This window comes from Mytilus californianus, unplaced genomic scaffold (genome assembly GCF_021869535.1).
Source record: "Mytilus californianus isolate M0D057914Y unplaced genomic scaffold, xbMytCali1.0.p SCAF_16, whole genome shotgun sequence".
NCBI lineage: Eukaryota > Metazoa > Mollusca > Bivalvia > Mytilida > Mytilidae > Mytilus > Mytilus californianus.
Window position 1 is genome coordinate 2,548,628 of NW_026262648.1, and position 122,195 is coordinate 2,670,822.

The following is a 122,195-nucleotide window of genomic DNA, read 5'->3' on the forward strand; positions in this document are numbered from 1 at the left end:
TATATAAACTATGTTATTATTTTGATATGGCAGATTTGATTTAGTATTACACTGAGCAGTTCCAACTCTGTACAATTGCATTCCATGCTGAACTCATTAAATTATACATCGCTCTAACCAGAGTCGTCTTTTGTTGCAAGAGTTAGTCCCAGAGTCAGAGTCCGTGCAGACTAGTCGTACTGTTTATTGTGTGTGTGTGGTTCCAGGCCAACACATTACCCAGTCACAAGATACACCCAGTTTCTATTTGTGACATTTGGTGCCAGGTCCCGGTCGTGTTGACTCTTTAGCTCAACACGCTTTCCTGATACCCCAGAACAGCAAGCGAGTTACCAGTTCCTCCAGAGACGTACATATACATGTAGCAGAGTAGAGTTGCAGCGATGGAATACAACTTCAGGACACAGTGGAGACCATGGAATTTCCAGATGCGTCAGATTCCAACCGTGCGCCAGATGTGGAAATCAGCATAGACAAACATTTTGTTTTGCAGAAAGTAAGAAATGTTTTAAGTGTCATCATGTCGGACTAAATGTGTGTCATTCGGTCTAACCAGGATATTCAAAAGTACAAATTTATACCAAAGACAAAAATCAAATCAAAATCGCAAATGATAGAGATTCGAGACGGCTACAGGAATATTTGGATTCTAAATCATTAACCCGTAGTTTGCCATTTGCTTATCTTCGTGATTCAGCATTCAAAGGTTGTTTGAACTCTACTAGCATACTGGAATGCGAATTAACGTGTGTTAAACAGAAACTTTCACTAGAACAGAAAACATTTAAAAGTCAGACTAACGAAATTCAGAATTTACGCGAACAGTTACTTCATTTACAAAGTGTTTCAGTTGAAAATGAAAAGTTACGTGCAGATGTTCTACGCTTACAAGACAACCAGAAAAGACAATCCGTCACTGTAGACAACTGTCAAAATCATGCAAAACGCATAAATGATTTGGAATTATACCTACAAAGAAAAATTGATTTTATTTTCGACATCCAACAAAAATACGAAGAAACTGCTACAGAAAAGAGACAGTTCTTTAATGAAAACTCCATTTTACAGTTCAAAGTGGACGAGTATTACAAGCAAATAGGAGAATTGAATGTTAAATTAAAAGAATCCGCGAGTGAAAAAGAACAATTGCGATCCAAGTTAAATCAAAGGACCATATACCAGAACCAATCAAGAGCTTTTCAACCACAATTTGGATATTTTCGTTAAATCTATTCGAAGCACGGGGCCGTGCTTCAGAGGGAGAAGAGGTATGTTGTCACAGTGGAAAAATGGACAAAATTGATTATGAGACTTTTCGGACATTTTGTAAAAGATTTGGTAAAATCACTGTTTTGTTATATTTGCTATATTTCACTAAGGGATTTTGTTATTTTTATTGTGAAAGGTTAAGTCAAGTTTAGAAGATTAAGCTTATCTAATTTCATGTTTTAATTTGTTTTTCAATTAGCGACATGTTACTTCAATTGATCTATTATTCGTATATGACAAGACAAGACTTTAATTCCATAGATAAGTCTGTATGTTCTATTGTTAATTATTATCTATGTGCTAATTTTTCTGTAATCCCTTAATTGAATTTTCTCACTCATTTAGAGAAATATTTTTCAAGTCTATACAATTAATTTTTGGTTTGTTATATAAACTATGTTATTATTTTGATGTGGCAGATTGGATTTAGTATTACACTGAGCAGTTCCAACTCTGTACAATTGTATTCCATGCTGAACTTATTAAATTATAAATCGCTCTAACCAGAGTCGTCTTTTGTTGCAAGAGTTAGTCCCAGAGTCAGAGTCCGTGCAGACTTGTCGTACTGTTTATTGTGTGTTGTGGTTCCAGGCCAACACATTACCCAGTCACAAGATACACCCAGTTTCTATTTGTGACAATATGTTCTTTTTCACTTTCGGGTGTAAAAACAGAGTGGTATTGTTTATTTAGGATTTAGACTAATTGTTTTTGGTCTAATAGCATGCCTTCAGATCTCAACGGTGTAATTCCTGATGTGTCTATTTTCCTGATGTAATTCCAAACATTTTGTGCAGTATCTAAATTTTCGTCATAACATATGGTGTATCCAATAAGCTTTTCTTGTTTCCTTTTAAAGAAGTTTCTTTGTTTCAATGAACAGTTATTTATCTTATTATTTGAATCCACTTTCATCTTATGAAGGGTTTTGTTTCTTTTATTGGTGACTGATTGTATTTCTTTTGGTTTCTTATACTGTTGACTGATTGTATTTCCGTTAGTTTCATTTCTGTGTTTTAATAAATTTACTATACATGAATTCTTCTACGAGGTTTAATACCTTTTTTAATGTTTCTCAAAGATGGCCTATTGTAAGTTCTTGTTTGTTTTAGTTTATCTTTGGCCTGTTCAGTGTTGGCTATATATTATAAAATACCTTTCTATTTTGTTTTAAGTCCTTCTAGGTTTAATCTGGACTATATAATAGCATTTGATAAATACCATTTCGTCGTCAGATAGCACATTGGTTATTTCGGTTTTATTTACCAGCTAGCTGTTACTAGTGAATATGTAATATGAGTTGGTGTGGTTACAACTTGTTATAAGTATTTATCTTTGCATATATCAACTATTTACTGACAGTGTTATTGATTGTTTGCATTTTGTTTAATGGATAAGACGATTTTTCGTTCCCTATTGTTAATCTTCCTTTTTTGGACGGTACCATCTTCAGGTGTTTATATGCTATGCTCTTGTGGGAAATGTAGTTTTGGATTTCAATGTACGTAATCTATGTATTAATGGTAAATTATTGAGTCAAGGATTTCGTTACAACAAATTACTAAAAACCTTTACTTAAGTCTTATATACATGGATTTGGTTTAGAAGTTAGACTGTACATATAGAGGACTTATTACAAACGGGATAGTACATTCTAAATTTTACAATGATGTTGTTTACCGAGCCCGTAAACTTAGATATGATCCAAGTACTTTTATCGATCCTTTGAATAAAGCAATTCTAAAAGATTACCAATTCAACACTGTAATTAGATCTTTGAATTTTGTTTTTATCGGTATAAATATTGATTTTTTTTATCAGTAGATTAAAACCAAACTAAATATTATTGTAATTATAAAAAGAAGATGTGGTAGGATTGCCAACGAGACAACTATCCACATATGTACATTCATGGTTCTACAATCTATCGATACCTGTATTTTTATATTGCACAAGGTCATGTCATAGTTTCCCTGACTATTAATGACGTCTCTACACTAAATCTATTGGATGTTGGATGTATACTATTTGATACTTTAGTCTTAGATACATGATTATTTTTATTAGTTGTTATTGGATTTGAACTGGTTGTCAGTAACTGTGAGTACTCTCAGATCTGTACTAAGTGTCTTTTTTGTTGTAGGGATGTAAACATACCCTGGCACGTGTGGTTTGTGTTTTTGTTACTTGTTTTTCTGCTTTGTATCGATCTGATGACTTGAGCCCTTTTCAACTGTTTTATAGATTGTTCTTATGTTGTATTGTAACACCACTTTCCCAGGTTAGGGGAGGGGTTTGGCACCAGCAAACATTTTTAACCGCGCCACATTCTGTATGTGCCTGTCCAAAGTCATGAGCTTTGCAATTGAGTGGTTGTGGTTTGTTGCTGTATATCGTATTTGTTTTTCGTTTATTGTTTTGTACATAAATCAGGCCGTTAATTTTCTCGTTTGAATTGTTTTACATTTGTCTTTTCGGGGCCTTTTATATCTTACTATGCGGTATGGGGTTTTTCTCATTGTTGAAGGCCGTACGTTGACCTATAGATGTTAACGGCTATGTCATTTGGTCTCTGTTGGAGAGTTGTCTCATTGGCATCATACCCCATATAGTAAAAAAACAAATTTTAAATAAAGATTTTTTCTAAGTTTATTAAGTTTTGTTTTGGGATTTGTAAAAACTGCCTATATATAAATCTGGTGACCATAAGGTATGAAACTTTACCCCCAGTTGTTCGTTTGTGTTATCAAATTTAAGATGAGATTGGTTTGAGTGGATGTATTTATAAACTATTAAAACACATATCTCATCATTTGAGTTTGTTTTACGCTCTTCCCTGTAGACGATGTATATATTTGAGAAAATATTGGCAGAATCTATGGCTTTCTGTATTTATAATTCATTATCAATCCAAATGTCTCGCTTGGTTGTTTCAATAAGATTTTTGATATCACATCGAACTATACTAAACTCTAATGTTGATGCTGTTCTTCACAGAAGCATTCATTTTTAGCATAGCCATGAACATTACAAGAATACACGATCTTATGCAATGCAAGAACTGTTCAGAATTTCAAAGCAGAAAAAACATTTAAAAAAACAATTGGGTGCTCTTGTATGAGAACAATGTCCATAGAATAATGAGAGAAACAGGTATAAGAAAGAAAGAAAACTAATGATATATCTTTAATTATTTGTGATCGTTATGATTATGATTGATTGGGATTTAATGTCACTTTAAACACTATTGGCTCTAGATTCTAGTGCATACAGGGGTATAACTCTTAACTCCTGTCTTATTAAAACCTTTACTGCCGTATTAAACTGTAGATTAAACACATTATCAGAGGAAATTGAATTAATTTCTGAAGCTCAAGCAGGGTTTAGAAAAGGCTTCTCAACTGTAGACAATATATACATTTTACATGCCCTTATATCATTTTATTTTTCTGCTGGAAAAAAACTGTTTTGTTCGTTTGTAGATTTTAATAATGCTTTTGACACAGTTTGGCGAATGGGACTGTGGCAAAAATTGCGGAAATCAAATATTCAGGGTAAAACTTTTAAAGTTATATATAATATGTATCAAAATATAAAAACATGTATAAGGAAAGGAGACGAAGTTTCAGCGATGTAGGAGTAAAACAGAGAGAGAATCTGTCTCCTTTCCTCTTCTCTTTATTTTTAAATGACCTTGAAAGTTTCTTGTTAGACAACCATGTCGATTGTCTACAAAAGGTTTATACAAAATGTGAAGAAGAATTGTCTTGTTTTCTTAAACTCCTAATTATTTTGTATGCAGACGATACTGTTCTACTGTCTGAAACAGAAGAAGGTCTTCAGCAGGCCTTGGTAACCCTTGAGCAATATTGTAATTTATGGAAACTTCGTATTAATACAAACAAGACAAAAATTGTAATATTTAGTAAGAGAAAATTTAAACCTAAAATTGCATTTAACATTTATGGTGAGAATATTGATGTGCAAGATTCATATTCATATCTTGGTGTTATGTTCAATTATAATGGTACTTTTTGTACTGCAAAAAAGAAATTATTGGATCAGACAAATAAAGCATTGTATGCATTATTACAGAAAACAAGAAATCTGTCAATTCCATTAGATTTGCAATTAAAATTGTTTGATTCACTTATTACTCCAATTCTTGTCTACTCAAGTGAAGTATTGGGATTTGAAAATAAACAGGGTATAGAAAAAATACACTTGCAATTTTGTAAGAGATTTCTCAATTTAAGAAACAATACTCCTAGCTATATGGTATATGGAGAACTGGGACGTTATCCAATGGAAGTTGTCATTAAATTGAGAATGGCTTTATTTTTGGAACAACCTTTTATCCAGTAGTAACAAAATATCTAGTATCTTGTATAGACTTATGTTTAAACTTCACGAGAGTAACCAAGGACATTTTAAATGGATTGCTTATGTTAAATCTATTTTCAATGAAATAGGGCTTAGTTTTATATGGAATGATCAAATGCATATGGATAACATTGTTCTCAAGTCTATTCTAAAACAGAATTTGACTGATCCATTTATTCAAAACTGGTTTTCGCAAATAAGTAGCTCATCTAGGGGAGAATTTTATGGACTTTTTAAATATGAATTTAAACTTGAACCGTATCTACTTCAATTGGCAGTATCCGATAGAATACATATGTGTAAACTGAGATGTTCATATTTAAATTTCCCATAGAGACAGGAAGATGGGCAAAGATCCCTGAACAAAATAGAATATGTCATTCGTGTAAAAATAACATCGGTAATGAATATCATTATATGTTTACTTGTACATATCCACAAATCGTGGATCTGCGCAAAAGATTTATTACAGTTTATTACAATACAAATCCATCAGAGATCAAGATGATTAGAATGTTGTCAAATTGCCATGTAAAGTTATATCGTAATATTTGCAGATATTTCAAAAACATAATCAAGTATTTATAATTATTCATTTATTAACATCTATGTAAATACTCACAAATTCACGACATTGTGTTAAATCCAAATAAAAGATATACTGAGTGTAATGTATACAACTGAAAGTGCCACGAGTGTGTTAGCACCTGTTGTCGTACATGTAATGTTTTTCATAATTGTATTATAATTACTGTATAGATATTTCGTTTATTTATGTATGTTTGTATGTTTGTATATTGACCTCTTGTACACTGTTGTGTCTGAGGATTATAAAACTTTGAATCTTGAATCTTGAATCTTGCTATTTTGTGGCTGTTAGTTTTTTACCGGTAGAAGAAGCCGGAGTGGCCGGAAAGAACCACAGACCTTCGACAGAAAAACTTATAATTATAATTATGACAATCAGCTTGTTACTTCGGTTGTACCATAAAAAAAAAAAATTAGAAAAAACAAATCCATTGGTACGACCATTTTATCTGTTAAACTGTACGTCTCATTTTTTTGGATATAAATAAGAAGATGTGGAATGAGTGCCAATGGGACAACTATCCATCCAAGTCACAATGTGTAAAAAGTAAACAATTATAGGTCAAAGTACGGCCTTCAAAACGGAGCCTTGGCTCACACCGAATACCAAGCTATAAAGGGTCCCAAAATGACTAGTGTAAAACAATTCAAACAGGAAAACCAACGGTCTAATCTATATAAAAAATGAGAAAGGAGAAACGGTTATGAACCACACCAACAAACGACAATCACTGAACAGGCTCCTGACTTAGGACAGGTGCTTAAAAATATAGCGGGTTTAAACGTTTTAACAGGCGGCAACTTTTACCCTAACCGGAATCAGTGGTGTAACATTACAACATAAAAAAATATGCATACGTAATTTACACACATATTAAATTGTCCATGTAACAGAATAATATGCTATAATAACACTAAGCAAAATAAACCAAATGCAGGCAGGGTCAATTTGATAATATAGTTTTTAATTGTTTGTTTTAAGTATAATCCGGTTCTTTTTAATTTCGGGCATTTCATAATAAGAGTTCGGGATGGATCCACAAAAAAAAATAAAAAATAAGGAGAGCGTACACTACGTCCGCCATTTATTAGATGCGAAAATTCAAAAGACCGCCGAAAAAAAATGTAATTACCTTGATATCTAGATTTATAGTTCCGACTGTTATTAATAATAAAGTGAGCACGTACTAATACTTTTTTTAATTAACTCATTTAATTTTTACTTTTTTAAACTAATAAATCGTTATCAAATTTGATTGCGTCGACTACTTTGAAGATACTGCATGAGTGTTCAACAGTGGAAGGTTTGTATAATGTATCATATACAAGAGATGTGGATTGATTGGTTGGTTGATTGATTGGTGTTTAACGCCACTTTCAGCACTATTGTGCTATTTCGTGGCGGTCATTTTTTATTGACGGAGGAAGCCGGAGTGCCTGGTAGGAAAACTGACAATCCTAGTCAATCAAGATTGGAATCGAGCGCACCTGCCACATGCGGGATTTGAACTTACAACCTCGGTGTTGACAGGCTGGTGATACAGACCACTTCTTAGACCACTCGGCTACCGAGGCCCCTTTGATGATGTGGATTGAACCATCTAACAGTGTCCAAATTACGTGGATTTAAGCAATTATAGATCACAGTACGGCTAACAATAAACAAAACCCATACCGTATACTAGTAGTCAGCTATAAAATGCCCTGACAAGACATAATATAAAACAATTTAGACAAATAAAAAACATCGGCCGGATGGATTTATGACAAAACAATAAACAAAAACAAAAAAACAAATACAACAGACAGCTCCGACGACTACCATTGAATTACAGGTTCCTGCTTGGGTCTGTACATATAGAATGTGGGGGTGTTAAACATGTGTGTGTGGGTGCTCAATGCTATCCATGACCTAGGACAGGCCTGGGTGTAACAGCGCAACATAAGAACAAACTGTAAAAATCAGTTGAGAAAGGATTGTTTTAGTTTTTGTTTTAGTTTAATAAGGTCAATATTTAGTATGTCTGAAGCTTTTTGAGATTGAGCAGGAGCGATTTTATTAATTCATTGTCTAAAAGAAATACACAACGAACATAACTGTGTTCCCGGGCCAAATAACTACGGTATTTATTAGAATTCTTAGACTGCACTACCTACTTATCATCATCACTTAAAAAACCGCGTTCATAATATAAATTCCACTGCCGCTTTTCGAAATTCACCGTTAAAATTTAGCACATTTCACAATTGTGTTAAAGGAGGCAATGCCTCTGCAGCTAGATTGTTCAACAAAACCGCACGTGATATCCACAAATATACACGTGCAATAGCAGAAAATGACAAACCTGCTCCAGATTATCTTCAGATAATACTGTTCGGTCATCAGTGAACGGAAGAACTTGTTCTCTTTCCTTTTCATATGACATTACTTGAAAAACCCAAAGCCTCATATATCTTGTAACATGAACAAAACCGAAATGTTGTATTCAATATGTAGGGCAAACTGGACGTGATTTTTTTTAAACGAACACAAGAACATCTATACCGCTTCCGCAGACCTAAAAAATTCAAAAGTTTAATTTACCAACATTTAGAAAAACACAAACACAACATTAGTTTTATAAAATTCCAACCACTTCAAACCGTCCAGAAACAACCAGGACAATCACATAAACAGTTTGAAGATTCCCGTAAACTTTGCGAACTTTCTTGGATTACTAGGTCTAAATGACAATGTCATGGACCAAGGGAACATATTTAAAACTTCCTCTATTGATATCATGACAATTGTTGATAAAAGACAACGCAATCATAGGTCTCGTGGCTTATCTATATTTAAAAAACAATGGTAGACATCAATTATTATGCAAACTGGGTCAAATACCAATTAGTAAATTGCATAATATTTATAACGAGTGTGATACAGTTTTGTTTTTAGTACAAAATATGAGTGTACTCGTATTATTACAGCCATAAATGTTCTCCTTGACAACATTTATGTACGTTTCGGCAATAAAGTTTATATACAGATTGTAGGTATTCCTATGGGTACCAATTGTGCCCCTTTAATAGCAGACTTGTTCCTGTACTGTTATGAATCACAGTTTATGGCCAAACTCAGTAAATACCCGTCTTATTTCTATTTGATTGATAAATTCAACAACACTTACCGTTATCTTGATGATATTTTTTCGTTAAATAATGAAGAATTCTGTAAAAATACTGCCGAAATTTACCCACAGAAATTTAAATTACCTTAAATAAATCAAATATTAACAGCAATAAGTGTCCTTTCCTAGATTTAGACATTTCTGTTTTACACCAGAAACTATACACAAACATTTACAAAATGGATGATTTTTCTTTCCCTATGTTTATGTCCTTTTTTGGACGGTGATGTTCCTCTTGCACCATCGTTCGTTATGCCCGTGTCTGTAGTGACGTTTTGGATTTCAATGAGCGTAGTCTATGTATTACTGGTAAATCATTAAGTCAGGGATTTCGTTACCACAAATTACTAAAAACCTTTACTAAATTCTCCCATAGATACACAGATTTGGTTTGCAAGTTTGGCTGTACCTGTAGAAAACTTACTTCAAACGGAATAGCACATCCTAAATTTTACGGTGCTGTTGTTAACCGAGCCCGGAAATTTAGATACGATCTGGGTAAACTTATAAATCCTTGAATTAAACTTTTTTCTGAAAGGTTTCCTATTCAACACTGTAATTAAATCTTTGAATATTTTTTTTTTGGTATAAATATTGATTTTGTTATCAGTAAATTAAAACCATACTAAATATTACACATATGTACTTTCACGTTACTACAATCTGTCTTTACCTATATGTTGGCATTGCACAATGTCATGTTTTTCTTTGGCTGTTAATGACGTTTTTACACTAAATCCATTGGATGTTTGATGTATACTGTTGATATTTAAGTCTTAGATACATGATTTTTTATTAGTTGTTATTGGCTTTGAACTAGCTGTCAGTAACTGCGAGTACTCTCAGATCTGTATTTAGTGTCTTTTTTGTTGTTAGGGATGAGGGATGGATATATACCCTGCCGTGTCCTGTCTGTGTTTATGTTTGATGTTTTTCTTTGTATCGATCTAATGAGTTAAGCCTTTTTAAACTGATTTTTATGGTTTGTTCTTATGTTGTGCTGTTACACCACTGTCCCAGATTAGTTGTAAGTTTGAGCGCTCAAAAATATGTTTAACCCGGCCACATTCTTTATGTGCCTGTCCCAAGTCAGTAGCCTGTAGTTCAGTGGTTATCCGTGGGTGACGTCTGTTATATTGTTTTTCGTAAATTGTTTTGTTATAAATTCTCAATTGAATTGTTTCATATTTTTCATGTTAGGGCCTTTTATAGCTGCGACTATACGGTATGGGTATTTCTCATAGTTGAAGGCCGTACGGTTGCCTATAATTGCTTACTTCCACTTTATTTGAACTTTGGTGGATAGTTGTCTCGTTGACAATCATACCACATCTTCTTATTTTTATATAGCTCCGCATGTATTCAGGTATTTATACATCAGTGGCTTTTAAATTTTTTGGGTTTCAGCATTCCTGATGAAACTAATTCCAGAAAAGCGCTTTGGACGTACCTAAATTATCAAGTGTTATTTTCACATTAAACACGAGGCAACAGGTTATCAATTTGACGACATAAATATTGACTTGTTGAATACTCACTCTGCTTTTAACATTGTTTAACAAAAGACAGAGACAATAATTTCTTAAAATATTTTATATTTATGTTTTCAAACAACAAGTTGCGTCATCTGGTTAATTCTGAAAAAGAAGAAAAGAGAATGTAATAGTCATCAATGTGAAGGTAAGTAGACTGGTTTTCGTCAAATTCAATTTCTTTATTCCATTTGAAATAGACTCAACTTTGCATATTCAATGACAGAATACCAAATGTAAAAGATACGACACTTGGTCGACGTGATTTTGTTAAATATAAAAAAGAACCAGAATGACGTTAAGCCCTAAACCAAAATTATGTTGGAAACTCTGCATTCCTTTTCAAAAACAAATAAAATCAATTTAGTAATAGTTGTCCTTCGATACAAAAGGGTAAGGTTCATTGGTCAACCAAATCGACCCAATACATGCAAAAGTTAATAAATAAGGTTTTGAAAGCCTTATAACCTCCTCGGTGGTTTCGTGGTAGCGTGTTCGCCTCGAGTGTGGAAGGTCGGTGGTTCGAAGCCTGGCCGGGTCAACCCAAAGACTTTAAAATTTGTATTTGCTGCTTCTCCGTTAAGCACACGACATTAAGGAGTAAGAGCAAAGACGTTTTAAGCTCGGATTCGGCATAATGTGTCCAGGTAGGGAGCCATGTCTTACTGCGGACTGTTACCTTGTAAACTAGCACGTTTAAAAACCCGCTCAGCGTGTTGAAATAGTACAAAGCAGGGTTATAATGGTTTACTTTTATAAATTGTAACTTGGATGGAGAGTTGTCTCCTTGGCACTCATACCACATCTTCCTATATCTATTAATATTCTTATTACATAATCATGTTCTCGTCCTGAACATGCATTTAATTTTCCGCTGGACGTTAGGCAGTCATCCATCATCATCATCATCATCATCGGCATCATCTTTTAAGCCTATTATTGATTTGTTTACATATCGTTTTATTATAAATTGTGTATCAAGTTCATTTATTTTGCTTCGAAAATAAACAAAATTCTAATATACAGCTCAGTTTTCGACCATCAAGAAATCTTATTCAGCCAAACTTTGCATGTTTATCCAAATTTATCTGTTTTCCTTGACCTACGTCGTTCTTAATATGAATAAAATATTCACCGTTGGAAGTTAAGCTCTATCAAAGTAATCTTCACCAAAGGAATATATTTAGTGTATGTCTTTAAACTGAATATCAACATTCTATCCGCTATTGATTACAAACATCTGATGCCTAAATTCTTTAGAGTTCATTATGACTACAATACTGACATGTTGATTTGCTGTTCTTTTGTGGGTTTAATGTGTTAAAAAGGCTGTAATTTTAGGCTTTTTTTGTCATCCCGGTCCTTTTATAAATTACAGATACGGTATGGATTTGCGATCTTTTGAAGGCCGCATGTTTACATGGTACCTGTATTTGTTCACATATTTGTCCTTAAAAAGGGTAGTTGACTTTGTCGCATTGTCGACTATATGTCATCTCCACATTTGTTTTGTCATCAGGTGCACAGGTACTTGATTTCTATTTTTTTACTACAAACAATCCACTTATAACTTACCATTTAATCATGACCATGATGCCAATCAAATTGACATGTGCAATGTGCGTCGACACAGTGGGCTGAATGATATTTATCACAGTTCAGATTTCCACATTGTGATTTATCAGTACAGTCTAGTTCTGTAAATTAAACAAATTACATTTTATAGTTTGCTTAAAATTCGCCTAAGGATCGAGTAAGCATTATACTACCATTTTAGCACGTTTTCACATTGTGTAGGTTTTTGTAAAATTTCGACTCCGAATTTTTTATTTTTCATTATCTAAATTTGAAATTTAATAATTATACCAGTTCAAATCGAACAGTGTTATGCATTGATGATGTATGTCTACGCAGACTCTGTTGTAATAACATAACTTTCGTCCCCTATGAAATTTTAGAGTTGCAACAGTCGCACATTACTATTCTTTTGGGATGCATATATCTATGCAGTCTCTGTTGTATATACTTTACCTACTTTGAAATTTTAGAATTATACAAGCTTGGTTCGGTTTTTAATTTGTATTTACTTTCAAGATTGTTTTTAGTAATATCAATAAATAAATTGATATGATTCATTTTACATTATACCGATGAAGGATACCTTTTATCCGAAATATTTATTGGTACTAGTATTTACTGATTCCTCTTTTTAACATTGGTGTTGTTTTGTACACTTTTTAAGGCGTATATATTATTTTTCTATTGTGTACAGTATCGATTTGTTTTTCATAACGATTCAGCGCCCTCGTAAGATGCAAGGGTTCGAATCCCGCTGAGGGAAGAACAAACATTTGCGTTAGCAAATTTGCCGATCTAACATTGTTGGGCTAAATTTGAGACGAAGTATCTATATATATATATATATATAAAGTGCCTAGAAAATCAACCTAGCAATGTTAGAGTAGATCTGATTCTTTACTTCCTCCGCGAGCGGGGCTGGAACCTGTACTTTTCACTTCTCACTTCTACGACAACACCGCCTAGTATTGTGCAGACGCCTTATCTTCTCCTGTAACTATTTACCCGTAGAATGAATGCGTGCAAGTGTAATAAAAAGCTCTGCCATTATATGTTAGTGTAATACATCGGAGGAATGAGAATGGTAAATTAAAAATAAAACTGACGTTTTTCATTTCATTTTATCCTCGGGCAAATACAATATTGTTTGTAGAAGATAGAATATTTTTTAGAACCTCGTTGGACTGTGATACGATGAGTGTTCTAATATCTATTATAATATTCATACTTTTAGGATTGTTTTGATAACAATTATATGTAAACAATATTTTCGAATAATACAACACTAACAAACATTTAATTAGGATTTTTAAATGACATTTATCCAGAACAAATGTCCAGAGTAAATCACGGAAATCAGAATAAAAGTTCAATATAAGTTTACACTCAAAATTATTATTATTATTTTTTAAATGAGTTGGAAAAACATGAAAGTTCAACGATTATTTATAAAGTATTCATAAGTCACATCACGAGCAAAATTAAAGATTTAAAGTCATTTGATATTTCAAATTTAAAAAAAAAGTGGAATATGTTTTATATACTGTATGGAGGTTTATTTCTGCAGTTATGACACAGTTTGATTAACAAAAAGAAAAGCTTGGAAAATACAAACAAAAATTATGCATCGATCTATTGCATGTCTGATCTCACTTATTTTTCGCATGCTCCATGATTCTGTGTTGATTGTTTATTAAGGATTCAGAATGCTGATGTTCAGTAAAGATCGGCAATAAAACACAAAAGTTAATTAGCAGGTAAAATTTTCACGGAATCAAATATTTTTTGTCGATGATATGTTATGGATTCTTAATAAATGTAAAAAACATAAACATGCATTGGTTCAATAATTTTCTTACCTTTATAATTTCAAGACACTCGTTTCATCTGACTTTAATATATTAATATACTTCAAAACTTCGAAGATGACTAACTTAAAAGTACAATATTTGACAGTATTAAATCGCCCAATGACAGGAAATTCTCGACTTGGTCCAATCTTTTAGATCAGGAATTAAAAAACAAATACAATAATCTTACCGTGATCTCCATGACATTCACATTTATGATTGATGCAAGCCACGTGTTGTCCAGCAGAACATGTAACAGTACATTCACTTGCCACATTACAGCATGTAATGCATCCTAAAACAATATTAATCACAAGATTATAAAGTTTGAAAAAGACAGCTTCAAATTTTATTGGACCATCAAAATATCAGTAATCAACACATTCCAGAGTGCTATGTAAAATATCCCTTCGCAGCTAAAATGAAAGGATTACTTTCATTTTGTAATATAAGGTACTAGCGAAAAATGTATCGTTATTCGTTTCAAAGTTAGTTAAAGTATTATAAAGTATAGTAGTTATTAATATATTCCATTTTACAGTTGTTTTATTTCTTTCTATGATCTGATGTTTCTGTATTTTGTATATGTTTACCTCTTGTTTCACATGGGTATGTGACGGAGTTTTTTTGAATAAAACATTATTTATGGCAAGCCGTTCTCGTCAAAACTATGTTTAAACCATTTTTCGAATAATTTACACACTGAGAATTAAAAAAAAAACACACTGACTTAAAAAACCTAAAAGCACACACTGAGATTTTATAAAGACGCACTGAGATTACTAAAAATGAAAAAACACACAATGAGAATTGAAAATTACACACCGAGAATTGAAAATTACACACGGAGATTTCAAAAAGACACACTGAGATGAAATAAACTGAAGAAAAACACTCTGAGAATTTGTAATTTCACACTGAGAATTTAAAATTACACACTGAGGTTTGTGTTCACTTTTTATGCGCACTTATCTAATTAGCATACTTAATCTGGATCTATTACAAGCTTTAATCAACTAGGGGACAGAACTCATTAGTCCTTCAATTTGGCGCCAAATGTTTTATAAAAACATTGGAAATACAACGTATAGAAAAACTACGTTATTAATTAAAGACCAAGAACAAGCAAAATACCCACTTACTCTCATTACAAAATATAACCAAATGGTGAAAAACTTTATTAAAATTATAAGAAAACATTAGAACAATCTGCAAAATGACAAACAATATGCAGTGAAATGTTTACCCAAGTGCCTATTATAGCATATACACGTAACAAAAATATAAAAGATTACCTTGAGAAATCAGGGTAACAGTTGAAAGACTTTTGAAAAGGGGCCCATGCTTAAACAGTTTTAAGCAAAAAATCCTAATACACTGTTAGTAATGATCTGAATTATAGGCAACAAACTTATGAATATGAGTTGGCAAAAAACGATGTTAATTCATGAAATTTATTACAAATGCTGGTTGAAGGAACCGCATTTCATTATAATGACGAGAGTTCGGGAGACCAAGATATTTATCTGTTGAATTATTCATCTCATGAATATTCATTTGTAATGTGCATATTAATCTCAGTGTGTATGTTTGAAATCTCAGTGTGTAATTAACAATTCTCAGTGTGTGTTTTTCAATTTATTTCATCTCGGTGTGTCTTTTTAAAAATCTCAGTGTGTAATTCTAAATTCTCAGTGTGTGTTTTTCATTTTTTTTAAATCTCAGTGTGTAATTTCGATTTCTCAGTGTGTTATTTTAGGTTTTTAAATCTCAGTGTGGTTTTTTTAATTCTCAGTGTGTAATTTTTTCGAAAAAAGGGTTTAAACATAGTTTTGACGAGAACGGCTTGCCATAATTATTGTATTAAAAGTGTTGTACAATTAAAGAGGTTTATGTAGCTATAACCAACACGATACTTTTTACTCTCCACAATATTTAGTAGTGGAGGCGGAATAACACTAACTCCATGAAGTAGTGGTAGCAGATTAACACTCCATGCAGTAGTGGTAGCGGATTAACACGCCATGAAGTAGTGGTGGCGGAATAACACTGCATGAAGTGGTGGCGGAATAACACTCCATGAAGTAGTGGTGGCGGAATAACACCCCATGAAATAATGGTATCGGGATAACACTCCACGAAGTAGTCGTGGCTGAATAACACTCCATGAAGTAGTGGTAACGGAATGACACTCCATGAAGAAGTGGTACCGGAATAACACTTCATGAAGTAGTGGTAGCGGATTAACAATCCATGAAGTAGTGGTACCGGAATAAATCTCCATGGAGTGGTGAAGGTGGAAGATACTTTAAAAGCAGAGGCAAGTCCAAAGGTATTTACGTAAAGGACAGAGTTGAATCATCGTTAAAGGGGTATTTACTGTCAAGTTCATGTTTGACCCAAATTCTCATATATGATTTATAAAATACTAAAACGTATATTCAAATTACAAAAAGTCCAAAAGACATAATTAACAATGTACTAACTCCTAATAATGTATCAGCTTTTCATGTGTATTTTAGACTAGACACCATCTAATTATTCATCGAGATGACCTCCGAAGACTGTCGACGGTCATATAACCAAAAATCATGTTATAGACTAAAAATGTATGTATATCATCGTTTAACCTATATACAAATAATATTTTTCGGGCCGGATTAGTCAAAAACATGGTTATTCATGGTGTCTCCATTTGTTTCACTTTTCTTTTCTTTTTAATGAAAGAACCACAAGCCGAACACATATCCACTAAAGGCCAAACTAATTTAAAAGGTTGCATAGATACAGATTTAAATGAGGTCGAATTATTTACTTGCAAGTCAATAATACATCAGCGATTATTTTTGACGAAATAGGACCAAACTGACTGCTAATAGCTAAATATTATTTTTATATCATTTGTATATTCAACTTTTATAAATGTTTGAAACACAAAAATTTCTATTTTATTTTTTTCTTATTCTTAGCTAATCCCCTTTAAACACCGAAGGAAAACAAAAATTTAATACTTAAAATTCCAATAAAATGCATCAAAGTTTATGTCCATATAAAAAAGCAAATATCTGGAAGAACTATAAACCATTGATGAAATGTAAACTCGAAGTCATAATCATATACGGTTCATTTGCTTGAATACAATAGATTACCCCCCTAACCACACACAAAAAATACTTAAATACGACCCAGCTACCCAAGGCACAATTTTTTTTAGTTTTCATTTATACATACTTATGTCATCTAAAGAAAACGTTGCATCAACACAATATATTTGCTCAAAGCTCAATATTTGATTGCTCCTGTATTATTTGAAAGGGAATGGGAGGTAAATTTAGGAGATGATAATCTTATGGTACACATTGAGGCCATTGCATTTGATCTGTTTTCTTTGGACTAACTTCTACTCGGAGCAAAAGTTATCAGAAAATATTAGACACAGTTCAGATATCATTATTGACACAAAAACGTAATTCTAACTTTGAAACAAATATTATGAGAATAATGTTATTTTGTATTTTACTTTCTTTGTACTAATTCATTCAACGCAAGTGTATGTTTTAGCACTCACCAATTATGCATGCAATTAATCCTAAACACAAAGTTAGTTTCATTTTGTGTTGTGCAGACAGACCAGTGGTATAAAATTTGTGTCTCTCGACATTTTATCTCCTTATCATTTGGTATAAGACGTGCTCTTTTCAGCTGGCCATTTCACAGAGACAATTCATGTTCTATATAATCACGATAGTCAAATGAAATGAAAATAACACTTGGTTAATTTCGTGTGTCCGAAGCTCTTTTCTAGATTTATCTTCATCAGGAACGTTCAAACCCAAACATTTGAAAGCCAAAGATCATAAGATCAATACACATAAAGAGATAATGATTTATGTAGTGTTCTATTCACTAAGGTTAAAAAAAAAATTTTTTCAATTGTCACACAAGTTGAAATGAAATACTCAGTTTGTATAAATAAAGGCAATATTAGTATTACGCTGTTCAATATTCATAAATCGATTTAACTGAAACAAATCCGGGTCACAAACCAAAACCGAGGGAAACACATCAACTATAAGAGGAAAACAACGGAACAACAGAAACACTGAACTGCTACAAAAACAAACGCCAACATACATAGAAACGGACTATTTGATAACAACTGCCATATTCCTGACTTGGTACAGGACATTTTAAGAAAAAATGGTGGGTTGAACCTGCTTTTATGGCTAGCCAAAGCCATTACATGCCCATTATTAGATGAAACAGAAAATGTTCTAGTCTTAAAATTATACTGGCTTAATATACTCAATATTGGGTAGTTAAAATTTGAATTAACTGTGGTAGATATATTTGAAACAATCGTGGATAATTAGGTCTTTCCACTTTTCTGTGGAAAGACCTATTGGTTTTCTTCTGATTATTAGGTCTTTCCACTTTTCTGTGGAAAGACCTATTGGTTTTCTTCTGATTATTATTATTATTAGGTCTTTCCACTTTTCTGTGGAAAGACCTATTGTATTTGTTCTGATTATTAGGTCTTTCCACTTTTCTGTGGAAAGACCTATTGGTTTTCTTCTGATTATTAGGTCTTTCCACTTTTCTGTGGAAAGACCTATTGGTTTTCTTCTGATTATTAGGTCTTTCCACTTTTCTGTGGAAAGACCTATTGTATTTGTTCTGATTATTAGGTCTTTCCACTTTTCTGTGGAAAGACCTATTGTATTTGTTCTGATTATTAGGTCTTTCCACTTTTCTGTGGAAAGACCTATTGTATTTGTTCTGATTATTATTATTATTATTTTTTTTTTCCGCCAACTTTTGAAATTTTTGTTTCGCAATATGTCGCTTAGATATTTCTCATATTGTATCGTATAGTTTATGCGCTTTTAAATTTCACCCTGCTAAGCCGAACAATTATCTTTGTAAGAGTTATCTCCCTATTCACTGTTTATCAAGTGTGTGCATCTCCTTCGTAACAAAAAAAGATATCGACAAAATTCTTTTTCTAAATTGTTCGTTACATCCTCAGGAATTTTTGCCTAATTTGGATCGAAGCGATCCAGTGAGATCTTAAAGGAGTTATCTGCCTTTACCAAATTGATTTGTCGTTATGTTTTTGTAACACGTAAACCGTAAGCCGTATAAAAAAAATTTGACCAAAACTCCAGACATATATATTCGAGGGTCACGTGACTTCACAACACCATCTCGCGCCCGGACCTAAATTTAGAATAAAACATTCCATATCCAAATAAGGAAAATAAAACTTCCAAGATAAAATTTACTCCGTTTTCCTACAAATTCAATCAAAATGCATACACAACAAATAGATGAAAAATGGAAGTCCGAGGTAACATAGAAACTAGAGAAAATTTATAAACGAATGATGCTAGGATCAATTTTTATGAGGACATCTCAGGCGTCCGTTTGGCTGTGTGGGATGTACAAGGTACGCAGTCACGTTCGGTTAGAATAGGCGTTATTTAAGTTAGCTGCGTCGCACAGAAAAAGTGCCATGCATGCAATCAATCAATCAACCAATCAATCAATCAATCAATCGATCGATCGACCGACCGACCGACCAACCAACCAACCAACCAACCAACCAAAAAACCAATTTATCATGTTTCGGAGGGGAAAGACCGTTTAACAATTGTTTTTAAAACAATTGATTTATATTGTAAATGTGCACTTTTAACCATTCTAATTTACCATATATATCATAAAATGTCTCACTGGCACACACCCACCTCTTTTCTTTCATCTTCTCTCCATTTATTAGGTCTTTCCACTTTTCTGTGGAAAGACCTATTGTATTTGTTCTGATTATTATTATTAGGTCTTTCCACTTTTCTGTGGAAAGACCTATTGTATTTGTTCTGATTATTATTATTATTATTATTTTTTTTTTTTCTTCCGCCAAATTTTGTTCTTGCGTTAAATGTTTGTTTCGCAATATGTCGCTTAGATATTTCTCATATTGTATCGTATAGTTTATGCGCTTTTAAATTTCACCCTGCTTAGCCGAACCATTTTCTTTGCAAGAGTGATCTCCCTATTCACTGTTTATCATGTGTGTGCATATCCTTCGTAACAAAAAAAGATATTGACAAAATTCTTTTTCTAAATTGTTTGTTACATCCTCAGGAATTTTTGCCTAATTTGGATCGAAGCGATCCAGTGAGATCTTAAAGGAGTTATCTGCCTTTACCAAATAAATTTGTCGTTATGTTTTTGTTACTCATAAACTGTAAGCCGTATAAACCTATAGTCTTTTTATTTGAGGTCCTTGGATCCTTACTTCGAAAATGAGTTCAAGGTCAAAGGTCAAGGTCATGTTCTGAATTTTGTCTTTTGCTTGTTTTTGCATTTTCTCCGATATTTTTAATGTTATATATTAAAGAACAAGTGCAAAATGTTTGTTATATTGTGATGAAGATATGATACATTTGGTCTGAGACAATCCAGCGACATCTTATTGGAGTTACTGCCCCTGAAATGTTTTATTTTAAGGTAAATTGATTATTACTTCATATTGGTACATGATAAAGCCATAAGATCTTTTGCAAAATGTTGGGTGACATATGACCTTGAAAAATGTCAACCGGAAGTGACCTTGAGTAAACCGGAAGTAGTCATTTTTGCACTTATTTCATGTAGAAGTACATAGAAACCATATATTTTTTGAATGGTCATACATTAATCTATCATTTGAGACCGGAAGTGATATTTTATAAACCGGAAATAGCATATTATCTCCCTTATTACAGGCATAAGTATAAATAAACCATATATTTTTGGAATCAGTGTAAATAAAGCTATCATATGAGACCGAAAGTGACATTTTCTAAACCGGAAGTAGCCAATTATCTCCCTTTTTACAGGCAAAAGTATATATAAACCATATATTTTTGGAATCAGAGTAAATAAATCTATCATTTGAGACCGGAAGTTACATTTTTTAAACTGGAAGTAGCCAATTATCTCCCTTTTTACAGGCAAAAGTATATATAAACCATATATTTTAGGAATCAGTGTAAATAAAGCTATCATATGAGACCAGAAGTGACATTCTCTAAACCGGAAGTTGACAATTATCTCCCTTATTTCAGGCAAAAGTCTATAGAAACCATATGTTTATTGAATCAGTATGAAGAAACCTATGATTGGACGCTAATAGTAGCTTTGAGTAAACCAGAAATAGCTTCTCATCAATTATTGTGAAAATAGATGTGGAAAGACCTTCAATTGTTCTTTGAACAATTTGTTTTTAATTATTATTATTTTTATTATTATTATTTTTTTTTTTTTCTTCCGCCAAATTTTGTTCTTGCGATAAAGTTTCGCAATATGCTGCTTAGATATTTCTCATATTGTATTTTATAGTTTATGCGCTTTTAAATTTCACCCTGCTAAGCCGGACAATTATCTTTGTAAGAGTTATCTCCCTATTCACTGTTTATCAAGTGTGTGCATCTCCTTCGTAACAAAAAAAGATATCGACAAAATTCTTTTTCTAAATTGTTCGTTACATCCTCAGAAATTTTTGGCTAATTTGGATCGAAGCGATTCGATGAAATTTTATAGGAGTTATCTACCTTTATGAAATAAATTTGTCGTTATGTTTTTGTTACTCATAACCTGTAAGCCGTATAAACCTATAGTCTTTTTATTTAAGGTCCTTGGATCCTTACTTTGAAAATGAGGTCAAGGTCATGTTCTGAATTTTGTCTTTTGCTTGTTTTTGCATTTTCTCCGATATTTTTAATGTTATATATTAAAGAACAAGTGCAAAATGTTTGTTATATTGTGATGAAGATATGATACATTTGGTCTGAGACAATCCAGCGACATCTTATTGGAGTTATTGCCCCTGAAATGTTTTATTTTAAGGTAAATTGATTATTACTTCATATTGGTACATGATAAAGCCATAAGATCTTTTGCAAAATATTGGGTGACATATGACCTTGTAAAATGTCAACCGGAAGTGACCTTGAGTGAACCGGAAGTAGTCATTTTTGCACTTATTTCATGTAGAAGTACATAGAAACCAAATATTTTTTGAATGGTCATACATTAATCTATCATTTGAGTCCGGAAGTGATATTTTATAAACCGGAAATAGCATATTATCTTCCTTTTTACAGGCAAAAGTATATATAAACCATATATTTTTGGAATCAGTGTAAAAAGAGCTATCATATGAGACCGAAAGTGACATTTTCTTAACCGGAAGTAGCCAATTATCTCCCTTTTTACAGGCAAAAGTATATATAAACCATATATTTTTGGAATCAGAGTAAATAAATCTACCATTTGAGTCCGGAAGTGACATTTTTTAAACCGGAAGTAGCCAATTATCTCCCTTTTTACAGGCAAAAGTATATATAAACCATATATTTTTGGAATCAGTGTAAATAAAGCTATCATATGAGACCAGAAGTGACATTTTCTAAACCGGAAGTTGACAATTATCTCCCTTATTTCAGGCAAAAGTCTAAAGAAACCATATGTTTATTGAATCAGTATGAAGAAACCTATGATTGGACGCCAATAGTAGCTTTGAGTAAACCAGAATTAGCTTCTCATCAATTATTTAGAAAATTGATGTGGAAAGACCTTCAATTGTTCTTTGAACAATTGGTTTTTAATTATTATTATTTTTTTCTTCTTCCGCCACTTTTTTCTGACGGTGCTTTTTTGTTTCGCAAGATGTCGCTTAGATGTTTTGCATGTAATATCGAACAGTTATTACGATTTTGAAACCGACCCTGTTAAGCCGAACACTTTTTATTGGAAGAGTTATCTCCCCAAACACTGTTTTTCTTGTGTACAAATCTCCTTCGCAACCGTTTAAGATTACGATAAAAATTATTTCACCAATTTGCTCGTTATATCCTCAGGATCTTGAAAATAATTTTGACCGAAGCGATCCGGAAACTCTATGTGAGAGTTATTTCCCCTTCTGTATTTAGAATAAGTAAAATGTTATTGTAATTGGTAAACCATATGTGATAGAGACCTAGGGTCTTTTGATTTGAGGTCCTTGGTCCAAAAAAAAGAAAATAGGGTCAACGTCAAAGGTCAAGGTCATTTCTAAATTTGGATTTTGGCTTATTTTCACCTCTTTTCAAACACAATATTAGATATCGACAACATATTTTTACTTCATTGTTAGTTGCGACATGTCGTAACACATACATTTTGGTTTAAAGGGTACGCTTACATCAAATTAGAGTTTTCTCCCCTCTTTTATTTAAAAATATGCATATGGTGATATAACTCACGAACCAAATATAATTAAGATCTAGGGTCTTTTGATTTGAGGTCTTTGGTTGATGACCTTGAAATTGAGCTCAAGGTCATAGGTTAAATTGACGTTTTAGATTTTGACCTTGGCTTTTACCTCATATGTATACATGATAAATCCATGGGACTTTTTGCATTAGGTTTCAAGCCATTTAACCTTAGAAAAGCCAACCGGAAGTAACCTTGTGTAAACCGGAAGTAGCTTTTTTTTGTACTTAATTAATGTAATAGTTTATAGAACCAGATATTTTTGGTATCAGTGTCAATTAAACATTTGAATTATACCGGAAGTAACATTTTTCAAACCGGAAGTAACAAATTATCTTCCTTATTTAAAAAACATTGTATAGGAACCATATATTATTGGAATCAGCGTACAATAAGCTATCATTTGAAGCTGGAAGTGACATTTTAAAACGAATTTTACTATTTTCATATTAGAATACATGTTTTTTTTGTGGAAAGACCTTCAATTGGTCTCTGAACAATTGGTTTTTAATTTTTTTTTTCTTCCGCCTAATTTTGTTCTTGCGATAAATTATTGTTTCGCAATATGTTGCTTAGATATTTGGTATATGATATCGAACAGTTTATGCACCTTTGAAATTTACCCTGCGAAACCAAATAAATTTTTTTGTAGGAGTTTTCTCCCCGAACACTTTTTTCCTTGTGCACGCATCTCCTCCGTAACCGTAAAAGAAAGCGACAAATTTATTTTACCAAATTGCTCGTTATATCCTCAGGATGTTTTGTCAAATTTTGACTGAAGCGATACGTAAACTCCATATGAGAGTTATTTCCCCTTCTGTATTTGACATAAAGGATATATAAATGTATAGCATGAATGGTAAGTGATAGAGATCTAAGGAATATTGATTTGAGTTCCTAGGTTCATTTAAATGAAATTGAGGCCAAGGTCAAAGGTCAAGGTCATATTCTTAATTTTGACTTTTCCTTGTTATTTGATCTCCTCTGTCACTTTTAAAATTACAAATTACATTTGGTCTGAAATAATCCAATGATATCTTATATGAGTTATTGTCCCTGAAATGATTCAATTTAAGGTTAATTGATTATTACTCCAACTTGGTACATGATAAAGCCATAAGATCTTTTGCAAAATGTTGGGTGACATATGACCCTGAAAAATGTCAACCGGAAGTGACATTGAGTGAACCGGAAGTAGTAATTTTTGCAGTTATTTCACGTAGAAGTACATAGAAACCATATATTTTTTGAATGGTCATCCATTAATCTATCATTTGAGACTGGAAGTGATATTTTATAAACCGGAAGTAGCATATTATCTCCCTTATTATAGGCATAAGTATATATAAACCATATATTTTTGGAATCAGTTTAAATAAAACTATCATATGAGACCGGAAGTGACATTTTCTAAACCGGAAGTAGCCAATTATCTCCCTTTTCACAGGCAAAAGAATATAAAAACCATATTTTTTTGGAATCAGTGTAAATAAAGCTATCATATGAGACCGGAAGTGACATTTTCTAAACCGGAAGTTGACAATTATCTCCTTCATTTCAGGCAAAAGTCTATAGAAACCATACGTTTATTGAATCAGTATGAAGAAACCTATGATTGGACGCCAATAGTAGCTTTGAGTAAACCAAAATTAGCTTCTCATCAATTATTTACAAAATTGATGTGGAAACCCTTCAATTGTTCTTTGAACAATTGGTTTTTAATTTTTTTTTTTTCTTCCGCTTAATTTTGTTCTTGAGATAAATATTTGTTTTGCAATATGTCGCAAAACATCAAACATCAAACAGTTTATGCGCCTTTGAAATTAACCCTGCGTAACCAAATAATTTTCTTTGTAGAAGTTATCTCCCCGAACACTGTTTTCCTTGTGCACGCATCTCCTCCGTAACCGTAAAAGAAAGCGACAAATTTATTTTACCAAATTGCTCGTTATATCCTCAGGATGTTTTGTCCAATTTTGACCGAAGCGATACGTTAACTCCATATGAGAGTTATTTCGCCTTCTGTATTTGACATAAGGGATATATAAATGTATAGCATGAATGGTAAGTGATAGAGACCTAAGGTATATTGATTTGAGTTCCTTGGTTCATTTGAATGAAATTGAGGCCAAGGTCAAAGGTCAAGGTCATATTCTAAATTTTGACTTTTCCTTGTTATTTGATCTCCTCTGTCACCTTTAAAATTACAAATTAAAGAACTAGTGCAAAATGTTTGCTTAATTGTGATTAAGATATGATACATTTTGTCTGTAAAAATCCAATGATATCTTATAGGAGTTATTGTCCCTGAAATGATTCAATTTAAGGTTAATTGATTATTACTCCAACTTGGTACATGATAAAGCCATAAGGTCTTTTGCAAACTGTTGGTTGACATATGACCTTGAAAAAAGTAAACCGGAAGTGACCTTGAGTGAACCGGAAGTAGTATTTTTTCACTTATTTTATGGAAAAGTACCTAGAAACCATATATTTTTTGAATGATCATAGGTTAACCTATCATTTGAGACCGAAAGTGACATTTTATTAACCGGAAGTAGCATATTATCTTCCTTATTACAGGCATAAGTATATACATACTATATATTTTTGGAATCAGTGTGAATAAAGCTATCATATGAGACCGGAAGTGACATTTTCTAAACCGGAAGTTGGCAATTATCTCCCTTATTTCAGGCAAAAGTATATAGAAACCATTTATTCATTGAATCAGTATGAAGAAATCTATACTTTGACGCTATTAATAACTTTGAGTAAACCAGAAGTAGCTTTCTATCAATTATTTAGAAAATTGATGTGGAAAGACCTTCAATTGTTCTTTGAACAATTGGTTTTTAATTTTTTTTTTCTTCCGCCAAATTTTGTTCTAGCGAAAAATTTTTGTTTCGCAAGATGTCGCTTAGATGTTTCGTATATGATATCGAACAGTTTATGCGCCTTTGAAATTGACCCTGCTTAACCGAATACTTTTCTTTGTAGGAGTTATCTCCCCGAACACTGTTTTCCTTGTGCACGCATCTCCTCCGTAACCGTAAAAGAAAGCGACAAATTTATTTTACCAAATTGCTCGTTATATCCTCAGGATGTTTTGTCCAATTTTGACCGAAGCAATATGTAAACTCCATATGAGAGGTATTTCCCCTTCTGTATTTGACATAAGGGATATATAAATGTATAGCATGAATGGTATGTGATAGAGACCTAAGGTATATTGATTTGAGTTCCTTGGTTCATTTAAATGAAATTGAGGCCAAGGTCATATGTCAAGGTCATATTCTATATTTTGACTTTTCCTTGTTATTTGATCTCCTCTGTCACTTTTAAAATTACAAATTAAAGAACTAGTGCAAAATGTTTGCTTAATTGTGATTAAGATATGATACATTTGGTTTGACACAATCCAATGATATCTTATAGGAGTTATTGTCCCTGAAATGATTCAATTTAAGGTTAATTGATTATTACTCCAACTTGGTACATGATAAAGCCATAGGGTCTTTGCAAACTGTTGGTTGACATATGACCTTGAGAAGAACTGAACCGGAAGTAGTATTTTTGCACTTATTTCATGGAAAAGTACCTAGAAACCATATATTTTTGAATGATCATAGGTTAAACTATCATTTGAGACCGGAAGTGACATTTTATAAACCGGAAGTAGCATATTATCTTCCTTATTACAGGCATAAGTATATACAAACTATATATTTTTGGAATTAGTGTGAATAAAGCTATCATATGAGACCGGAAGTTGGCAATTATCTCCCTTATTTCAGGCAAAAGTATATAGAAACCATTTATTTATTGAATCAGTATGAAGAAATCTATACTTTGACGCTATTTATAACTTTGAGTAAACCAGAAGTAGCTTCCTATCAATTATTTAGAAAATTGATGTGGAAAGACCTTTAACTGTTCTTTGAACAATTGGTTTTTAATTATTAGGTCTTTCCACTTTTCTGTGGAAAGACCTATTGTATTTGTTCTGATTATTATTATTATTATTATTATTATTATTATTTTTTTTTTTCTTCCGCCAAATTTTGTTCTTGCGATAAATATTTGTTTCACAATATGTCGCTTAGATATTTCTCATATTGTATCGTATAGTTTATGCGCTTTTAAATTTCACCCTGCTAAGCCGGACAATTATCTTTGTAAGAGTTATCTCCCTATTCACTGTTTATCAAGTGTGTGCATCTCCTTCGTAACAAAAAAAGATATCGACAAAATTCTTTTTCTAAATTGTTCGTTACATCCTCAGGAATTTTTGGCTAATTTGGATCGAAGCGATTCGATGAAATTTTATAGGAGTTATCTACCTTTATGAAATAAATTTGTCGTTATGTTTTTGTTACTCATAAACTGTAAGCCGTACAAACCTATAGTCTTTTTATTTGAGGTCCTTGGATCCTTACTTCGAAAATGAGGTCAAGGTCAAAGGTCAAGGTCATGTTCTGAATTTTGTCTTTTGCTTGTTTTTGCATTTTCTCCGATATTTTTAATGTTATATATTAAAGAACAAGTGCAAAATGTTTGTTATATTGTGATGAAGATATGATACATTTGGTCTGAGACAATCCAGCGACATCTTATTGGAGTTACTGCCCCTGAAATGTTTTATTTTAAGGTAAATTGACTATTACTTCATATTGGTACATGATAAAGCCATAAGATCTTTTGCAAAATGTTGGGTGACATATGACCTTGAAAAATGTCAACCGGAAGTGACCTTGAGTAAACCAGAAGTAGTCATTTTTGCACTTATTTCATGTAGAAGTACATAGAAACCATATATTTTTTGAATGGTCATACATTAATCTATCATTTGAGACCGGAAGTGATAAATCATAAACCGGAAATAGCATATTATCTCCCTTATTACAGGCATAAGTATAAATAAACCATATATTTTTGGAATCAGTGTAAATAAAGCTATCATATGAGACCGAAAGTGACATTTTCTAAACCGGAAGTAGCCAATTATCTCACTTTTTGCAGGCAAAAGTATATATAAACCATATATTTTTGGAATCAGAGTAAAAAAATCTATCATTTGAGACCAGAAGTGACATTTTTTAAACCGGAAGTAGCCAATTATCTCCCTTTTTACAGGCAAAACTATATATAAACCATATATTTTTGGAATCCGTGTAAATAAAGCTATCATATGAGACCAGAAGTGACATTTTCTAAACCGGAAGTTGACAATTATCTCCCTTATTTCAGGCAAAAGTCTATAGAAACCATATGTTTATTGAATCAGTATAAAGAAACCTATGATTGGACGCCAATAGTAGCTTTGAGTAAAACAGAATTAGCTTCTCATCAATTATTTTGAAAATTGATGTGGAAAGACCTTCAATTGTTCTTTGAACAATTGGTTTTTAATTATTTTTTTTTTCTTCCGCCAAATTTTGTTCTTGCGATAAATATTTGTTTATCAATATGTCGCTTAGATATTTCTCATATTGTATCGTATAGTTTATGCGCTTTTAAATTTCATCCTGCTAAGCTGAACAATTATCTTTGTAAGAGTTATCTCCCTATTCACTGTTTATCAAGTGTGTGCATCTCCTTCGTAACAAAAAAAGATATTGACAAAATTCTTTTTCTAAATTGTTCATTACATCCTCCGGAATTTTTGGCTATTTTGGATCGAAGCAATTCGATGAAATTTTATAGGAGTTATCTACCTTTATCAAATAAATGTGTCGTTATGTTTTTGTTACTCATAAACTGTAAGCCGACTAAACCTATAGTTTTTTTATTTGAGGTCCTTGGATCGTAACTTCGAAAATGAGGTGAAGGTCAAAGGTCAAGGTCATGTTCTGAATTTTGTCTTTTGCTTGTTTTTGCATTTTCTCCGATATTTTTAATGTTATATATTAAAGAACAAGTGCAAAAAGTTTGTTATATTGTGATGAAGATATGATACGTTTGGTCTGAGACAATCCAGCGACATCTTATTGGAGTTGTTGCCCCTGAAATGTTTTATTTTAAGGTAAATTGATTATTACTTCATATTGGTACATGATAAAGCCATAAGATCTTTTGCAAAATGTTGGGTGACATATGACCTTGAAAAATGTCAACCGGAAGTGACCTTGAGTGAACCGGAATTAGTCATTTTTGCACTTATTTCATGTAGAAGTACATAGAAACCATATATTTTTTGAATGGTCATACATTAATCTATCATTTGAGACCGGAAGTGATATTTCATAAACCGGAAGTAGCATATTATCTCCCTTTTTACAGGCAAAAGTATATATAAACCATATATTTTTGGAATCAGTGTAAATAAAGCTATCATATGAGACCGAAAGTGACATTTTCTAAACAGGAAGTAGCCAATTATCTGCCTTTTTACAGGCAAAAGTATATATAAACCTATATTTTTGGAATCAGTGTAAATAAATCTATCATATGAGACCCGAAGTGACATTTTCTAAACCGGAAGTAGCCAATTATCTCCCTTTTTACAGGCAAAAGTATATATAAACCATATATTTTTGGAATCAGTGTAAATAAAGCTATCATATGAGACCGGAAGTGACATTTTCTAAACCGGAAGTAGCCAATTATCTCCCTTTTTAAAGGCAAAAGTATATATAAACCATATATTTTTGGAATCAGTGTAAATAAAGCTATCATATGAGACCGGAAGTGACATTTTCTAAACCGGAAGTTGACAATTATCTCCCTTTTTTCAGGTAAAAGTCAATAGAAACCATGTGTTCATTGAATCAGTATGAAGAAACCTATGATTGGACGCCAATAGTAGCTTTGAGTAAATCAGAATAAGCTTCTCATCAATTATTTAGAAAATTGATGTGGAAAGACCTTCAATTGTTCTTTGAACAATTGGCTTTTAATTATTATTATTATTATTTTTTTCTTCTTCCGCCACTTTTTTCTGACGGTGCTTTTTGGTTTCGCAAGATGTCGCTTAGATTTTTTGCATATGATATCGAACAGTTATTACGATTTTGAAACTGACCCTGTTAAGCCGAACACTGTTTTTCTTGTGTACGCATCTCCTTCGCAACCGTTAAAGATAACGACAAAATTATTTCACCAATTTGCTCGTTATATCCTCAGGATCTTAAGAATAATTTTGACCGAAGCAATCCGGAAACTCCATATTAGAGTTATTTCCCCTTCTGTATTTAAAATAAGTAAAATGTTATTGTAATTGGTAAACCATAAGTGATAGGGACCTAGGGTCTTTTGATTTGAGGTCCTTGGTCCAAAAAAAGGAAAATAGGGTCAAGGTAAAAGGTCAAGGTCATTTATAAATTTGGATTTGGGTTTATTTTCACCTCTTTTCAAACACAATATAAGATATCGACAACATATTTTTACTTAATTGTTAGTTGCGACATGTCATAACACATACATTTTGGTTTAAAGGGTACGCTTACATCAAATTAGAGTTTTCTCCCCTCTTTTATTTAAAAATATGCATATAGTGATATAACTCATGAACCAAATATAATTAAGATCTAGGGTCTTTTGATTTGATGTCCTTGGTTGATGACCTTGAAATTGAGCTCAAGGTCATTGTTTAAATTGACGTTCTAGATTTTGACCTTTGCTTTTACCTCATATGTATATACATGATAAAGCCATGGGACTTTTTGCATTAGGTTTCAAGCCATTTAACCTTAGAAAAGCCAACCAGAAGTGACCTTGTGTAAACCGGAAGTAGCCTCTTTTTGTACTTAATTAATATAAAAGTGTATAGAACCAGATATTTTTGGTATCAGTGTCAATTTAACGTTTGAATAATACCAGAAGTAACATTTTTCAAACCGGAAGTAACAAATTATCTCCTTTATTTAAAATGTATTGTAAAGAAACCCTATATTTTTGGAATCAGCGTACAATAAGCTATCATTTGACGCTGGAAATGACATTTTCAACCGAATTTTACTATTTTCATATTAAAATACATGTTTTTTTTTGTGGAAAGACCTTCAATTGTTCTTTGAACAATTGGTTTTTAATTATTATTATTTTTTTCTTCCTCCGCCACTTTTTTCTGACGGTGCTTTTTTGTTTCGCAAGATGTCGCTTAGATTTTTTGCGTATGATATCGAACAGATATCACGATTTTGAAACTCACCCTGTTTAGCCGAACACTTTTTATTGTAAGAGTTATCTCCCCAAACACGATTTTTCTTGTGTACAAATCTCCTTCGCAACCGTTAAAGATTACGACAAAATTATTTCACCAATTTGCTCGTTATATCTTCAGGATCTTAAAAATAATTTTGACCGAAGCAGTCCGGAGACTACATATGGGAGTTATTTCCCCTTTTGTATTTTTGATAAGAAAAATGTAGTTGTAGCTTGTAAACCATAAGTGATAAAGACCTAGGGTCTTTTGATTTAAGATCCTTGGTCCAAAAAAAAAGAAAATAGGGTCAAGGTCAAAGGTCAAGGTCATTTCTAAATTTGAGTTTTGGCTTATATTCACCTCTTTTCAAACACGATATAAGATATCGACAACATATTTTTACTTAATTGTTAGTTGCGACATGTCGTAACACAAACATATTGGTTTAAAGGGTGCGCTTACATCAAATTAGAGTTTTCTCCCCTCTTTATTTAAAAATATGCATATGGTGATATAACTCATGAACAAAATATAATTAAGATCTAGGGTCTATTGATTTGAGGTCCTTGGTTGATGACCTTGAAATTGAGCTCAAGGTCATAGGCTAAATTGACGTTCTAGATTTTGACCTTTGCTTTTACCTCATATGTATACATGATAAAGCCATGGGACTTTTTGCATTTAGTTGCAAGCCATATGACCTTGAAAAAGGAACCGGGAGTGACCCTGTGTAAACCGCAAGTAGCTATTTTTTTTGTACTTTTTGAATGTAAAAGTATATAGAACCATATATTATTGGAATCAGTGTCAATTAAACAGTTAAATAATACCGGAAGTAACCTTTTTCAAACCGGAAGTAACAAATTATCTCCCTTATTTAAAAAATATTGTATAGAAACCATATATGTTTGGAATCAGCGTACTATAAGCTATCATTTGACGCAGTTGATGACATTTTAAACCTTATTTTTACTATTTTCATATCAAAATTCTTGTTTTTTTTGTGGAAAGACCTTCAATTGTTCTCTGAACAATTGGTTTTTAATTATTATTATTTTTTTCTTCTTCCGCCACTTTTTTTCTGACGGTGCTTTTTTGTTTCGCAAGATGTCGCTTAGATTTTTTGTGTATGATATCGAACAGTTATTGCAATTTTGAAACTGACCCTGTTTAGCCGAATACTTTTTATTGTAAGAATTATCTCCCCAAACACTGTTTTTCTTGTGTACGCATCTCCTTCGCAACCGTAAAAGATTATGACAAAGTTATCTCTCCAATTTTTTCGCTATATCCTCAGGATCTTAAGAATAATTTTGACCGAAGCGGTCCGGAAACTACATATGAGAGTTATTTCCCCTTCTGTATTTAAAATAAGTAAAATGTAATTGTAATTGGTAAACCATAAGTGATAGGGACCCAGGGTCTTTTTATTTGAGGTCCTTGGTCCAAAAAAAATAGAAAATAGGGTCAAGGTCAAAGGTCAAGGTCATTTTTAAATTTGGATTTTGGCTTATTTTCACATCTTTTCAAACACGATATAAGATATCGACAACATATTTTTATTTAATTGTTAGTTGCAACATGTCGTAACACATACATATCGGTTTAAAGGGTACGCTTACATCAAATCAGAGTTTTCTCCCCTCTTTTATTTAAAAATATGCATATAGTGATATAACTCATCAACCAAATATAATTAAGCCCTAGGGTCTTTTGATTTTAGGTCCTTGGTTGATGAACTTGAAATTGAGCTCAAGGTCATAGGTTAAATTGACGTTCTAGATTTTGACCTTTGCTTTTACCTCATATGTATACATGATAAATCCATGGGACTTTTTGCATTAGGTTTCAAGCCATTTAACCTACGAAAAGCCAACCGGAAGTGACCTTGTGTAAACCGGAAGTAGCTTTTTTTGTACTTAAATGATGTAAAAGTTTATAGAACCAGATATTTTTGATATCAGTGTCAATTAAACGTTTGAATAATACCGGAAGTAACATTTTTCAAACCGGAAGTAACAAATTATCTCCCTTATTTAAAAAATGTTGTATAGAAACCATATTTTTGGAATCAGCGTACATAAGGCTATCATTTGAAGCTGGAAATGACATTTTTAAACGAATTTTACTATTTTTATATTATAATACATGTTTTTTGTGGAAAGACCTTCAATTGTTCTCTGAACAATTGGTTTTTAATTGATTTTATGTATTGTATAGTTCCTGAGAAATATTTGAAAACAATAGAAAAAAGTTGTTTTTAATTCGTTTGGGAGAATAAACAAGATAAAGTTAAAAGAAATTCTATCATTGGTCCATATGAAAAGGGGGATTAGATATGGTAGATATAAGAAGTTATTTTATTGCTTTAAAAGGGGATTAAAAGACTAGTAAGTGATTGTGAATGAGATTGGGAAATTATACCTCAGTACTATTTCTATAATTTTGGGTCAAATTGGCTAGTGTTTCAAACAAACAGTGGGGATAATCAAGAAGAAAGCCTTGAAAGAATCCCAGATTTTTATAAAACTATCTTTAAATGTTGGAAATTAATTGGTGAGGGTATAACAAAACAGCCTCAAACATTTACAGATATGAGAAAACAAATATTATGGAATAATAAATTCATTAAATTTGAAAATTAAGCTATAGTTTTAAAAAATTGGATTAAAAGCGATCTTATTTATGTAAATGATATCATAGATGAAAAGGGCTGCGTTTCACAAGATGTCATTTCAAATAAACTAAAAAATAAATCAAACTGGATAGCTGAAATTAATTTGGTGAAGAAATCAAAACCAAAAGACTGGGCAGCCATATTAAAGTCGGAAAATTCTATAAAAAGCACTGTTAATATAAAAAGAAACCAATTTATATGGAAAGGTTTACCTATAAAATTAGAATCACTATCAAACAAACTTTTATATAAGCTCTCTGATAAAAAAAAATTGAAACAACTATTGGACCAAAAAAAATAGCTGCGTATACTTAATATAGATGATGTGTTATATCAAAACAATTAATATGAATTCTTATTCAAATATTTAAAAGAAGATTAACTTAAAATGTTTAGATGAAAATTACTACAACATATTCTACCTACAAAGAAACTTTTATTCGGGTGGAAAATTATAAACAATAGTTTTTGTAACTTTTGTACACAAGAAGAAGATTACGATCACTTCTTTATACTATGTCCGTATTTAGAACATTTTTGGAACAAAATAAATGAAGTTTTAAAGAGAAGTAAAATAACTTTTAAGATCATATTAAAACATTTAGTATTTGGATATAAAATTTCTGACGAAGAATATTTTGGTTTTAACTACTTTTTAACAATTGTTAGTTTTTCAACTTACAAATCGTATTACATATCTGATCAAAAGACAAATAAAATGCTCCCTGCTGGGCGCAGCTTGATACGACCGCAGAGGTCGAACCCTGAACAGTTGGGGCAAGTATGGACTCAACATTCAATCTTGATACAGCTTTGAATTTGGATTGTGATTAAATATTTGACACAGCATAGGTTTCTGACACAGAATGAATGTGGTCTAAGAACTTAAAAAAATTTAATTTACCTATTATGGTCCAATATCCAAAATCTAAAAACATACACGGTTAGATTCAGCATATCAAAGAACCCCAAGAATTCAATTTTTGTTAAAATCAAACTAAGTTTTATTTTGGACCCTTTGGACCTTAATGTAGACCAATTTGAAAACGGGACCAAAAATTAAGAATCTAAATACACGGTTAAATTCAGCATATCAAAGAACCCCAATATTTCAATTTTTGATGAAATCAAACCCTATCATTATTATTTGCTTTTATATATAAATAAAAAATAACCAACTTAAAATGGAAAATTTTAAAGAAAAAAAAAAGGAAAAAAGGAACCCCACCCCCCAATTTTTTGAACCCCCTTATGATTCATCACCCCAAACACAATCCCAGCTTTCCCTTTGTGGTATGGTACCTTGCAGTACAATTTCAGAGAGATCCATACACTTGAACACAATTTATTGTCTAGAAACTGTAAAAATGCTTGTTTTTGGCCCCTTTTTGGTCCCAAATTCCTAAACATTTAAGGGAATTACCCCCAAACTCAAACCCAGCTTTTCGTTTGTGATATGGAACCTTATAGTGCAATTTCATAAAGATCCATACACTTACACATAAGTTATTGTCCTGAAACTAGAAAAAGGCTTGTTTTTTGCCCCTTTTTGGCCCCTAATTCCTAATATTTTGAGGCAATTACTCCCAAAATCAATCCCAGCCTTCCTTTTGTGGTATGGTACCTTGTAGTACAATTTCAGAGAGATCCATACACTTGAACACAAGTTATTGTCTGGAAACTAGAAAAATGCTTATTTTTAGCCCCTTTTTGGCCCCTTACTCCTAAAAGTTTTAGGCAATTACCCCCAAACTCAATTCCAGATTTTCCTTTGTTATATGGAACCTTGTAGTACAATTTCAGAAAGATCCATACACTTACATAAAAGTTATTGTCATGAAACTAGAAAAATGCTTGTTTTTTGCCCCTTTTTTTTGGCCCCTAATTCCTAAAATCTTGAGGCAATTACCTCCAAAATCAATCCCAGCATTCCCTTTGTGATACTGAACCTTGTGGTACAATGTCAGAGAGATCCATACACTAACACACAAGTTATTGTCTGGAAGTTACAAAAATGCTTATTTATGGCCCCTAATTCCTTAACTGTTGGTACCATAACCTCCAAAATCAATCCCAACCTTCCTTTTGTGGTATTGAACCTTATGGTAAAATTTCATAGAGATCCATTAATTTAAACTAAATTTAAAAGTTAAATTTGATGTAATATGAATTTTACAACTAACTACTGCCCTGAGTAATTAGTGGAATGTAACAGGGAACATCAGGAGGAGCTTGGACTTCTGAAGGATATTGTAACAAGCCAGTAATTGAAATGAATATTGAATTATAAAAAAAAAGGTTTTATGTATTGTTATACTTCCCGCACAGGTTCGAATCCTGTCGACGACGCAGACTTTTTGATGTCAACTTTTTGTAATAAACGACACTGCTCATGTAGGAATCAAAGTTACCGATAAGTTCACCATAGAAGATACTGTCCTGAAAACGACCAGTCACCTTTCGAAATGAATGGAGATCTTATATGACATATTTCATTCAGTTTAACTATTGAGGAAGACCGCTAAGACAGCATAGAGGAAGCACTCACAATGTCAGGATAAATCCTAATAAAGTCGTAAAGATTAACGAAAATTTGGCAGTTAAAACTTTAAACTAAACAAAATCGTGAGCTTTCCTATCTTCCGCCTGAAATTTAATTGTTATTGAAGGAAAACTAATAGATATGTAGCAAGACTATTTGATGTGGGGATCTTTGTGTTTCACTGACATGTAACTTGAACGAGAAACAGGATTCAAGAATTTCTCCCTTTCATCCACACAGTTTGAAATCAGTTTCTTTCAATTGACACAAACGTTGAATGTGAGACCTTCTTAATATTTCTAGAAAATTGCAGCAAAAATACATATGACCCCGACGTGATTCGAACACGCAACCTTCTGATCTGGAGTCAGACGCGCTACCGTTGCGCCACGGAGTCCTTCTTCCAACCAGATGGAATTTTCAGTCTATAACGCTCAGGTTATTATCGATCTGTCTAAACTTGCACCCCTCCTTTCGGCTGTGAAATTGAAATCGTGTTTTCTGTGCTTTTAGCAAAAGTATACGATTCAAGACTAATCAATCTTAATTTATAGACAAAATATACAAGGAAAACTTAAATATTGAAAATGTCGCCTCCGGCTACCATCCAAAATTGTTCGGCATTTAACTCTAGTTACAATATCTTACAGAGGCTTAGTTTCCTTATTCAGACTTGCCAATAAAGAATTAAGTGCCAGTCTTTGTAAGAATCAGGCAGTTTTGAAAAAAATCAAAACATGGCCGAAAAAAACCCACCGACCTAACCATCCTATTTTGAAGTTACCCTCATCCTGAGTTAGAAATGGTAGGTCTTTCGTTTCTGCGTGTCTGGTAATTCGAGAAATCTCTAGATAAATTTTGGTTAGAATGATAGCAAATTACGGAGTTAGCTCCCCTTAATTTTTAATTTCTAGTGCATTTCAACCAAATTATATCTTGAATTACCAGAACAGGACAAGGAAACGAATGTTATATTCATGCACCATTATACATTTTGAACAAAAATTAATGTCAACCTGAGAGGGTTTTTGTTTGTCATGTTTTCACCACTGCCTGATTCTTAGGCAGATTGGCACTTAAGAACTTATAAGATTACTTCCGTATGACGATGTGGCAATTACGACAGGTTGTTGCTGCACCTGGTTTTAAGTATAAAGGAGTTAATTTTAGACGATTGTATCAAATCGTCGTGGCCGAGTGGTTAAGGTAGACAGGGTGTCTTCCTCTATCTTGGTTTTTGAAAAAGCATATAACATTCGGTCTAGATCTTTAATGAAATGTGCAAATTTTGAGAGTGGTATTTAATTTATGTGTAAGACTTTTCATTTTAATATAGAAAATTATGTGTTTTATCATATTTACAGCTGTATTTTACAAAAATCAGATTATTTTTGTTTTATTCATTTTTTTTTTAATTTGGCCATATAAGGGTAGATAACTCAGATAAAAGGGGAGATAACTCGATAAAGTTACTTTTTGTAATAGAATGTGTTGTGAATTTACCTATTTCATAATGTAGCAAGAAAACGAGTCCCGTGACCCCATTATTTTTTTTTCTTATCTGAAAGCATACTATTAGAGCTATATTCTCATATATTATCTTAAAATTCTATGGTGTAGTTTTCTTTTCATCACCCAAATTTGGGTTTTCCATGCATAATCTATACAAAATCTGACAATTTTTCTCAACCCGTAGCGTGAAAAAATGCACGGTGACCCATACTTTTTATTAAATTTTTGAAAAAAGCGTGATATAAACTTCATTTTGACAAATTATCAAAAAATTCTATGGATTTAAATTAAGACCCACCATCTACCTTACGGCGATAGACTAGAAATCTATTGGGGTCTCCCCGCACAGGTTCGAATCCTGTCGACGACGCAGACTTTTTGATGTCAACCTTTTGTTATAAATGACACACTGCTCATGTAGGAATCAAAGTTACCGATAAGTTCACCAGAGAAGATACTGTCCTGAAAACGACCAGTCACCTTTCGAAATGAATGGAGATCTTATATGACATATTTCATTCAGTTTAACTATTGAGGAAGACCGCTAAGACAGCATAGAGGAAGCACTCACAATGTCAGGATAAATCCTAATAAAGTCGTAAAGATTAACGAAAATTTGGCAGTTAAAACTTTAAACTAAACAAAATCGTGAGCTTTCCTATCTTCCGCCTGAAATTTAATTGTTATTGAAGGAAAACTAATAGATATGTAGCAAGACTATTTGATGTGGGGATCTTTGTGTTTCACTGACATGTAACTTGAACGAGAAACAGGATTCAAGAATTTCTCCCTTTCATCCACACAGTTTGAAATCAGTTTCTTTCAATTGACACAAACGTTGAATGTGAGACCTTCTTAATATTTCTAGAAAATTGCAGCAAAAATACATATGACCCCGACGTGATTCGAACACGCAACCTTCTGATCTGGAGTCAGACGCGCTACCGTTGCGCCACGGAGTCCTTCTTCCAACCAGATGGAATTTTCAGTCTATAACGCTCAGGTTATTATCGATCTGTCTAAACTTGCACCCCTCCTTTCGGCTGTGAAATTGAAATCGTGTTTTCTGTGCTTTTAGCAAAAGTATACGATTCAAGACTAATCAATCTTAATTTATAGACAAAATATACAAGGAAAACTTAAATATTGAAAATGTCGCCTCCGGCTACCATCCAAAATTGTTCGGCATTTAACTCTAGTTACAATATCTTACAGAGGCTTAGTTTCCTTATTCAGACTTGCCAATAAAGAATTAAGTGCCAGTCTTTGTAAGAATCAGGCAGTTTTGAAAAAAATCAAAACATGGCCGAAAAAAACCCACCGACCTAACCATCCTATTTTGAAGTTACCCTCATCCTGAGTTAGAAATGGTAGGTCTTTCGTTTCTGCGTGTCTGGTAATTCGAGAAATCTCTAGATAAATTTTGGTTAGAATGATAGCAAATTACGGAGTTAGCTCCCCTTAATTTTTAATTTCTAGTGCATTTCAACCAAATTATATCTTGAATTACCAGAACAGGACAAGGAAACGAATGTTATATTCATGCACCATTATACATTTTGAACAAAAATTAATGTCAACCTGAGAGGGTTTTTGTTTGTCATGTTTTCACCACTGCCTGATTCTTAGGCAGATTGGCACTTAAGAACTTATAAGATTACTTCCGTATGACGATGTGGCAATTACGACAGGTTGTTGCTGCACCTGGTTTTAAGTATAAAGGAGTTAATTTTAGACGATTGTATCAAATCGTCGTGGCCGAGTGGTTAAGGTAGACAGGGTGTCTTCCTCTATCTTGGTTTTTGAAAAAGCATATAACATTCGGTCTAGATCTTTAATGAAATGTGCAAATTTTGAGAGTGGTATTTAATTTATGTGTAAGACTTTTCATTTTAATATAGAAAATTATGTGTTTTATCATATTTACAGCTGTATTTTACAAAAATCAGATTATTTTTGTTTTATTCATTTTTTTTTTAATTTGGCCATATAAGGGTAGATAACTCAGATAAAAGGGGAGATAACTCGATAAAGTTACTTTTTGTAATAGAATGTGTTGTGAATTTACCTATTTCATAATGTAGCAAGAAAACGAGTCCCGTGACCCCATTATTTTTTTTTCTTATCTGAAAGCATACTATTAGAGCTATATTCTCATATATTATCTTAAAATTCTATGGTGTAGTTTTCTTTTCATCACCCAAATTTGGGTTTTCCATGCATAATCTATACAAAATCTGACAATTTTTCTCAACCCGTAGCGTGAAAAAATGCACGGTGACCCATACTTTTTATTAAATTTTTGAAAAAAGCGTGATATAAACTTCATTTTGACAAATTATCAAAAAATTCTATGGATTTAAATTAAGACCCACCATCTACCTTACGGCGATAGACTAGAAATCTATTGGGGTCTCCCCGCACAGGTTCGAATCCTGTCGACGACGCAGACTTTTTGATGTCAACTTTTTGTTATAAATGACACACTGCTCATGTAGGAATCAAAGTTACCGATAAGTTCACCAGAGAAGATACTGTCCTGAAAACGACCAGTCACCTTTCGAAATGAATGGAGATCTTATATGACATATTTCATTCAGTTTAACTATTGAGGAAGACCGCTAAGACAGCATAGAGGAAGCACTCACAATGTCAGGATAAATCCTAATAAAGTCGTAAAGATTAACGAAAATTTGGCAGTTAAAACTTTAAACTAAACAAAATCGTGAGCTTTCCTATCTTCCGCCTGAAATTTAATTGTTATTGAAGGAAAACTAATAGATATGTAGCAAGAATATTTGATGTGGGGATCTTTGTGTTTCACTGACATGTAACTTGAACGAGAAACAGGATTCAAGAATTTCTCCCTTTCATCCACACAGTTTGAAATCAGTTTCTTTCAATTGACACAAACGTTGAATGTGAGACCTTCTTAATATTTCTAGAAAATTGCAGCAAAAATACATATGACCCCGACGTGATTCGAACACGCAACCTTCTGATCTGGAGTCAGACGCGCTACCGTTGCGCCACGGAGTCCTTCTTCCAACCAGATGGAATTTTCAGTCTATAACGCTCAGGTTATTATCGATCTGTCTAAACTTGCACCCCTCCTTTCGGCTGTGAAATTGAAATCGTGTTTTCTGTGCTTTTAGCAAAAGTATACGATTCAAGACTAATCAATCTTAATTTATAGACAAAATATACAAGGAAAACTTAAATATTGAAAATGTCGCCTCCGGCTACCATCCAAAATTGTTCGGCATTTAACTCTAGTTACAATATCTTACAGAGGCTTAGTTTCCTTATTCAGACTTGCCAATAAAGAATTAAGTGCCAGTCTTTGTAAGAATCAGGCAGTTTTGAAAAAAATCAAAACATGGCCGAAAAAAACCCACCGACCTAACCATCCTATTTTGAAGTTACCCTCATCCTGAGTTAGAAATGGTAGGTCTTTCGTTTCTGCGTGTCTGGTAATTCGAGAAATCTCTAGATAAATTTTGGTTAGAATGATAGCAAATTACGGAGTTAGCTCCCCTTAATTTTTAATTTCTAGTGCATTTCAACCAAATTATATCTTGAATTACCAGAACAGGACAAGGAAACGAATGTTATATTCATGCACCATTATACATTTTGAACAAAAATTAATGTCAACCTGAGAGGGTTTTTGTTTGTCATGTTTTCACCACTGCCTGATTCTTAGGCAGATTGGCACTTAAGAACTTATAAGATTACTTCCGTATGACGATGTGGCAATTACGACAGGTTGTTGCTGCACCTGGTTTTAAGTATAAAGGAGTTAATTTTAGACGATTGTATCAAATCGTCGTGGCCGAGTGGTTAAGGTAGACAGGGTGTCTTCCTCTATCTTGGTTTTTGAAAAAGCATATAACATTCGGTCTAGATCTTTAATGAAATGTGCAAATTTTGAGAGTGGTATTTAATTTATGTGTAAGACTTTTCATTTTAATATAGAAAATTATGTGTTTTATCATATTTACAGCTGTATTTTACAAAAATCAGATTATTTTTGTTTTATTCATTTTTTTTTTAATTTGGCCATATAAGGGTAGATAACTCAGATAAAAGGGGAGATAACTCGATAAAGTTACTTTTTGTAATAGAATGTGTTGTGAATTTACCTATTTCATAATGTAGCAAGAAAACGAGTCCCGTGACCCCATTATTTTTTTTTCTTATCTGAAAGCATACTATTAGAGCTATATTCTCATATATTATCTTAAAATTCTATGGTGTAGTTTTCTTTTCATCACCCAAATTTGGGTTTTCCATGCATAATCTATACAAAATCTGACAATTTTTCTCAACCCGTAGCGTGAAAAAATGCACGGTGACCCATACTTTTTATTAAATTTTTGAAAAAAGCGTGATATAAACTTCATTTTGACAAATTATCAAAAAATTCTATGGATTTAAATTAAGACCCACCATCTACCTTACGGCGATAGACTAGAAATCTATTGGGGTCTCCCCGCACAGGTTCGAATCCTGTCGACGACGCAGACTTTTTGATGTCAACTTTTTGTTATAAATGACACACTGCTCATGTAGGAATCAAAGTTACCGATAAGTTCACCAGAGAAGATACTGTCCTGAAAACGACCAGTCACCTTTCGAAATGAATGGAGATCTTATATGACATATTTCATTCAGTTTAACTATTGAGGAAGACCGCTAAGACAGCATAGAGGAAGCACTCACAATGTCAGGATAAATCCTAATAAAGTCGTGAAGATTAACGAAAATTTGCCAGTTAAAAATTTAAACTAAACAAAATCGTGAGCTTTCCTATCTTCCGCCTGAAATTTAATTGTTATTGAAGGAAAACTAATAGATATGTAGCAAGACTATTTGATGTGGGGATCTTTGTGTTTCACTGACATGTAACTTGAACGAGAAACAGGATTCAAGAATTTCTCCCTTGCATCCACACAGTTTGAAATCAGTTTCTTTCAATTGACACAAACGTTGAATGTGAGACCTTCTTAATATTTCTAGAAAATTGCAGCAAAAATACATATGACCCCGACGTGATTCGAACACGCAACCTTCTGATCTGGAGTCAGACGCGCTACCGTTGCGCCACGGAGTCCTTCTTCCAACCAGATGGAATTTTCAGTCTATAACGCTCAGGTTATTATCGATCTGTCTAAACTTGCACCCCTCCTTTCGGCTGTGAAATTAAAATCGTGTTTTCTGTGCTTTTAGCAAAAGTATACGATTCAAGACTAATCAATCTAATTTATAGACAAAATATACATGAAAAACTTAAATATTAAAAATGTCGCCTCCGGCTACCATCCAAAATTGTTCGGCATTTAACTCTAGTTACAATATCTTACAGAGGCTTAGTTTCCTTATTCAGACTTGCCAATAAAGAATTAAGAACTTATAAGATTACTTCCGTATGACGATGTGGCAATTACGACAGGTTGTTGCTGCACCTGGTATTAAGTATAAAGGAGTTAATTTTGGACGAAGGTATCAAGTCGTCGTGGCCGAGTGGTTAAGGCGATAGACTAGAAATCTATTGGGGTCTCCCCGCACAGGTTCGAATCCTGTCGACGACGCAGACTTTTTGATGTCAACTTTTTGTAATAAATGACACACTGCTCATGTAGGAATCAAAGTTACCGGTAAGTTCACCATAGAAGATACTGTCCTGAAAACGACCAGTCACCTTTCGAAATGAATTGAGAACTTATATGACATATTTCATTCAGTTTAACTTTTGAGGAAGACCGCTAAGACAGCATAGAGGAAGCACTCACAATGTCAGGATAAATCCTAATAAAGTCGTGAAGTTTAACGAAAATTTGGCAGTTAAAACTTTAAACTAAACAAAATCGTGAGCTTTCCTATCTTCCGCCTGAAATTTAATTGTTATTGAAGGAAAACTAATAGATATGTAGCAAGACTATTTGATGTGGGGATCTTTGTGTTTCACTGACATGTAACTTGAACGAGAAACAGGATTCAAGAATTTCTCCCTTGCATCCACACAGTTTGAAATCAGTTTCTTTCAATTGACACAAACGTTGAATGTGAGACCTTCTTAATATTTCTAGAAAATTGCAGCAAAAATACATATGACCCCGAACACGCAACCTTCTGATCTGGAGTCAGACGCGCTACCGTTGCGCCACGGAGTCCTTCTTCCAACCAGATGGAATTTTCAGTCTATAACGCTCAGGTTATTATCGATCTGTCTAAACTTACACCCCTCCTTTCGGCTGTGAAATTAAAATCGTGTTTTCTGTGCTTTTAGCAAAAGTATACGATTCAAGACTAATCAATCTAATTTATAGACAAAATATACAAGAAAAACATTAAAAATGTCGCCTCCGGCTACCATCCAAAATTGTTCGGCATTTAACTCTAGTTACAATATCTTACAGAGGCTTAGTTTCCTTATTCAGACTTGCCAATAAAGAATTAAGAACTTATAAGATTACTTCCGTATGACGATGTGGCAATTACGACAGGTTGTTGCTGCACCTGGTATTAAGTATAAAGGAGTTAATTTTGGACGAATGTATCAAGTCGTCGTGGCCGAGTGGTTAAGGCGATAGACCTATCACATTCCAATGTAAAATTATCGATCGCATTTAGGTGTGTTCGACTTTTGAAAATATTTTAGAGTTGTCTCGCTTTCAATATATAACTTATATTGAATCTGTCCTGTTCAATTCATATACCCTTTTGATGAATGAATCACTATAAAATAAATTGGGACTAATATGCTATACCATTTTTAAAGTTTTTAACGTGTCTCATCTAGATGTATTTTATTTTTTACTAATGTAGGAGGATAACTACTAACAACTCTGTATATAGAAAACTTCTCACCAATGAGGAATGTCTCATGGTGACAGTATGTAAATATGTAATAAAAATTTTATTAATGAAAAAAAAAGGCGATAGACTAGAAATCTATTGGGGTCTCCCCGCACAGGTTCGAATCCTGTCGACGACGCAGACTTTTTGATGTCAACTTTTTGTAATAAATGACACACTGCTCATGTAGGAATCAAAGTTACCGGTAAGTTCACCATAGAAGATACTGTCCTGAAAACGACCAGTCACCTTTCGAAATGAATTGAGAACTTATATGACATATTTCATTCAGTTTAACTTTTGAGGAAGACCGCTAAGACAGCATAGAGGAAGCACTCACAATGTCAGGATAAATCCTAATAAAGTCGTGAAGTTGAACGAAAATTTGGCAGTTAAAACTTTAAACTAAACAAAATCGTGAGCTTTCCTATCTTCCGCCTGAAATTTAATTGTTATTGAAGGAAAACTAATAGATATGTAGCAAGACTATTTGATGTGGGGATCTTTGTGTTTCACTGACATGTAACTTGAACGAGAAACAGGATTCAAGAATTTCTCCCTTGCATCCACACAGTTTGAAATCAGTTTCTTTCAATTGACACAAACGTTGAATGTGAGACCTTCTTAATATTTCTAGAAAATTGCAGCAAAAATACATATGACCCCGACGTGATTCGAACACGCAACCTTCTGATCTGGAGTCAGACGCGCTACCGTTGCGCCACGGACTCCTTCTTCCAACCAGATGGAATTTTCAGTCTATAACGCTCAGGTTATTATCGATCTGTCTAAACTTGCACCCCTCCTTTCGGCTGTGAAATTAAAATCGTGTTTTCTGTGCTTTTAGCAAAAGTATACGATTCAAGACTAATCAATCTAATTTATAGACAAAATATACAAGAAAAACTTAAATATTAAAAATGTCGCCTCCGGCTACCATCCAAAATTGTTCGGCATTTAACTCTAGTTACAATATCTTACAGAGGCTTAGTTTCCTTATTCAGACTTGCCAATAAGGAATTAAGAACTTATAAGATTACTTCCGTATGACGATGTGGCAATTACGACAGGTTGTTGCTGCACCTGGTATTAAGTATAAAGGAGTTAATTTTGGACGAATGTATCAAGTCGTCGTGGCCGAGTGGTTAAGGCGATAGACTAGAAATCTATTGGGGTCTCCCCGCACAGGTTCGAATCCTGTCGACGACGCAGACTTTTTGATGTCAACTTTTTGTAATAAATGACACACTGCTCATGTAGGAATCAACGTTACCGGTAAGTTCACCATAGAAGATACTGTCCTGAAAACGACCAGTCACCTTTCGAAATGAATTGAGAACTTATATGACATATTTCATTCAGTTTAACTTTTGAAGAAGACCGCTAAGACAGCATAGAGGAAGCACTCACAATGTCAGGATAAATCCTAATAAAGTCGTGAAGTTTAACGAAAATTTGGCAGTTAAAACTTTAAACTAAACAAAATCGTGAGCTTTCCTATCTTCCGCCTGAAATTTAATTGTTATTGAAGGAAAACTAATAGATATGTAGCAAGAATATTTGATGTGGGGATCTTTGTGTTTCACTGACATGTAACTTGAACGAGAAACAGGATTCAAGAATTTCTCCCTTGCATCCACACAGTTTGAAATCAGTTTCTTTCAATTGACACAAACGTTGAATGTGAGACCTTCTTAATATTTCTAGAAAATTGCAGCAAAAATACATATGACCCCGACGTGATTCGAACACGCAACCTTCTGATCTGGAGTCAGACGCGCTACCGTTGCGCCACGGAGTCCTTCTTCCAACCAGATGGAATTTTCAGTCTATAACGCTCAGGTTATTATCGATCTGTCTAAACTTGCACCCCTCCTTTCGGCTGTGAAATTAAAATCGTTTTTTCTGTGCTTTTAGCAAAAGTATACGATTCAAGACTAATCAATCTAATTTATAGACAAAATATACAAGAAAAACTTAAATATTAAAAATGTCGCCTCCGGCTACCATCCAAAATTGTTCGGCATTTAACTCTAGTTACAATATCTTACAGAGGCTTAGTTTCCTTATTCAGACTTGCCAATAAGGAATTAAGAACTTATAAGATTACTTCCGTATGACGATGTGGCAATTACGACAGGTTGTTGCTGCACCTGGTATTAAGTATAAAGGAGTTAATTTTGGACGAATGTATCAAGTCGTCGTGGCCGAGTGGTTAAGGCGATAGACTAGAAATCTATTGGGGTCTCCCCGCACAGGTTCGAATCCTGTCGACGACGCAGACTTTTTGATGTCAACTTTTTGTAATAAATGACACACTGCTCATGTAGGAATCAACGTTACCGGTAAGTTCACCATAGAAGATACTGTCCTGAAAACGACCAGTCACCTTTCGAAATGAATTGAGAACTTATATGACATATTTCATTCAGTTTAACTTTTGAGGAAGACCGCTAAGACAGCATAGAGGAAGCACTCACAATGTCAGGATAAATCCTAATAAAGTCGTGAAGTTTAACGAAAATTTGGCAGTTAAAACTTTAAACTAAACAAAATCGTGAGCTTTCCTATCTTCCGCCTGAAATTTAATTGTTATTGAAGGAAAACTAATAGATATGTAGCAAGAATATTTGATGTGGGGATCTTTGTGTTTCACTGACATGTAACTTGAACGAGAAACAGGATTCAAGAATTTCTCCCTTGCATCCACACAGTTTGAAATCAGTTTCTTTCAATTGACACAAACGTTGAATGTGAGACCTTCTTAATATTTCTAGAAAATTGCAGCAAAAATACATATGACCCCGACGTGATTCGAACACGCAACCTTCTGATCTGGAGTCAGACGCGCTACCGTTGCGCCACGGAGTCCTTCTTCCAACCAGATGGAATTTTCAGTCTATAACGCTCAGGTTATTATCGATCTGTCTAAACTTGCACCCCTCCTTTCGGCTGTGAAATTAAAATCGTTTTTTCTGTGCTTTTAGCAAAAGTATACGATTCAAGACTAATCAATCTAATTTATAGACAAAATATACAAGAAAAACTTAAACATTAAAAATGTCGCCTCCGGCTACCATCCAAAATTGTTCGGCATTTAACTCTAGTTACAATATCTTACAGAGGCTTAGTTTCCTTATTCAGACTTGCCAATAAAGAATTAAGAACTTATAAGATTACTTCCGTATGACGATGTGGCAATTACGACAGGTTGTTGCTGCACCTGGTATTAAGTATAAAGGAGTTAATTTTGGACGAATGTATCAAGTCGTCGTGGCCGAGTGGTTAAGGCGATAGACTAGAAATCTATTGGGGTCTCCCCGCACAGGTTCGAATCCTGTCGACGACGCAGACTTTTTGATGTCAACTTTTTGTAATAAATGACACACTGCTCATGTAGGAATCAAAGTTACCGGTAAGTTCACCATAGAAGATACTGTCCTGAAAACGACCAGTCACCTTTCGAAATGAATTGAGAACTTATATGACATATTTCATTCAGTTTAACTTTTGAGGAAGACCGCTAAGACAGCATAGAGGAAGCACTCACAATGTCAGGATAAATCCTAATAAAGTCGTGAAGTTTAACGAAAATTTGGCAGTTAAAACTTTAAACTAAACAAAATCGTGAGCTTTCCTATCTTCCGCCTGAAATTTAATTGTTATTGAAGGAAAACTAATAGATATGTAGCAAGAATATTTGATGTGGGGATCTTTGTGTTTCACTGACATGTAACTTGAACGAGAAACAGGATTCAAGAATTTCTCCCTTGCATCCACACAGTTTGAAATCAGTTTCTTTCAATTGACACAAACGTTGAATGTGAGACCTTCTTAATATTTCTAGAAAATTGCAGCAAAAATACATATGACCCCGACGTAATTCGAACACGCAACCTTCTGATCTGGAGTCAGACGCGCTACCGTTGCGCCACGGAGTCCTTCTTCCAACCAGATGGAATTTTCAGTCTATAACGCTCAGGTTATTATCGATCTGTCTAAACTTGCACCCCTCCTTTCGGCTGTGAAATTAAAATCGTTTTTTCTGTGCTTTTAGCAAAAGTATACGATTCAAGACTAATCAATCTAATTTATAGACAAAATATACAAGAAAAACTTAAATATTAAAAATGTCGCCTCCGGCTACCATCCAAAATTGTTCGGCATTTAACTCTAGTTACAATATCTTACAGAGGCTTAGTTTCCTTATTCAGACTTGCCAATAAAGAATTAAGAACTTATAAGATTACTTCCGTATGACGATGTGGCAATTACGACAGGTTGTTGCTGCACCTGGTATTAAGTATAAAGGAGTTAATTTTGGACGAATGTATCAAGTCGTCGTGGCCGAGTGGTTAAGGCGATAGACTAGAAATCTATTGGGGTCTCCCCGCACAGGTTCGAATCCTGTCGACGACGCAGACTTTTTGATGTCAACTTTTTGTAATAAATGACACACTGCTCATGTAGGAATCAAAGTTACCGGTAAGTTCACCATAGAAGATACTGTCCTGAAAACGACCAGTCACCTTTCGAAATGAATTGAGAACTTATATGACATATTTCATTCAGTTTAACTTTTGAGGAAGACCGCTAAGACAGCATAGAGGAAGCACTCACAATGTCAGGATAAATCCTAATAAAGTCGTGAAGTTTAACGAAAATTTGGCAGTTAAAACTTTAAACTAAACAAAATCGTGAGCTTTCCTATCTTCCGCCTGAAATTTAATTGTTATTGAAGGAAAACTAATAGATATGTAGCAAGAATATTTGATGTGGGGATCTTTGTGTTTCACTGACATGTAACTTGAACGAGAAACAGGATTCAAGAATTTCTCCCTTGCATCCACACAGTTTGAAATCAGTTTCTTTCAATTGACACAAACGTTGAATGTGAGACCTTCTTAATATTTCTAGAAAATTGCAGCAAAAATACATATGACCCCGACGTGATTCGAACACGCAACCTTCTGATCTGGAGTCAGACGCGCTACCGTTGCGCCACGGAGTCCTTCTTCCAACCAGATGGAATTTTCAGTCTATAACGCTCAGGTTATTATCGATCTGTCTAAACTTGCACCCCTCCTTTCGGCTGTGAAATTAAAATCGTTTTTTCTGTGCTTTTAGCAAAAGTATACGATTCAAGACTAATCAATCTAATTTATAGACAAAATATACAAGAAAAACTTAAATATTAAAAATGTCGCCTCCGGCTACCATCCAAAATTGTTCGGCATTTAACTCTAGTTACAATATCTTACAGAGGCTTAGTTTCCTTATTCAGACTTGCCAATAAAGAATTAAGAACTTATAAGATTACTTCCGTATGACGATGTGGCAATTACGACAGGTTGTTGCTGCACCTGGTATTAAGTATAAAGGAGTTAATTTTGGACGAATGTATCAAGTCGTCGTGGCCGAGTGGTTAAGGCGATAGACTAGAAATCTATTGGGGTCTCCCCGCACAGGTTCGAATCCTGTCGACGACGCAGACTTTTTGATGTCAACTTTTTGTAATAAATGACACACTGCTCATGTAGGAATCAAAGTTACCGGTAAGTTCACCATAGAAGATACTGTCCTGAAAACGACCAGTCACCTTTCGAAATGAATTGAGAACTTATATGACATATTTCATTCAGTTTAACTTTTGAGGAAGACCGCTAAGACAGCATAGAGGAAGCACTCACAATGTCAGGATAAATCCTAATAAAGTCGTGAAGTTTAACGAAAATTTGGCAGTTAAAACTTTAAACTAAACAAAATCGTGAGCTTTCCTATCTTCCGCCTGAAATTTAATTGTTATTGAAGGAAAACTAATAGATATGTAGCAAGAATATTTGATGTGGGGATCTTTGTGTTTCACTGACATGTAACTTGAACGAGAAACAGGATTCAAGAATTTCTCCCTTGCATCCACACAGTTTGAAATCAGTTTCTTTCAATTGACACAAACGTTGAATGTGAGACCTTCTTAATATTTCTAGAAAATTGCAGCAAAAATACATATGACCCCGACGTGATTCGAACACGCAACCTTCTGATCTGGAGTCAGACGCGCTACCGTTGCGCCACGGAGTCCTTCTTCCAACCAGATGGAATTTTCAGTCTATAACGCTCAGGTTATTATCGATCTGTCTAAACTTGCACCCCTCCTTTCGGCTGTGAAATTAAAATCGTTTTTTCTGTGCTTTTAGCAAAAGTATACGATTCAAGACTAATCAATCTAATTTATAGACAAAATATACAAGAAAAACTTAAATATTAAAAATGTCGCCTCCGGCTACCATCCAAAATTGTTCGGCATTTAACTCTAGTTACAATATCTTACAGAGGCTTAGTTTCCTTATTCAGACTTGCCAATAAAGAATTAAGAACTTATAAGATTACTTCCGTATGACGATGTGGCAATTACGACAGGTTGTTGCTGCACCTGGTATTAAGTATAAAGGAGTTAATTTTGGACGAATGTATCAAGTCGTCGTGGCCGAGTGGTTAAGGCGATAGACTAGAAATCTATTGGGGTCTCCCCGCACAGGTTCGAATCCTGTCGACGACGCAGACTTTTTGATGTCAACTTTTTGTAATAAATGACACACTGCTCATGTAGGAATCAAAGTTACCGGTAAGTTCACCATAGAAGATACTGTCCTGAAAACGACCAGTCACCTTTCGAAATGAATTGAGAACTTATATGACATATTTCATTCAGTTTAACTTTTGAGGAAGACCGCTAAGACAGCATAGAGGAAGCACTCACAATGTCAGGATAAATCCTAATAAAGTCGTGAAGTTTAACGAAAATTTGGCAGTTAAAACTTTAAACTAAACAAAATCGTGAGCTTTCCTATCTTCCGCCTGAAATTTAATTGTTATTGAAGGAAAACTAATAGATATGTAGCAAGAATATTTGATGTGGGGATCTTTGTGTTTCACTGACATGTAACTTGAACGAGAAACAGGATTCAAGAATTTCTCCCTTGCATCCACACAGTTTGAAATCAGTTTCTTTCAATTGACACAAACGTTGAATGTGAGACCTTCTTAATATTTCTAGAAAATTGCAGCAAAAATACATATGACCCCGACGTGATTCGAACACGCAACCTTCTGATCTGGAGTCAGACGCGCTACCGTTGCGCCACGGAGTCCTTCTTCCAACCAGATGGAATTTTCAGTCTATAACGCTCAGGTTATTATCGATCTGTCTAAACTTGCACCCCTCCTTTCGGCTGTGAAATTAAAATCGTTTTTTCTGTGCTTTTAGCAAAAGTATACGATTCAAGACTAATCAATCTAATTTATAGACAAAATATACAAGAAAAACTTAAATATTAAAAATGTCGCCTCCGGCTACCATCCAAAATTGTTCGGCATTTAACTCTAGTTACAATATCTTACAGAGGCTTAGTTTCCTTATTCAGACTTGCCAATAAAGAATTAAGAACTTATAAGATTACTTCCGTATGACGATGTGGCAATTACGACAGGTTGTTGCTGCACCTGGTATTAAGTATAAAGGAGTTAATTTTGGACGAATGTATCAAGTCGTCGTGGCCGAGTGGTTAAGGCGATAGACTAGAAATCTATTGGGGTCTCCCCGCACAGGTTCGAATCCTGTCGACGACGCAGACTTTTTGATGTCAACTTTTTGTAATAAATGACACACTGCTCATGTAGGAATCAAAGTTACCGGTAAGTTCACCATAGAAGATACTGTCCTGAAAACGACCAGTCACCTTTCGAAATGAATTGAGAACTTATATGACATATTTCATTCAGTTTAACTTTTGAGGAAGACCGCTAAGACAGCATAGAGGAAGCACTCACAATGTCAGGATAAATCCTAATAAAGTCGTGAAGTTTAACGAAAATTTGGCAGTTAAAACTTTAAACTAAACAAAATCGTGAGCTTTCCTATCTTCCGCCTGAAATTTAATTGTTATTGAAGGAAAACTAATAGATATGTAGCAAGAATATTTGATGTGGGGATCTTTGTGTTTCACTGACATGTAACTTGAACGAGAAACAGGATTCAAGAATTTCTCCCTTGCATCCACACAGTTTGAAATCAGTTTCTTTCAATTGACACAAACGTTGAATGTGAGACCTTCTTAATATTTCTAGAAAATTGCAGCAAAAATACATATGACCCCGACGTGATTCGAACACGCAACCTTCTGATCTGGAGTCAGACGCGCTACCGTTGCGCCACGGAGTCCTTCTTCCAACCAGATGGAATTTTCAGTCTATAACGCTCAGGTTATTATCGATCTGTCTAAACTTGCACCCCTCCTTTCGGCTGTGAAATTAAAATCGTTTTTTCTGTGCTTTTAGCAAAAGTATACGATTCAAGACTAATCAATCTAATTTATAGACAAAATATACAAGAAAAACTTAAATATTAAAAATGTCGCCTCCGGCTACCATCCAAAATTGTTCGGCATTTAACTCTAGTTACAATATCTTACAGAGGCTTAGTTTCCTTATTCAGACTTGCCAATAAAGAATTAAGAACTTATAAGATTACTTCCGTATGACGATGTGGCAATTACGACAGGTTGTTGCTGCACCTGGTATTAAGTATAAAGGAGTTAATTTTGGACGAATGTATCAAGTTGTCGTGGCCGAGTGGTTAAGGCGATAGACTAGAAATCTATTGGGGTCTCCCCGCACAGGTTCGAATCCTGTCGACGACGCAGACTTTTTGATGTCAACTTTTTGTAATAAATGACACACTGCTCATGTAGGAATCAAAGTTACCGGTAAGTTCACCATAGAAGATACTGTCCTGAAAACGACCAGTCACCTTTCGAAATGAATTGAGAACTTATATGACATATTTCATTCAGTTTAACTTTTGAGGAAGACCGCTAAGACAGCATAGAGGAAGCACTCACAATGTCAGGATAAATCCTAATAAAGTCGTGAAGTTTAACGAAAATTTGGCAGTTAAAACTTTAAACTAAACAAAATCGTGAGCTTTCCTATCTTCCGCCTGAAATTTAATTGTTATTGAAGGAAAACTAATAGATATGTAGCAAGAATATTTGATGTGGGGATCTTTGTGTTTCACTGACATGTAACTTGAACGAGAAACAGGATTCAAGAATTTCTCCCTTGCATCCACACAGTTTGAAATCAGTTTCTTTCAATTGACACAAACGTTGAATGTGAGACCTTCTTAATATTTCTAGAAAATTGCAGCAAAAATACATATGACCCCGACGTGATTCGAACACGCAACCTTCTGATCTGGAGTCAGACGCGCTACCGTTGCGCCACGGAGTCCTTCTTCCAACCAGATGGAATTTTCAGTCTATAACGCTCAGGTTATTATCGATCTGTCTAAACTTGCACCCCTCCTTTCGGCTGTGAAATTAAAATCGTTTTTTCTGTGCTTTTAGCAAAAGTATACGATTCAAGACTAATCAATCTAATTTATAGACAAAATATACAAGAAAAACTTAAATATTAAAAATGTCGCCTCCGGCTACCATCCAAAATTGTTCGGCATTTAACTCTAGTTACAATATCTTACAGAGGCTTAGTTTCCTTATTCAGACTTGCCAATAAAGAATTAAGAACTTATAAGATTACTTCCGTATGACGATGTGGCAATTACGACAGGTTGTTGCTGCACCTGGTATTAAGTATAAAGGAGTTAATTTTGGACCAATGTATCAAGTCGTCGTGGCCGAGTGGTTAAGGCGATAGACTAGAAATCTATTGGGGTCTCCCCGCACAGGTTCGAATCCTGTCGACGACGCAGACTTTTTGATGTCAACTTTTTGTAATAAATGACACACTGCTCATGTAGGAATCAAAGTTACCGGTAAGTTCACCATAGAAGATACTGTCCTGAAAACGACCAGTCACCTTTCGAAATGAATTGAGAACTTATATGACATATTTCATTCAGTTTAACTTTTGAGGAAGACCGCTAAGACAGCATAGAGGAAGCACTCACAATGTCAGGATAAATCCTAATAAAGTCGTGAAGTTTAACGAAAATTTGGCAGTTAAAACTTTAAACTAAACAAAATCGTGAGCTTTCCTATCTTCCGCCTGAAATTTAATTGTTATTGAAGGAAAACTAATAGATATGTAGCAAGAATATTTGATGTGGGGATCTTTGTGTTTCACTGACATGTAACTTGAACGAGAAACAGGATTCAAGAATTTCTCCCTTGCATCCACACAGTTTGAAATCAGTTTCTTTCAATTGACACAAACGTTGAATGTGAGACCTTCTTAATATTTCTAGAAAATTGCAGCAAAAATACATATGACCCCGACGTGATTCGAACACGCAACCTTCTGATCTGGAGTCAGACGCGCTACCGTTGCGCCACGGAGTCCTTCTTCCAACCAGATGGAATTTTCAGTCTATAACGCTCAGGTTATTATCGATCTGTCTAAACTTGCACCCCTCCTTTCGGCTGTGAAATTAAAATCGTGTTTTCTGTGCTTTTAGCAAAAGTATACGATTCAAGACTAATCAATCTAATTTATAGACAAAATATACATGAAAAACTTAAATATTAAAAATGTCGCCTCCGGCTACCATCCAAAATTGTTCGGCATTTAACTCTAGTTACAATATCTTACAGAGGCTTAGTTTCCTTATTCAGACTTGCCAATAAAGAATTAAGAACTTATAAGATTACTTCCGTATGACGATGTGGCAATTACGACAGGTTGTTGCTGCACCTGGTATTAAGTATAAAGGAGTTAATTTTGGACGAAGGTATCAAGTCGTCGTGGCCGAGTGGTTAAGGCGATAGACTAGAAATCTATTGGGGTCTCCCCGCACAGGTTCGAATCCTGTCGACGACGCAGACTTTTTGATGTCAACTTTTTGTAATAAATGACACACTGCTCATGTAGGAATCAAAGTTACCGGTAAGTTCACCATAGAAGATACTGTCCTGAAAACGACCAGTCACCTTTCGAAATGAATTGAGAACTTATATGACATATTTCATTCAGTTTAACTTTTGAGGAAGACCGCTAAGACAGCATAGAGGAAGCACTCACAATGTCAGGATAAATCCTAATAAAGTCGTGAAGTTTAACGAAAATTTGGCAGTTAAAACTTTAAACTAAACAAAATCGTGAGCTTTCCTATCTTCCGCCTGAAATTTAATTGTTATTGAAGGAAAACTAATAGATATGTAGCAAGACTATTTGATGTGGGGATCTTTGTGTTTCACTGACATGTAACTTGAACGAGAAACAGGATTCAAGAATTTCTCCCTTGCATCCACACAGTTTGAAATCAGTTTCTTTCAATTGACACAAACGTTGAATGTGAGACCTTCTTAATATTTCTAGAAAATTGCAGCAAAAATACATATGACCCCGAACACGCAACCTTCTGATCTGGAGTCAGACGCGCTACCGTTGCGCCACGGAGTCCTTCTTCCAACCAGATGGAATTTTCAGTCTATAACGCTCAGGTTATTATCGATCTGTCTAAACTTACACCCCTCCTTTCGGCTGTGAAATTAAAATCGTGTTTTCTGTGCTTTTAGCAAAAGTATACGATTCAAGACTAATCAATCTAATTTATAGACAAAATATACAAGAAAAACATTAAAAATGTCGCCTCCGGCTACCATCCAAAATTGTTCGGCATTTAACTCTAGTTACAATATCTTACAGAGGCTTAGTTTCCTTATTCAGACTTGCCAATAAAGAATTAAGAACTTATAAGATTACTTCCGTATGACGATGTGGCAATTACGACAGGTTGTTGCTGCACCTGGTATTAAGTATAAAGGAGTTAATTTTGGACGAATGTATCAAGTCGTCGTGGCCGAGTGGTTAAGGCGATAGACCTATCACATTCCAATGTAAAATTATCGATCGCATTTAGGTGTGTTCGACTTTTGAAAATATTTTAGAGTTGTCTCGCTTTCAATATATAACTTATATTGAATCTGTCCTGTTCAATTCATATACCCTTTTGATGAATGAATCACTATAAAATAAATTGGGACTAATATGCTATACCATTTTTAAAGTTTTTAACGTGTCTCATCTAGATGTATTTTATTTTTTACTAATGTAGGAGGATAACTACTAACAACTCTGTATATAGAAAACTTCTCACCAATGAGGAATGTCTCATGGTGACAGTATGTAAATATGTAATAAAAATTTTATTAATGAAAAAAAAAGGCGATAGACTAGAAATCTATTGGGGTCTCCCCGCACAGGTTCGAATCCTGTCGACGACGCAGACTTTTTGATGTCAACTTTTTGTAATAAATGACACACTGCTCATGTAGGAATCAAAGTTACCGGTAAGTTCACCATAGAAGATACTGTCCTGAAAACGACCAGTCACCTTTCGAAATGAATTGAGAACTTATATGACATATTTCATTCAGTTTAACTTTTGAGGAAGACCGCTAAGACAGCATAGAGGAAGCACTCACAATGTCAGGATAAATCCTAATAAAGTCGTGAAGTTGAACGAAAATTTGGCAGTTAAAACTTTAAACTAAACAAAATCGTGAGCTTTCCTATCTTCCGCCTGAAATTTAATTGTTATTGAAGGAAAACTAATAGATATGTAGCAAGACTATTTGATGTGGGGATCTTTGTGTTTCACTGACATGTAACTTGAACGAGAAACAGGATTCAAGAATTTCTCCCTTGCATCCACACAGTTTGAAATCAGTTTCTTTCAATTGACACAAACGTTGAATGTGAGACCTTCTTAATATTTCTAGAAAATTGCAGCAAAAATACATATGACCCCGACGTGATTCGAACACGCAACCTTCTGATCTGGAGTCAGACGCGCTACCGTTGCGCCACGGAGTCCTTCTTCCAACCAGATGGAATTTTCAGTCTATAACGCTCAGGTTATTATCGATCTGTCTAAACTTGCACCCCTCCTTTCGGCTGTGAAATTAAAATCGTGTTTTCTGTGCTTTTAGCAAAAGTATACGATTCAAGACTAATCAATCTAATTTATAGACAAAATATGCAAGAAAAACTTAAATATTAAAAATGTCGCCTCCGGCTACCATCCAAAATTGTTCGGCATTTAACTCTAGTTACAATATCTTACAGAGGCTTAGTTTCCTTATTCAGACTTGCCAATAAGGAATTAAGAACTTATAAGATTACTTCCGTATGACGATGTGGCAATTACGACAGGTTGTTGCTGCACCTGGTATTAAGTATAAAGGAGTTAATTTTGGACGAATGTATCAAGTCGTCGTGGCCGAGTGGTTAAGGCGATAGACTAGAAATCTATTGGGGTCTCCCCGCACAGGTTCGAATCCTGTCGACGACGCAGACTTTTTGATGTCAACTTTTTGTAATAAATGACACACTGCTCATGTAGGAATCAACGTTACCGGTAAGTTCACCATAGAAGATACTGTCCTGAAAACGACCAGTCACCTTTCGAAATGAATTGAGAACTTATATGACATATTTCATTCAGTTTAACTTTTGAGGAAGACCGCTAAGACAGCATAGAGGAAGCACTCACAATGTCAGGATAAATCCTAATAAAGTCGTGAAGTTTAACGAAAATTTGGCAGTTAAAACTTTAAACTAAACAAAATCGTGAGCTTTCCTATCTTCCGCCTGAAATTTAATTGTTATTGAAGGAAAACTAATAGATATGTAGCAAGAATATTTGATGTGGGGATCTTTGTGTTTCACTGACATGTAACTTGAACGAGAAACAGGATTCAAGAATTTCTCCCTTGCATCCACACAGTTTGAAATCAGTTTCTTTCAATTGACACAAACGTTGAATGTGAGACCTTCTTAATATTTCTAGAAAATTGCAGCAAAAATACATATGACCCCGACGTGATTCGAACACGCAACCTTCTGATCTGGAGTCAGACGCGCTACCGTTGCGCCACGGAGTCCTTCTTCCAACCAGATGGAATTTTCAGTCTATAACGCTCAGGTTATTATCGATCTGTCTAAACTTGCACCCCTCCTTTCGGCTGTGAAATTAAAATCGTTTTTTCTGTGCTTTTAGCAAAAGTATACGATTCAAGACTAATCAATCTAATTTATAGACAAAATATACAAGAAAAACTTAAACATTAAAAATGTCGCCTCCGGCTACCATCCAAAATTGTTCGGCATTTAACTCTAGTTACAATATCTTACAGAGGCTTAGTTTCCTTATTCAGACTTGCCAATAAAGAATTAAGAACTTATAAGATTACTTCCGTATGACGATGTGGCAATTACGACAGGTTGTTGCTGCACCTGGTATTAAGTATAAAGGAGTTAATTTTGGACGAATGTATCAAGTCGTCGTGGCCGAGTGGTTAAGGCGATAGACCTATCACATTCCAATGTAAAATTATCGATCGCATTTAGGTGTGTTCGACTTTTGAAAATATTTTAGAGTTGTCTCGCTTTCAATATATAACTTATATTGAATCTGTCCTGTTCAATTCATATACCCTTTTGATGAATGAATCACTATAAAATAAATTGGGACTAATATGCTATACCATTTTTAAAGTTTTTAACGTGTCTCATCTAGATGTATTTTATTTTTTACTAATGTAGGAGGATAACTACTAACAACTCTGTATATAGAAAACTTCTCACCAATGAGGAATGTCTCATGGTAACAGTATGTAAATATGTAATAAAAATTTTATTAATGAAAAAAAAAGGCGATAGACTAGAAATCTATTGGGGTCTCCCCGCACAGGTTCGAATCCTGTCGACGACGCAGACTTTTGATGTCAACTTTTTGTAATAAATGACACACTGCTCATGTAGGAATCAAAGTTACCGGTAAGTTCACCATAGAAGATACTGTCCTGAAAACGACCAGTCACCTTTCGAAATGAATTGAGAACTTATATGACATATTTCATTCAGTTTAACTTTTGAGGAAGACCGCTAAGACAGCATAGAGGAAGCACTCACAATGTCAGGATAAATCCTAATAAAGTCGTGAAGTTTAACGAAAATTTGGCAGTTAAAACTTTAAACTAAACAAAATCGTGAGCTTTCCTATCTTCCGCCTGAAATTTAATTGTTATTGAAGGAAAACTAATAGATATGTAGCAAGAATATTTGATGTGGGGATCTTTGTGTTTCACTGACATGTAACTTGAACGAGAAACAGGATTCAAGAATTTCTCCCTTGCATCCACACAGTTTGAAATCAGTTTCTTTCAATTGACACAAACGTTGAATGTGAGACCTTCTTAATATTTCTAGAAAATTGCAGCAAAAATACATATGACCCCGACGTGATTCGAACACGCAACCTTCTGATCTGGAGTCAGACGCGCTACCGTTGCGCCACGGAGTCCTTCTTCCAACCAGATGGAATTTTCAGTCTATAACGCTCAGGTTATTATCGATCTGTCTAAACTTGCACCCCTCCTTTCGGCTGTGAAATTAAAATCGTTTTTTCTGTGCTTTTAGCAAAAGTATACGATTCAAGACTACCCAGCAAACACACAACATTTTAAAAACATTTTTTAAATGTCATATGGACGTCTCTCACAAAATATTTCAATAAGATATCATTTAAACTTAAAAAAAAATGTTTATTTTATTGTTTTTGAAATGTTTTATTTCTAACATTTAAGTAAAATGTTTTTACAACATTAACAAAATATTATTTGCTAATATCTTTTATTCATGTTCTCAAACATTGCTCTAAAATATCCCGTAGATATTTTATAATATAAAAAAATAATATTTTCTGCAATTGGTATTTTATATTTTAACAACATTTAGAGTAAATATTTTCCAAATATCCAAAAAACATTCTGCAAAAAAATGTTTTACAGAAAATATAGTTTTGCTATTTGCATAAAATGTTTTATAACGTAAAATTAAAATGTTTACATAAAACATCAGAAAAATATCAGCTAAATGTTTTCTATAAAATATTCTGACATACACATTACTTAATAGTCTTACTGATATTTTATTCAACATTTTACGGATATAAAGATAACATTTTATTTAAACTTTATTCAAAACCCCACAAACAACGTTTTGTGGAATAAGCTCGTTTTTTCCAGGATAAGATATAGTACTACATTTCATCAATATCATGACAAGCAAGATATTATGGTTGAAAGCCTTAATTGATATCTTGAAGATCCTTGAAGTCAGATTTTATTCCTTCTTATATTAATATTCAAAAGAGTCAACATTAAATTAAGCAATAATGTATTAATAAACAATCACCGTTCTTTAATGTTTATTCATTTCGTTCGTGTATATTTTAGAAATTAAGAAATGAAAACTGTAACTGTACTAAGTTCAATTTTCGTATCGTTTATATGCCTTACGGAAAACCGACCTTTTCCGGAATCGACTTTTGTTTTATCACCGGAAATGATTTTGAAATTTGAATTTCAAAACGAAGGCAGGATATCAACAAAGAGAGCCAAGAAAATTGTTTGTTACGCGATATATACTCACTTGGTAAGAATGATTAATCTGTTAAGATGAAACTTGTGCATTCATTGTGTGTGTTCAATCATAATCGGAACCAAATTACATCTGTTTCTGGAGGTGCGGATCAAGGTTTTGAAAAAAAGGGGGCCCCTGCCCAAGGCAAGCAAACGTTTGGAGTGATACTTGTAAATAGTCTTAACATTTATCTTATAAGTAGCTCCATAAGGGGGTCGGGGCCCCTAAATCCGCCACTGTTCAAGCATCTACGTGCACCAAATATGAATTTGTTAATTGATATAAAAAAATTATAAGGATATGTGGCTTGTGTGTTTGATTGCCAATACACCTTATCGCTATTTGTCCGCCATTACTGGCCATGGACATCACAAAAGTTCCCGTAAAATGTTGACGTCATATTAGAAAATATTTGACACCACAATTGAAAGTAATACACCTTATCGCTATTTGTCCGCCATTACAGGACATCACACAACTGTCACAAGTTCCCTTAAAATTTTGACATCATCATAAAAAATATCTGATGCCACAATGGAAAAGTGATTGTTGTTTGACGTCAAAAGTTCAAGCAGGAAAGATTCTCGGGTCACGCGGGAATAGCGATAAGGTGTATTATTGTATGACGTATGCTGACGTGAAAAGTTCAAGCGGGACAGATTTTCAAATACTGAAATAGCGATAAGGTGTATGAGACAGCTATCCACCAGAATTTAAATGACTTGGATAAAACAAATTATAGGTCACTGTACGGCTTTCAAAACTGAGAAAACCAATGCCATATAGTCCACTTTGAAGCCTTGACGAACAAATGTTAAATTTCTCTCAACACAATTGAAACAAAACAACTAACTGCCTACATTAAATACATACATGTATTATGAAAAAGAAATTTGACAGACTTAAACCAACAACAACTTTTGCAATAAGCATGACTCAATACCTTGTTTCCGAGGCACACAAACAAGTTACAATAACACTAATATAAGCACCATTTGAATATGGAGATTTTTTTTTCTAGTAAAATCAGTGTATGTATGTATTTGCAAAACAGTAAATTAAATTTCCCTCAACAGCTTAATGAACATTACAAAGACTATGTAAGACTTCAGCACAAGCAAGATAATATAAACTGTTGCTTAAAATTATATTTATTGCTTCATACACACAATGTACATACAATGTATCTTTTATTTTTTAACAGGAGCTAAAAGAAAAGCCACAAAGGACAAGTTCAATATGCAGGTTTACAATTTGGAAGTGTCGCAGGTTCTTTGAAATGTCTACAACCTTTCAGGAGAATTTTTTTTTGAAGTAAGATTTTCATACAGAATTACTGTTATTCCATATTTAATTCAAATATTTAGCATAAACAATGCATTACATTCAAGATTCAGGGCATACAATACAGAAAAGATATCTGGATATTTGAATAAATTATTTTTTTTGTGACAAAATAGAAACAAGTTGTTTATTTAAATCAATCTTTTAGTCCAACAGTGTGCTTTCATAAACATATTTGCTTTCCTTTGAAGTTTTTCAAATACATATAAACAACTCATTTAATGACATCTGTGTGTTTCTCAGAAGTTAAGTTATATTATTTTCATCATTGCGAAAACAATGCGTAACACTTCGATAAGTTATTATGTGCCTATAGTATACTTCTAGGACTGTATCATATGCCCTTAGATACAAATGACAAGTTATAAACTATGTCACTCTACAGAGTTTAACACTTAAAAAGGACAATAAGATGTTTAGTGACATTATGTAGCAGGGATTTTAAAGGCCCTTACTTGATACAATGCATTTAACATGTTTAATGAAAACTAAAAAAAACCAAGAAAAACAACAGCCTGATTTATACAAAACAATAAAAGAAAAAAAATATGATAGACAACAATCAACGAGTATAATGAAATAAGACTCTGGACTGGACACATATCTAGTCTAAAGTTTTTTATGTGGTTTTTTTTTAATAACTAAATGAAGTTCAGCGTGGCATATTGCTCTCTCTTAACACGGTCAGCCATTTATCGTCCCCTTCCGACAGACTATCATCGTTATTTGTTTCAAAACTTTAAAGGGGAGGGGATGTATATCCTTCAGGCAATGTGAATCGTTCTATAATAAAGGAATGTGCAAGAAGTTCATATATGAATGTAAGATTAATTTTTTTTTCAGAAGCATGGCACAGCAAGAAAAAGATATAAGACACTACAAGACATTCCAAGTGATTTTGAATAAGACAATTGATTGACTTTTTCAATGTATTCTTAAATAAATCAAATAGTTGATGTAAAATGGTGTTTTGTTCTCATCTGTTCAGCCAATTATCAATGATTATTGACTTAAGATGTAACCCTATTAGAAGTGTAGCGTTTTAGTTTAGAAAGAGAAGTTGTATTGAAAAATCTGAATTTGGGACACAAGTTTTAGTCAATGTAACTTGAACTTAAAAATGTGTATAACGTTTGCATAATGTCCAATGGCATATATGTCATGCATGTTCAGGTTGACATATGCATGATGTGTATAAGATAGGTAATACATTGTACAAGTTAAGAGTGAAAAATTAAACATTATACCATTGTGGTTGGAATGTGGGCTTTCTTGCACTGTCGGTCGTCTGTCCACCTATATTTGCTGGATTTTGTCCAACAAATATTTTCATCAAGTTCTGTTTTTCCCAAAACTGCTGATAAAGATGAATTCATATCTAATGAGCTGCTTGATAGTGATGAACTGTGATGTGTGAACATTTTTGTATCTGGCACCTGTTTCCTGTTTGCTTATACTTTGTATTTCAAAATGTTGAATGTTCTCAAATTTTTCATTACTTTAATTAGTAATGCTGATGAACAGAATGACTTCATATTTGGTAAGTGGCTTGATCTTGATGAGTTGTGTCTGCCATTTTGGATGTGTCAAAATTTGTAGATACTTCTTGTTTTTAGAGACTTTGAATTGTGAATTTCATATGCTTAGCAAAACAACTGATTTATTCTTGTTTGTATATAGAATTAATCACTGTGTATAAATTAATTTAACTAATGATTTGTAATTTAAAAAAGTAGGAAACTCAATCAAAAGTACAGACATTTTTTTATTGATATGATCTAGATATCAACCAAAAACACCTTATTAAAACATTTTGAAAACATTTTTTAGGCACAGTCTCACTTGCAAGAAAACATCCAAAAAACATTTTTATAACATTATTTGATGTTCATGATATTTTTCAAACGTTCAGAAAATATTTCTAGAAAATATTTTTTAAAAGATTATCAAAATGTTTTATACGCCATTGTTTTTCACATTATCATGATATTTCTTTACAACATTTTAATTATATTATGCAAATATTTTAGAAAATATATTAGAAAACGTTTTAGCGATATATATTCTACCATACATTTAATGTTTTTCTCACGTTTTTCTGTGATATTTTCATGACATTAGACACAACATTTTAAAAACATTTTAAAGATGTTTTTGTGTTTGCTGGGTAATCAATCTAATTTATAGACAAAATATACAAGAAAAACTTAAACATTAAAAATGTCGCCTCCGGCTACCATCCAAAATTGTTCGGCATTTAACTCTAGTTACAATATCTTACAGAGGCTTAGTTTCCTTATTCAGACTTGCCAATAAAGAATTAAGAACTTATAAGATTACTTCCGTATGACGATGTGGCAATTACGACAGGTTGTTGCTGCACCTGGTATTAAGTATAAAGGAGTTAATTTTGGACGAATGTATCAAGTCGTCGTGGCCGAGTGGTTAAGGCGATAGACCTATCACATTCCAATGTAAAATTATCGATCGCATTTAGGTGTGTTCGACTTTTGAAAATATTTTAGAGTTGTCTCGCTTTCAATATATAACTTATATTGAATCTGTCCTGTTCAATTCATATACCCTTTTGATGAATGAATCACTATAAAATAAATTGGGACTAATATGCTATACCATTTTTAAAGTTTTTAACGTGTCTCATCTAGATGTATTTTATTTTTTACTAATGTAGGAGGATAACTACTAACAACTCTGTATATAGAAAACTTCTCACCAATGAGGAATGTCTCATGGTAACAGTATGTAAATATGTAATAAAAATTTTATTAATGAAAAAAAAAAGGCGATAGACTAGAAATCTATTGGGGTCTCCCCGCACAGGTTCGAATCCTGTCGACGACGCAGACTTTTGATGTCAACTTTTTGTAATAAATGACACACTGCTCATGTAGGAATCAAAGTTACCGGTAAGTTCACCATAGAAGATACTGTCCTGAAAACGACCAGTCACCTTTCGAAATGAATTGAGAACTTATATGACATATTTCATTCAGTTTAACTTTTGAGGAAGACCGCTAAGACAGCATAGAGGAAGCACTCACAATGTCAGGATAAATCCTAATAAAGTCGTGAAGTTGAACGAAAATTTGGCAGTTAAAACTTTAAACTAAACAAAATCGTGAGCTTTCCTATCTTCCGCCTGAAATTTAATTGTTATTGAAGGAAAACTAATAGATATGTAGCAAGACTATTTGATGTGGGGATCTTTGTGTTTCACTGACATGTAACTTGAACGAGAAACAGGATTCAAGAATTTCTCCCTTGCATCCACACAGTTTGAAATCAGTTTCTTTCAATTGACACAAACGTTGAATGTGAGACCTTCTTAATATTTCTAGAAAATTGCAGCAAAAATACATATGACCCCGACGTGATTCGAACACGCAACCTTCTGATCTGGAGTCAGACGCGCTACCGTTGCGCCACGGAGTCCTTCTTCCAACCAGATGGAATTTTCAGTCTATAACGCTCAGGTTATTATCGATCTGTCTAAACTTGCACCCCTCCTTTCGGCTGTGAAATTAAAATCGTGTTTTCTGTGCTTTTAGCAAAAGTATACGATTCAAGACTAATGAATCTAATTTATAGACAAAATATACAAGAAAAACTTAAATATTAAAAATGTCGCCTCCGGCTACCATCCAAAATTGTTCGGCATTTAACTCTAGTTACAATATCTTACAGAGGCTTAGTTTCCTTATTCAGACTTGCCAATAAAGAATTAAGAACTTATAAGATTACTTCCGTATGACGATGTGGCAATTACGACAGGTTGTTGCTGCACCTGGTATTAAGTATAAAGGAGTTAATTTTGGACGAATGTATCAAGTCGTCGTGGCCGAGTGGTTAAGGCGATAGACTAGAAATCTATTGGGGTCTCCCCGCACAGGTTCGAATCCTGTCGACGACGCAGACTTTTTGATGTCAACTTTTTGTAATAAATGACACACTGCTCATGTAGGAATCAAAGTTACCGGTAAGTTCACCATAGAAGATACTGTCCTGAAAACGACCAGTCACCTTTCGAAATGAATTGAGAACTTATATGACATATTTCATTCAGTTTAACTTTTGAGGAAGACCGCTAAGACAGCATAGAGGAAGCACTCTCAATGTCAGGATAAATCCTAATAAAGTCGTGAAGTTTAACGAAAATTTGGCAGTTAAAACTTTAAACTAAACAAAATCGTGAGCTTTCCTATCTTCCGCCTGAAATTTAATTGTTATTGAAGGAAAACTAATAGATATGTAGCAAGAATATTTGATGTGGGGATCTTTGTGTTTCACTGACATGTAACTTGAACGAGAAACAGGATTCAAGAATTTCTCCCTTGCATCCACACAGTTTGAAATCAGTTTCTTTCAATTGACACAAACGTTGAATGTGAGACCTTCTTAATATTTCTAGAAAATTGCAGCAAAAATACATATGACCCCGACGTGATTCGAACACGCAACCTTCTGATCTGGAGTCAGACGCGCTACCGTTGCGCCACGGAGTCCTTCTTCCAACCAGATGGAATTTTCAGTCTATAACGCTCAGGTTATTATCGATCTGTCTAAACTTGCACCCCTCCTTTCGGCTGTGAAATTAAAATCGTTTTTTCTGTGCTTTTAGCAAAAGTATACGATTCAAGACTAATCAATCTAATTTATAGACAAAATATACAAGAAAAACTTAAATATTAAAAATGTCGCCTCCGGCTACCATCCAAAATTGTTCGGCATTTAACTCTAGTTACAATATCTTACAGAGGCTTAGTTTCCTTATTCAGACTTGCCAATAAAGAATTAAGAACTTATAAGATTACTTCCGTATGACGATGTGGCAATTACGACAGGTTGTTGCTGCACCTGGTATTAAGTATAAAGGAGTTAATTTTGGACGAATGTATCAAGTCGTCGTGGCCGAGTGGTTAAGGCGATAGACTAGAAATCTATTGGGGTCTCCCCGCACAGGTTCGAATCCTGTCGACGACGCAGACTTTTTGATGTCAACTTTTTGTAATAAATGACACACTGCTCATGTAGGAATCAAAGTTACCGGTAAGTTCACCATAGAAGATACTGTCCTGAAAACGACCAGTCACCTTTCGAAATGAATTGAGAACTTATATGACATATTTCATTCAGTTTAACTTTTGAGGAAGACCGCTAAGACAGCATAGAGGAAGCACTCACAATGTCAGGATAAATCCTAATAAAGTCGTGAAGTTTAACGAAAATTTGGCAGTTAAAACTTTAAACTAAACAAAATCGTGAGCTTTCCTATCTTCCGCCTGAAATTTAATTGTTATTGAAGGAAAACTAATAGATATGTAGCAAGAATATTTGATGTGGGGATCTTTGTGTTTCACTGACATGTAACTTGAACGAGAAACAGGATTCAAGAATTTCTCCCTTGCATCCACACAGTTTGAAATCAGTTTCTTTCAATTGACACAAACGTTGAATGTGAGACCTTCTTAATATTTCTAGAAAATTGCAGCAAAAATACATATGACCCCGACGTGATTCGAACACGCAACCTTCTGATCTGGAGTCAGACGCGCTACCGTTGCGCCACGGAGTCCTTCTTCCAACCAGATGGAATTTTCAGTCTATAACGCTCAGGTTATTATCGATCTGTCTAAACTTGCACCCCTCCTTTCGGCTGTGAAATTAAAATCGTTTTTTCTGTGCTTTTAGCAAAAGTATACGATTCAAGACTAATCAATCTAATTTATAGACAAAATATACAAGAAAAACTTAAATATTAAAAATGTCGCCTCCGGCTACCATCCAAAATTGTTCGGCATTTAACTCTAGTTACAATATCTTACAGAGGCTTAGTTTCCTTATTCAGACTTGCCAATAAAGAATTAAGAACTTATAAGATTACTTCCGTATGACGATGTGGCAATTACGACAGGTTGTTGCTGCACCTGGTATTAAGTATAAAGGAGTTAATTTTGGACGAATGTATCAAGTCGTCGTGGCCGAGTGGTTAAGGCGATAGACTAGAAATCTATTGGGGTCTCCCCGCACAGGTTCGAATCCTGTCGACGACGCAGACTTTTTGATGTCAACTTTTTGTAATAAATGACACACTGCTCATGTAGGAATCAAAGTTACCGGTAAGTTCACCATAGAAGATACTGTCCTGAAAACGACCAGTCACCTTTCGAAATGAATTGAGAACTTATATGACATATTTCATTCAGTTTAACTTTTGAGGAAGACCGCTAAGACAGCATAGAGGAAGCACTCACAATGTCAGGATAAATCCTAATAAAGTCGTGAAGTTTAACGAAAATTTGGCAGTTAAAACTTTAAACTAAACAAAATCGTGAGCTTTCCTATCTTCCGCCTGAAATTTAATTGTTATTGAAGGAAAACTAATAGATATGTAGCAAGAATATTTGATGTGGGGATCTTTGTGTTTCACTGACATGTAACTTGAACGAGAAACAGGATTCAAGAATTTCTCCCTTGCATCCACACAGTTTGAAATCAGTTTCTTTCAATTGACACAAACGTTGAATGTGAGACCTTCTTAATATTTCTAGAAAATTGCAGCAAAAATACATATGACCCCGACGTGATTCGAACACGCAACCTTCTGATCTGGAGTCAGACGCGCTACCGTTGCGCCACGGAGTCCTTCTTCCAACCAGATGGAATTTTCAGTCTATAACGCTCAGGTTATTATCGATCTGTCTAAACTTGCACCCCTCCTTTCGGCTGTGAAATTAAAATCGTTTTTTCTGTGCTTTTAGCAAAAGTATACGATTCAAGACTAATCAATCTAATTTATAGACAAAATATACAAGAAAAACTTAAATATTAAAAATGTCGCCTCCGGCTACCATCCAAAATTGTTCGGCATTTAACTCTAGTTACAATATCTTACAGAGGCTTAGTTTCCTTATTCAGACTTGCCAATAAAGAATTAAGAACTTATAAGATTACTTCCGTATGACGATGTGGCAATTACGACAGGTTGTTGCTGCACCTGGTATTAAGTATAAAGGAGTTAATTTTGGACGAATGTATCAAGTCGTCGTGGCCGAGTGGTTAAGGCGATAGACTAGAAATCTATTGGGGTCTCCCCGCACAGGTTCGAATCCTGTCGACGACGCAGACTTTTTGATGTCAACTTTTTGTAATAAATGACACACTGCTCATGTAGGAATCAAAGTTACCGGTAAGTTCACCATAGAAGATACTGTCCTGAAAACGACCAGTCACCTTTCGAAATGAATTGAGAACTTATATGACATATTTCATTCAGTTTAACTTTTGAGGAAGACCGCTAAGACAGCATAGAGGAAGCACTCACAATGTCAGGATAAATCCTAATAAAGTCGTGAAGTTTAACGAAAATTTGGCAGTTAAAACTTTAAACTAAACAAAATCGTGAGCTTTCCTATCTTCCGCCTGAAATTTAATTGTTATTGAAGGAAAACTAATAGATATGTAGCAAGAATATTTGATGTGGGGATCTTTGTGTTTCACTGACATGTAACTTGAACGAGAAACAGGATTCAAGAATTTCTCCCTTGCATCCACACAGTTTGAAATCAGTTTCTTTCAATTGACACAAACGTTGAATGTGAGACCTTCTTAATATTTCTAGAAAATTGCAGCAAAAATACATATGACCCCGACGTGATTCGAACACGCAACCTTCTGATCTGGAGTCAGACGCGCTACCGTTGCGCCACGGAGTCCTTCTTCCAACCAGATGGAATTTTCAGTCTATAACGCTCAGGTTATTATCGATCTGTCTAAACTTGCACCCCTCCTTTCGGCTGTGAAATTAAAATCGTTTTTTCTGTGCTTTTAGCAAAAGTATACGATTCAAGACTAATCAATCTAATTTATAGACAAAATATACAAGAAAAACTTAAATATTAAAAATGTCGCCTCCGGCTACCATCCAAAATTGTTCGGCATTTAACTCTAGTTACAATATCTTACAGAGGCTTAGTTTCCTTATTCAGACTTGCCAATAAAGAATTAAGAACTTATAAGATTACTTCCGTATGACGATGTGGCAATTACGACAGGTTGTTGCTGCACCTGGTATTAAGTATAAAGGAGTTAATTTTGGACGAATGTATCAAGTCGTCGTGGCCGAGTGGTTAAGGCGATAGACTAGAAATCTATTGGGGTCTCCCCGCACAGGTTCGAATCCTGTCGACGACGCAGACTTTTTGATGTCAACTTTTTGTAATAAATGACACACTGCTCATGTAGGAATCAAAGTTACCGGTAAGTTCACCATAGAAGATACTGTCCTGAAAACGACCAGTCACCTTTCGAAATGAATTGAGAACTTATATGACATATTTCATTCAGTTTAACTTTTGAGGAAGACCGCTAAGACAGCATAGAGGAAGCACTCACAATGTCAGGATAAATCCTAATAAAGTCGTGAAGTTTAACGAAAATTTGGCAGTTAAAACTTTAAACTAAACAAAATCGTGAGCTTTCCTATCTTCCGCCTGAAATTTAATTGTTATTGAAGGAAAACTAATAGATATGTAGCAAGAATATTTGATGTGGGGATCTTTGTGTTTCACTGACATGTAACTTGAACGAGAAACAGGATTCAAGAATTTCTCCCTTGCATCCACACAGTTTGAAATCAGTTTCTTTCAATTGACACAAACGTTGAATGTGAGACCTTCTTAATATTTCTAGAAAATTGCAGCAAAAATACATATGACCCCGACGTGATTCGAACACGCAACCTTCTGATCTGGAGTCAGACGCGCTACCGTTGCGCCACGGAGTCCTTCTTCCAACCAGATGGAATTTTCAGTCTATAACGCTCAGGTTATTATCGATCTGTCTAAACTTGCACCCCTCCTTTCGGCTGTGAAATTAAAATCGTTTTTTCTGTGCTTTTAGCAAAAGTATACGATTCAAGACTAATCAATCTAATTTATAGACAAAATATACAAGAAAAACTTAAATATTAAAAATGTCGCCTCCGGCTACCATCCAAAATTGTTCGGCATTTAACTCTAGTTACAATATCTTACAGAGGCTTAGTTTCCTTATTCAGACTTGCCAATAAAGAATTAAGAACTTATAAGATTACTTCCGTATGACGATGTGGCAATTACGACAGGTTGTTGCTGCACCTGGTATTAAGTATAAAGGAGTTAATTTTGGACGAATGTATCAAGTCGTCGTGGCCGAGTGGTTAAGGCGATAGACTAGAAATCTATTGGGGTCTCCCCGCACAGGTTCGAATCCTGTCGACGACGCAGACTTTTTGATGTCAACTTTTTGTAATAAATGACACACTGCTCATGTAGGAATCAAAGTTACCGGTAAGTTCACCATAGAAGATACTGTCCTGAAAACGACCAGTCACCTTTCGAAATGAATTGAGAACTTATATGACATATTTCATTCAGTTTAACTTTTGAGGAAGACCGCTAAGACAGCATAGAGGAAGCACTCACAATGTCAGGATAAATCCTAATAAAGTCGTGAAGTTTAACGAAAATTTGGCAGTTAAAACTTTAAACTAAACAAAATCGTGAGCTTTCCTATCTTCCGCCTGAAATTTAATTGTTATTGAAGGAAAACTAATAGATATGTAGCAAGAATATTTGATGTGGGGATCTTTGTGTTTCACTGACATGTAACTTGAACGAGAAACAGGATTCAAGAATTTCTCCCTTGCATCCACACAGTTTGAAATCAGTTTCTTTCAATTGACACAAACGTTGAATGTGAGACCTTCTTAATATTTCTAGAAAATTGCAGCAAAAATACATATGACCCCGACGTGATTCGAACACGCAACCTTCTGATCTGGAGTCAGACGCGCTACCGTTGCGCCACGGAGTCCTTCTTCCAACCAGATGGAATTTTCAGTCTATAACGCTCAGGTTATTATCGATCTGTCTAAACTTGCACCCCTCCTTTCGGCTGTGAAATTAAAATCGTTTTTTCTGTGCTTTTAGCAAAAGTATACGATTCAAGACTAATCAATCTAATTTATAGACAAAATATACAAGAAAAACTTAAATATTAAAAATGTCGCCTCCGGCTACCATCCAAAATTGTTCGGCATTTAACTCTAGTTACAATATCTTACAGAGGCTTAGTTTCCTTATTCAGACTTGCCAATAAAGAATTAAGAACTTATAAGATTACTTCCGTATGACGATGTGGCAATTACGACAGGTTGTTGCTGCACCTGGTATTAAGTATAAAGGAGTTAATTTTGGACGAATGTATCAAGTCGTCGTGGCCGAGTGGTTAAGGCGATAGACTAGAAATCTATTGGGGTCTCCCCGCACAGGTTCGAATCCTGTCGACGACGCAGACTTTTTGATGTCAACTTTTTGTAATAAATGACACACTGCTCATGTAGGAATCAAAGTTACCGGTAAGTTCACCATAGAAGATACTGTCCTGAAAACGACCAGTCACCTTTCGAAATGAATTGAGAACTTATATGACATATTTCATTCAGTTTAACTTTTGAGGAAGACCGCTAAGACAGCATAGAGGAAGCACTCACAATGTCAGGATAAATCCTAATAAAGTCGTGAAGTTTAACGAAAATTTGGCAGTTAAAACTTTAAACTAAACAAAATCGTGAGCTTTCCTATCTTCCGCCTGAAATTTAATTGTTATTGAAGGAAAACTAATAGATATGTAGCAAGAATATTTGATGTGGGGATCTTTGTGTTTCACTGACATGTAACTTGAACGAGAAACAGGATTCAAGAATTTCTCCCTTGCATCCACACAGTTTGAAATCAGTTTCTTTCAATTGACACAAACGTTGAATGTGAGACCTTCTTAATATTTCTAGAAAATTGCAGCAAAAATACATATGACCCCGACGTGATTCGAACACGCAACCTTCTGATCTGGAGTCAGACGCGCTACCGTTGCGCCACGGAGTCCTTCTTCCAACCAGATGGAATTTTCAGTCTATAACGCTCAGGTTATTATCGATCTGTCTAAACTTGCACCCCTCCTTTCGGCTGTGAAATTAAAATCGTTTTTTCTGTGCTTTTAGCAAAAGTATACGATTCAAGACTAATCAATCTAATTTATAGACAAAATATACAAGAAAAACTTAAATATTAAAAATGTCGCCTCCGGCTACCATCCAAAATTGTTCGGCATTTAACTCTAGTTACAATATCTTACAGAGGCTTAGTTTCCTTATTCAGACTTGCCAATAAAGAATTAAGAACTTATAAGATTACTTCCGTATGACGATGTGGCAATTACGACAGGTTGTTGCTGCACCTGGTATTAAGTATAAAGGAGTTAATTTTGGACGAATGTATCAAGTCGTCGTGGCCGAGTGGTTAAGGCGATAGACTAGAAATCTATTGGGGTCTCCCCGCACAGGTTCGAATCCTGTCGACGACGCAGACTTTTTGATGTCAACTTTTTGTAATAAATGACACACTGCTCATGTAGGAATCAAAGTTACCGGTAAGTTCACCATAGAAGATACTGTCCTGAAAACGACCAGTCACCTTTCGAAATGAATTGAGAACTTATATGACATATTTCATTCAGTTTAACTTTTGAGGAAGACCGCTAAGACAGCATAGAGGAAGCACTCACAATGTCAGGATAAATCCTAATAAAGTCGTGAAGTTTAACGAAAATTTGGCAGTTAAAACTTTAAACTAAACAAAATCGTGAGCTTTCCTATCTTCCGCCTGAAATTTAATTGTTATTGAAGGAAAACTAATAGATATGTAGCAAGAATATTTGATGTGGGGATCTTTGTGTTTCACTGACATGTAACTTGAACGAGAAACAGGATTCAAGAATTTCTCCCTTGCATCCACACAGTTTGAAATCAGTTTCTTTCAATTGACACAAACGTTGAATGTGAGACCTTCTTAATATTTCTAGAAAATTGCAGCAAAAATACATATGACCCCGACGTGATTCGAACACGCAACCTTCTGATCTGGAGTCAGACGCGCTACCGTTGCGCCACGGAGTCCTTCTTCCAACCAGATGGAATTTTCAGTCTATAACGCTCAGGTTATTATCGATCTGTCTAAACTTGCACCCCTCCTTTCGGCTGTGAAATTAAAATCGTTTTTTCTGTGCTTTTAGCAAAAGTATACGATTCAAGACTAATCAATCTAATTTATAGACAAAATATACAAGAAAAACTTAAATATTAAAAATGTCGCCTCCGGCTACCATCCAAAATTGTTCGGCATTTAACTCTAGTTACAATATCTTACAGAGGCTTAGTTTCCTTATTCAGACTTGCCAATAAAGAATTAAGAACTTATAAGATTACTTCCGTATGACGATGTGGCAATTACGACAGGTTGTTGCTGCACCTGGTATTAAGTATAAAGGAGTTAATTTTGGACGAATGTATCAAGTCGTCGTGGCCGAGTGGTTAAGGCGATAGACTAGAAATCTATTGGGGTCTCCCCGCACAGGTTCGAATCCTGTCGACGACGCAGACTTTTTGATGTCAACTTTTTGTAATAAATGACACACTGCTCATGTAGGAATCAAAGTTACCGGTAAGTTCACCATAGAAGATACTGTCCTGAAAACGACCAGTCACCTTTCGAAATGAATTGAGAACTTATATGACATATTTCATTCAGTTTAACTTTTGAGGAAGACCGCTAAGACAGCATAGAGGAAGCACTCACAATGTCAGGATAAATCCTAATAAAGTCGTGAAGTTTAACGAAAATTTGGCAGTTAAAACTTTAAACTAAACAAAATCGTGAGCTTTCCTATCTTCCGCCTGAAATTTAATTGTTATTGAAGGAAAACTAATAGATATGTAGCAAGAATATTTGATGTGGGGATCTTTGTGTTTCACTGACATGTAACTTGAACGAGAAACAGGATTCAAGAATTTCTCCCTTGCATCCACACAGTTTGAAATCAGTTTCTTTCAATTGACACAAACGTTGAATGTGAGACCTTCTTAATATTTCTAGAAAATTGCAGCAAAAATACATATGACCCCGACGTGATTCGAACACGCAACCTTCTGATCTGGAGTCAGACGCGCTACCGTTGCGCCACGGAGTCCTTCTTCCAACCAGATGGAATTTTCAGTCTATAACGCTCAGGTTATTATCGATCTGTCTAAACTTGCACCCCTCCTTTCGGCTGTGAAATTAAAATCGTTTTTTCTGTGCTTTTAGCAAAAGTATACGATTCAAGACTAATCAATCTAATTTATAGACAAAATATACAAGAAAAACTTAAATATTAAAAATGTCGCCTCCGGCTACCATCCAAAATTGTTCGGCATTTAACTCTAGTTACAATATCTTACAGAGGCTTAGTTTCCTTATTCAGACTTGCCAATAAAGAATTAAGAACTTATAAGATTACTTCCGTATGACGATGTGGCAATTACGACAGGTTGTTGCTGCACCTGGTATTAAGTATAAAGGAGTTAATTTTGGACGAATGTATCAAGTCGTCGTGGCCGAGTGGTTAAGGCGATAGACTAGAAATCTATTGGGGTCTCCCCGCACAGGTTCGAATCCTGTCGACGACGCAGACTTTTTGATGTCAACTTTTTGTAATAAATGACACACTGCTCATGTAGGAATCAAAGTTACCGGTAAGTTCACCATAGAAGATACTGTCCTGAAAACGACCAGTCACCTTTCGAAATGAATTGAGAACTTATATGACATATTTCATTCAGTTTAACTTTTGAGGAAGACCGCTAAGACAGCATAGAGGAAGCACTCACAATGTCAGGATAAATCCTAATAAAGTCGTGAAGTTTAACGAAAATTTGGCAGTTAAAACTTTAAACTAAACAAAATCGTGAGCTTTCCTATCTTCCGCCTGAAATTTAATTGTTATTGAAGGAAAACTAATAGATATGTAGCAAGAATATTTGATGTGGGGATCTTTGTGTTTCACTGACATGTAACTTGAACGAGAAACAGGATTCAAGAATTTCTCCCTTGCATCCACACAGTTTGAAATCAGTTTCTTTCAATTGACACAAACGTTGAATGTGAGACCTTCTTAATATTTCTAGAAAATTGCAGCAAAAATACATATGACCCCGACGTGATTCGAACACGCAACCTTCTGATCTGGAGTCAGACGCGCTACCGTTGCGCCACGGAGTCCTTCTTCCAACCAGATGGAATTTTCAGTCTATAACGCTCAGGTTATTATCGATCTGTCTAAACTTGCACCCCTCCTTTCGGCTGTGAAATTAAAATCGTTTTTTCTGTGCTTTTAGCAAAAGTATACGATTCAAGACTAATCAATCTAATTTATAGACAAAATATACAAGAAAAACTTAAATATTAAAAATGTCGCCTCCGGCTACCATCCAAAATTGTTCGGCATTTAACTCTAGTTACAATATCTTACAGAGGCTTAGTTTCCTTATTCAGACTTGCCAATAAAGAATTAAGAACTTATAAGATTACTTCCGTATGACGATGTGGCAATTACGACAGGTTGTTGCTGCACCTGGTATTAAGTATAAAGGAGTTAATTTTGGACGAATGTATCAAGTCGTCGTGGCCGAGTGGTTAAGGCGATAGACTAGAAATCTATTGGGGTCTCCCCGCACAGGTTCGAATCCTGTCGACGACGCAGACTTTTTGATGTCAACTTTTTGTAATAAATGACACACTGCTCATGTAGGAATCAAAGTTACCGGTAAGTTCACCATAGAAGATACTGTCCTGAAAACGACCAGTCACCTTTCGAAATGAATTGAGAACTTATATGACATATTTCATTCAGTTTAACTTTTGAGGAAGACCGCTAAGACAGCATAGAGGAAGCACTCACAATGTCAGGATAAATCCTAATAAAGTCGTGAAGTTTAACGAAAATTTGGCAGTTAAAACTTTAAACTAAACAAAATCGTGAGCTTTCCTATCTTCCGCCTGAAATTTAATTGTTATTGAAGGAAAACTAATAGATATGTAGCAAGAATATTTGATGTTTTTGTCTTCAGATTCATTTTTACATCATCTAGGCGTACCTATTTTTGACAACCAAATTACTACGTTACCTTTACTTCTAATTTTCGATTTTATACAGCCTGTTTTTCACCCTAGTACTTTCTCCTTTTCTAATAAACCATAAAGAAAGATGTTGGAAAGTTCCATGAATAAATATAGGCGAATTACACTATTCACACAAGAAACTATATTTGTAGACAACGAAAATTAAAGAGCGATAACTATGTTTTCAGACCTATTACTAATTAATTTCACTCGTCTCTAGCGATAACTATGTTTTCAGACCTATTACTAATTAATTTCACTCGTCTCTAGCGATAACTATGTTTTCAGACCTATTACTAATTAATTTCACTCGTCTCTAGCGATAACTATGTTTTCAGACCTATTACTAATTAATTTCACTCGTCTCTAGCGATAACTATGTTTTCAGACCTATTACTAATTAATTTACTCGTCTCTATTCTTAGTATTTGGTTAATGGGGGTAGATTAAAAAAAATTCATGCCCATCATAAATCGGACGCTATAATGTAAATTGTAAATATTTATTTTCAAAATCTGCCAGGCCCCCTTGGAATCAGATGTTCGTCCCCTTAGCGTTTGTTTTAATGATGTCAAGTTGCAAACATGTACATTTGTTATAGCATTATAACTTAATAAAAACAAATATGGTTAGAGACGAAAATAGTCCTTTGACATTATATCAGTATAACAACTGTATATTGTAAAAGTACGAGATATGCTGGTAGTATGTATTTTAATTAAGATAAAATATTAAAAAAAATAATGACAATGTGTCTCATGTTAGTTCAGCAATAAGTCAAATAATACTACCTATAATCACATTTTTATTTCAATAGATCGAAAATGTCAAACTTCATTCAAATGTGAAGTACGCTAACAGTTATTAATAATGCATCATGCAAAACATTAATAAGAAATGAAATGTAATGTTTAATTTACCACTAAATATGTTCATGTTATGAAAACAAGTAAATGTAATGTTTAATTTACCACTAAATATGTTCATGTTATGAAAACAAGTAAGTAAATGTAATGTTTAATTTGCCACTAAATATGTTCATGTTATGAAAACAAGTAAATGTAATGTTTAATTTACCACTAAATATGTTCATGTTATGAAAACAAGTAAATGTAATGTTTAATTTACCACTAAATATGTTCATGTTAAGAAAACAAGTAAATGTTATGTTTAATTTACCACTAAATATGTTCATGTTATGAAAACAAGTAAATGTAATGTTTAATTTACCACTACATATGTTCATGTTATGAAAACAAGTAAATGTAATGTTTAATTTACCACTAAATATGTTCATGTTAAGAAAACAAGTAAACGTAATGTTTAATTTACCACTTAATGTTAATTCATCCAGTTCAGTAACTAACAGATTTTTTTTCCGGAAAATGAAATAAATGAAAAATCCATCGAGGAGTTCACCCCATCGTTAACTTGTTAATTAAGGAAGGAGATGATAGAGAAGGATTACATATAGGTATTTAGTCAATCATCTTCCTTGCTGTTTTTGAAAGTGGACACACACGAATGATCATAGCTATTAGTTGATGTTATTTTATCTGCATCCCCTGTCTCAAGCAAAATATCAAACTGGTTATCTCCGGTCTTGACAATAAATCCTTTCGTTTGAGACTTGCTGGTTGAATTTGGCACATCTGAATATTCAGTAGTTACCGTTCCGTCGTCATTTGTAGCCTTATTGTCGAGGTAACCTAACGTATTCACACCAGTGTACACATCGTTTGATAAGATATTACTTGAATTTACAGTATCAGTTGAACCATTTTGTCGAGCTATCTGATCCACGCCGTTAAGTGTAATGGACGTTTCTTGACTCGTCATGTTAGCGAAAGGAATTGTACGCGACTTATATACTTGGTCATTCCTTTGAAATCTGTTTTTCCTGTTATAACGGAAAATGTACATATGATTTTTTATTATTAATTGTTTTTGGCTTTTAACTAGCTGTCAGTAACTGCGAGTACTATCAAATCGTACTTTCTTGTTTATTTGACCTGTTGATACTAATTGTAATGCTTTTTTGTTTTTTAATGTTATTCAGGGTTATATCTGGTCTATATACCAGCTAAATGTTTGGTATTACTATAAATTTTCACTTCGAACTATGAACATCAAAATTATTTATTTTGTAAAAATATTTCCTTTCTCTATTTGAACTGTACACGTATACCTAACAACAAAATGATTTTCATTTACCTGTGTTTAAAGTAATTGCAAATGGCTGATATTCTTGTTCGAGCATATTGTTTTTCTTAAATTGTTTAACATTTCACAGCGGTATAACATGTTATTTTTATTATTCTTCCCTTAGTATATTTATTTTGTATTTACATTGTATCATAAATCAAATTTATTTGTTCAGTGTATGTTCACTGGTGTTAATATGTCCTTTGATTGAGTTAAGCCATTTTAGTTGATATTTTATAGTGTGTCTTTCTATGTTGTGATGTTACACTATTGTTTCAGGTAAGCGTAAAGGTTTGGTACCATTAAAACGTTTAAACCCGCTGCAATTGTTTGCACCTGTCCTAAGTCAGGAATCTGATGTTCAGTAGTTGTCGTTTGTTGATGTGGTTCATAAGTGTTTCTCGTTTCTCGTTTTTTATATAGATTAGACCGTTGGTTTTCCCGTTTGAATGGTTTTACACTAGTAATTTTTGGGGCCCTTTATAGCTTGCTGCTCGGTGTGAGCCAAGGCTCCGTATTGAAGACCGTACTTTGACCTATAATGGTTTACTTCTATAAATTTTGACTTGGATGGAGAGTTGTCTCATTGGCACTCATACCACATCTTCTTATGTCTATAGATTACTGATCTCGTTTAGAATCATAATGAATACCATAAAAAAATCAAATGTAACCTTCTAGACATCATCATATTGAGTGTTCAGTTTCATTTTCTTTGAATATACCTCAAAGAAAGAAATAATACAATTTTAGAGAATTTCCTTAAGTATTTGTCGACCCAATTCGAAACAAAAAAACTCTTTTCAATTGACAAAAAACGATGTTTATTTCCCGTATGAGTATTTTGATGTTTTTGAGGACACTCGAATTGTATGTGGCTGTGAATAGTGAGTACAATATCTCAAAATAGGACTATATTCGAAGGTTTTATAGTGTTTGAAAAACTTAAATAAAGACTACCGAAGACTATCGTTAATCCAAAATGACCCGAATGACAATATCTTTTATGTAATATAATAAGAAAAAAAAATTGTCAAATCTTGATGTTTTCATACATGAAGAAAATAAACTACAAATCATTATTACGTGTTAAATACTACACTATTTAAAAGTTATGTTTTTTAGTTTAGTAATGCTATGGAATAACTTAACAACGAACATAAATACATGACTATCTTTTATTTAAAGCTTAAAGTTTCAGATATTTCCACCAGGCCTCTTAGATATACTTTGCATGATCTTTCCTATATAAATACACTGCTTTATGGTTTATTTGTATGTATGATATCATTTTGTAGTTTTCACATTTAACTATGTCATTTTGTACTGACTTTATGATATTCAAAAGTAAGATTAGCAAAAACTAATTTCCTCTATAAATAAAGGAAATAATCATTATTATTTTTAAATATATGTAATGGGAATTTACTTCAAAATTTTCATTTCAGACAAGTTAACTATACACTGAGGACACATGTAAAATATATAATGAGGACTTGCATAGAATATTCATAGAAAGTTACAATGAATTATATTTCCCTTAAATATTTCAGTTGAGTGTGAAATTGTTGTTTAGAAATTTTCTTTTTCATTTAGATTTTATTTTACATTAATTAATGTCTCATAAGGTTCCATCTTTTGACTTGCAGACAACAATCACGTGGTGCATTAAATTGATGTTTTATGTCACAATATACATCCATGACTACATTCACGCAATGCTAATGTCAAACATATACATGTACGTATGACTGGTTTACTCATTTTATGCTGGTTTTAGAATTTAAACGTAATTATAATTGAATCGCAAACAATATTCCCCAGTGAACGTTTTCTATCACTTTCAAACAAAATCAATAATTCTTTAAGAATTTTTAAAGCATAAAATTCCTTTGACTTTATTCATTTATAGCATAGAGCAATGTAATTAATAAAATATAGCTAACGCTACAGATCACAGCCAAGTCAATTTATTAGTAACAAAAATAAATTTTGAAGTTTCAATTAAATCAAATTCGATCTTGACTGTTTCCTCGATCAAGTTAAATTGTCGCGAAATTGAAATATTATTTTGATGAAGTCATATAATATTAATCAACAGGATAAATGGGAATGTTCCTAAACATTTAACATGACTAACAGTCTAATAACGGATTAAACACTGACGCAATGTGACGGGAAACAGAAGGGTGTGATGATGTGCCACTCCCAAAGGAGGATCCAGAAACAAAGCTCAAATATATTATTTGAAATCTATCTGTCGTCCATAAAAAGCCATAAAAACTCAAACCTTGAAACTAAAAACGTTCGCACACAGTTTATGATTATGATATTATATTTTTTTTTAATTTTATCAAGTAAAAGGAACGTTCATTCATAACGTCTGTAAGAAACTTTTCCCCGATCTTATCTAAACTATAACCTTAGTCCGGAAAATACAAGTAACTCAGATCACCTATCATAAACTGTATTTGTGCTAAGGGCGGCAACTATGAAAGGCAAATATCCATTTTTAGACTATCGAAACATGCCTGTATGTCAGTAATTGTTCTTTTTCTGATAGACTAGCAAGAAAGACAAAGACTAGCAAGAAAGACAATCTAACATAACGCTGAACAAAATTTCAGTCGCATTTAAGGAGCATAACTGACACTCATTTTTTTGTTATAAGATTCATTCGTTGGAGCGTGGCATTTAAAGGTAGACAATTCGTTCTTGTCAAAAAATTTAACCGTGTCGAACGAAAGTCGTCAATGTTTGATAAATTCAAATGCTTACGTTGAACAACCACAAATGATTGGTACTAGTTTAAAACAACACTTTTCTAAAATATTAGATAGTTTTGTATTTGTCGTTTCGTTCTATTTATTGATTCTTAGCCATATTCAGCTAGTACCGCACATTTAGGGATATTCGATTTGTATTTAGGATAATTTTTCCCACTTTATATCGAAAACTCTCTAGTTATTCGATACATCTCTGGGATGACGGGAACCATACCGAGCACCCATACGTCAGTGATGGTTGAATAGCCAACAACCACAGAGAATGTCTAAAATTTATACGATTAAAATCCCTATGTTCACTTAAAATATGAATTGAAAATTTTCTTTCAAGTGCTGCTCTTTATGCTATGTAGATTTAATGGATCTTGAAAAATATACGCCTAAATATTTATATGTTCATTTACTTCTTCAGTGAGATCATTTCCTAAGTTCCTTTTTTATTTGAGTCTTTCGACTTTGATGAATAAAACTTTAAGCTCCATTTTTAAAAGAGTTTGTAGCTAATCTTCCGTGTTTCCTAAAGAATAATATCATCATATATCATTCATGTTCCCCGATTTTAACCAACTTCTTATGTTTTATTCACAACTAAAAAGTTATCTAAATTACAAAACGTCTGTAAGAAACAATTAACCATGAATGGACTCGTTATAATGTATAAGACATTTCTGCTTATTTTAGACAAGGCTTCATCTAAATATCCATCGAGATGACCTCCACAGACTATCGATGACCATTTAACCCGATATAAACATAAATATGAATATGAATAGACAGCCAAGCGCGTGTAATCGTATAATGACGATTTTTCTAGTACTGTTTGATTTCATGTTACAGATTGAAGATATATGTAAATTATCGTTTTATATGTATAACAATGATTTGTCAAGTGGCCGGATCAGTCAACGAAATGGTTAATCCTGTTGTTTCCCTTGTTTCACTTTTCAATGCTGACTTTCTTTCCTCTTTATTGAATGAACACGCTTATAACATGCTTTAGGATGTATGTATTCTTTTGACGTTTCAGTCTCGTTAAAATCTCGTTCTGGAATTATTTTCAAAACACGTGATACAAGTGGAAAATATAAGTGAATTAAAAAAAAATATTATAATCAAACTTAACTCTGTGAAAAAATTGTGTATTTACAATAAGTATTTTTTGAGTAATAAAATTTACCAACCAAGTCTGTCTCCTTAGCCAAAATGTTGAGAAAATGGGTATGGGGTACAAGAAATGATTTTACCAGAAAGATGTACATCCCATATCAATTTTTTTCTCTTCAAATTTCTTAAATATGTATTTTTTCAATCATTTATAACAAAGAAGTTTAAATAATATGCTTTTTTGAGAAAAATCCAAAATTGACAAAATTGACAGCATGGTAAATTTGACACGAAAAAGCAACAAAATTTTATAAAACTTTCTTATATTAACACCTACCTATAGTTTTTTTAAGTCAAATTTATTTAGATTGGTCCACTTCATCTTTATTGAAAGTATGAAAAAAAGTTTAATAGTGAAACTTTGATTTTTTTCATGATTATAGCCCAAAAATGGGTAAAAATTGACGAAAAATGAGAAAATCATCAGAATTGGGTTCATTCAAATGGCCGTAGAAAAAAAAGAAGTGCACCACCGTATGATTTGTTCTTCACCAATTATTTTTTTACAGTCATATAAACCCAAAAATCAGGTTAAGAAAAAAAATTTAATTCTAGAAATTTTTGGCTCCTCAGAGGTGTACATCCTTAACACATGTTTAGTCCTACTTCATTAAAGTTCAAAGTAAAGATTGCATGAATACTGATTGAAATGAGGTTCAATTATTGATTTGCATGTTGATCAAATTTAGCTTCGTGTATCTTTTAGTCCTCCTCAAAATTTATTTCACCAAATTTACGAATTGTTTAAATATTCTTTGAAAATTAGATTTATACTGTCTTGAAAAGTTTACTAATTATTTTGCTAAATTTCATCTATTTCGAAACAGAAAAAATTTAATATTTGTATGTATGCATATTTAGATTAATTGAATTATACATGTATCACAAGACTCTTTTGATGATGCGATAGTAAGAAGTGGGAACAGTTATTTTATTATTCTTTAGTACTAAGTGTTAAAATGGAAAGTTTGCTACTGTACATTAATTATTGCGGATGAAATTTAGCGATGCCTTCACTTACAGATATAGTTAAAAAAACCCAGAATATATGATATGTAATGTGAATACATTAACTAACCTTAATTTGCAAAGAAAGAAAGAAAATAATCCAATCACCAATAAACCACCTACTCCAGCAAAACCACCAATAACAGGCTCTGTAAAATTAAATATAAACGTTATAAATAGATAGGGACAATTTCCTCTGAATTTATTAAACACGAGAGATATTTTCATAAATTACTTTTAGTCTTATCAAAACATCCAAGTATATCATCGTCATGGGTTTTCCGATATAAACAAATTCAAATTCAAATTGGTTAAAGATGCCCTTCGAGGTAAAAGTTTACAAACACATATAAATATAAGAAGATGTGGTATGATTGCCAATGATACAACTCTCCACAAAAGACCAAATGACAAAAAATTTACAACTATACGTATGGCCTTCAACAATGAACAAAGCTCATACCACATAGTCAGCTATAAAAGGCCCCAAAATGACAAATGTAAAACAATCAAACGAGAAAACTAACGGCATAATTTATGTACAAAATAATGAACGAAAAACAAATATGTTACACAGCAACAAACGACAACCACTGAAGTACAGGCTCCTGACTTGGGACAGGCACATACAAAATGTGGCGGGGTTAAACTAGTTTGAAGCCGCCAACCTTACCCTAACCTGGGACAGTGGTGTAACAGTACAACATAAGAACAAGCTATAAAAACAGTTGAAAAGGATTAACTCATCAGATGGATACAAATAGAAATACATCTAACAAAAACACAGAGTGGACGTAGCAGGGTACTTATACGTCCCCACAACAAAAAGACACTAAGTACAGATCTGAGAGTACTCGCAGCTACTGACAGCTAGTTCAAAGCCAATAAAAACTATCAAAAAAAATCATGCATCTAAGACTTAAATATCAACAAGTACACATCCAACATCAATGGATTTAGTATAAAGACGTCATTAACAGTCAGAGAAAAACATGACCTTGTGCAATTCCAAGATATAGGTATCGACAGATTGTAGAGCCATGAATGTGTATATGTATATAAAAATAATATTCAGTTTGATTTTAATTTACTGATAACAAAATCAATATTAATACCAATAAAAACAATATTCAAAGATCTAGTTACAGTGTTGACTTGGTAACCTTTTAGAATTAGTTTATTTAAAGAATCGATAAGTGTACCCGAATCGTTTCTCAATTTCCGGGCTCGGTAAACAACATCTCCGTAAAAATTAGGATGTGCTATCCCGTTTGAAATAAGTTTTCTACAGGTATAAAAAACTTCAAAACCAAATCTTTATATCTAAGGAAGAATTTAGTAAAGATTTTAAGTAATTTGTGGTAACGAAATCCTTGACTTAATAATTTACCAGTAATACATAGATTACGTTCATTGAAATCCAAAACGTCACAACAGACACGAGCCTAGCGAACGAGTTGTGATAAATAAACACCGAAAGATGGTGCCAAAGGAACATCACCGTCCAAAAAAGGAAAATTAACAATAGGGAATTAAAAATCGTCCCTTTTGTCGTAAATTTTAGTGTAGAGTTTCCCGTGTAAAATTGAAATATATCTAAATCTAGGAAAGGACAGTTATAACCGTTTATATTTGATTTATTTAATGTAAGATCATTTGGGCAAATTTCGGCAGTATATTTAGAAAATTCTTGATTATTTAACGAAAAAAAAAATCATCAAGATAACGGTAAGTGTTGTTAAATTTATCAATTAAATGCAATTTAGACCGGTTTCTACTGAGTTTGGTCATAAACTGTGATTCATAACAGTACAAGTACAAGTCTGTTATTAAAGGGGCGCAATTAGTGCCCATAGAAATACCTGCAACCTGTCGATTTACTTTATTGCCGAAACGTACATGAATATTATCAAGGAGAAAATTAACAGCTTCAATCATCACATCACATCTCCAGTAAGTATATCTAGCATATTTACCTTTATCATCAGAGGAGTAGGCTTTAAATGAGTTGCAGCAAATATATTTGCATTCAGAATTACCAAACGACTATTTAATTAAATTGGAAAACTTTCCTTTGATAAGATTGTGTGGAAGTGTAGGGTAAAGAGTTGAAAAGTCAAAACTGTCAACAGAATCAAAAGGACCATCAAAAGCACGTATTGGTTTATCTAAAACATCCAAAGATTTGTTTACACTCCAAATATAGTTAATTCCACTATGTATATTTTACAATGTTGTATTAAAACTTTCTTCAATAACAATATTCAACACTAAATACTATTTTAACTAGATGGAACATATCATATTGTTTTAAAATGTCTGTGATTTTTTTTCAACTTGTAAAAAAAAAAACAAAGATAGAGGAGAAATTTTCCCTGCAATGATACAAATGCGGAACTGTAAAAACGACATATATTTTCTATGAATTGGTGTAACTTTTATGAGTAAAATTTTATTTACAAAGTAATAAACTGTCTATAAAAATCGTATTGATTATTTGTACTGGATTTAATACTTTAAATTCAAAGTTATTATTTCAAGTTTGCCTTTTCCTTCTTTTTGCTTTTTATTTTTTCGCATTTTATTCAATGTCCACAATTGTACGTTTTCGTATAAATGAGACATAACGATAATCATTTATGTTGTTCGCTTTGAAGAAAGAATTACAGATTTACTCGACTAGTGGCATTAACTTAAATTCTTAAGAACTCTAACGAAATTTTGGAAACATATTGAATCTCAGTCCTTCTCTGATATAAATTCTATACACAACCTTCGATTGGTCCACACTTAACGCAAAATTGAAAACCCTTCCTTAACGAAATAATTCATGATGCCTTTTTTCATAAAAAGGGTACTATACGATAAACATGTATTGTTTTGGGATACAATTATGCATATTTTATTAGAAATGGACCCAAGGATAAAACATGCTACACCAAAGAACAAGTGATTAGTATGCTTCAGTTTCTCGTTGACAACATAGTACTTGAAGTTGGAGGTAGAATTGTAAGACATGTTGTTGGCATTCATATGGGAACCAACTATGAGTCACTCCTTACCAACCTGTTCTTACTTTGATTTGAGACAGGGTTCTTTCAGACACTTATAAAAACAATAAGATAAATGACGATAATTATTTTAATTTCATATACAGATATCTTGATGATATTCTCTTCATTAGCAATCTGATTTAGTTCCATTAACATATACTCTAGATCTAGAGATATTAAAGAAACCACAAATACAGCTTCCTCCGCCTCATATGTTTATATATACTTTGAACATGACTTGACTGTGGTCGTCCCAGTTCCAGAGTCTATGACACACGAGACGACTAAAATCTTTAAACTATAAAATGTTCTCATCTTAGCAGCAATATAACAACTTCACCCGCGAATGGAGTATATATTTCTCAACTCATACGACACCAAAGAGCTTGCAGCTGCTACTCAGATTTAGTAAAACGTAATCGGTGTATGAGTAAAAGATAAATAAACCAGGGCTTTGTCATAAATGTGCCGTGTTAACTTGACAAATGATACGGGTTGGTCCTGAATTATAGATTGTACGTACAAGAGTCGTGTATCATTTTATTTACTTTTTCCTTTTATTGAATTTTGCAGGTTGTGTAACCTCGTGTTAAACCTAAACTTTTGTACTTTATCGGGAGAATGTGTGTATGTGAAAAATATTTACTATACTATAATATGTTTCACTATCAATTACAAATATAGAATTGATGGCGTCATTGTTCGATTTACACGTAGACCTTGACAATTGTTTTTGTTTGTTTGATTTTATTCTTTAATTTAGACACTTAGTATATTTCTTATGCATGTTTACACACTTTTGGCCGCTGGGTCCCAATCATTGTCTTGTTAACCAATTGTGTCTGTTTGTGTTGCTCACAATATCTTTTGTCGATATAACGGAACTATATTCAACTGTCATGCAAGTTGGAGGTCTACCTAGTTGTAAGATCAGGTTTATCCCACCATTGTCTTCGAAAAATGCCTTTACCAAGTCAGGAATATGGGAGTTAGTTTTCAGTCGTTCCTTTTGTTCATATAGTCGAGTGTTTGGTTTTGTCAGCGTTTATTAAAATCTCTTTTTTCAAATTATCTTCCGAGAACGGTATTTTTGTTATTTTCTATATATATTTGTCCATACATCATTCCTGCCATGTTAGATTAAAACTGGCCAAATGGTTTTCATATACAGCTTTCTTGGAAGTTCAGGCTATTTGAGCTAGACATGTCACCTGAACTGATATTACGAGTATAAGGCAAGTTGTGGTGCCACATGTGGAGCAGGATCTGCTTACCCTTCAGGAGCGCCTGAGATCGCCCCCAGTTTTTGGTGGGGTTCGTGTTGCTCAGTCTTTAGTTTTCTATGTTATGTTTTGTGTACTGATGTTCGTCTGTTGGTCTTTTTCTTTTTTAGCCATGGCGTTGTCAGTTTTTTTTTTTTGACTTTTGAGATCGAATGTTCCTTTGGTAGCTTTCGCCTCTCTTTTATAGGTTATAAATACTCTGACATAATGTATGAATATTTTATTCAAGTAGAGATTTCAAGGTCAATGGGTATCAGTATCCGAGACATAACCATATGAAAATGGAGAAATAAATATAAATGATCCGTTGACCTAAAAATTGGTACATGTATATATATCGACGGAAAAATAAAATTAAATCTGTTTCATGCTTTATATGTATTATTTTGTCTGTGTATTTATGATGCGTTGCTTCAAGCAAAAGAGCTTCAGAATCAAAGTCAAGGAAGCGATAAATTCAAACATTGTGACCTAGTATAACAATTTGCAAACAACTTTTTACAAGTTTAATCTAAATTAGAAATATTCGACATAACTTTGACAAAGTGAATTTAAATGTAATTGGTATGTAGTTATTAATAAATATTCCGATGTTTGGAATTAAAATTTCAGAAATAATGGCAGAATGTCAAATAATTTAATATGCATAGCGTAATTAATTTACAATGAATGGTCAAATTCCGTGAAAATCATGTATTTCATTTTTACCCAAAGTGCAAACAAATTAAACATTTTCTGAACACACATTCCAGTTTTTAATAATTCAACATGATTGGTGATCGAGCTGTCATATTTTTTTTAATCACATATGATGCTTGATTGGAGACCCCTTTCATGAACTTTATCACTGGACCATTCATTCCTTAATAATGTTCCAATACAGATTCTCCATCGAAAATTTCTAGTAGAAAACTTTTGTTGTATCTTTCCTGAATGAATTCATCAGAATTATATTTGTAAAATTTATTCACTTTTAAAAGCATAAAAGGAAATCGCATTTTGATAAATCAGGTTTTCAAGACATCTTCCTTTATCAAGGCAAACATAGATTATTTTCTTTTTTCTGACGCACTTCATTATAACAGAACCCCGAATGTATTAGAGGAGAACTTGGTACATAGAAATAATTATTACACCTTCTTCTTTCCACAGTTAGTAAATTCATTATATAATATGTTCTTGTTTGTTCATTAAACAAAAATGTGTCCATAGTACATGGATGCCCCACTCGCACTATCATTTTCTATGTTTAGTGGAACGTGAAATTGGGGTCAAAACACTAATTTGGCATTAAAATTTGAAAGATCATATCATAGGGAACATGTGTACTAAGTTTCAAGCTGATTGGACTTCAACTTCATCAAAAACTACCTTGACCAAAAACTTTAACCTGCTCACTCGCACTATCATTTTCTATGTTCAGTGGACCGTGAAACTTGGATCAAAACTCTAATTTGGCATTAAAATTAGAAAGATCATATCATAGGGAACATGTGTACTAAGTTTCAAGTTGATTGGACTTCAACTTTATCAAAAACTACCTTGACCAAAAACATTAACCTAAAGCGGGACAGACGGATGGATGAAACGACGGACGAATGAACGGACGCACAGACCGAAAAACATAATGCCCCTAGGTGGGGCATAAAAATGCAATATTCCAAACGCCAGTTTACTTTAATTTTCTATTAATTTTATTTCACTAGTTTCATCATAATAATTAGACAAATAGTACTCATAAATTAATTTTTATAAATTACTTCATAAATGGTGTATTTGCAGTTTTTAAGTTTTCACTATACAAAATAATCTACAGGGAACATCATTCATGTATAACACTTATCTTGTATCGAAAGTAGTACATCTTTCAAACAAACGACGCTGATGTTCCATTTGATAAGAAGAGATAAAAAGGTTGTACAAATCTAACCTGAATATGATTTCTTATTAAAGTGTCATGTAATTTTTTTTATTGAAATCATTTAACAGATGGAAGTAAATAGCATTAGTTTATTCGTTTTTAACACTGATACGAATAATTATGAAAAGGATACAATTTGTGTTTTCGAGAAAAGACTGAATACTAATATTTTAAGATTTTCTTCACATCAAAATCAAAGCAGTCTTGTACAAATAGTTTAAACGACTGCCCCGGGCGAAGGTAAAAAAGTACAAAATCATTTATGTTTCTACCTCAGGCGTGTACATGTTGTAGAGATTTAGAAGGTAAATCTTGTTTATAAATTGTCAGTTCTTTATCTTACCTTTGACATTTACATGACAGCACTTACATAATAAGATATATAATGTCCCAAAAATACTTTAATTTTATTAGATAAATCATAAACAATCTACCTTGAACATGTCGAATACAAACCCACGAAAACTTACCGATTTAGAAAATAACAGTTACTCGTGTTGTTCCAAAGATTTTACTTCGGGGGATAATTTGACAAATTCACCGTCATTTAAAAAAAACAATGTGGAAAAGCGGATGAAGAGATCTGATCTAGAGATAGATATATTTGAATTAACATTGTTCATTTATAATGCACGTTTCTAAATGGGTCAATCGCATTTATGATTAAATATAATTACCCGTAAGCCACGTTGAATTAGATGATTGCATTCCATTTTTTTGTTTTTATTTTTCATGTCCGAACAGCTACTATAAGTGGTATGATGAATGTCCTTGTGGATATTAGAAACACTTTTACTTGGATTTGTTTGCAAAGTTGGTTTGCTTTATTGATATTCTCTCTCATTCTTTCTTTGGTTCTCGTAGAAAATGTTTTCTCCCGATTACTTCTTGTAGATATTACTTCTTGAGTACTCCCTTTAACTGTTTTCTCCTTAAAATCTATGGTCCCTCTTTTACCCTTTACGGTTGATATATTTTCTGTACCATAAGTTGTTGGCGCAATTTTAGTGGTTTCATTTGTAGTATTATAGATTATCTCTCGAGTATTGCTTGTTCTTGGTACACTCATCTTAAATTTGGTTTCATACTGTCTGCTGGTAACAGTTTTCCATTTGGAGGTACTTTTTAAACTTGTTTTCATGTTAGTAGTCGATTTGGATTCAAATTCAGTTGCTTCCCTTTCACTTCCTTGTTGAGGTGTTATATTTTGTATTTCCTGTATATCCGATGTCACATCAACGCTCTCTTTGTATGTTTTCTCTTTAATGTTATAGGTTGTTAGATTAACATTGTTTGTATTGGCTCGATTATACTGTTTGTCGACAATCTGCCCTGCTTACTTGGTTCAGTAAGTAAAATGCCAATACGATTTACAGTTGTTTTCATAGAAGTTGTAGTTAATAGACTTCTCTTCGTGAATACCTGCTGAAGTTGTCATCTGTATTGTATTATGTTGAGAATTTGTTAATTGAGTGCTCATTTTAATCTTTTCGGTGATGCTTGTTTTTGCAATACTTCTTGTTGATTTTCGAAGGTACGACTCAGTCGATTTGTTTTGAAGTTTATAAGTTGTAGTGGTTTCCTGATTTGTAACGATTTGCGCAATGTCACTGGAAACTTCTCTTTGAGTGTCCCCAGTAGTAAATTCATTGTTTTGTCTCATTAGATTAGTGAATTCCTCGGTTGTATACTCGAAAGTTGAATTTTGCCCTTTTTCAGTGGTTTGAATGTTAAATGAAACAGTCTCCAAATCGGTCATGCTGTTTGTTCCAGTATTTGTCGACATAATCGTTATATCTTAAGAAAAAGCATGAACAAATATAATACCTTGACTTAGTACGTATGTAACTAAAATAGATTTAAAAAAAGAAACTAAACATACAAGAGAGGTGGAAGAGAACAAAGGGATGTTCAAACTCATTAGTCACCATAGCAAAAAACGCGAAAACCGAAGTACAGACAATAACAGTGGTCAAAACACCTCACATTAAACTGAAAAAACTGAACAACACGAACCAAACATAAAACCCGGGTTGATCTCTGTTGCTCCGGAAATTAAAAACAAAGAACATCCAATCTTTGCTCAACGAAGTAAGTTTTATAAAACTACATATAAAACGAAAGTAATTAACATAATGTATCATTAAAATCATGCCAAAGGTATCACGACTAGGTACCTCCAGCAGCAGTGACAACCATATTTAAACATAAGATATCCATGTATGTGCGTACAACACGTGTTTATTGAATCAGCGACCAAGGTTACTAAAAACCAGATTATGAAACCAAATGCATATTGGGCACCGATAATTACTGGTAGGAAAAACCATATTCTTAAGAAGGTTTATTTTTGCTAAGATTTTTGTAAACTTCGTTTATTTCAATTTCATAGCATCTGGCGCAGGTAAATTGGTACCGTTAGTATTATTATGATTTGCGAAATAACAACATTTGGTATAAATTAAGCTGTGCAGATGCATACATGGAAATAAAATAGTCTACTTCTGATTATTATCGGTACTACTCCTGTGCCGACAAATATCATTGATAAAATGTTATAATTATACTATACAATTCTAACCATAGATGACCATGATGATAATTAGGAAGAATTTGCATTAATTGTTGGAGTTCTTGGCTTCAATGCTCTGCACTAATGGACTTGACACTCCAAACGTTTTGTTTCGATAGTTTTTATGAAGACGAAACGCCTTTTAGTGTTCTGAATTGAAGACATTGCATCTTTGGTGAATTGGTCTGTCATTCGAGTATGTATATCTTAAAGATTGTTTAAAGATAAGGTTCGAAAAAGATGAAATGGTCGCAAATTTTAAAGACAATAAAGTTTACGGATTTTGATTTGCAAAAAGATTACTGGCCAGCAGACCAAGTATCCTTTCTTCAAAAAAGAAAAACCATAAAACGACTTCATATTAAATTTTATCCTTTGAAATTTAGAAAATAAAATGCGTTTGCTTGTATGATTGTGTATTGTTTCCTTATATTTATTACTGGCGACCTGAACATTGTCAATAACATTTCTCTGCGAAATGTGTTATTCAAAGGCTTGAAATATCGGATGCCAAAATCCATAAATTGGAAACACAACTCTAAAATATTGATGAATTCAGTCGGGGGGTATGCCAGGCAATGGGCTAAACAAGAAAAGGAAGACGTAGATACTCTTTTCTTATGGGTTAAGGCTGTGAGGTTGTTTACAAATTAGAATTCAAAAACTGAATAGGTTAATGAATTCACATGCTACATCGATCTTTAAAAACCCAAATGTTACTAAGCACCTGTCCTATCTCCTTGACAAATATGTTGTTGTCCCCGCAGATAAAGCCTCAAACAACATTGTTTTTGTGTGTAAATCACATAAAGCTCTGATTCCTTGCCTGGCTTTGGCGTTACCTTTTGTCCATTTAGGTTTATAAGCTCTTAATTTTTTTTGGGCCTTGAGCATCACTGAAGGGAGACATTCATTGTCGAAATGCGCATCTAGTGCATAAAATTGGTACCGTTAATGTTATTACTACCACTGGGTCGATATCTCTGCTAGTGGACTGCTAGTTCCCGAGGGTATCACCACCTCATTAGCCAGTACTTCGGTACTGGGATAAATATACGGATGTTGTGTTATTAAACTTGCTGTTACAATTTTTTTTCAATTATTTTTAATTAAGGACTAAATCTCCTTCATGCAAAGCTCTGATTCCTTGCCCGGTTTCGGCTAACCATTTAGGTTAACTAATAAGGTCTTCATTTTGTGATAACTTTTGGATTTTCAAATACTTTGGCGTCGAGCATCACTGAAGAGACATTTATTGTCGAAATGCACATCTGGTGCAGAAATATTTGTACCGTTAATTTTATAACATACAGATGAAGAACTGGATCTTTCTTCACTGTATTGAATACTTTAATTACATAAGTGTCCATACAAACAACATTATATTGCTGACTTCGATGTGCTCCATGAAACCTCTTTCTAAATTATTAAAATCAGTAATATCAGCAATCAAAGCCGAACTTCATAGTTATTGTGAAACGACCTAAACCACGAACGGCGTGAATCAGATGTGGATACTTAACAATTCGGAAGATCTGTTAGAGTACAGACAAACTAAGTCTCTTTCCTATTGCAATAGTGTTAAAACATTTTACTTGTCTACCCTTTCCACAAGTATTCCCCATTCCAAACTAAAAGATTAATTAAAAGAACTGGATCTGCTCCGTTTTATATAAAAAAAAGAATGGCCAACATAGATACAAGTATCTTGTCTTGTCGAGAATAAATCGTACTCACAAAAAAACACAAAAAAAATATTCCAATTAAAACAAAAAATTCGAAGATTGACATAAAGACTGACATTATCAAGATCTTCATTTGTCATTGTCAGTTTATTTTCGACTTGAGATTGAATATTCCTTTAATATCTTTCGCCTTTCTTTTATGACATTAATGTGTATGCTTTGACAATATCAAATACGAAAAACACATTTTCTTTGCTGTCTAGAAATATAAGTAGATGCTCAGTACAAGATTGTAGCTGGATATGCAAGAAAAATATAAGAAAACTACAATTATAGCTGTTTATGGGTGATCAATGATGTTCCTGGACCCCCTTAGGAAAAATAAAGTCCATATAAGTTTAAGTATTGTCATTATCCATAAATATTCTAGACCAAAATTATTAACATACCTTTATAACAGAAGAAAGCAAGAGTTTTGTAATTGTTTTTACTGCATTGTTTCTCCGTTGGGGTTGTTCCATTACCATCACAATGAATTACACTGCACTTATTGAATACTGTTGAAGTGTTTATCTGTTTAGCTGCAAAAATCAATTCATATCAATTTCTTATAATAAAAGAAAGGCGGAAGATATTAAAGGGATAATCTAAATCATTAGTCGATTACAAACTGACAACGCCATGACAAAAAAACGAAAAACGACCATAAAACCATCAGTATACAAAACAAAACCTAAATAACTATGTAACATGACCTATGATTTCTTTTGATTTGTTACATGCAAATGTTGATCCTATAATTAATATAACTGTTTCAAACATATTTCAGCACGAATAAAACGAGTTTCTTTAATAACCTCCATATTTAAATAATGAGTTTCATCAGACGGTTTGTTCTATGTATGCATTTTTTATCATTTTATCTTTTGTTTATTGATTAGGTAACTGTCGGTTATAACATCGCTACACTCCTTAATTTTAATAAATTTTCAATTTCATAGTTATTCATTATTCAAATTGTCTTGCTAAAAGTTAAAAGTTTATAAAAAGAAGAAAGGTACATAGGGATAAAAAGAAAAGCAGAATTCGAATCGGGACAGCCAATAACATGACTTAACGACGAACAACAGTCCGCAAATCAAAAGTAACACATCTTTTGATAGTGCAACATGAATATTATTGAATACAATACAGGGAGTTTTCAGGTTCTACAAAATTGTAAGTAGCTTTTGTGTCACTAGTGTCTCTCTTAGTGTTGTCCATGACAGGAACAACCCGATGATTAAAGGCAAGATACGGACTGCCATTCTCAAAAAAAGAGGGCGGAATTATAGCTACAACAACAGTTATATACCACTGGTCATCTGTGGCACAAATTATCCGTAACGTTCTACCTAGTCATAATGGTTTCGGTAAAACATCCGAAGAGATGACTTCAACTTCAATATGAAGAACCTTTATTGTTGTAGTTTCCCTTTCAGTAGGACAATTATGTTCTAAGGTAAAATGATAAGAAAGAAACACAAGCTTTGGAAAACCGTACCAACTGAAAGATTTATGCTCAATATGAAGTTGCGGAAGTAATATTGCTACATAAAGATGGAAAGTTAAAAATGGGAAAATTATGTGATCTCCTTGTCGTCGATTTAGATATTTACCGAAATGTTTTGTAGCCTGTTAGTCCAAGGTATTATGCAGGCCTAGATGTATCGAGTTTATTTATTCTCTTATATTCAAAGGGATTGAAACCATCAGCATAGTCACAAAAATTTGAATTGTTCAATATAAGAATTCATCTCTATAGAGAAACATACACGCAATACTGGCTAGAAGGAAAATAGATAATAGATAACGTACGATAAATCAAATAAATGTTTTACATCTCTTATTATAAAGTTGTTCTGGATCTTATTCAAGATGGAAACGCAATTTGCGAAAAATCACCAATTGATGCCATCAATTCTTCACACACAATTCTGCTACCTATTCGTTATTTGGCCTTAAAATTTGTAAAAGGCGTAAAATTAGCTGTCCTTTCAATATTCTATTAGTTTTATTGATTAATAGGTAATATGATATATGACCATTTAAGTGTATAAATATTATCTATGGTGTCACTCTCACACCATAAACAAATCAAAATTAACGCATTTGATTTAACATATGACCAAAAGATTTACCCAAAAAGGTACATCAAACTGTGTATTAGGCATCTTTCAGCAAATATGCTCTGGGTGAGGTTGATGCTTTGGTTTAAATGTTAATAATAAGACCTAAAGATGAGGCATTTTTGCCGTTTTAATTAAATACATTCAGTTTAAATGCCTAATGCAAAAACGTAAGACAAAATCAAATATGTAAATACTTATGTCCGAACCTAAACATTTTGTAAAGGATGCAAATGAAAAAGTTTAAATAAAATAACTTTTACAATTCCAGGTACAAATTATGTTGCCTTATCGTACCTTCTTATTTAAAGACGCATCTGTTTTTCGAAATGACTGTTTTACTATGGGCAAAATATCATCATTAAACATATGCTCCTTTTTGGGTCCGTGTTCAATTAGCGTATGTAAACATCTATGTATGTTTGTATGTATGTATGTAGGGAGTAGTGTATAGCTCGCGTAAATGCATACAAGTTATTTCATATATATGCAATTACATTTTATTACTTTTGGCATTTTAAATGCCTAATGTGTTGAATATAATGGGTAAACATCACTAAGACAACAAATACGTGAATATTTGTTTTTGAAGAAAGAAAATCAATAATTTCTCTATTTCTACTTTGTGATATGTAAGGAATGCAATACATAACAAGGTTCAGACATAAACACGTCTGTTTCATAAGTACTTCATTTTATCTCTCGCCGATCTCTAAAGTTTTTGAACTTACACGATTATTTCAATAGTAATGCATATACAGTTTTCTTATCGATTTCAGTGTACGAGACTCTTAATTAACCGTTATAAAGAGACCACGATACTAAAAGTTTTTAAAGCAAAACACATAAAAGGTTTGGGAGCATCAACACCAATATCATCAGAACTGTAAGCAAGACACAGTTTCAGTGGTTTTATTTTGTTGTATCAACATGAAGTTTTATTTTTCATTAAGAAATTTGATATTGAAAGCAGATCTTGAGGTCTGTTAAACTTTTTACAAATTCGTTAGACTAGTGTCAATTAAACGCGTCTGGCGGAATAAATAATAAGCCTGTCATCTGTAACGAGTTTTGAAGACATAATGTATTGACATTTGTCTTTTTTTGAAGACAGCATGTCGACGATTAGCTCACTCATTTGGCCTTTTTAACTTTTTTTATTCTAGTGTCACTGTTGAATCTTTTGTAGACGAAAATGGCGTCTGCCGTACAAAATTTTAATCCTAGTATCTAGGATGAATTTATTTACACATGATTTCTTTTTCTTGAAATGGTCTGTTAATCATTGCCTGAGATAGTCAAAACTTACTTAAAGTTAAATACCATAGTTTACATACAGGACATTAATGTAGTGAATAAATTGATACCGCACATTTTAAACAACGTTCAGTTGCTCAAAAGTAGAATTTGACCACCAATCCAAACTGTTTAGTCTATATATTATTTACAATTCAGCTCTGTTTTATTCATTGTATAATTTTGTTGAACAATAGCTTTAAATTCCTGCAATCAACAGAGCATCTCAGATACATTATAATATACTGAAGTATTATTTAGTGAAAAACCTTATTACCCACAGTAAATTCAAGCCGTCCTAAACGATGTACTAAAGTAAAATTGATGTTTTACCTTTAAGCAAATTAACTGGTGTTTCTATATTAAAGTATCTGTTAAAAGAATGGTTATGTTCGTCATCTGTACTGATCTGCGATAAATTTGTGCTCAGACATCCTATTTGTGGCTGTGTATCTTTTTTGCTATTAGATTTATCCTGTTCTAATACAACAACAAAAAACATTTTTTTAGCATGACTTTTTTAAGATTCTTGTTACAAAAGTATAAAAAGTCATCTCGTGTAAATCAATTGAATTAGCAAGACGTAGTATCTGTAGTTACACTTTCAGTGGATGTTTTATAATTAACGTTTTACCGTCGAAACAGTGATACTTTTTGCTAATGACTCTTTTGGGGAAAGGATTCTCCCTTAACCAAGTATTTTTATGGTTTAATTGCCATAAAACTAGCAAATTTTGTTGAAGAATGATAACAGTTATAAGCTTATAACCTTATAAAAATATGAAAAATATAATGTGACACCCGTCGTGTTGCTAATGGTCAGTACAAATTCGGGTTTTCCGTCTTATTTAGCGATGTCACAGTTCACTAAAAGAAGACTGGAGATCGTCTACAATTGCAATGTCGTTTTACTAGGAGGTATGAAATTGCATGCTGGAATCTTGTAATATAGCAATAGAAATTTCAAAATGAAAAAAAGCTGAAATCGTTTCTTTTATCGTAAAATTCTGTTCTCAACCTATCATCATTTTATTTCTAAAGTCAAAATGTGAGGCAGATATATCTGTATTAGTAGTATCCTTTATTTTAAGTTCGATGTGATAGATGATCTAAACATAGTCACCAATTCTGAATAATTAAGTGCGCGGACAGCATCTGTATATAGGAACGTTAAGTTAAAGGAAAATTCAATATTATATACACTTAGAAAATGTAACTGCATTCTTTCATTTCATCTGAGAAGCACCTGCCTTATGTGAATAAAGGAACTAGTCGTCAAGAAGAGAATCACAAATGGCTCTCATTGGAATGCCGAATAGCTGTTAAAAAAAATCGTCCTGTAAACTTTAAAACTATGTTGTGAAGCAAACATTTAAGCATCTTGACGATGTCAATTTCAGAGAATTTTTAACTCGAACAAGAAGTGTTTTAAACAAAGCATGATCTATCCCTTCCTAAATCAAGAAATAAGTATCTACGTTGGTCAAATTTTTACTAATTCTCTTAATCCGTCTTTTAGTTTAATGAGGAGTACTTGTTAAGTTTAAACATATTTTATTTACTAAAAATAAAATGGATTGGACACGATCAAATCATACTTATAAAGTCCGTTCCGAATTACAGTATATAACAATACGATATAAATATGAGCATGAAATTTTTCAAAATATACAATACTATACGAGTCTATCTATTGAAAAAGGATGACAAAATAATTAACAAAACATTGTAAATGAAGATGATGCGAAAGAGAAGCGGAAAGTAGAAATGGGATATTAAGACTTATAAGTCGAGGATAAACTGACAAAACGAAAAACAACTTAAAGACAAACAGCAGTATACAAAACACAACATAGAACCTAGAAGATTGCGCAACACGAAACGAATCAATAACTGGTTTTTAAGGAAGGAGAAGGAGCCCTTGCTCCACATGTGATACACATCGGGTTGTCACATTCGATGAAGAGAGGACGGAATTATGAATACAACAATTGGAATATATCCGTCATCATCTGTGAAACAGATATTCCATAATGGTCAATCAACTCATAAATGTACCGAATATACTCTATTCAGTATCACATGACAAGAAATCTCTCGGACTTTTTAATAAATTCGAATACATGTTTAATTATCTAGACGTTTAAACAAGATATTTGGATTACCAGATATGTCAGTAACTTAACATTACTGCTTAAGGAATACTGATTTCAGGATAGAGAAGTCAAACATGTTTATTCTGTCGGCTCATTTTTAAATATCAAATGATTTCCTGAAGTGTTTGTATGTTACATGCATTTATGTCGCCTTCGTCGATTTATGAGAGATGAATTTTGATAAACTACTGTTGCCTGCATATATACTAGTGGTAGAAAAAAGTGACATATATTGTATTATTTTTACAAATCTTTGTACTTTTTAGTATCCACATCTGAATACACCATCGCCCTCGAGTAGGCAGTTTCATGGTATCTCTGAAGCCCGCATTTGATTGCTAATGAAATGTTAATAATCGGAAAGAACTTTCTTGGAGCATTTAAGTTTTATTTGTACCCGTAGTAGGTAATCGCTACCCTCATCGGGACTCATAGATAGACTACATATACAAAACATAGTTGTTTAATATCGATGTATGAATATATAAAAACAAAGAAAAACAATATAGAACATGCTGTAACACTTTCATAAAATACTTTATATTATTCAAAACAAGATATACTAAACTTACCACAGAGTAAATCTTCCAATCCTGATCTAATGTTATCGTTACATTGGATTTGTTTACATGATGTAATGTTTCTTATTCTTTGAACAGTGACTAAAGATGTAAGAAATGCATCTTCATGGAATATAAATTTTCGTAAAATTTGCCACTAGGAATTAAATCAGAAAATGTTCTGCATACATATTTAATAGATGGACATTTCATTTTTGACATAATGTACCTGAGGTCTCAAAGATACTCTTGGTCGTCTTAATCCGAAAATAGACCGATCTTTGTAAAATTATGAATGTCCTTGTAACATTTGTTTCTATTTTATTGTTAACTGAGGAAAAGGTGTCAACTAAAATATGTTTGTCATATTCAAAAAAGCTGAAAAAACAGTCAATAAAACACTATACAGAATAAAGGTTGTGCAAAACGAACCTCATTTCAAACCGTTGATAAACTAAGGTACTTCCAAAGGTTATCAGTAACTGTTACTGTTCAATCAATAACACTGTTCGTATTTATACGTTTAAAATTCAGAGGCAGACAAGTAAATAGGGCGATCAAAATTAAAAAGTAGAAAAAAAACAATATCATAACGTGTGTCCATAGAAAGTTAGTCAACCATTTGAATTTGATTTTCTCTTAAGAAGGAAGAAATCAAATGACATTATTATTACCCCTTAAATCAGGAAAACATTCTATCACTGCCAAGGTGACATTTCTTTCTCTTCAAAAATAAATAGAAGCCTTCAATAAAAATTGATTTGGCAGTGCATTGAGCAGAAAAGCGCATCAGTGCTTTTGATAAGAATTCCTCTTCTTGATACAGTTCGGAATGAAGATCAAATCATAGTTTATTGTCTTAACAAACTTTCATGTGCTTCTCCGATTGTCAATCTTGTCAGATAAATATCGGACGTAATTGCATTATTTTACAGTCTAGCGCAATTAAGCTGATAAAGGTGTATTGTTTATTTTCTTTGGTTACATCTTCTGACATCAGACTCGGACTTCTCTTGAACTGAATTTTAATGTGCGTATTGTTATGCGTTTACTTTTCTACATTGGCTAGAGGTATAGGGGGAGGGTTGAGATCTCATAAACATGTTTAACCCCGCCGCATTTTTGCCCCTGTCCCAAGTCAGGAGCCTTTCGCCTTTGTTAGTCTTGTATTATTTTTAATTTTAGTTTCGTGTGTACAATTTGGAGTTTAGTATGGCGTTCATTATCACTGAACTAGTATGTATATTTGTTTAGGGGCCAGCTGAAGGACGCCTCCGGGTGCGGGAATTTCTCGCTGCATTGAAGACCTGTTGGTGACCTTTGCTGTTGTCTGTTCTACGGTCGGGTTGTTGTCTCTTTGACACATTCCCCATTTCCATTCTCAATTTTATGAGTAATGACCTGTTCACGAGTTATCAAAATACAATAAGAAATAATTATCTTAAGATGTTAACTTGAAGAACCACATATTTAATGAAGTAAAATTGAAATTGCATAATGATATTTTACCAGTCCAAATGACTTTATGTTACAAATGTTTAAAATCATGTTCGAAAAAGGAATGTATGTTTTTAAATTTTTCATATCCATCACATCAATAAAAAGATTGTCAATCATGTGTTTTAAAATAATATAGAAAAAAAATAGAATTACGAAATATTAGAAGAATTTAAAAAATTTAGACACTGGCAGTTTCAAAAATCGCTTTAATGTCAGACAAAATTATTGCGAACTATTACATAAAGTACTTAATTGTTATTGTATAACATATATAGAGCAAGATCCCACATCACCGTTTATAATTCTTACTACAACGGAAAACGCGAGTAAAAAATAATAAAATATTTCATGTGGATCAAAACACAATGATTGCTCCTAGAACATATTTCGAATTATCTTCGTTTATAATAGGTTTAAAAACCTTTGGTGATCCCATGGTTTTTTAATGTTTATTGTAAATATAGCCTAATCATAGGGTGTAATGAACCTCGTCTGTTTCAGCAAATAAATATTTTGGTCCTTGATCTTTTGAAATCAATAATTGATATTGTAGTAATTTATTAAGTATATAATGTTGCGTTTACTCTGGTGCACAAACTAACAAAACTTATTCCAGCTAGCTTATGCCCACGTACCTTCATAAATCCAAAATATCGGTGTTATATCCAAACTGCAAAGATTTTCAGGCTTTTTCAATTTGTTGGCATCGATTTCAAAATTACAAACACATTTTCCTTTCTATGAATAGAATTATACATATTTTGTCATGTACACAACTGTATTCAAATTATATTCAAACAATTGGTAATTGAAACATTTGTTGGGAATTCTGATTTTCATCAAATACTCTTCGTACATCAGTTTTATCAGAATGGTATTGCACAAAAAAAAACTCTGTGTTTTGTAAACAAATGCACATCTATATTCATGAGTTCTGCAGAGCTGGATATTTCAATTGAATTTTGTGTCTACCTTAAGATTGGACTGGAAAGCATCGGCAGCATTCAATCACGCAAATTATGAGCAATATTTATATTACCATTCTTACAAAAGAAAAAAAGAAAAAAACCGAATTAGCTAATCGTACTTCAAATTTTAAACCTGTACTAAACTCTTATCTAGCAAAATCGTCTCCTGACCCATGCGAATCCACACTTAGTAACAATGTCACAATCGGTAAAATAACAGATAAGACGACAAATTAAACATAATTTTGTTGAGATCATAACTCAAAATTTACCCAATTCTATCAAAATTGTAGTTTTGAAACATCTTTGGGCATGAAAAATTTCATTCAATGATCCAAAATACATCATAACGTTGTAAGAACCTCAATGTAAACACAGGAAACTGTAATACGGTGAATTCAAGTAAAGATAGGAAGACAATTTGAAAATGATCCTGGTGTGAAATACATTCATGTGAAACTTGTCTTACTTTTTCATATCAAAATATCTTTTTTTAAATTCGCTTCTTTTATGACATTCATACCCAGTAGTGATTGACACAGAATGCAAAGACAATCTGAGAAACCAACACATTTTTATTAAGATAGAAAAACATGGAAATCAGACTTTTTGTAGGGATTAAAAAAGTCAGTGTTTTGGAAAAGGTGAATAGTGTTTTAAAAACGGAATATGGTTGTAAAATATACAAATAGTATATGTGGAAATAAAAAAATATAGTGCTGATGTTGTTGCTAGCATTCTAATTCATAAACGGAAATAAATTAAAAGGAATGGAAAGTTGAAACAGTCATGAAATGTCAAAGAGATGCATCAAATTTATTACGTGGTTTTTTTTTCATTCTGAACAATTAATTATGTAAAATCATGAAACTTTTGGGACGAACAGACTAAAAACGAGAGGTGCAACAAGAGTTCTGGTACGAAAACCGTGAGCCAAGCTATATATAGGTACTCAAAGTTGCCATGGAAGTGGAAAATTACATCAATTATTCAAATAAACACATTGAATCAAAACAAGTAAACGACATAAAACAAACTCAATGTTATTGTTACTAGAATTATAGTTCTGTACGTCGTTTCGTCTACGGAAGACGCACCAGTGACGCTCGATTCAAAATATTTAAAGGTCACATAAAATTCCAGCTAGGTACTTTCGTTTCCCCTTATGATATGCGATCTCGTGTTATTTTTTCACAGAGCTTGTAATCACTGGAGCTTATTTATGCAAAGACATAAGCATCTGTAACGTTTACATACAGTGTATTAAGAAGCAAAGACGCAATGAATGAAATACCGCAGTCACGTGAAAACTTGTTCAAAGTAAAGGACGTAGCAAAAAATGAGGTTAAATGGAAATTAAGCTTCCGTTTGTGTTGTTAAAATTGATAAGAAATCGAATGATATATGATTTCTATATTTTTCAAAAAAAATAATTACGATATTGAAACAGAAACTCGCCACCCCTGAGTTTGACGATTTCTTTGGTTTTTATATGGACTGCATTCCGACTTTCCATTGCCCTAAAAAAAAGTGCCGTCAAACGTTAGAGCAATCTTGGAATATAGATTCTGGTGCTTTTTTTTTTTTACGAGAATTTTAATGTAATAACACAGTAAAAACAGAGGAATGCAATTGTTCATGGTTGGGTTTATTGGAAGTAAACACCAACCTTGTCATTATGGAGATATTGGCCGAATGCAATTAAATGCAGTGAACAGCTGTGTTTAGACTGCGTTTTAGACTTGGTAAAACGGATATTAATAAGTCTGCTAGTTTTCTATGCGTTGTTGCATCTTTGATTATTTTAAAGAAAAGGTTTGAATATGATATAAACCAATTTTGGAAATATAGCAACTTATTGTCCGACAATTAATGAATATAACTTAATTTTCGTCTTGTTTATACCGGTAAATGTCTCGTCTATCCTTTGTTATGAAAATCTTGTTACAACTTAAAAATTTCCCATTCCGTCAAGTTTCAGGGTTAGAAAATTTTACATGACCAATGGTCTACAATTTGGGGATGTCTGTTGATTAGATAAGAGTCAATTACCAATCCGCTATTGCATGATGTCTTATCACTTGATATAACTTATATCAACGTATTTCATAGGAGTAATACGATGAGTGTCACATGTGGAGCAGGATCTGCTTATCCTTCCGGAGCACCTGGGATCATCCCCGGTTTTGGTGTGGTTCGTTTTGCTCAGTCTTTGTTTTTTTTGTGTTGTGTTTTGTGTACGGTTGTGTCTATTGGTCTTTTCTTTATCTGCCATTGCGTTGTTAGTTTATTTTCGACTTATGAGTTTGAATGTCCCTTTGGTATCTTTTGCTTCTCTTTTAATTGAAATATCATTTCTCAATACATTTTCCTTTCTTTTCACCATTATCTATCTATATCTAATAACATATATTGTACATGTAAGTAGTTGTAGTTTACATCGTAAGTATGATTAAAATTAGTCTACATGTAGTTAAACAAAATATGACATTGTCGCTCATTATTGTATAGTGTAAACTACACCATCTCACATAATTTTGACAAAAGTCATAAAACTTTGTGGTAGTAATAATAGCAATGTTTACACACACACAGGAACAAATAAAGTCTTGTTCCGTTAATTTTAGCTATAAATATCTTTATAGTCGAAAATGATTCATTTTTGTGCAGCAATATCAATTTCTTGAGAAACTTGTGGTCAAATTGAAGGAAATGAGTATTTAATTTTGGAGGCTTCTTTTTCTTTTTTTTCTATCCCTTTTTTTTAATAGTATACTTACGATCAATGGCAGTATGTATGTACCCAAAAAAAGACTCCGACAAAATTCTGAAGCGTAAGACAATAGAAATACGGGTGTTTCAAAAATAATTGTCATTGCACAAGACAATTTAATGTAGCTGCAGAATATTTACCTTGTAAGCAAAGGATTGCATAGACGACTTCCTAGCAGCACACTTTTGGAAACACTCGGATATAGTGAAGTGACCACCATCTTCAAGTGATGGATTCCAAATTTCAAAACAGCCTGTTATAGAAAATATTAGTGAATGAAATCATGAAACAACAAAAGAAAATATTATGCCAGGATTTATTATATATGGAATTTAGATGTTGTGAGCGTTTATTTCAATCAGTGGTTGCTATTAATATGAGACATTAACGCCATCATGAATGTCGATAATAAGTTATTTTTGTCATCATTAATTACTACTATCATTACAGCTAAACTATTATTGCTGTTGCTGCAACTGATGGTGTTCTTCTTGTAATAATGTATGTTACCTTTGACAAAAATCCAATTCGAAAATTTTCTGTAATTTCCAATCCATACATTAACACCTCCAGTATTACTAAATTCTTTACTTGGAATAACAAAACAGGAAGGTACATGTTTTCCAATGGCCTATGCAGATTTATTTTATGAGCAATATTTATATGCTTCCTCTAAGGTCAGCTTCGCTGGCACCAAATACGAGAATAACACATCAGTTTACGATTAAGCTACAAGTAAGTTCTGAATTACACAGCTACTGTTACTTTTTGGTTAGCCTTTCAAATGGAACATTTAATTTCTATAGTTGTACAACAAAATAAAAAAAGCCAATTTTATTATTATATTATAAAGGCAAGTCTGTCTTAAATACTTTTCTTAGAAAAATGACACAAAATACTAAACTAAACTAAAAACAAAACAAAAAATAACTTAACATTTCTGTCGGACATTTACTTATTTTTTTAAATACATGCTTTCGGATGAATATGACAGCAACACTATGTCTAAATATATGTTAACTGAAGGCAAACGTTCTCCATTGGATAACCTATGGTTACAAAGGGCTAACACCATAATTGACATGTACTTCGTCTTAGTCCAACATTGTTAGATCTGCAAATTTGAGTTAGCTTTTATGTTCTTCCCTCCTTAAGTGACATCTTTGTAACACCACCAGCATCGTGTCCAGCGTCCTAGACATTCGAACAACGAGGCTATATAAAAATATAGCTTTTGTTTGTACAGTAATGTCTCTCCTCATGGGCTATTTAAAGTCCTGGTATATCATTACGTAATTGTTTTGTTGCAAAATAACGTATCTGTCATCAAACCAATATTTTGATAGTGTATGGAAAGCCAAGGATTTAAATAGATCTTGTCTGATTTTATACTAAGGATGAACTAGAGGGAAGCATATTTTTATATACAGACAAAGTTATATACTATGCTGTTTAAGATTAAGTCAGATATCAGGCAATAATTGAATTTTGTATATAAAAACTAGCTGTCAAGTCATTTTTGGGAACAAATACCAAATGAACTAAACAATATACTTGTAAATATTCAAAAGCTTTACATGTGGATTAAAAACATAACCACCTATTAATATTGTCCTTCCATTTCGTATTGTTTTAATTCATTGGAGAAGTTTGAACTCTAATCTTTTCAAGAACATCGAATTCAGTATCACATATGTTTTATTTAGACCTCTAAATGTATTGCATAATTGATATACAATACTTTGCACATAAATTATATATATTACAATTCTGATTTAAGACCTATTTAAGTTTTGAATTGCACCCTTTTACGTATATCATCATTTATCGTCGCAATTTTTAGCCTGGTAGATTTAATGATTTTAAATATGTTGGGCTTTTGTAAATAATATACATTGCATGAAAATTGATTTGTGTTCAAATTGTAATGCTCATATTGACACTATAAATGTCGAAGAGACTGAACAATCATCGAACTCTCACCAAAAGTTTAAACTGTTAATAACATTCAACCAAAAAACTGTATTCAGTATTTGTAACTGATTGTAAATATAGTGCAGTTATGTTTTTTCATCAAAAAATGACCGGGAGTATTAAGACCCTTGATATATTGTTGATGCCCCGTTAAACAAACAACAATTAGGAAGACTTCCCTTTCAATTGGGAGAAAAGATCTTGCTATTGAACTAACGAGTTGCAGTTTTTGATCATCGGTAAAATTTGACTTTACCCACAGAACTTTCTTTTCCGTTGAGGAGTGCGTGCTTCATAATTTCGTTAGCACCACTTTAGGCCTTTGCTGACATAATTTTATTTGGTGTGGAAAAAGGCTAGAAAAATATCGTATTTATATTTTATTGCATATGATATGCAGATGATTGATTGTGTGAATGAAAAGATTTAATGGATGAATCATCAAAAAATATAAACACGCCTCAATGATTGATACAAGAACTCCCAAATAGTTTAAGATAGGAAATGATGAAAATAAATAACCTATGATATATTCTCAATTCACGAATAACGACATGAAATGAAATTTAAATTATTGAGCTTTTATACATTATATGCAAGTCCATTCACATAATAACCATACACGAAAGGACACGTCATCTTATTCGGAATGAAAGAAAAATGTGTCCATAGGACGGTACTAATTCAAACCTATTGACGTTTACTTCTGCAGTTATTTCGTTTTTAAGGGGACATAACTCGAGAAAGGTGACAGTGACCCCACCCAAATTCGAACTTGATCTGTGTTAGGTGATATTAAGAAATTTGTTTATAAGTTTCATAACTTTTGGTTGTGGCAATGTAAAGTAAAAGTGCGGTAACGGCAAATTCAGCGTTTTTTTAATCTATAAAGAGACAACATTCGAGAACGATGAAAGTGACGCAATCAGAATTCGAACTTAGTTATGTGATTGGTGGTAATAAGCATTGTGTATAAGTTTCAAAACATTTGTTGAGTCAAACTACAGTTAGAAAACGGAAACCAATTTCGGGACGTGCGGACAGACGTACGAACGCTAACGTACGGACGGACACGGGTTACCCTTAATGATACCTCAGCCTAATGGCTTGGGCATAAAAAAAAGTTTCCGCCATCTTTTTTATTTCTTTTGTTTTAATACTAATTACTCATACAAACATATGCGTTATGGGTTTTGCTCACTTTTGAAAGCCATACCGTGACCTATATTTGTTAATTTTTATGTCATTTAGTTTCTGGTTTAGAGTTGTTTCATTGGTAATCATACCACATCTTCTTTTTTTATGTTTAAACATATTGTATTGGGTAACAGAGATTCTTACACGAATTATCACTAATTGGATATCTTGAAGCAGAGTTTCTAACCTCTGTAATACCGATTGAATTAAGTTTCTGATTTCTTTACCAATTTGTCTTTGTTTTTATAATGTCGATAATAAGTCAAGATTAGCCCCAAAACATATGTTATGAACACAAATCGATAAAAGCTAAAATTCAAACTTTGACAAAAAATTTTGAAGTATCAAAAACTGCCAGTAATTCAATAAAGGAGAGATTAGCAGGTGTTGAGGCGCAAAACTTAAGTAACAATCTTTGGTTTTTTGCAATTGAAGAAAAAATAGTTAATGTAGAAATGGAGACGGACGGGGCTCAGGGTGATGCAGATGAAGGTATTATCGGAGAAGGAAAGAAAAGCAAACATACAAGAAAACTGTTTAGACATAATTTTAGACTTCTGTGAACAAACATTGAAAATTGAAAATGCCAAAGTGAACCTTAAATTAGAAAAAGCGTACAGACTTGGTAAAAAAAAAGTCGGAGAAAGTCGACCTAGGCCAATAGTGGTAAAATTTTCAAAGTACAGTGACCGCGAGATGGTACGAAAGTCATCGAAAAGACTACAGGGGTCAGATTTCGGAATTAGTCCACAATATTCACAAGAAGTGTTAGCCAAACGAAAAAAGTTAATACCGGTAATGTTGGAAAAACGAAAAGAAAAGAAGACTGCGTACTTGGTTGGGGACAAGTTATTCGTTGAGGGAGTTTTATACGATGAATAGGAATTAGCGGGGGATGATACAAATAAAAACAGAAAAGAAAACGTTAAATATTCATTAAAAGTATGTTCATGGAACATTTCTAAAGGTTTGATAAGAACATTAGCCGACGCCGAATTTCAACATGAAATTGCAGATTATGACATATTATGTTTTAACGAATGTTGGGTTAAATGTCCAAAAGAATTTGAGATAGCAGGTTACGATAAAAATTATGTGCAAAGGAAGAAATGTAATGGAGGCGGTGTTATTGTTTTCCATAAAAATGGTTAAATTCGTATCTTGAGGTCTTAAAATGTTGTGCGGATAGTATGATATGGTTGAAAATAAGAAATAGTATAATGTCTGATTGTAAACATTTATATTTATGTGCTATATATGTACCACCAGATAAAAATATATTTTACTGCAAATATGACTGTGACGTATTTGAAGTTTTACAGGAACATATAGAGCATTATAGTGCATTAGGTAACATTGCTATAATTGGTGACCTGAATGGACGAATTGGTAAAACAAACGACTTTGTAGGACATGATTTTTTGAATGCTCAATTATAAAGTGATATAAGTGGTTTAATTGATTACACACCTGATTTACCTTGTGAGCGAACAACGGAGGACATTAAACCTGCTAACACTTTTGGTCGTAAAATTTTGGACTTGTGTAAATCGTCTGAGTATGTAATGGACGGTTCGGGAAAAGCAGTGGTAAATTTACATTCCAAAATAAAAATGGTTGTAGCGTTATTGATTATGTATTATTACTCATAAATCTTTTTCTATAGTAAATAATTTTATGATTGGTAATTTTAATACATTTTCATGTCATGCTCCTGTAATTATTGATTTCAAACTGAAAGGATTATCATTAACTGATTTTTGTTCATGTAAAATTATAAAATATAATACTTATAACTGGAATGAAGAGTTTAAAGATGATATAAAGAGAGACCTTTGTGCCAGTGCAGATAAAATAAGCGATCTTGTGAACAGTATGAATGAAACGGACAATATTGACGATATTGTGGCTGAAACGAACGACATTTTATTAAACATTACAGAAAAATACACAAAAAGAGAAGTGATTAAAACTGTTAAGTGTGATCATTGTAACGGTAAAAAATGGAATTTGGGTGTAACTGGTTTTAGCCGTGATAAGCCGTGGATAAGTGACGAATGTAAAGAGTTATACCGGACGTACAAACGAGCATTATCACAGTTTAATATATGTAGAAGTGAGGAAAATAGACTTTACTTAAATATTTCAAAACAAAGGTTTAAGCGTATGGAAAATACTTTAAAAAGGCGTTACAAAACCCAGAGAGGAGATATGTTTAGTTCGATGAGAAGAACCAACCCAAAATACTTTTACAGAAAATTTAGAAGAAAAAGAAAAACACTTAATAGTAATTTAGCATTAGATGACTTTGTCACACATTTCAAGAATTTAGTATCGAAAGACAATATTATAGATGGTCAAGTAAATGATGAAAACTATGATGTGGTTTATTCAGAATTAGATCGCCCATTTACAGAACAAGAAATAGACATATGTGTGAAAAAACTAAAACGTGAAAAAGCACCAGGATATGACAATATTTTAAACGAATTTATTAAAGAATGTAAAACTGTCCTTTTGCCGTTACTATGCAAGCTTTTTAATGTTATATTATGTACAAGATGGTTCCCAGAAGTATGGGTTACTAGCGTATTAGTACCACTATTCAAGAAAGGCTCGATGAATGATACGGGTAATTATAGAGGAATATCACTGGTTTCTCATGTTGGAAAGTTATTCACATCGGTGATACATACTAGATTGATGAAATGGTGTAAAGAAAACAGTATTTTGACCGATGCGCAATTCGGTTTCATTCCGGGATATGGTACAAGGAACGCAATCTTTGCTCTTCATTCTGTTATAGCTAAATCTTTACGTAAAGGAAAACGGTTATATTGTTGCTTTGTTGATTATGTTAAAGCTTTTGATAGTGTTTCATATCTTATTTTATGGCAAAAAATGCTAAAGTGTGGAATAACTGGTAATCTATTGTGTTTAATTAGATCTATGTATTCTAAATTGAAAACATGTGTTCAGGTAGATGGACAGTTTTCAGAGTTTTTTAGTTGTAACGCAGGATTGATGCAAGGGGAGTCATTGTCCCCTTTTTGATATTCTCTCTACGTAAATGATATAGAAATAGAATTAATCAAACAGGGTATTGAGCCATATGAAGTCAGAATGTTAAATTTATATTTGTTCATGTACGCAGACGATACAGTTCTTTTTAGTGAAAGTGTTATTGAGTTACAAAAAATGATAGATACTGTGAATGAGTGTTCAACACAGTATGGGCTACATATAAATCTAAGTAAGACACAATTGTAATTTTTCGTAATAGAGGTAAAATAAAAGATAACGAAAAATGGTATTTAAATGGTAAAGTAGTAGAAGTATGTAATGAATTTGTTTACCTGGGTTTATTGTTTAATTATAACGGTATATTTACTGTAACACAAAAGACACTAACTGAACAGGGTAGAAAAGCTACTTTCAGCTTACTTAGTAAAACTTATGATGAATTTTTTAATATAGAAACTTTAGTATCTTTATTTGATACTTATGTTACAAGTATTATGAATTATGCCAGTGAAGTCTGGGGCTTTCATAAAGCCGAAGATATAGAAAAATTGCATTTATATTATATGAAAAGAATTTTAAAAGTTAGAAAAGGAACTGTTAATCACATGGTATATTTTGAGTTGGGCAGAGTGCCCTTGTATGTAAATAGATATGTGAAAATGGTAACCTACTGGTTGAGACTGTTAGACACAGAGAACTGTATTTTAAAACATGTATATAAAGATATGTACGAATCTAGTTGTGTGAAGCCAAATGACAAGCTAAATTGGTCTTGTAAAGTACGAGATATATTATGTAAATATGGTTTTAGTGATATTTGGTTTTCACAGAGAGTTAGAAACAGTCAATTATTTTTGAGTGAATTTAAACAAAGAGTTATAGATAATTATATATCTGAAGGTTTATCATATTTTGAAAATTCGCCGAAATGTACTTTGTATCAGTATGTACACGATGGCCACACTATGAAATTTTACCTTAGCCGTCCATTAAACAGTTTGTATAGATCTTATATAACTAGATATAGAATAAATGCTCATGCACTATGTATAGAAACAGGCAGATACTATAGTATAGCCAGAAATGAACGTTTGTGTAGTATGTGTAATAAAAATGCGATTGAAGATGAGTATCATTTTATTTTAGAATTTGATAAATATAACGACATCAGATGTAAATATATCAAGAGTTAATACTATGAGAGACCATCTACTTTTAAATTAGTGCAACTGTTATCTGTAAGAAATGTCAAAGAGCTAAACAACCTGGGAAAATATTTATTTTCTGCAGAAAAAACACGTAATGGTTAATTATTCAAATGCTTATTTTTAGTTTAATATGTCTATATGTCATACTCCGCTTAATTCTTTCATTGATTTGTATAATTTGTGTATAAATGTTATATTATGCTGTATATTATCTATTGGATATTTATATTGTGTAAATCCAATAAGCTGTATTTGCTTACGGAAATAAAGTATTATTAGTAATTCGCCGATCATTAGTTAGGGGTGTTGTGAATATCTATAAAATCTGTTAGATACAATTAACAACAACATCAGAAAAAGGAATCCTGTACATCAAATAAACTAACGTATGAAAAATGTGCAATAAAACAAAATGTATATAGTTATGTCTTTATACTATTACATTAACGAAGCGTTTGCAAAGGCATCAAATGTTAATATCTTCAAGCAAAATCCGATTTCATGTTTCTTTCATAGATCCAGCGCTTCGTTGTTGAGTGGGAAAGAATGTCAGTGTGATTTATTTTCTTAAGTATTTCATATCAGCAGCATGTTAAAATGCAGATGTAAACTCTAAAGTTGCACATTTCTTTAATACCACAAAATTTAATTTAAACAATTCAAGAAAAAAAAATATTTAAATCCTTATTTGCAAACAGTAAACCACCTTTTTCGCAATATTCTTTTATTATTCTTTATGATATTCATTGAATTAATCAATATTTAAAAAGGAACAACAGAGAAATAGCATTTCCTTTAAAATGCCATGAGAAAGGTTGAAACTACATTGTATTTCAAATCTAGCAGTATACTTACTGTGAGTTTCAAATAAAACTGTAAAGAAAAACACTAAACCATAGAGAATTTTTAGCAGCTCCATATCTTACTTGATTGATCTAATCAAAAAATCTAAACAACTATAAATCTTTAATGTTGACCTAAAAATAAACTTATTCGTGTAAAAACATATTTCACCTTATCATAAAATGAGGTGCATATTTGAAATGTTAAGGATAAGAAAGGAAGATTTTTGAAATATTTGATATTCATCCTCGGCTTTGCTGATAGCTGTGTGTTCTATATAAATGTTTATTTGAACATGCAATTCGATTATTTAAACGGTGTTCCTATATCACGAAGGAAGGGGGAAGTGGGTTGTCCATATGAAAATGATGAAATGTCGTGGATAGTGATGCACTTTTGGCTGTTGACTGGTTAAATTAAAATTCAAATGTCAAATACTAATAACTATCCATTGTGCATAGTCTAAAAGCTTTATCAGAAAACAACATTACTTCCGCTAATAAGACCTTCGTAAAAAAGAATCAACTACAAAAAACGTACAGTTATATAAAATATGTTTACACCTTTTTAAATTCAGTATAGAGAAATGTAGAATTTATTGTGTACAGGAAAATCAAATGAATGTTGGAATCTTTTTCCCAATAGGACTTCGATAATTACTTTGTTATGTGAATGTGTATTATTCTCCATTAACTTATCAATAGGATCGATGTTTACGTTTGTTTTTTAATTATTTATTCCAAACTTTTGAATTTTAGCGTTCGTAGAGTAACAGTTAAGTTATATTGATAGAGTGATTGATCAGATACCGCATGTAAATGTTGATAAACTATTAATGCTATTATGAAAGCGAATTAAATGCTATATCACGACAAAAATTATTTTGAAATGATAGATTTTTGGTTTATAGCTCTTCATCCTTTTAATAAGTTTTAGATTTTCAAGTATTTTGGCCTCGAGCATCAGTATAGAGACATTGATTGTCGAAATGCGCATCTGGTGCAGAAAAATTGGTACCATTTATGTTATTACATTATCGGAACCAGGGGGTGTTCCGGGGGTTAGAACCCCTCCCCCTTTTTTTCTAATTACGTGAACGTTTCATGGTGTTCCGGGGTTAGACACCCTTCCCTTTATTCAAAGGCTGGATCCACGCCTGTATTAACATGGGTATGTTATAATGACAAAATAACTCTACTCATGGAGGCCAGTTTGACTAGGGGTTGTATAAATACGCAGCCACGTTCTCTCTTACTGATTGAGGACGTAAATTTAAATACACATGTATGAGAGTGTCAGGCAGGCTCTCTGATCTCTATAACTCTCTTTCTGCGATCCCTGCTTATACTATTTAAAGTCTTTTTTTGGCTATACAGGATGTATACAAATTTCGGAGTTAGTTTTTTTTTCCTTATAATTATTGTTATAGTTAGCGATGAACATTTGCATTACTATGATATAATCTCATTGTGGAAATATAGCTGAAATCACCAGAAGGTTTTTCGAAACAGAAGTTAGCAGTTATAATATGACTGAATAAATATTGTTCGCAACCGTCATCTGACACATATTTTCAACATGGATATAAATACTTAGATTTTTTTCAAAATGCTTTATTGATTTGTGTGTGTATCCTTGTCTTTTTTCTGTCCACCTATTGTTCTGCCTGTCCCGCCGGAGCATCTGTAATCGTTGTATTTTTTAAAATTTTATCCTTTTTTTGGGAGGGGGGGGGGGGGTCTTGTGACTCATGCTTAAGTTTTTTTTTTGCAAAGTATTTGAACTTGTTTGTCTTTGCGTCGTCTATCGTTTTTTTGCCATAGCGATGATAGTATCATTCGAGTTATGAGTTTGAATGTCCCCTTTGCATCTTCCGTCTCTTGTTTTGTCCGTTGTTGTTCACATATTGATTGTTGTATATGCTGAATACGTTTGGAATATTTTTCCCCTGTACATTAAGTAAACAACTATTAATCAATTGACCAGTAATGTTGTATTACCCCCTTTATATTCTACTTACCTTTCTATCCATTTACATGTTTTGCTATGATACTCAAACACATGTTAAGGACCCAGTGTATGGTGTGTATTTTTGATCATAGATCACAGTTTTCCTATTGAGACTTTTAGATGGCAAAATATTGCAAGAGAAAATAAGAAATGCTTACTTTGTTACTCTGGAGACATCGGAGATGAATTTCATTATATTTTTAAATGTTCTGTATTTAATGATGGTCGTAAACAGTTATTGAGAAAAAGATACTAGTATACAAATCAACCAAAATCATTGAAATTTAATGAACTGATGAATAGAAGAAATCTTTCTGATCTTAACAACTTGTGTAAGTTTATAAGATGTAGGCTCTCCTGGGTAGCTCATGTACTTGGTACCATTTAGTTTTATATGTATACTGTAAGATATTTGCCTCTGTCTTGCTTTCGCATAACATGTGTATGTCTGTACATATACATTATGTAATATTTATTGTGTGTATCTCTATACCAATGTAATTTGGTTTGTTGAGAAATAAAGATATATATCTGAGGTCATAGAAATACACAACTGTTATGCGTTTTTGTAATCATTAATAAATGTTGGTATATACTTAAATGGTTACACGTCTCTAAAATACAGAGATTATGCCATAATTAACACGATATGATACCTTTTATTTTACTCTCTTTACAAAACACATATCCATTCTGTTCAAATATTTGTAAAATTGCCAGTTTTTATTTCACTGAGAAATCACAGTAGTTCATTGCAACCAATACAATAAGTCAAAATATTTACATTGTTCTTACATTCGACCGATTTATCTATTTATCATTCACAAATATACATGAATATGATTATTATGCGACTTTGTGAATCATTATCATCATTTATCAAACAGTTTGTGTCATTGTATGTCTTACGATGTAATGAATATTTGTCGGTTATAAAACAAAGGCAGCTAAGTAATAGAGCGAAAACTGACATAAAGAGATCTCTAAACACAATTATATAGTTCTAATTTATTGAACTTTCGTTAGTTGAAGCCATATTAAATATGTGCATCAACAAACTAAATTATATCAAATGAAAAGTAGGTTATGCCAAAAAAGCATTATCAACAGCCCCTGGTGATGATTCTAAAAAACATATTACTATGACGTAGACGTTTTGGTGATAGTGACCTGGGTCAATAATGAACACGATTCTTTCGGGGATTTTTAAGAACGTGTAATTTAGTGAACAGGGGCTACAATAGACTTGCCATAATAAGTATATTCCACTAAGAATAGCTAACCCAGCACAATTCATTCCAAGCATTTGTGTTTGTGAGTGTACAAAATGTCTCGGATAAAGCATAAATAATTTGGTATTATATATGTTTGAGATGATAATTGTTCATGTTATAGGTTTATTTTAGTACGACAATAATTCTATTGTACTATTTATTAATCAATGCAATCAAATTTTGTTAAAATTGTTATATTATAGTAAGTGTTTTGAAACGATTATGACAATAAAAATCATTCCGAATTAATCACAGATAAAGTAAACATTTTTTTACATGACATAGAATATGTAAAATAGGCGATTTAAAGTTAATACCAATGAGAAAGAAATCCAAATCTAAAAAAGAAAAGGGATAACGCTAGTTTTTCTCCCACGTTTATCATGCAATTTGTATACCGTGTCTGGATAAATGTTCGTGAAATCCCTTTAGTTTTCAAAAATGATCCCTCATGTTATTGTACACTAAATGGAATTTTCACTTTTCAGGTGTTGGCCTATATTTCTTAATTGAAATATTCATCGGACAATTGCTTATGAGGAACTTGACAATATTTCAAGCTATATTAAATGTATTTCTTACAAAATTTTAGAATAAAGTTAAAGTCTTGATGAAGGTAATGTGTGTCAGTGTGCTGCTTGCTTGAGTTTATTGACGATTAATGGCATACATCTCCCTGTATTCAGATTAATATCTTTCTAAATCCGTTTAAACAGGCATCGAATAATTTGTTTACACATGACAGTATATCAAAAATAATGGCATTATATATAGAACAGGTTTGCAAACGACACTGGTTGATAGGTGTGTGTTTTCTTAAATTCCATGAAGTCATTTTGTTGTTGCAATTAAGAAGCATGTCAGTATATTTGAATTTACGACCTCAAAAAGTATACCGTAAAAACAAATTATAAGTTTCATAAAATAATAGTTTCTCTTAAACAAGTATTATAACCCATATGTGTCGACCCTACATATAAAAAAAATACACTAGAACACACGCAAAATCGCGGGCATTTAGAACGTGGTTGAAAGTATGTAAACTGTTGTAGGATGATTTTTGTAAAAGATTTTATGACTGGAGAATTTCAGGAAAGGTATCAAAAGTCATAGGTACTTGGGGACACTATGGTATTTTTTTAGCCTTCCCCCTTTTTTCCAAAGTCCGTTATTTTATTTTCTGTTAATTTCAATTATTTTCGCGTTTTTCTGTATACTATGAACATACACACACATACTATAAATAAAGTGTATTTGCTATTTACTATCAATTCCAAGTTTACTATCCACGGCGGTCACTGATATATTATATATAGACTCTCTATATAATATATCAGTGACCGCCGTGGATAGTAAATTGGAATTGATAGTAAATAGCAAATACACTTTATTTATATAATATGTGTAATCATAGTATACAGAAAAACGCGAAAATAATTGTCCTGTCCTCAAGAACTTATGCAAATTATGTGTAATTTTAAAACAGTCCTAAATAACCCAAACTGAATAATCATAAGCGAGGATGACGAATGCGACTATGCATGGTACCTACAGGACACATAGGTATGGTGATTTATTTATTGTGGAAGGAAGAAGTCTTCTCATTTAATAGTATAGATAATAAAAACGGGTTGTTCTGTCTTTATATATTTTAGTATTTTAATTCAATTTTAATTGCTTTCTTTTAAGTTTGTTGTTTCCTTTATACATTCTATTCTTCATTATTTCAAGATATCTATATATTCAGCAAATATTATGTTTAAACATATAAGGTGTTGAAATATCTGGTATATATGATTTGCGTAACCAAAATGCTTTTAACTGCCTCTTTGGTCTTGTGGTAGCATTCCGAAGTCGTGGAGTCGATCCCTTGAAAAACTTTAACAAAAAATAGAAAAAAAACGGTGTAAGACAGCAAATGAGTAACCAAGTTATAAGTTTTAAAAAAACAGATCACACCATGTCCAAAAGAAATCAAACGAAAAATACCGTATACTGATATTCTTTTGTAAAATTAGGTTAAACTATAGGCGAGGTCAAGGATGTTAAGTAAAACTACATAGTAAGATATCTTATCAAACACTGGTTAATCGTTTAAGAACATATTCCCACAGTCAAATGCCAATACATATCAATCAAATAATTCTTAATCAAATATGAAAATGATATCTCATGTTTACGTGTAAGTGTTTATACTAGACATGTGCATTAGCTTGCAAGATCATACCAACAGAAGGTATAGAATGACACTGATGATATAATTGGTTTGAAATATCGATGTTTATGTCAACGGTTACAATGATAGCATGTTCATATTTAAAAGCTGCTTTACTTCGTACAAATTAAGAAAACATAAAATCTTCTTTTGAAAATGGATTCCATAAGGCATTAAAAAGGAAATAAGACTCATGATTCAATATTCTGCGTCATACTTTCAGCATTAAACATGTGGTTTAAGAAAATTAATGACAGTAAAGCATGATACCGAAAATTCACATGGTTTGGTTAGGAAACTTATTGTTCCGAATTTGTCATGATTTAGATAGAAATTAAAACATAAGTTTCACATAAATATTGATAATGGGTTATCGCTATTACTTGCCGTTTTGAATTTTCCTTGGTATTTTTGTTATTTTACTTTTTGTGGTAAATTATTTGGCATACATGACCATCTCTTGATAACATCAATATAACTTTAAGCCCACGCGATTGTATAAATTATTTCTTGAACAAAGGAATTTAATCATGCTACGGTATATAAATGTTTACATGGACACTTTCATCAGAAACAAATCTACCAATGAACATCTTATTTTCTGTACGGCTAAATCCTTAAGTTTAAAATCCTTTCTACAATGTCCAAATTGTACGATAAGTAAATTTATCTTATACTTTTAATTGGTTAAGTATAGGCTAGATAATACTTGGTTATGATTTATGAATATTTAAAGCCCAAGGCATAGTCGAGGGTTTTAAATGTTCATAAAACATGACCAAGTAATCTGACCAATTTAGAACATATTCACACCTTTTGGTGACATATAAAATTAGCCTGTCCCTGTAATAATCAAACCTTAATATAAGCTCACTTTAAGTGTTATCATGGATAGTAAAAGGGATATGAATTATACTTAAAGGTCATTTCAACAGATGAAATGAAATAGCAATGAGATAGTTTTGTCATAACAAAAAGGATAAATTATTCAAAAATGGAGATTTCTTTTGCGTCGGGTACAATTTAATACTTCTATATCTAAAATTCCTTCATTTTTAAAAGCACACAATGTTATATAAATCAGCTTTTCTTAAATTG

At 33.1% G+C, this 122,195-nt stretch overlaps 2 long non-coding RNA genes and 51 other non-coding genes across 53 annotated transcripts; 24 read left to right on the plus strand and 29 right to left on the minus strand.

Moving 5' to 3' along the window:
- Positions 1-10,988: 10,988 nt before the first annotated feature.
- On the minus strand, positions 10,989-18,083 carry LOC127726124 (uncharacterized). The gene is made up of 4 exons (XR_007993351.1): positions 17,939-18,083; positions 14,561-14,665; positions 12,518-12,639; positions 10,989-11,047 (listed from the first exon to the last, which is right to left on the minus strand). It is a non-coding gene; the product is annotated as an uncharacterized LOC127726124 (long non-coding RNA).
- Positions 18,084-37,360: 19,277 nt separating this feature from the next.
- Positions 37,361-37,432, minus strand: Trnaw-cca (transfer RNA tryptophan (anticodon CCA)). Its single transcript has one exon. It is a non-coding gene; the product is annotated as a tRNA-Trp (tRNA).
- Positions 37,433-39,437: 2,005 nt separating this feature from the next.
- On the minus strand, positions 39,438-39,509 carry Trnaw-cca (transfer RNA tryptophan (anticodon CCA)). Its single transcript has one exon. It is a non-coding gene; the product is annotated as a tRNA-Trp (tRNA).
- A 2,005-nt stretch (positions 39,510-41,514) lies between these two features.
- Positions 41,515-41,586, minus strand: Trnaw-cca (transfer RNA tryptophan (anticodon CCA)). Its single transcript has one exon. It is a non-coding gene; the product is annotated as a tRNA-Trp (tRNA).
- Positions 41,587-43,591: 2,005 nt separating this feature from the next.
- Trnaw-cca (transfer RNA tryptophan (anticodon CCA)) lies at positions 43,592-43,663 on the minus strand. The gene has a single exon. It is a non-coding gene; the product is annotated as a tRNA-Trp (tRNA).
- A 396-nt stretch (positions 43,664-44,059) lies between these two features.
- Trnas-aga (transfer RNA serine (anticodon AGA)) lies at positions 44,060-44,141 on the plus strand. Its single transcript has one exon. It is a non-coding gene; the product is annotated as a tRNA-Ser (tRNA).
- A 1,926-nt stretch (positions 44,142-46,067) lies between these two features.
- Positions 46,068-46,139, minus strand: Trnaw-cca (transfer RNA tryptophan (anticodon CCA)). The gene has a single exon. It is a non-coding gene; the product is annotated as a tRNA-Trp (tRNA).
- A 396-nt stretch (positions 46,140-46,535) lies between these two features.
- Positions 46,536-46,617, plus strand: Trnas-aga (transfer RNA serine (anticodon AGA)). The gene has a single exon. It is a non-coding gene; the product is annotated as a tRNA-Ser (tRNA).
- Positions 46,618-47,137: 520 nt separating this feature from the next.
- Trnaw-cca (transfer RNA tryptophan (anticodon CCA)) lies at positions 47,138-47,209 on the minus strand. Its single transcript has one exon. It is a non-coding gene; the product is annotated as a tRNA-Trp (tRNA).
- Positions 47,210-47,605: 396 nt separating this feature from the next.
- On the plus strand, positions 47,606-47,687 carry Trnas-aga (transfer RNA serine (anticodon AGA)). The gene has a single exon. It is a non-coding gene; the product is annotated as a tRNA-Ser (tRNA).
- Positions 47,688-48,207: 520 nt separating this feature from the next.
- Trnaw-cca (transfer RNA tryptophan (anticodon CCA)) lies at positions 48,208-48,279 on the minus strand. The gene has a single exon. It is a non-coding gene; the product is annotated as a tRNA-Trp (tRNA).
- Positions 48,280-48,675: 396 nt separating this feature from the next.
- On the plus strand, positions 48,676-48,757 carry Trnas-aga (transfer RNA serine (anticodon AGA)). The gene has a single exon. It is a non-coding gene; the product is annotated as a tRNA-Ser (tRNA).
- A 520-nt stretch (positions 48,758-49,277) lies between these two features.
- Trnaw-cca (transfer RNA tryptophan (anticodon CCA)) lies at positions 49,278-49,349 on the minus strand. Its single transcript has one exon. It is a non-coding gene; the product is annotated as a tRNA-Trp (tRNA).
- A 396-nt stretch (positions 49,350-49,745) lies between these two features.
- On the plus strand, positions 49,746-49,827 carry Trnas-aga (transfer RNA serine (anticodon AGA)). The gene has a single exon. It is a non-coding gene; the product is annotated as a tRNA-Ser (tRNA).
- A 520-nt stretch (positions 49,828-50,347) lies between these two features.
- Positions 50,348-50,419, minus strand: Trnaw-cca (transfer RNA tryptophan (anticodon CCA)). Its single transcript has one exon. It is a non-coding gene; the product is annotated as a tRNA-Trp (tRNA).
- Positions 50,420-50,815: 396 nt separating this feature from the next.
- Trnas-aga (transfer RNA serine (anticodon AGA)) lies at positions 50,816-50,897 on the plus strand. The gene has a single exon. It is a non-coding gene; the product is annotated as a tRNA-Ser (tRNA).
- A 520-nt stretch (positions 50,898-51,417) lies between these two features.
- Positions 51,418-51,489, minus strand: Trnaw-cca (transfer RNA tryptophan (anticodon CCA)). The gene has a single exon. It is a non-coding gene; the product is annotated as a tRNA-Trp (tRNA).
- A 396-nt stretch (positions 51,490-51,885) lies between these two features.
- Trnas-aga (transfer RNA serine (anticodon AGA)) lies at positions 51,886-51,967 on the plus strand. Its single transcript has one exon. It is a non-coding gene; the product is annotated as a tRNA-Ser (tRNA).
- A 520-nt stretch (positions 51,968-52,487) lies between these two features.
- On the minus strand, positions 52,488-52,559 carry Trnaw-cca (transfer RNA tryptophan (anticodon CCA)). Its single transcript has one exon. It is a non-coding gene; the product is annotated as a tRNA-Trp (tRNA).
- A 396-nt stretch (positions 52,560-52,955) lies between these two features.
- Trnas-aga (transfer RNA serine (anticodon AGA)) lies at positions 52,956-53,037 on the plus strand. Its single transcript has one exon. It is a non-coding gene; the product is annotated as a tRNA-Ser (tRNA).
- Positions 53,038-53,557: 520 nt separating this feature from the next.
- Trnaw-cca (transfer RNA tryptophan (anticodon CCA)) lies at positions 53,558-53,629 on the minus strand. The gene has a single exon. It is a non-coding gene; the product is annotated as a tRNA-Trp (tRNA).
- A 396-nt stretch (positions 53,630-54,025) lies between these two features.
- Positions 54,026-54,107, plus strand: Trnas-aga (transfer RNA serine (anticodon AGA)). Its single transcript has one exon. It is a non-coding gene; the product is annotated as a tRNA-Ser (tRNA).
- Positions 54,108-54,627: 520 nt separating this feature from the next.
- Trnaw-cca (transfer RNA tryptophan (anticodon CCA)) lies at positions 54,628-54,699 on the minus strand. The gene has a single exon. It is a non-coding gene; the product is annotated as a tRNA-Trp (tRNA).
- Positions 54,700-55,095: 396 nt separating this feature from the next.
- Positions 55,096-55,177, plus strand: Trnas-aga (transfer RNA serine (anticodon AGA)). The gene has a single exon. It is a non-coding gene; the product is annotated as a tRNA-Ser (tRNA).
- Positions 55,178-55,697: 520 nt separating this feature from the next.
- Trnaw-cca (transfer RNA tryptophan (anticodon CCA)) lies at positions 55,698-55,769 on the minus strand. Its single transcript has one exon. It is a non-coding gene; the product is annotated as a tRNA-Trp (tRNA).
- A 396-nt stretch (positions 55,770-56,165) lies between these two features.
- Positions 56,166-56,247, plus strand: Trnas-aga (transfer RNA serine (anticodon AGA)). Its single transcript has one exon. It is a non-coding gene; the product is annotated as a tRNA-Ser (tRNA).
- A 1,926-nt stretch (positions 56,248-58,173) lies between these two features.
- Positions 58,174-58,245, minus strand: Trnaw-cca (transfer RNA tryptophan (anticodon CCA)). Its single transcript has one exon. It is a non-coding gene; the product is annotated as a tRNA-Trp (tRNA).
- Positions 58,246-58,641: 396 nt separating this feature from the next.
- On the plus strand, positions 58,642-58,723 carry Trnas-aga (transfer RNA serine (anticodon AGA)). The gene has a single exon. It is a non-coding gene; the product is annotated as a tRNA-Ser (tRNA).
- Positions 58,724-59,243: 520 nt separating this feature from the next.
- Positions 59,244-59,315, minus strand: Trnaw-cca (transfer RNA tryptophan (anticodon CCA)). Its single transcript has one exon. It is a non-coding gene; the product is annotated as a tRNA-Trp (tRNA).
- A 1,349-nt stretch (positions 59,316-60,664) lies between these two features.
- Positions 60,665-60,736, minus strand: Trnaw-cca (transfer RNA tryptophan (anticodon CCA)). The gene has a single exon. It is a non-coding gene; the product is annotated as a tRNA-Trp (tRNA).
- Positions 60,737-61,504: 768 nt separating this feature from the next.
- Positions 61,505-64,164, plus strand: LOC127726081 (uncharacterized). Its single transcript, XR_007993318.1, has 3 exons — positions 61,505-61,869; positions 63,062-63,171; positions 64,045-64,164. It is a non-coding gene; the product is annotated as an uncharacterized LOC127726081 (long non-coding RNA).
- A 2,418-nt stretch (positions 64,165-66,582) lies between these two features.
- On the minus strand, positions 66,583-66,654 carry Trnaw-cca (transfer RNA tryptophan (anticodon CCA)). The gene has a single exon. It is a non-coding gene; the product is annotated as a tRNA-Trp (tRNA).
- Positions 66,655-67,050: 396 nt separating this feature from the next.
- On the plus strand, positions 67,051-67,132 carry Trnas-aga (transfer RNA serine (anticodon AGA)). Its single transcript has one exon. It is a non-coding gene; the product is annotated as a tRNA-Ser (tRNA).
- Positions 67,133-67,652: 520 nt separating this feature from the next.
- On the minus strand, positions 67,653-67,724 carry Trnaw-cca (transfer RNA tryptophan (anticodon CCA)). Its single transcript has one exon. It is a non-coding gene; the product is annotated as a tRNA-Trp (tRNA).
- Positions 67,725-68,120: 396 nt separating this feature from the next.
- On the plus strand, positions 68,121-68,202 carry Trnas-aga (transfer RNA serine (anticodon AGA)). The gene has a single exon. It is a non-coding gene; the product is annotated as a tRNA-Ser (tRNA).
- Positions 68,203-68,722: 520 nt separating this feature from the next.
- Positions 68,723-68,794, minus strand: Trnaw-cca (transfer RNA tryptophan (anticodon CCA)). Its single transcript has one exon. It is a non-coding gene; the product is annotated as a tRNA-Trp (tRNA).
- A 396-nt stretch (positions 68,795-69,190) lies between these two features.
- Trnas-aga (transfer RNA serine (anticodon AGA)) lies at positions 69,191-69,272 on the plus strand. The gene has a single exon. It is a non-coding gene; the product is annotated as a tRNA-Ser (tRNA).
- A 520-nt stretch (positions 69,273-69,792) lies between these two features.
- On the minus strand, positions 69,793-69,864 carry Trnaw-cca (transfer RNA tryptophan (anticodon CCA)). The gene has a single exon. It is a non-coding gene; the product is annotated as a tRNA-Trp (tRNA).
- Positions 69,865-70,260: 396 nt separating this feature from the next.
- Positions 70,261-70,342, plus strand: Trnas-aga (transfer RNA serine (anticodon AGA)). The gene has a single exon. It is a non-coding gene; the product is annotated as a tRNA-Ser (tRNA).
- Positions 70,343-70,862: 520 nt separating this feature from the next.
- Trnaw-cca (transfer RNA tryptophan (anticodon CCA)) lies at positions 70,863-70,934 on the minus strand. The gene has a single exon. It is a non-coding gene; the product is annotated as a tRNA-Trp (tRNA).
- Positions 70,935-71,330: 396 nt separating this feature from the next.
- Positions 71,331-71,412, plus strand: Trnas-aga (transfer RNA serine (anticodon AGA)). Its single transcript has one exon. It is a non-coding gene; the product is annotated as a tRNA-Ser (tRNA).
- A 520-nt stretch (positions 71,413-71,932) lies between these two features.
- On the minus strand, positions 71,933-72,004 carry Trnaw-cca (transfer RNA tryptophan (anticodon CCA)). Its single transcript has one exon. It is a non-coding gene; the product is annotated as a tRNA-Trp (tRNA).
- Positions 72,005-72,400: 396 nt separating this feature from the next.
- Positions 72,401-72,482, plus strand: Trnas-aga (transfer RNA serine (anticodon AGA)). The gene has a single exon. It is a non-coding gene; the product is annotated as a tRNA-Ser (tRNA).
- A 520-nt stretch (positions 72,483-73,002) lies between these two features.
- On the minus strand, positions 73,003-73,074 carry Trnaw-cca (transfer RNA tryptophan (anticodon CCA)). Its single transcript has one exon. It is a non-coding gene; the product is annotated as a tRNA-Trp (tRNA).
- Positions 73,075-73,470: 396 nt separating this feature from the next.
- On the plus strand, positions 73,471-73,552 carry Trnas-aga (transfer RNA serine (anticodon AGA)). The gene has a single exon. It is a non-coding gene; the product is annotated as a tRNA-Ser (tRNA).
- Positions 73,553-74,072: 520 nt separating this feature from the next.
- Trnaw-cca (transfer RNA tryptophan (anticodon CCA)) lies at positions 74,073-74,144 on the minus strand. The gene has a single exon. It is a non-coding gene; the product is annotated as a tRNA-Trp (tRNA).
- Positions 74,145-74,540: 396 nt separating this feature from the next.
- On the plus strand, positions 74,541-74,622 carry Trnas-aga (transfer RNA serine (anticodon AGA)). The gene has a single exon. It is a non-coding gene; the product is annotated as a tRNA-Ser (tRNA).
- A 520-nt stretch (positions 74,623-75,142) lies between these two features.
- Trnaw-cca (transfer RNA tryptophan (anticodon CCA)) lies at positions 75,143-75,214 on the minus strand. The gene has a single exon. It is a non-coding gene; the product is annotated as a tRNA-Trp (tRNA).
- A 396-nt stretch (positions 75,215-75,610) lies between these two features.
- Positions 75,611-75,692, plus strand: Trnas-aga (transfer RNA serine (anticodon AGA)). Its single transcript has one exon. It is a non-coding gene; the product is annotated as a tRNA-Ser (tRNA).
- A 520-nt stretch (positions 75,693-76,212) lies between these two features.
- On the minus strand, positions 76,213-76,284 carry Trnaw-cca (transfer RNA tryptophan (anticodon CCA)). Its single transcript has one exon. It is a non-coding gene; the product is annotated as a tRNA-Trp (tRNA).
- Positions 76,285-76,680: 396 nt separating this feature from the next.
- On the plus strand, positions 76,681-76,762 carry Trnas-aga (transfer RNA serine (anticodon AGA)). The gene has a single exon. It is a non-coding gene; the product is annotated as a tRNA-Ser (tRNA).
- Positions 76,763-77,282: 520 nt separating this feature from the next.
- On the minus strand, positions 77,283-77,354 carry Trnaw-cca (transfer RNA tryptophan (anticodon CCA)). The gene has a single exon. It is a non-coding gene; the product is annotated as a tRNA-Trp (tRNA).
- Positions 77,355-77,750: 396 nt separating this feature from the next.
- Trnas-aga (transfer RNA serine (anticodon AGA)) lies at positions 77,751-77,832 on the plus strand. The gene has a single exon. It is a non-coding gene; the product is annotated as a tRNA-Ser (tRNA).
- The last annotated feature ends 44,363 nt before the right edge of the window (positions 77,833-122,195 follow it).